A 114,662-nucleotide genomic window follows, 5' to 3' on the forward strand; every position below is an offset into this window, starting at 1 on the left:
GTTTTTTACTAATCCATTTAAATCTATTGATTTGATAGACATTGAAATGGCTCCAATATATATCCTAATTACACTTTTTTTAATTGATTCGATAAGAAAAGGTTTCATCCACTTATATTATACTAGCAATTTAATATACGTTTCATTACAGATTAGATGTTTTTTTTATAAATAAAAAAATTATATATACAGGCTTTTTAATATATTTTTATACATAAAAAATTAGAAGTATAAATTAAAAAGCATGTAATTAAATAAATTAAGAACTATATGTATTAATAAAAAAATATTAACAATAACTATAAAAAAATCAAAAGATATATATAGATGAATCAGAATAATTTTTTTAAAAGTCATATATCCACATCACCATAAAAAAAAACAATCTCTATCAAAAAAAGTTAAATAAGCAAAAAACAAAAACACAGATAAGAGATATTAATTGAAATATAAATTTAAAAATTATTTTAAAAAAATATATCAATAAGAAAAGGAAATATCAAAAATAATAAAAGTCCGATTGTTGTGGTTTAACTTGTCAAACTCATAACCTGGATCATGTACTCAACTAAGTTTAATATTTTTTCCTCTTAAATGTATATTCAACCTAAAAAAAAAATTAGGACAAGAGAAAGCTCAGATTCATAGGCCTATGGCCTAGCCCATTTAGGTCACTGAAATGAAGAGCCTAGAGGCCTGCAAGCCTAAACTTGGTTTTATTTTTAATAACTTTTATTAGAGAGGTGACATGTCATCCTTTTTATTTTCAGGAAATCACTTTCCAAACTTTCATGTATTTGTTTACTATTAGGAAAGTTGGTCAATGAAAAACATTTTTCAGTCAAAAGAAAATTTGGCATGATTTCCAAGAAAGTGTTTCCCTTTTGTTTTGGGCGAAAAACACTTTCTGGAAGTTGTGAAAGATTTAGAAATGTCATATTATTTGCTGATTATATCAAATTTGGTCCTCAAACTTTTGATTGTTATATATATTTTGTTTTGAATATTTGTTTTTCAATTTCATCCCCTAGAATTTAATTTTTATATTAATTTTGGTCCTCATTTTTATTATTATTATTTTCTTTTCCCTTATCATTGTTTAATTGAAATTTTTTATCTATCAAATTTGATCCTCATTCTTTTGATTGTTACTTATTTTATTTGAAATATTTATGAATTAATTTTTATTATTATTATTTTTATTTCTTTATCTTTTAATTTTTTTTTTTTTAGATTTGATCTCTATTATTTTGATTATTATTTATTTTATTTAAGATAATTTATGAAATTATATTTTTTTTTCAATTTCATTCTCATTCAACCTTTTAATTTGTAAGATTTGTTTCTCATTATTTTAATAAACTTGAAAAAAATAAAGTATTAATAAGTTATTTTTCAGTTTATTTTCCATGACATAACTAAATACTGAAAAGTGTTTTTCAACTTATTTTCCATTACACTATCAAATATCGAAAAATAATTTATTTTTTTGAAATTCACTTTTCAAAAAAAAACTACTTTCCAGCAAATAAACGAGGCAATAATGTTAATTGAGATTCCCGAGCAATCATAAGAATGCATTTTTTTAATATTAATTGTTTGATATAATAATGTAAATCCTGTGTTTATCTACTATTAAAAAAGTTGGTCAACGAAAAATATTTTTCAGTCAAAGAAAAATTTGGCTTGATTTCCAGGAAAGTGTTTTCCTTTTGTTTTGAATGGAAAACACTTTCTGGAAGTTGTGAAAAATTTAGAAATGTCATATTACTTGCTGATTATATCAAATTCGGTCCTCAAAACTTTTGATTCTTATATATATTTTGTTTTGAATATTTATTTTTCAATTTCATCCCCTAGAATTTAATTTTTATATTAATTTTGGTCCTTATTTTTATAATTGTTATTTTCTTTTCCCTTATCATTTTTTAATTGAAATTTTTTATCTATCAAATTTGATTCTCATTCTTTTGATTATTACTTATTTTATTTGAAATAATTTATGAAATGTTAATTATTTTATTTTTATTTCTTCATCTTTTAATTTTTTTATTTTTTAGATTCGATCTCTATTATTTTGATTATTATTTATTTTATTTGAGATAATTTATGAAATTATATTTTTTTTTTCAATTTCATTCTCATTCAACCTTTTAATTTGTAAGATTTGTTCCTCATTATTTTAATAAACTTTTAAAAAATAAAATATTAATAAGTTATTTTCTATCTTATTTTCCATGACATAACTAAACACTGGAAAGTGTTTTCCAACTTATTTCTCATTACACTATCAAATATCAGAAAATAATTTATTTTTTCGAAATTCACTTTTGAAAAAAAAACTACTTTCCAGCAAATAAACAGGGTAACAATGTTAATTGAGATTCTTGAGCAATCATAATAATGCATTTTTTTAATATTAATTCGGTATATTTAGAAAAATTTAACAAATTGTTTTATATATTAATTCTAAAATCTAAATCAAAACAATTTAAAAATAGAGTGGACCTAGTTGGCTTTAGGCTAACCCTACCAAGTTATAATTTGAGACAGATAACACAACATCATAGATGGCAATGATAAGACTAACAGGGAGGGTCCATGCCTAATCAGCACATAGTCAGATCCTATCCAATTGAATGGATATGTGGGTGTACGTATCCGATTCTGTTTCATTTATAAAAGGAGAAAAACGAGGGGCGGCGGAGCCGGCGCCACCACCACAACAGCTGTTTTGTCCAAAATCATGTGGCACTTTGCACTTTTGGATATTCCATCACCAATCGACCTAGCCATTGTCCACGCGTTTTCCATCACCGTGACAATCACTTCCCATTCCAGCAAGTATATTATATTATACTATATGGTTACGAGCTTATTATGAAGAGTTTTAAGATAGAGTCTATATTTATTTGCAAAGCAACTAGGCATGGGTGAAAATCAATGATTAATAAGAGTGGAAAATAGGTGTAAAGTTGGATTAACATTAAGTTTACTTTAAAAGTAATATATATATATATATATATATATATATATATATTAAAACAAAATAAAGATTTTAAATGAAAATAATTCGCTAAATAACATGTTAATGGGTAGGCATTACCCGCAATGAAGCGCGTAATGCTCAAAAACCTTGTCATCTCCAGAACACCCATTACAGTTAAAAGCAGTTAAATCCCCTCTAAAAAATCCCGAGCCCTTTATTGTCCAACCGGTTCTTTCCCGCCACCGACCTCACAAAGCATAAAAAAGGCAAACGAGTCATCGAATTTATGCCCACAGCTCATGCCTACTACTCAGTGATTGGACTCAAACTCACTCACAGCTGTATAGAATCAGACAGTCTTGAGAAATAAAAACCTCCCATATCCAACATCCATGCATTAAGTATAACAGCACATTAGTGTTTGGTGCGTACGTTGTTTACTTGGAAACAAAGTACAGTCACAAGTTTTCATGGTTTCTATTTTAGGTAGTTTTTTACTTGCAGGTTAATTTACTTTGCCTTCCTTGCGTGTCGCTGACTCGGCCCTTTCAATAACCAATACTACTTCGATTTGATTTTTGTGTGGACACAGAGAAGAGAGAAGAGAGGGTTATAGAGAGATAAATAGTGGGTTTCTCTTAATCTCTCTAAAAGCTTGATTAGTATTGTGTTTTTCTGAAAGTTCTTTTCTGGGTTTGTGCTTTGCTCTTTCTTTCATTGATTTCTGTTCTTTTTAATGAAACAGTTGTTGATTGAGTTGGCTGTGTGTTTATCGATTCAGGTGTTGAAGAGTTTCTAGAATTGAAGAGAATGGGGAGTGAATCCGTGGCACAATCAGATTTTCTTGAATTTGGAGATACAGAAGCATCTTTGATGGAGATTGGTTCTGGGAATTATGGGTATGTCTTATTTTCTGTTGTCAAATTCATTTTATAATTTGGTCCCTTGCCCTTTATTTGTAGACTGATTCAAGATTTTTCTAAGTTAATTTTCCTTGCTTCAATTAGATGCTCACATTATAGGAGGAGATGCAAGATTAGAGCACCTTGTTGCAATGAAATCTTTGATTGCAGGCATTGTCATAATGATGCTAAGGTATATATGTACAAAAAACTATGATCTTTCTTCTTTACTCCCTTCTCCTCTTGTTCTTTGACAGATAATTCATATTCTTAGTATAGATGTTTAGTTAATTCTTAACCTGGTTTTTGTATAAACAGAATGGGTTGGAAACTAACCCACTTGATCGACATGATATTCCTCGCCATGAAGTCACAAAGGTATTCTTTTATTTCTTTCTGCAATAGACTTTTGCCAGTCATCTCTCGTAATTATTTTGTGTTCCTGAATCGAAATTGTTTGAAGGTACACAGTTTGATTGATTTGGAATGCACTTGATTCGTTTCATCTATACTCCATGCCATTCCGCAGCTTAGTAGTCATTTTCTAGTCATGTCCACAATTTAATGTTATTGCAATAGAGGAGCCTTGTTTGATGACTAAAGGGAGAAAAAAATGACTCTATGAGAGCATGTGGTTGAATATTTCACTTTTGTGCCCTTTTTCATTATATCTCTTAAAGTAAGTAGACTTTTGCAATTGGTGGTCTCAAGAATTTTACATGTTTTTTTGAGACGGAGACAGAAATATATGGACAAAAGGTAAAGCTTGGACAATTTTTGAAGACTCGCAAGAATGAATACAAAACAGGAAGATGTCCTGCTAGGAACAAACTGTGTACACTTATTGAAAAATCCATGATTTTGGATAAGGTTTATTTTTATGATAAAAGGTGTCACTTTTGATTTCCACATCACATATAACCAATGAGATAATTGCGTGTTTTAGGATAAGGTTTGGTTGAAGGCTTTAGGCCATAATCTCGAAGCTTGGCCCAGATTTCCTTTCAAACTAGGATGGACATTTACCCGGTCAAACTCGGGTGACCTAGCAGGTCAACTAACAACAACTCCTGGGACTTTTCTTAAATTTTTTCCAAAATGAAATCGTTTTAATTTTGTTTTTTTTAAATGATTTTGTTTTGAAGTTTACTTGGGCAAGGCAGGGCAAGGCACAACTCAAGCCTTGAGCCTGGTCATATAACTATGGCATAATGTTTCTTTCATGTCTTTTTTAGATATGGTTTATTGTGTTGGTTTTCTTAGTTTTCTCTGATTGTATCCTGTTAAACTTTCCTTTTCAGGTTATTTGTTCACTCTGTGACACCGAACAAGATGTAAGTGTCTGCAACATAAAATTAGATGATGTACAAGTCAAAGGATTTTTGACAATTAAGATAGAAGTGTGTGAATTCTTAATATTCCTGTGTTGCATTTAACAGGTTAAGCAAAATTGCATAAACTGTGGAGTTTGCATGGGGAAATACTACTGTTCTAAGTGCAAGTTCTTCGATGATGATGTACTTTTCCATACTTCTCATTGATCTTTTTTACTTCCATTTTGCTAATATACACAGTTTTTGTAGTAATCCGAAATGATTTTTTTGTTCAGGTTTCAAAAAATCAATACCATTGTGATGAGTGTGGAATATGCAGGTAATACATCTAATTCCTGTTTCACTTTTTTCTTCTTCAGTTCATTTCTAGTTTAGTCTTGAATGGCTACACCATATGAGCATTACAATAACCTATCTGGAGTTCTGAACCTTCTTGTGTATACTTCTTTCACATTGTATTTTCTTATCAAGTTACTCGTTCTATTTCCAGGTCATGAAGCTCTTTCATGGTCTAAATAGCTTTCCTCTGAATACTATCCGAATTACAAGTTTAAACTCATTGATTTTGTTGTCATTGCCTTTACAGAACTGGAGGAAAGGAAAATTTCTTCCATTGCAACAAATGTGGTGAGTGGGAAGATAACAAGCCAATAACCTTGATTGGAATTGAAAACTGCAATCTCTTTGCCCTTTTTCTTCTTCTTCTTTTGAATCAATCAAACTGATATTTCAAGATATTTTTGTTCACCAGGTTGTTGTTATTCAATGTTAATGAAGGATGCACACCGTTGTGTTGAAAGGGCTATGCACCATAATTGCCCTGTTTGTTTTGAGGTAAACAAAGCATTAATACAATGTAACACCTATGTATCGAAAATTTTGAAAAGTTTCTTGATACTTAGAGAAGTTTTTTTTTTTTTCCATACAGTTTCTATTTGACACTATGAGAGATATCACTGTGTTGCCTTGTGGACACACAATACATTTGGAATGCTTGAAAGAGATGGAACAACATTACCGGTAAGCACTATGCATCTTGCTCAAATTCATGCTTGCTTGCAGCATTTTCTTTGTACTTTTATTTTGCTCTATCCTCTTTAATTAATTTCAGATTCAAAATTGCTCTCACATCTTTTCTTTTTTCTAGAAACATATCACATCCTTGAAATTCCTCATTGCAGCATTTGTGTTTTATGACAAAAAGCGTATCTTTGGTTTTGCAGCATTTTTGTTTCATGTTTCCTTCCATCTCTCATCTGGAAAATGTCAGCTAATGGGTTGGTTCATTTATAACTTGACTTTGCAGGTATTCATGCCCAGTTTGCTCCAAGTCCATATGTGATATGACAAGATTGTGGAAAAAGCTTGATCAAGAGGTAATTAAAATCCTTGTTAGTATTCCTGTTTAATTTTCCCATGTCGTCCCAGTTTATGTATCTTAACTGTTTTTAAACTTCAAAGCAGATTGCTGCAACTCCGATGCCCCAAACGTACCAGAATAAAATGGTGAGAATCTAAAGTTGACCCGGAATGCCTTGATCATTTGATAGCCATTTTCCATAGAAATTGCTGACTGATTTTTGCTTACAACCAGGTGTGGATTCTCTGCAATGATTGCGGAGCAAATTCCCATGTCCAATTCCACATTGTGGCACATAAATGCTTGAGATGCAACTCATACAATACCAGACAGACACGAGGAGGCCCTGCTGCATCATGCTCATCAGAAGTAGGCATTGAGATTAAATGAAGTTACCATTCTTTTGCATGGTTAGTGTCACTAACATGCCAACAGGGAAGGAAAGTTATTCTTGTTTAACGTTGTTAATCCATCTACATTGTATCAGTAAAAGGATCTTTCTAGTTACAATTCCTCACAGGAAATGGCAAAATTTTGATATGTCATGGAGGTTTATCTGGGTTTTCTTGTACACAAATGGGCTGGTAATCAGTCACTAATCATTTTACTCTTCCATGTTACCGTTGTTTCTTCAATGAGCCCAAGAGGTTAAAAGTTAAAACCTGCACAGCTCAATTATGGCTCCTCACCCCAAATCAAGAAAACAACAAATTTATTTTTTTCTCTTTTCATGTAAATCTCGCTTTTAATAAGATCTATTTCTATAATAACGTCAGATTATTAGTTATAAGAGAAAAAAATAATAACCGTTTGGTCCCAGAGAATGAACAAGGTTAATATAATAATTTCTCATTTGTTAATTAGAAAAAATGAAAAAAGATAAAATTAAATCTCTCCTTTTACATTATTATTTTTTCCCGAAAACTTTCTCTAATATTTCTCATAATTGCATTTACAATTATGCAATTCCATGTAGGGATTCATATGCTCCTGTGAAAGAATTACAATAAAACTAAAAAAAGAATATGCAATTTGATTGAAGATTATTGCGTCGTTAGACACCATTAAGTGTGGACGGCAGTATTTCTTGAACCCTTTTTTTCATTATTATTCTGATTATCGAATTTTATAATTTTACTATTAACAACATTTTATTTATTGAGACTTGTCTCTCTTTACGTGCTCCTATGTCTGTGAAGTGTAAAAGAAAATTCAGAAGTTCAATTAAATTTAAGGTTATAATTAAAAAAAATTGAAGGAGCGAGAACCAAAATAAATTAAAAAAACAGAGCATGTTGTTCAAAAGGCACATAAAAATTCAATTTGAGCCTTAAAGTTTTAATTTAAGCATATTCAATCCCTCAAGTTTTAGAGTTTTAAGTTTTAATTCTAAAGTTTATATACAAACCTAGAGGTTAAAAACCTTGAAATAACCCAAGAAAGTTAAAATAAAACTGAAAATAAAATCTAATATAATGATTATTTAAATCAAGCTACTAAAGTTATTGAATGAAAGAAACTCAAACCCTATGCTTATAATAAATCATAAACTACAAACATCACAAAAACTATTAATCTTTAATAAATTCAAGAAAAATTCAATAAAAAACCAAAAATATATAAATAAACCTCACACAAGTACTCAATATGATGAAAAACAAGGTCTTCTTCTTCTTCTTCTTTTTTTTTATAATATGATTCATCAATAACTAAAACTAAACATAAACTTTTGCTCTTTTTTTAATAAAGTTGTCGCAAATTCAAGAACTAAACACAAAGACTAATAACACGAAAAATTAAAGATAGATAGATAAAACCTAATTTTATAACGTTGTTACGATACCAACTAATATGAATTCAAAAGGTAAAAACCCTATAACTTACAAGTAATAAACAATATAACCCATTGATTTCCTCTCGTGTTCCAAATAGCCCTCCGATTTAGCATTGGTAGTCTTTTCTTTTTCTTTTCATTTATCTCTATCTACCTTGATTTCATGTTACCTTCTAAAAATTTTAAAGTAGCCTCTTCAATTTGTTCTCTCTTCAAATTTAGTCCTTATTCTTTTTATTTATATTTGTTTTATTTTAAATAATTTATAGAATTAAAATTCTTTTTTAAATTTCATCCCCTTTAATTTTTTTAACCTTTCAAATTTGGTCCCCATTTTTTTATTGTTTTTTTATTTGGGATAATTTCTTAGATTTGTTTTTTTTTTTACAATTTTATCCTCTTTAAGTTTTTTTTCATATTTAATTTGATCCTCGTTTTTTTGCTTGTTTTTTTTTTACAGATTTTTTAAATTGATTTTTCTTTTCGATTTCATTCTTGAACATTAAATAAGCTAGGAATTGAGCTCGGGTTTAGGATTTCATGAGCTATAAGTTTTAAAGATTAACAAACGTTTAGGAGGTTCGTCTGTATTTACTTGGTTTTTTATTTTCTATTTTAGGCTCTTTTTTAAGTTTCATACTTTAGCATTTATTCAATTTGAGACTGGACTTAGTTGTTTTTACTTATTTTCTTTTAGTAGAATTTTACACTAATTTTTAAAATAACTCTAGTTATCTCTGGTCTTTTTATTTGTCATTTTTTGTTAATTGTTTTTGCTAATTTTTTAAATTTATATTTTCTTTCTGGTTTCATCCTTCAATTTTTAGAATAATTTTATATATATATATATATATAATTTAGAAAATTAGATTTTTTTTCAATCTCACCCCCTTGAATTTCTTAATCTTTTAAACTTGACTCTCATTTTTTTAATTGTTATTTATTTTATTTAAAATGATTTTTTACAATTTCATAGTCCTTTGGGTTTTTTTCTAATAAATTTGATCTTTATTTTTTTTATTACTATTTTATTTACTTTGATAAAAATTTTAAATTAATATTTATATATTTGTCTATCTTGGTACCGTCATTTAGAACTTGAGTTTCGTCAGTTGATCTAGGTTGGCTCAATTTTTTTTAGGGTTGCTTTTTAAAAATTTAATATTTCTTGTGTTTTTTCATTTAGCATTATGTTGTTTTAGAATTGAGTTTTGTGATGTTTCTCAGTTTATCTTTCATTTGGTTATTTTATTTATTTCTCGGTTTATCTTTCATTTGGTTATTTTATTTATATGATTCAGGTTGCAGAGTTTGGTAAGTTTTTTTTCCTTTATATATATTGACCTTATTTTAAATATGTCCTTGTGCACTAGATTTTTTTTTTAGAATTAGACTTGTATTTTTTTGTGTTTTATTTGTTTATCCTAATCTCATAACTCGATTTTTATATTTTGCATACTCACTCAAGTTAGCTTAGGTCCCCTTTTTTTTATCCTTCCACATTAGCTTCATTATTTTTTTCTTTCTTTTCTTTTTAGGTTACCATGATTTTTTTTTTTTTAGTTAATCCATTTATTATCGATACCTATTCTTTTATTATCTAATTAAATTATAAAAAAGTTTTTTCTCTCAGTCAAGTCTGTTTTAAATTACTTTTTTATATTTTTTTAAACCTGACATTTTATGGAACAGTGGCTTGTCTTCTTCCTCTCGTAGAGTTAAAGTAACCTTAGTAATCAATGGCTCCAAGGAGAATAAAAAATAAAAACAATGCAAGGGGGCTGGTTTGGCCTGTTCTAGACTGAAAAATACCTTTGACTAATCTCATTATGCTTCGAGAAAACCCTACTCAAGTCAAAAAAAAATAAGGTTAAAAAAATAAGCCCTGAAACCGAACAGCACTGCCAGTGATTTCTCGGTCTCCGAGGCTTTTTCCCAGGTTGAAACCTCATTCAACCGAGCATATAAAAAGGAGAACCTCGTTCACCGTTCCAGAGAAAAGCATATAAAAAGCAATTCAGTACCACGTGAATATAAAACTTTTCTTGTTGAGTGGCCTTTCCAGTAGATTGGCTACAATTTGTCGGAAAGGAACAGATGTTTTTTTAAAAAAACAAAGAAAACACAAGGCACTAGCAATATTATACCCAACAAGTTACAGCAGGTTTTAAATAATCAAGAGAAGGTTTTGGTAACAAGTCAACCACCTTTTCCCTCAAATTGTTAGCTAATTATAACCCTTGAGCCTATTTTAGATATAGCTTGATGTTGACCACAGGAATCCCATGAGAATGGTGACATTACCTCATAATGCCTATGATACCTTTTCTCGTTTCCAAAGAAGTAATAATGTCAGTTGCATACTAAGGGATGATTTTGTGACTACAGCTTACAAGCAAAGGTACGGTTCCATTTAAAAAAAAAAAGATGACACCCAGTAGACAATGCCTGAACTTGCACCCTTGCAAATGGGTTATTTCCCATTGTTTTCTCTACCCTTTAAAACTTTTGAGATTTACAGGATCATTACATGGACCGGCACATAAATTAACCATCATTTGAAATTTAAAGAAAATTTGAAAACTAGTAGTTTTACACAATCAACACACCTTTTCAAATGGAACTAACTGTTTGTTACCATTGGTCAGCCTGCCTCCAAATTGTGCCCTAAGAACTGCAAACAGAAGAAGGGTCACAAGATGCTTTGGAGTGGATTATAACCCGAGCTCCTGAAGCAAGCCTGCTGGGAGGAAATGAGGATAATGTCAAAATCTGATAACACAAGATTAAACTTTAGCAGCTACTTTCAGAATAGATTGGAGTCAACACTTAACTTTCTTCAATTTTGATCACCCTCTCCTCTCTGAAAGAATCGAGCTTCTTTGATTGTTTTTTACCTGAACCAGGCTCTGTGATTCTTTTACTGCCACCATTTGATGAGCTATTGTGTACTACTTGAGAGCCATTAGCCCCGTTAGAGGAGTTTCTAGGTTTATCAGAAACAGGCGATCGCAAAGATTCACTGTGCGGTTGCTTGCTTAGGGAGGCTTTTGATCGTGGAATGCATTTTGAGCGTCCAGAGGTTGACTCTTCATTGTCTTCAACTGAATCTGGTTGTTTACACGTCCTGCAATTTAATTTATGTTTTTAATTAAGGTGAACAAAGAAATAAAGGAAGAATGCAGAACTATTTCCTGTGTTAAATATGTTTAGTATTCTTATTAAAAGAAGTCAATAAAATCCATGCAGCTGACCCATTAATCCATGACCCCCACCTGAACTACCATTATTAGTACCGGAGGGGAGGGGGGGAAGAACAAAGCCACCTTAATTCCTTCTTTTATTTTTCGATCAAACAAAAACAAATGTCGTGTCTCTATGAAAGGAAAGAACCAAAGTTGAAACAGGTGATTATAAATAGATTCATTTCACATCAGGATATTGTTCTATGCTCCACAGCAACTCAAACAAGTTCATCTCACGGCAGGATCAACTACCATGATAATAACCTAACAACATTACAATTGAACATTATACAAATAATAAACGGTAACATAATGACCCTTTGTTGTGCAGACCAACTATAAACTAGAAAATTCTTCATGCAAAAAAGCTTTGCGCTTTTGAATACCAGCATTCTAGGATGGCTTTAAATACAGTGGGACATTTAATGTGACCTAAATATTAACACCTAAAGTGCAGAGCAAGTAGTAAGTTTATAGATGGTGGTGCAACAGTTTTGCAAGTCCACATAAAGAAGAGATTTTTGCTCTACAAGTAATCACCATCATGCAACATCCAACATTATAGGATCCCTCCAAACAATACTAAACTGAAAAACAATAGTAAGAAATTGACATTGTGACTTCTCTTTATCAAGCCTTGGGGCCAAGCCGAACACTCAAGCTTGATTCATACATGTTGCCTCAAGAATAGCTAGTTGACAACCTTATGCAATCCTAACTATGATATTAAAAGATTCATTAGGAGTGTCCATTGGGCCTATTCTAAGACCTAAAACAAAGTGGATCCAAGAGAAGCTTAATGGGTCAAGTCAAGAGGCTTGGGTTAAAAAGGTTCAAATTTGCTAGCCTCGACCTTTGTCTACTTTTCGGGTTATATCTGAAGTTACAGGCGGATTTAGGATGCTATTCAAGTTGGGTTGGAAACTGGATATCTATACATTTCCAATGATATATGGTAGGCTAGTTAATTAATCCGGACGAGAGAAAATGTGTTTGAAGTTGGGTCTAGAATTTGCCAGAAAAATACAAAGACAGAAAAGACATTGTTTCCTTAAGAGTTATGGATTCCATTCACCATAAGGAGTCCTTGATGCTATTAAAAACTTATGCAGCAGCCTCAGGGTTATTTATTTTACAAGAATTCAATATCAAACAAGAATAATTAATTAATTAGAAATTAATTCTTATTTTATAAGGCATCAGGTTTTTATTTAGTAAGGATTCTACAATAATTATTTCTCTTGGGTATTTTTCACTATCATTTGCAGCAAATGGTAAAAAATAATCTTAGACTATTATTTTATTTATTTTTATTATTTTAAACCTTATTTTAATTAGTTTAGGTTTTATTTAAATTAGATGCATATCTGACCTATTAGTTTTACGATTTATATATAAATACTCTTATACAAGGATTTTTATGCAGTTGATGGATTTTTATGCAGTTGATGAATTTTTATCTAAGGTTTCCACATGTTGTATCCCTTCTTCTCGTGTGGTTGAGTAATTCTCATATTAAGTTATTGATTGAATTTGCAAACTTTTTAAAGGATTGATCAGCTTTATTATGATTTATACTTCTTGTTCGTGTCTCATTATAAGTATAGAGTGGAGGTGATCAATTACATATAACTTTGGATTTTCAAGGCATGATTCTTATTGGGTCAAGTTAGAAACATTTCTTCAAACCTCAAATTAGCAATTTAAAAGACAATTCCGCATCAATTTGGTATCAAAACACGACTAATTTCAGGTTATATCTTTTTAATTTTCATCATTACAAGTAATTATAGGGTTTTTTTTTTAGATCTTACCATATCTAGGGTTTGTGTTCTTGTGTTTCCTAGTTTTTTTTTCTCTAGGATTTCAGCTATTACAAAAAAAAAAGATTGAATCTTGTTTAATATTTGTGGTGTTTTGGTGGAATCTTGATTAAAAAAAAAGCCTTGAAGTTATCTGGAAAAAAATTGCATACAAACAACAAATTGTGTTATCTTTGGACTTGAGAAATTCAGCTACCTATTGGAAAAAAAAGAATCAAAATCACATGTCAAGCAATTTAGAAATTTTGGATCTTGCATGAACTAGGGTTTAACTGAAACTTGTCTTGGACATTCTTGGTAATCTTGATTGATTTCTAATAAATTTGGATAGGATAGTTTCTTGATTTCTTGCATGGAGTTCTTTATTTTCTTAAATTTCATAGTTTTCATTTTTTTTAATAATAATTCTTGCTTTTATTTCGTGTCTTTGTTTTCGTCATTATATTTTGGAAAAAAAAGAATCAAAATCACATGTCAAGCAATTTAGAAATTTTGGATCTTGCATGAACTAGGGTTTAGCTGAAACTTGTCTTGGAAATTCTTGGTAATCTTGATTGATTTCTAATAAATTTGGATAGGATAGTTTCTTGATTTCTTGCATGGAGTTCTTTATTTTCTTAAATTTCATAGTTTTCATTTTTTTTAATAATAATTCTTGCTTTTATTTCGTGTCTTTGTTTTCGTCATTATATTTGCACAAATTTACATTGCTTCACATAAGTTTGTTCTCAAGTTTTGTTTTGAAAGTTCGAATAATTCTTGATTCTTGAGTCTTTAAATATAAATAAATCATTTCGTAGTTTGATTAATTGTTTGATAAGTTAAGTTATTTTTAAAAACCAAAGTATGGGGATAGAATGGTAAAATACGTAACGAGTCTATTAGAATGAAAAGCCTAATAAATTGTGTGAAACACGAGAGAAATGAATTTTATTAAAAGAGTAAACACTTGAGGTTTGAGTGAGGAAAAAAAAATTTATTTGTTACTAACCTTTATTTCGGATATAAACAATGTCTTCAAAATGTGTGGAACAAAAAAAAGCAAAAACAATAGAGGAAAGGCAGGATAGAATGGAACTTATGATGGAGATGTTAATAAGTAAGTTTGTTGGGGTGATTTGTACACAAGGTGTTCTTAGTCGTAAGGACAATGAAGTTGAAATGTCTACCATTAGGGCTACAGTGAATGATGAGTGTGGGTGATAATTCTAAAAATAAAGAAAAGAAGTTTTCAAAGGCTAACGATCAAGAAGTTGCTGTCAAATTGGTAAAGGAGAAACAAAAATAGAACATCTTTCATGCTATATGTCACATTAGTAACAAGGCGTGTAGTGTGATTATTGATAGTAAAAGAGTTGTGCTAATGTTGCTAGTACTAGTTAAGAAATTGAATCTAAACATTGTTAAGCATGATAGACTTTATAAGCTTCAATGGCTAAATGAATGTGATGAAATTATGGTGACTAAACAGGTTTTGATTTCTCTTTCGATTGGAAAGTATAAGGATGAGGTTTTATGTGATGTGGTTCCTATACATGCTAGTCATTTATTGTTGGAGAGACCTTAATAATTTGATAGGAAGGTCAAGCATGATGGATTTAAAAGTAGATATTCTCTTGAGAATGATGGAAGGACATACACACTTGTATCATTATCACTTAAACAGGTTTATGAAAACCAATTGAAATTGAAAAGGAAAAGTTAAGTTGAAATGGTAATACAACAACGTGAGGTCGTGGTTATTAAGCAAAAATATGTATGAAAGTGGTTAGTATATCGTGTTTATCTGAAATTATTATCAATTACTATTTCATATAGTGTTGTTGGAGGCAAAAGTTGGCAAAAAAGAATTTACAAGGCTTAAACAAGATCAATTAAAGCTGAAAAGAGTATGCAAAACCAAGGAGACAAATAAATCATATGAGGTGGTGAGTTTAAAGAGTGAAAATAAAGTGATCCTTAAGAATAAAAAAAAAAAAGGGGAGAAAAAAGACTCAGATTCAGCTAAGGCAAAAAAAAGGTGAATTGAAGCTGAATGTGGAGAGAAGAAAATAAGAATGAAAAAAGAAGAGTAAAAAATATAGGCAAACCTTAAGTTTCTATACAAAAGAGAGATAAAAAAATTTTTATTTTTCTAACATGACTATGATTTTACTTGTTTATAAAGAAGCATATTTTAACACTAACAATCATGATTATTTTATTCCTAGTGTTGCTATATCTTTGTTATAAGATTTTGAGGATGATATAGGACAAACAAATTCGGATTTGAGCTTAATTTGTCCTACTACGCAACTTTACACCAACAAGCATAATTTTTTATCCGATCGTTCGAACAAGCTCAAATTTTACCTAAAGTTTTTAGAGATCTTTTTTTATCTTGAGTTAAAATTTCAAGACGATCAGAATTTAGTAAGACTTTCTGATAAAGGGTCGAAGTTGTTGTCTAAATCTTTATATGTATTTCTCAATGAGTTCCGTAGAAGTTTGCCATTGGTAAAGAGTACAATCAACAATAGTATGGTAAAGTATAAATATCATATCCATAGACTTTATGATATTCTTAATGAGTTGCATGGATCTTGTATGTTTAGTAAGATTGATTTGAAAATTTGTTATCATCAAATTATTATAAAAAAAAAAAGAAGATGAAAGAAAAAATAACTTAAAGACTAAATATGAATTGTTTGAATGGTTAGTCATGTTGTTTAATCTTACTATTGTACATAGTAATTTAATGAGATTGATGAATCATATGTTATGTGCATTCATAAATAGCTTTGTTATTGATTACTTTAATGATATTCATAGTAAGAATTTAGGTGTGCATATTGAGCATTTATGATTTTTGTTTAATATGTTACAAAAAAAATTGTTATGTGCTAATCTATTAAATTAGAAAAATTATTCAAAATTTAAAATAGTTTATGGTTTAACTCTACTAGATTTGGTTTTTATACTTATTGATGAAAGGATTAGACTTGATGATAATAGAAAAGTACATGTGATGAACGCAGTGCTTAAGAAGGTACGATAACATGTTAAGACAAATAATGAGGATTATGCATTTCAAACAAACAAAAGATGAAAAAATAGTCTTTGAACTAGGAGATTGAGTTTAGGTGCATATATGCAATGAGAGATTTCTTGGACATAGAAAATCAAAGTTGATGCTTAGAGGATACGGTTCATTCATATTCCTTAAAGGAATTAATGCCTACAAAGGGGATCTACAAAGTGAGTATAATGTTAGTGCTATATTCAAAGTTTCTGATCTTTCTTTGTTTGATATAGGTCAAGATTCGAGGTCGAATTCTTTTGAGGAGAGAGGGGATGATGCAATCTTGTCTATGACATCAAAGGATCCATTAGGAGTGTGCATTGGGTCTATTTTAAGGCCTAAAATGAAGAGGGTCCAAAAGGAGATCAAGTTAAAAAGGTTCAAATCTGCCAGCCTGGACCTTTGTCTACTTTTCGGGTCATATCTGAAGCTACATAAGGATTTAGGATGTCATTCAAGTTGAGTTGGAAACTAGATATTCGTACCTTTTCAACGATATACGGTAGGTAAGCTAATTCATCTAGACAAGAGAGAACAACGTGTTTGAAGTTAGACCTCTAATCTGCCAGTAAAGTGCGAAAACAGAAAAAACATTGTTTCCTTAAGAGTAATAAATTTCATTCACTACAAGTAGTCCTTAATGCTATTGGGAATTTATGTGGCAGCCTTAGGGTTACTTATTTTACAATGATTCAACATCAAACAAGAAGATTTAATTGGTCAGAAATTAATTCTTATTTTACAAGGCATCAGAATTTTATTCAGCAAGGATTCTTCAACAATTATTTCTCTTAGATATTTTTCACTATCATTTGTGGCAAATGGTGAAAAATAATCTTAGACTATTGTTTTATTTATTTTTATTATTTTAAACCTTATTTTAATTAATTTGAGTTTTATTTAAATTGAGGACATGCTTGACCCATTAGTTTTAAGGTTTACATATAAATACTCTTATGTAAGGATTTTTATGCATATGATGAATTTTTATCTAAGGTTGCCGCATATTGTGTGTCTTTTTCTCTTGTGTGGTTGAGTAATTCTCATCTTAAGTTCTTGATTCAACTTGCAAACTCTTGAAGGTTTGATCAACTTCGTTGTAATTTATATTTCACATTCGCATCTCATTATAAGTGTAGGGTGGAGATGATCAATTGCAAATAACTTTAATTCTTCAAGGCAAGGTTCTTGTTTGGTCAAGTTGCAAACTTTTCTTCAAACCTCAAATTAACAATCTAAGGGACAATTCCACATCAAAACCTTAACCAGTTGTGTTAATTAGCCTAACAGAACTTTCGAATAATTAGTCAAGAGGGTAGTCAACTTAGGTTCTGAAGCGTGTCAATCTTTCTGAACACCTGTCTTGTAAAATTTTCAACCATCCACAAGCTGGTTAGCAAGCCTAATTGTTGAAGCTAATATGACCCCAATTAAAGTCATCATTCAACAAGCCAACCCTTAGTTTGTGCATACTCCTATTGCAAAATATGTAAGAATGTCGTGTAATAACTCCTTAGGTAACACAAAACCAACCAGCAGCAAGAGATCCCCGAGGGAGGGCAAAAAAGCCAGCAGATTTAAATGATATGCATAGAATTTAAAACTAAAGAGTTGAAAAAAGGTTAACCTGTCTGCATTGAAGGAAGAAGAACGCTTCAGACTAGGATGTCCATCTCCTTCCTTGAGCATTTTTGTCTCAATCAAGCTCCCACTGAAATACTCTTTTTCTTCCAATCTGAGGCCCATCATCCTCGGATTCTCTGACAAGCAATCAAGCTCTCCTAACATCATAGAAGTAGAGAACAATGGAGAAGGAAGTTTTGAATGAGAAAACCTCGGCCTGTAGGTTGGAACTAGTCCAAAACTGTGATCTTTCACTGAAATTGACCCACAGGTTATCAATTGCATCAACATATTAGTGGCCTTGAGCCTTGCATTGTTTGGCATTCGAATATCTTCCTCTTCAAGGATTCTAAAACTGTTGATTTTATTAACATCAGCTCTAATAAGAGACTCCAAAGTTTCAGTCTTCCCGCCCGAAGATGATGCACTAGAGGAAGATGGGGGAGGGGAAACTGAATTCTCACATATCTCAGAATTTTCCTTCACTTGTGGAAGTCGAATTTGATCATTCTCATTGCATTCCTGTTCCAGAGAACCATCGTCAGTCGAAACACCCCTTGAGCAAGTTTCTCGGAATTTAGGTCTGCTTACATTTTCCTCAGTCTGTGTTGAAGCATTTGCGAATCCATCACTCTTGTAAACCTTGTATTCTGTCAAGCTAAGAGAGCCATTCCATGAAGAATTCTTTCCAACTGTAGACTCTGGAGACACGCCAGAGGAGCCAGGACGTTGCTGTGGAGGGGATACTTCATCTTCCTGAGAATGCTTTGTTTCCTTTCCATTCAAACTTGCAGATGATGAGGAATCATCTTGACTTCTAGAAGATGCGGGTTCTGGCAATAGTTTCAGATTTTGCATTTTTATGGTTCCAACAGGAGCGAAACGATCTGTGGAGATTAATTAAAGCTCTCAGCCCTTTAACCTATCCTTCATGTTATAAAACAACAACTAACCCATCACTTAAATTGATTTAAATAACCCACCTGAATTAGATTCTTCAAAGAGTTCAGAACCTTTGAGAACATATTCACTTCCATGAGCAGGAAGAATTAAATCATCCTCACAAAGGTCATGCCATACAAATCCATTCTTATAGCTTCTGCAGTCAACAACAGAAACAGAAACAAACAAACAAATAAGCACAAGGAAGTGCAAGGTAAACCCAGCTATAAACTAACCAAAACGCTTATTCTACTAAATTTAGAGAACAGAAAAAACTAAAAGCAACCCACAATTTTTTTCAACAAAAGAAATTAAAGATTTCAATTCTTTCATGATTTTCAAATCAAACAGTCCATAATACTAAAAACAGAAGAAAGACAGTAACTTTGACCTCTTAGAAGACCAAGAATACAAAGAAGCCATCCCTCTGCCTCTCAATACATTAAGCCTCTCAATTACATCTGCAACATTACATCACATTACATTCAATCTCAAAATAAAAAAAAATAAAAACCCAGTTCAAAAAACTCACTAAAAATACCTCTAAGGTAGAGACCATCAGGTGAAGCAAGAGGGACTTCAATGAAATGAGGGTGCTCAAGCTGACGATTTCTACAGAGATAATAAACAACAGGGACTTTACGATTCTGTTGTTGATACTTTGGTGACCTCTCTGTCCACACTTTTGCTCTCTCTGGACTTACTTGCCTGTTGTACTTCTTCATTGTCATCGTCTCCATTATCACATCAGAACCCTTAACAAAAATTCTAAAACTTGGCAATCCTGAGAGCGTCTGGTAGCAGTCAACGAGATACAGAATCTTTACGGTGTTTAACGGTGATGGTGACTCTATAAAGAGAATCTACAGGGAAGGAAATGTCGTTTTAGCTTCTTATTTTCTGCGCGTACTTTTTTTTGGCTGATTCGATAGAGGCTGAGAGAGAGAGAGAGATAGAGAGAGAGTGTGCGGGTGTGAGAGAGAGAGCTGGGAGCTAAGAACAAGACTGGGTTTTTTTTTTGTGGTTGCCTTTTTTATGCTTTTCCCAGTCTGTCTTCTTGTTTTCTTTTACCCCCTCGTGGGAGCAGAATCGAATTCAAGGGGGGGATGGGGGGTTAATTATAACTTAGTCACTGTAATCTAATACAAATAATTAAACAGTCCTCGTGATTTCATAAACTGTATATTTAACTCCTATTTTTTAAATTTCTTTATCGTAGACAGGACAATAAATATCTATACTCAAACTCCAATCTAAAATAATTATCCAAGCTTAACCCAAACTTGGTAGGGTATGAATTTTTAATCCTCATCCCAAATAATATAATTTACAACAATTCAGTATGTAATCAGTTCGATATAATATACATATAACATATAATTTTTTTCAAATTTTAAAGTTATTTATATATTTTTGATTAGGTTGGATAGAACAATATCTATAACAAACTTGAAATTGATTATTTTTTTGTTTTATCCAAACCCAAATTTGATTTAAAAATTTCATATGTATTAGAATTGATTCTAGTGAATAACTATCAAGTTTGAATAAAATTACCATTCCTATTAGTTGAGAACAACACTAAATCTTTCTCTAAATGATTTTAAAAGTTCATTCCCTACACTAGCACGATGCATTCAATTTTTTTTAATAAATTCTTAAATAAGTTGGTATTAATGTTTGAATAAAATAAATAAATAAAGCAAAACTTCTTAACCGTTATTAAATCCATTTATAACTTGATAATTTTTGCATGTATCGTGTTTTTTTAATTGATTTTGATTTTTTTATTTTAAAAAAAAGAAAAAAAAAGAATGAATAGATAGGATGGAGAGATTGATGAGAAAAAAAGTCAATTTTTGAAACAGATTATTATTAAATAAAATATGATCATAATTGGTAGTTTTTATATTACAGAAAATTATTTATTTGTGTTTGATAAATTATGGAAAATAAGTTATGGTTGACTCAATTCAAGAACATGCATGTATGCATTAATATTAATTTTAGATTTCCTATCTATAAACATTCGGATTTTATATTTGTTAGTGTAGTTGTGTTTTCATCCGTCCAAATGCTTGCTTCTATAAAAATCATTAATTTAATCCGAGATGTAGAATTCAACACATTAATTAATTAAGATCCGAAATGATTAAATTCAAACTATGCAAAAAAAAATATTGGTTTCACATGAATTCCTTAAGGATTTTGTCAATATTTCAATAACTCTAAAAAAACATTTTCTCTGAAAATCAATGGTCAATATTCTGGTATAAATGTTGGACTTACAAGTAAGCTGGTATTTAAATACCAGGAGTTGACTATAAAATTCTCATAATTATTTTGAATACTCATCAATTTTAATTGAGAGTATTTTTCACCACAATAAACGAGTTGTGAAAAACATTTTTGCCTTTTAAAATAAGTGAACCCTATTATTGTATCTTCATGGATTCTTCCTAAAAAAATTTATCCGGATATATAAGTCCATAATAAATTCAAGATGTTAGATTTATTCATGAGCGTGAATATTTATTCTAAGTTATAGACAAATCATCGATTAAGAATCCATCAACACCTGTAAATCACATTCAAACCACACAACTCAACTTATCTACAATTTACTTTAGGTAAGTTGTATTGGGTATGCTAATACCTTTCCTGATTATAACTAATTATTTACCTTAAAATATTAAATAAAATCAGTTCACTTGAATTTTTTAAACCAAACAACCAGATAATAATTTCTTAACCCTAATGTCTCGCCACGGTGTGCGCCAGACGTGCCATACTCAAATTCTTATGGAAAAGGAAGATCCTATTAATTAGTTTTGCTGTGTATTGGAGGATTCTGAAATGAAAGAAATAATGAAGTTAATTAACGATGATAAAAACTTTAATAGATTTCATTCAATAAAAATCAAATGGCCTAAGTTTGTTTGAATACGAAAAGCTACAGGCCGAAATGTCAGAGTCACAAACGAAGGAAGTACAATGATCTGTTGGCAACACATCAAAAGACTTGCAACGAGGTGAGGTTGTGATCATGCTTTAGATGATGTTTTGCTATGCAGTTGCGGCTAAATTTTAATTAAAATATAGTTTGTAGTTATTTGATAATGAAAAAAAAATAAGTTATTATTTATGGATCTTACATGTTTTTTATATTCGGAAACGCAGGTAATGAAAAACAATAAATTTATATTTTTCACATCGTGCATACTAATTATATTATTTACTGAACAGTGTAATTAGTATGAACAGTGTACATTAATACACTGTTCATGCGAACGGTGCAAGATAATTGCACTGTTCACCAATGAACAGTGTAATTCACTTGCACTATTTTGCACTGTTCATGTTTTTTTTCTAGTGTGTTAAATTTTTTAATATTTTTTTTTAAAAAAGACATTAGTTTAAAGTGAATTAAATTCACTCGCATTGTGATGTGAGCAATAATTTTTTTTCCTGAAATACTAGTATAAAGTGAATTAAATTCACTCGTACTGTAATATCAATTTTATACCTGATAATATTTTATCTACGCTCAAAAAGTTATGTAAACTATAGTTCTTATCGGATGAATGTTGTACATAATGGAATTATAAATAGTTTAATTGAATAATAAAAAATATTTTATATAAAGTATTTTTTATTTCATGATGTAATAGGAGTAATTAATTTTACAATATTTAAATTTAAAACCATCAATATTAATATATATTTTTAAAAATTATTTTATAACCTCAATTTTAAAAGCATTCTAAACCAAATACATTAAATTATTTTTTTTTCAACCTCAATTTCAACCGCAGTTTTCACTAAACATCTATTTTTTCGAACCAACTTCAATTAAAAGTACGTTTTATAAAATAATTTTTTTCAAATCATAACCATATAAACTACTGCAATACTAAACATACGCGAGCAATCATTTGTTTTCCTTCTTTCTTATATTAGCAAACCCTATTTTGTGGACTGCATGTCATGTGCTAGCTAAGCACTCATAAATCATGACTGATAGGAGGTATACCGGCTTGACATGTTTCAGAAATCCATGTACAAACACTCTGGACTTCGCAGTTGAGTCTTGTTGTGTATGGCCTTGGTTCTGTCGTGCTCAAATAGAAGTGCTGCTACAAAGCACGTAAATCATGCACTCTTTTAGATTGCTTTGGCCCGCTAAATACATCTTCTTATGCAGTAATATATTATTCGTGCTGAATACCTATCGACCCCCTAGACAAAACTTCGTTTACGTGATGAGATTTGGCCTGGCCCGTGACAGCCTACCTACCAAGTAAAATAACCTAATTTTTTTCTAATATTTATCGAACATTATTACAAAACAAGAATCATTCATGCAAACACGCGCGGGCCTCGACTAGTTTGAACATAAATTCTTGGTTTTTTTCAATCGAGGCTGTCATTGTTAATGTGACAACTGAACCACATGGTGTTATTAATTATGGACACACTTTTTTTCCCATTTGACAGTTCAAAAAACTCTTCTATCACAATCTGTGGGAAGCAGATGAATGTATGTTTAAAGAGCTCAACAGCAAGGCACAAGACGAGCAGCTTGTAAATTATAATGAAGGCCGGGGCCATATCCTTGCTTGCTTGATGTCTCTTAATAGATGTAGCTAGCTAGAGGTACATCATCTTACTCCCCCCCTTTTTTTTTCTTATAACAAAGCAATATAAAAAGATTGGGGATGCTATTAATAAATCAATTATAATGAAGTTCGGGGCTACAAGAAAGAAGATTCATTATAAAAGCTAAGTAAAGGCTAAGGCTTATAACAAGCGAGTGTGACAAAATTTCAGGCTCAACCCAATCACATGTGAGTCTAGCCATATAATAGGTTTAAATCTTTTAGATTTAATTATGTGTCGAGCTTAAACGTTTACAAGTTTGGTAATAAACCAAACCTAACACCATTAGACTCGCTTGCATATCAAATTCAAGCTTTTATGGGTTTAGAGAGATGATAGACTCACCCCGCTTAGACTTGGTTATACACTGGACTCAAGATGCTAAGATCAGTGCCCTTTTAAGCCAAAAATTCCTTTAGACATGAGCACCCAAGGAAGGTGGGAATGTAGGGGCTAAATCTATTATTCGCAATTTTTCACGGGAACTGTTTTTATGCTTTTGGCTATGAAATAAATGATCATCAAATTGCATTTAAGACACCCTTTCTCAAATTTGATGGTAGTAATAACGATAGTTGCAGGTCGATTATAAAGGCAAATTAATTATTGATCATCTTTTTAGTTCCCAGCACCTGCAACGCAGCTGCATAGACGGCGACCCTCGTCAGTTGGTATTTTGCATGTAGTATGGCTCAAAAACCTTTTTTCCAATTTTCCTCGCTTTTGTTGTTTGTTTAACACTTTATTGTTTACTTTTATACACATGAAAGAGAGCTAAATTAAAATATAGAGAGGACCTTTTCTTTCTCTTTCTCATTTAGTTTCTTTCGGTTCCCATTTTGTTTTTTTTTTCTTTTATCATTTTTTTTTACTGCCATAAGGTTTTAGTTTAAGTTATTTATTTAGTTTTTCATGTCTTTATTATTTTTCAAATTTTAGTTTAGAAAGCCAACTCAAAAAATTCTAAAAAGGGATTTAAAATCTATCAAATAACTTGGCTTTAAGATAGTATTTGATTAGTGTTAATAACATAAAACATCCATATAATAATAAATAGAAATATATATGTTTGGTTGCAAGGATAATGACAGAGATGCCTCAAACACAATTTTAAAATAATTTTTTATTCTTTAAAAAAAAAAATAGGAAGTATAAGGAGACGTGTTTATTTTTCTGTCTGGAAACATTATATAACTAAATGTTATATAAAAGATGTTATATAAACAATATTTTAGATATATGATTCGTTGAAAAAACATTATTTGTGATAATTATGCAAAAAAAAGTTAGTAGGGGTCGTGGTAAATAAAATTAATTCACAATAAAACACTATAATTTCTCAAAAACAAGGATGCAAAGCGTTTTGGTCCTTGCAATTAAGGATGGTTAGTTTTACCTCTTTTGGGCCTGTTTGTTTCTGCGTTTTAAAAGCGTTTTTGACAAAATTTGAAAATTTTTTATTTTTTTATTAACTTCAAATTAATATGTTTTTAGTGTTTTCAAATCATTTTGATGTGCTGATGTCAAAAATGATTTTTAAAAAATAAAAAAACATCATTGGCATGCATTTTGAGACGAAAAGCTATTTGAAAAGCAACCGCAACCACACTGCCAAACAAACTCAAAAGATATAATGCTTGCTGTGTCCCCGGAGGGGTTGTTTCGTGGATCTACTTTTTTACTTTTTAATTTTTTTAAAAAAATATTAAATTAATATTTTTTATTTTCATATACTGATATAAAATATATATTGGGGGGGCACTATGCAAGTCCACGCCGTTTTTCTTGTTTTCCTGTTTTATATAAATATATTTTAGGCCCCGTTTGTTTACAAGAAAATAGTTTTTTGTTGGAAAATGAATTACGGGAAAAGTGAATTTTAAAAAAATAAATTTCAGGAAAGTATTTTCTGATATTTGATAGTATAATGGAAAATGAACTGAAAAACACTTTCTAGTATTTGGTTATGTTATGGAAAATGAACTGGAAAATAAATATATTTTTAGCTCCGTTTGTTTGCAGGAAAGTAGTTTTCTTTTGAAAAGTGAATTTCGGGAAAAGTGAATTCCGAGAAAGTATTTTCTGATATTTGGTAGTGTAATGGAAAATGAACTGGAAAACACTTTTCAGTGTTTGGTTATGTTATGTAAAATGAACTGGAAAATAATTTATTAATGAATTAAATGTTTTTTTTCAAATTTATCTAATATATGAAAAATATTTAATATAAATATTTAATCTATTAATTTTATAAAATATAACTATATATGTCATATAATATTATAGAGATATAACCTTGTGAAATGTTTCATAAATAAAACCTATCAATTTATTTTTTCAATTTTAAAAGCTTAAAATATGTTTTTTTTTCATATGAAGAAAGCCAAATTAGTTTATAGTAAGAGTTAGATATTTGGGTTTTTTTTTTGTATGAAGATTTTTTTAAAAGATAAATAAATACAAAAATATTTTGATGGGTTTTTTTGGATAAAGATTTTTTTTTACGAGTATAGGCAATTATCCTTTTAATATCCCTTTAATATATATCAAATAAGCATCAAGAAATAAATATAAATATCTAACATCAAACATAGTCATGCATAAATATTAACTTTTGATGTCATATACATACATATTAGTTCAAATTAACAAACATAAACATGCTAGACCGAATTAAACAAGTAAACATACTTGTCAAATAACAAACATATAGTTTCTTATCATAGTCAAATCATCTTAACAAGCAGGTTTGTAGTAACGTTGGTTCACAAAATTTTGAACCCAAATTTTCCTCAAATTAGCATTTTTTTGCCATAAATGCTTTTGCCAACATTTCATTTAGGACCAAGTGATTAAATGCATCCCCAAGAGTGATCTCATCAAAGCCTTTAATTTTCATCACTTCCGTATCTAGCGCATTAACATCAAGTTGATTTTTGTTGAGACTTTGAATTGCAAGTGCTACATCTCCAATATGTTTAGACAACTTTTCAACACCATCATCTTTATACATGCGATTTCTCTTCGTATGTTGCCTCTTTTGTGTGCTAGAGGAAGATGTTTCTTTTCCCTTAGAAGTTTCTTCATATTCCCCTTCATTTTCAATTGAAATTGATTGCTCTTCAGTGTTCTCTTCCAAGTTGACATCAGCATATGATTTGGTATAATTTCCGGTTGACATGTCTTTTCCAACAACAATTGTCATTGCATCGTACATATCAAGTTTTTTGTTGAGATACTTGTCATGATTGGGATGTGCCTGTTCATAAAGTTTAGATTATGCAATTTTTTAGATCATTGTATAATTTAGAAACAAAAGTAAATATACAAATTACAAAGAGTATAATATTTATCATACCTTTACTTCTTCATCATATATATCTTTCGAAACTGTAATCATCTTCAAACAATCATCCCAGCCAAAGCCACTTTTATTTTTAAGTTTGGTTATTATTCCCCATTCTTTTTTTACAGTCTTGAGATGATTGTTTATTCCCCATTCTTTTTTCACAGTCTTGAGATGATTGTCCATATGCTCAGGCTCGCATTGCACGTTGAACTTTTGATTGATTTCTGTAGCCACCTTAACAAAAGATTCTGCTTTAAAGGTGGAAGAAGGTTTGCTTCCTTTAAGTGCCTCCTCAGTTAATATCTCAAGTAACATGTGAGACATATGCTTAGACCATGTGAAGTGCTTGCCCTTTCATTTTTTATTATGTGTGGAACTCATTTCTACAAAAAAAATTACAAATTTATACAAAATAAAAATATTTAGATTTCATAAATTTCATATAAAAACTACAATTAATATTTAAAAGAGAATACATAAAATATATAAGAACTTATAATAAAATCAATATATATTCCAAATACATAACAAAGATAATACAAACTTAAACAAGACATAATAAAAAAAAACATATATAATTAACACTCAATTACTAGTTTCTTTGAGTGTTATAATCATTCCATATAGTTGATGCAATCATTTCTCTTTTTGTTATCCACTTCCTATTCTCTTCCATTTCCTCCCGTTGACTTAAGTTGATTGTTCATCTAATTGGTTCACTTTCTGAACATATTTCTTCCATAAGAAAGTCATAAGGATCAACTCTCATTATGTGATTATGAATAATACAACATGCAAGCACAACATCTACTTGTGTTTCATAAGACCAAAAAGATTTTCTATCAATTAATCTAAAACGAATCTTCAAAATACCAAACCCTCGCTCAATAGCGGTTCTCAATGAAGAGTGTCGAAAATTAAATAGCTCCTTTTTATTTTCTAGTGAACATTCTGTAAACTCATTCAGGTGATATCAAACTCCACGAAAAGGAGAAATGATTCCTTTTTGAATACCATAACCAACATCACCAAGATAATATTTCCCTACAAATTAAAAAAAAAAACCTATTACTATCTTTATGTAATAAGACATTTTATATGTTTATTGCATATAATACATACTTTATTATATACCTTCTGGAATTTTTAGACCATTAGGTCTTGATAATGCATCTCCTAAAACCCGTGAATCATGGGCACTTCCTTCCCAGCCAACTAAAACATATATAAACTTCAAATCAAAAGTTATAGCTGCTAAAACATTTTGTGTTGTTCCTTCTTTTCGACCTCGAAACTTTCCTTGAATCTCAACAGGAACATTTGCAGGAACATGGGTACCATCAATTGCTCCCACACAATCCTATATAAACATGAAAAAATAATTTATAACCTTTTCTTCTAGATGTAATTAATTAATGTATAAAAATATTGGTATTGTTTTCATACCTTAAAATAAGGATAGAATCTTCGATTATTCATTATCTTTGCTGGAACTGTATCCTCTGGATATTTAATAAGGTGTTTGTATAACTTAAGAACTGCTTTTAAAACAATTCTAAAGTAACGATGGATAGTTTCAACAGACTTATAGTATATACCACTAATAACACAAAATCTTTGGTTTTGGCCTACAATTTGTAAGAACACAATTACTTGCTCCCTAATAGACACATTTTGAGTTGATCGTAATAGGTCACGACTTGTGAGAACATCACACAATCTATATAAGACAACAGGTTTCACACGAATTTGTTTAACGCGTTGTCTATCACCTCGATTCAAAATGCTGTCAATATAGAATTCTCTTTGAGCAATTGCATTTATACGTGGTTCTCTTGGTATATAAATTTTATTTCTTTCTTGTTCAATAATAGCTATCTCTGTAGCTATCACAGTTGTAGCTGCTCCCATACGTGCTGCATGAATTATCTTACTATCCATAACATGAAAGTGAAGTTTTCTGATAACAAAACCTAAAAAATTAGGGAAATAAATATTAAAAAAGCATATAAAATACTTCCACAATCAATACAATAAATTATGCTGAAAGAAGCTGACAATGTATAATAGTTATGGCAATGATATCTGATTCCCTAAACAAACAAGGTCTTAAAATATATTATTTAAGACCATAAAATTCAATTTCTCGATGATAAAACCATTTTGAAAATTATACAATTCATAAGTTCACAACAATCAATAGACATTGCGCAATGAAATCCATATAATTACCGGTATAGTCCTACAAATTTATCCATAAGTAACAAATATAATCAAACACTAATCATATATTAATCAAAGCAAACTAAAACACAAATTTATGTTTATTATTCTGTTATAATTCCCCTTATTAAACTTATAATTCCATTCCCCTCTCCCATTCCCCCTCCCTCTCAGTCGATTCCCCTCTCCCATTCCCCTGTTCCCTGTTCCCTCTCCCTCTCGATCGATTCCCCTCTCGGTTTCTCTCATTCTCCCATTCTCCCATTCCCCTGTTCCCTGTCGGTTTCTCTCATTCCCCTTCCCCTGTTCCCTCTCGGTTTCTCTCGTGCCCCTATTCCCTGTCGGTTTCCCCGTGTTCCCTCTCTGTTTCTCTCGCCATTTGTGCACAAAGAAGCAAATATTCAAGACAAAGAAGCAGGATAAAGATCAAAGATTCAAGGGGCAACATGGCTCTTCCTTCCTAGTTCTCCTCCCTCTCTCCCCCGACTACTGTTAAAAAAAAGAAGAGCAAAGGTTGATTTTCAACGCTTCCACCCGGGATATGGTGGCTGGATCCGGGGATGGGGTAACAAGGAGGGGCTGCTTTTTGCTGGGGAAGATTGATTAACACGGTTTGGGGATTTTCAAGTGCCTCTCTCTGTGCACTTGATTTGGTTTGTTTGGTTAGAATAAAACTACTGAATATGAGTGATGAAGAAAAAACTGTCATGAAAAAATTGTGTTTTTTGTGGCTTGCTTGATGAATTTTAGCTGTGTTATGAAAATGTTATGGAAAACATATGATAAGTAGCAAATTTATCAAGAATAGGGAAATGGATTTATGCCATAATTTTTACAGATCTACGAAGAAGATAAAAACATAAAGGAAATAATAGAGGAAAAAAAATACCTGAAATCAATTGTTCAAGCGAAATGCTTCAATTGTCCAGAGAAATGCTTCTGCAATTATTCCTGCCTCCAATCGTTTTTGAAGAGAGAGAGAGAGAGACCATGATTTGTGAAAATGAGTGTAATAAAAAAAAGAAAGTGTTTTCCTTTCTTTATCAGAAGGAAAACACTTTCCTTTGATAAAACGACTTTTTTATGTTGACTGGAATTAAGTTTTCATTGACTACTTTTCCATATTATTACCAAACATGGAAAAGTAAGGAAAATGAATTCCAGGAATTCGTTTTCCTTGAAACAAACAAGGCATTAGTTGTTCCTTATAATTTTAAAAGTGTGGGGGTGAACATTATGCAGCCGTACTATTTATCCCTTCATTTTTTACCATAAATGACATCATTTACCTATTTTTTTTAGGTTTGCTATAAATTTAAGAGGGGAAAATATTAAACTCGGTTGAGTTCATGGTTCAGGTTCACCCTAAATAAACTAAAGTGTGTGAGGTGAACACTGTGCAGTTGCACTGTTCACCCTCTCATGTTTTACCATGAACGACATTTTGGGTTTCCTATAAAATTAAAAGAAAAAAATATTAAATCCGGTTAAGTTCATGGTCTTGATTCACTCTAAATAAACAAAAGTGTGTGGGGGTGTACACTATGCAAACATATTATTCACTCCCTCGTGTTTTACTGGACATCACTAATCATCGTTTTTTTTTTAAGGTTTTGCTATAAATTTAAAAGGAAAATGTGTGAGGTGAACACTGTGCAACTACATTATTCACCACCTTATATTTTACCATGGACTACATTATTTATCTTTTTTTAGGTTTGCTATAAATTTAAGGAAAAAAATATTAAACTCGATTGAATTTATAGTCTAGATTTATCCCACAAGTTTTACTGTAGGTGACACTATTTATTTATTTTTTTTAAATATTTTATTTTTATTTTTTTAAATTAATCTTAATTTTATTTATATTTATATTTAAATTAATATCTTTTCTCTCTTTTATATTATTTAGAAAGTGTAATGATTATTTTTTAATTATATTTAGAAAATTTTTATAATTAATTTATAAATTTTATTTTTATAATTTTTTTAATAATATTTCTCCTTGCATATTATTATTTTTTTAATTAATTTAATATATATATATATATATATTATCATTTAAATTAATAAAAAAAATTATTTTAATTAACAAAAACAACTGCATAAATGTTAACATCTTCTTCTTCTCTTTCTTCTTGTGCTCATGGTGACTCTAACCGTCACCTGAAAAAAAATCAACACAACAGTTCGTTTTATTTTCTCTTTTCATTATGTTCTTTAAGTTATGTTTCTCAATCAATTTCTTCTTCGTCTTCGTCTTCTTCTTCTTCTTTTTCACAAATGGTTCCTGATGTGGTTGGTTGTCTTCCAAGGTTAAGAGAACGAGAGAAATTTTGCTGGGTTTGTTGGTTGGAGGGAATGCAGCGTCAGTTCTATGGGTCACGGCTGGAAATGAAGGAGATGGAGGTTGGTTCCTCTGTTGTCGTGACTCTCATGGGTTGGAGGAGCTACCACCATGGGAGATGTTGACAATGGGTGTCGTGTCTGTCGGAGAAAGGAAGTTGGATAAACTAAAATTCATGCTTCTTTCTTTTTACCATATTTTTTCTTCTCTTTATTTATTCTCTCTATAGGCTATAGCTGCTACTGTTACCATGTGGGAGAGAATAAATGGTTAACCAAAGCTGCTGGCGTTGGCTTGCAATGGTGGGTACGAGGCAGCTGTTGATGGCTCTACTCACAGTGACCGACAGTGATAACAATGGATAAGAAAGGGAGAGAGGTTTTTCAACAGTGATAGAGGAAGAGAGAGAGGCTGTTGATTTGTGTATTGGTTTTAGCTTTTCTTTGGTTTTTGAAGCTGACGAATGGTCTTGTGAAGGACTGGGCTGATTTTGGGTAATGACTGAAATTGAGAAGAAAAGTAGACTGGTTATGTTGAAAAGGGGAGGCTTAACCGGCGATGGGTGCTAGACAGTGGGTTGGTGGAGCTCGTAGCGTCTCTCTGGTTAATGGTTGTGAAAGGGAAGGTGGCTATGGTGGGTGATGAATGACTTTTTAGGTTCTTTCTTGTTTTTAGAGAGAGAAGGCACATGAGGGAGAGAGATTCTTTTTTTTTTTTTTAATGTGTACTGGAGAGTGAGGAGGGAGCATGGTTTTTTGGTGTCTCTTGAGAGGGTGTGGAAAAATGATTTTTGACCCTTTTCTCTTCTTTTGTTTTTTTGGTCTCCCCTTATAAAATTCTTTCCCCTTTATTTTTGGTACCACATTCACTCAATTTATATTGTAATTTCTTTGGCTTAACATGGTGAATTGTTTTTAAGTGCTAAAAAAAGAAAACAAAAAAAAATATATAAAATAATTAGACCCAATGCTCGTAATAACAAGCCAGGGACGCGAATCATTATTTTTTATCAATCAACTTATTTTTCAGTCACTCAAAATACTTGAGAAACACCCAACAAGCCTCAATAAACCCACTTGTGCTTTTAAAATAGTAAAATTTGATTAAAAACTAAAAAATTAAATCGAGATCATAAATTTTTTAAAGTTTCAATTTAAATTTTTAGGTAAAAAATCATTACCATTAATCACTTCAACTTGACCACTTCAATTATTATAGCCGTTGAATTCATACAATCAAATACTTTAATCACCCTCTTTTATTCATGAGATGAAATAAATGATAAAATAAATTTTAGAATCAAAATGATAATGATAAAAAATTGAAATTAGATATATATATTGTCTTGAGTTCTTTTAATTTTATAGATCTCCTATAATTTTAAGGTTAATTTCATTCTATTGAACTAGAAAGGAACTAAGTGAAAAAAAAAAGAAAGAATGAAGAACTTAACTATTCTCCATAACAAACCCTGGATGTTTGCTCATATCAAACCTTAATTGTTTAGTTAATTAATAATAATGTGTAAATTGGCTAAAAAAAAATCTGCTATCGTTATAAACTTATAATTGAAAAAAAATAAGAGAGAAAACTCACTAAAAGACAAATTACAACCCAAAAAATTGAGTTTTCAAAAACTTTGATTTTTTTTATTTTAAATTTAGTTTTTTAGTATTTTTGGAACTAATATAAAAATAATTTTTAAAAAATATTATTAATTGTTTTTTTAAAAGCAGTCCACAGTCACCCTCTGCAGGCATACTGAATAGAGAATAGGAAATAGGAGCAACAAAATACTTCCAAAGAAAAAAACGTCAAACCCCGACAACTCCCGCCATTTCCCCTCTCCATCGACTAGCTTCCCACCACTCTTCCTCTCTCTAAAAAAGCACATAAACAGACGCGCCACCCGCAATCGTCCACCACTCCTCCAATTGATGCTCAGGCTCCGTCCATGTGTCTCTATACGCTCCATTTACTCCACGCGCCACTCCAAACTGCTCTCTCCTCTCATTCCCTCTCTCTTCTTCTCTAAATCCCCATCATTTCTAAAAACCCACACTCTCTATCTAAACCCTAATTCCACAATGTCCTCCTCTCGCCCCTCCGCCTTCGATGCTCTCATGTCCAACGCACGTGCCGCCGCCTCCGCTAAGAAAAAAACCCAACCCCAACCCCAATTAAAATCCAGCTCCCCCAAAAAACGCAAAACCCTAGACCATCCTCAAAACCCTGATAAAACCCTCAATTCCGTACAAAATCCTCAAACTGATGAATCTAAAAAGCTAATTAACACTCCAGATTCATCGAATGAGCCTAAATCAGAACCAAATCCTAGGTCTGATAGCTTATTAAAAGTCAATGAATCGAATAAACTGAGAGTTGAGGATAAAAATACGGAGTTGAAGAGCAAGACTGTGTTGTTAAAGAAGAAAGCCGGGGATTTTAAGCCGGAGATGGTGGCTAATTGGGAGAAAGGAGAGAGGGTTCCGTTTATATTTGTTTCTTTGGCTTTTGATTTGATAGCGAACGAGACAGGGAGGATTGTGATTACTGATATTGTTTGTAATATGTTGAGGACTGTAATGGATACTACTCCGGAGGATTTGGTGGCTGTGGTTTATTTGTTAGCTAATAAGGTTGCCCCTGCGCATGAGGGAGTGGAACTTGGGATTGGGGAAGCTTTGATTATTAAGGCGCTGGCGGAGGCGTGTGGGAGGAAAGAGAAGGAGGTTAAGAAGCAGTATAAGGTGATTGCTTTTTGTGGTTGTGTTGGTGGTTTCGTGTTTTGTTAGAATGAAATAAGAACTGAAAATGAATTTTTCTGTTAATTATTTATATGATTGCATCATTTAAGTTATACTGTTCAGTTTTTGCTAGTGTGAAGATGATTTTAGTTGCCTGTGTAAAGATACTTCTTGAAACATGCACTTTAACTTAATGTTAAAAAAGAATAGGTGATGCTACAGAAAAGTTTGTTGAGCTAATCAAATTGCAAAAAAGCGAAAAGGGTTTGGGATGGAATCATAAATAAGAGAAATTTTTCTATGAATGCTTTAGATATAGTTTTTATTAATTCTTCCATTGGACTTGCTGAAAAATGATTTTTTTTTATTGATGCTTTTATTGAAAACAGAAAGGAAAAATCATGTCATACTGTGAAATTAGCTGCACACTTTGCTTTCTTGAATGCCAAATTTAACATTTTGGATTTGCCATCTGGTTTATCAAGGAGACTTGATGTGCACAAGTAATAACTATTAATATGCAGCACAAGTAGCTTGATTATTTATCTGACATATTCATGAAATCTACTCTAAGAAACTGCTAATGAGATGCACATATAATAGAGGGCACTGGCTTTTATCATCTGAGTTGTTTCAGTTACACTTTCAATAACTCATTTTTGAATTTTGTAACCCTGGGTTTTTTGAATTTTGGTTGGGATTGTTATTCAAGCTCATTTTTGCTTTATGCATGTTATTTTCAATTGGCAGGACTTGGGAGATTTGGGCCTTGTTGCAAAAGCAAGTCGGTCATCCCAATCTATGATGCGCAAGCCTGATCCATTAACAATTACTAAAGTTTTCAACACATTTCAACAGATTGCTAAGGTACTCTCTACACTTAAGTTTTACTTCTTGATACCTATGAGTTTGGAACCTTTGTTCACTTGGGCACGGTTAACTTTCTTTTTGCAAGCAGGAGCAGGGGTTGCATTATTGATGCATTTGTTTTTGTAGAATTTTTATTCTGATGTATGAATAAGCTTTAGCCTTCATATCGGTGGTGTTTGTGCAAGAAAATCGCCATGCATTGCTGTAATTTTCATACATTTTCCTATCCCACCACTATAGCATATTACTAGTCCAAAATAAAGAATAGAAAGAACATTGCGCATGACCTTTGGTCAGAACTCAGAATCAATCATGTTTGTGAGTTAGTTCATGACTTGTGATGTCCCTTGAAAGAAGTAGTGCATTAGAATTTATAGAGTAAAACAAATGTAATTTTTTTCTTTCAGTTTTGGCTTTTTTTTGGATCCACTCTTTCCTCTATTAGGCCATTAGGCAGCACAGTTTATCGTTTACTAAACAAGAAAAGAATACAAAGAAACATCATTTGGAGAATAATGTGCTGGAGAAGGATATACCCACTTTCCTGTGGGAAGTAAGTTAAACAATATAGCTTAATTTAACCAACTTACCTTATTTTCTGCAAAATATTAATAGGAATCTGGGAAGGATAGTCAAGACAAGAAAAAGAACCATATCAAGGCACTTCTTGTTGCAGCCACAGACTGCGAGCCTCTGTATCTAATTCGTCTGCTTCAGGTCATGATTAAAACATGTTTTCAGATCTTTTTTTTCTTATGTTCATTTCTTGTGGTCTAACCTTTAAACCTTCCTTTGGAGTCATTTTGCAGACAAAGTTGAGAATTGGATTGGCAGAACAGACTCTTTTGGCTGCCCTGGGACAAGCTGCTGTATATACTGAAGAGCATTCTACTCCTCCTCCACACATTCAGTCTCCTTTAGAAGAGGTAAGTTGAGGACATGCAGAAAGATAGACTAAAGAAAAAAAAAAGAATGCTTTAACAAAATCTAAAAACAAGCACCCTAAAATTAACGCATGTCAATCACATTTTCTGTAAAAGAGTTAACTGCTGGACGCAGGAACATGGTGGGGTTATATCTCCCAAATAGATGAGACTCTTCATTCATGATGTGAGCCTATGTTTTGAGGTCTTGGGTACATTATAAAAGTTACGACTTCTTGTTATCTGTGAAGATGATAACAGTATTTCCTTACCAGATAAATTGCAAATGCATCATGAAAACTTGTTTCCAGCTGAATAGCCTTGTGACATAACTCTTTTGGTAATTTCCATATAATTGATACTGATTACACTTACATGTTAATAATCATTACCTGGATTATGATGAAGCAATTTAGACTTTAGGGATATGTTTGGTGCTTGGCTTGAGCACATCGTCTTAGGTATGTGATTAGCTTGAGCAGTTTGGCATATGCACGAGACTGAGGCTTGGAGGTATGGGATTCAAGTTTTGAAATAGCAAAAACTAGATGTGCTTCAGCTCCTTGTACATAATCCGTATAAAAAAGCAATAAGAAGGTGTCATTGCTATGCAAGGTAATGTGAAGGAATAGACTCCCAATTTTCTGAAATGGATTGTTATCTAAACACATTGGAGACAAGTTATCACATGGTTTCATGAAAACCTACTTTTAAGATTCCAAAACTTGAAATATGATGGAATAACATGCAATCATTATTTGATCAAGCAACACTGATATATTGTGGGGATCTAATGACAAACTGGCATCTCCTTGTGGTTTTGGAATGCATATTAATGATCATCAAGTCTGTTCATGCATTGACATCTTATCTTCTTGGAAGTTTGACTGACATCTCTCTAAGGCTTGAGAAAGTCCAAACTCTAGAGACATCTAATCAATACAGTGGTAAACTAATAGTCAATGCCAAAGGGAAAGAGTACAGGTTGTTGTCATCTCCTTATAACCTACATATAGTTATCAGCTAAATTTTGAAGGATTTAGGGAAATGGCCAACATGTCCTAGAGATTGTGGTAAACAATAATCTCCTTATGAGTAGCTTGCATGCATATTACTAGTATTTTGTGAGCAATTATCTATGTTGTATTTTGAATTTTTTGGTAACATGCTAATGGTTGGGGCTTTCGAGTCAACGAATTGGATTCATTTATCAGCATTTTCCTTTTCCATATGAAGTGATTTGATGGTTGTAGTTATCCTACAATATTTTACCCACCAAAAAGTGGACTTTTTTGTCACTTCCAAAGATAAGGTTGGAGACTGTACCACACAATGCTTCAACTTCAAATGCTTATGTTTTGCTGCCTCAATGTTTCTTGGAATTTTCATTTTTTTATATGTATTTCAATGAGAGGTATACTGAGGACCTTCTTTCTTTGTTCTAAATCCTTAATCCTCTATGCTATTTTAAGAAGCCAGACAAAAGTATTTGGATTTTGTAGGGGTCTGGTACCTTTATTTGCAAATCTTGCTTAAAACTAAGATTCTGGTTTGGTTGATGGTTCCTTATAGGATAAAAACTAACAATTTAGTACAAGCTTGCAGGCTGTTTAGGGCATTGTCACCTTTATATGGACATTATGTCAGGACACCTTTTCCTAGGATGTTCTATTAATTAGGATGTGTGGATTAGGTTGTTTGTTTTTGGTGGTGAACAGTGGATCTTCCCTTCTGAGCTTGGAGGTTATTGACAATTTTCATGCAGTTTGGGATCACAAACATTGGAAGATTCTTCTTAACTTCGCTTTCTATTGTGTGATTTAGAGTGTTTGGATTTTTTTGTGATTTAGAATGTTTGGAAAAAAAAATATAGCAAAACTTTTAAGAACCAAAATTTTGAGGCACCTATTTGTCAAGGTCGGTCCTTGACAATGGAGGTTGATAGTGAGAAAAGAGATTAAGAAATAGAGAAATAGAGGGAGGAAGAAGTTCTGCAATTACAGAAAAAGATTCTTACTCAATGACTTGGTTTACACGTTTTCTACACCATGTATTTATACCTTGAAACTAACCATTGGTTTGCTTATTATTGGCAGTAACTAACTTCCCTAACTGTCTCTAACTACCTCTAATTGAATTAACTAACTATTCCACACATGTCAGTTCTTATTCATCACATGTTAAATGCTCGTGGATTGCTGCTGCAATGGCTCCTACTGCTTTGTTCCTGCTGCTGACATTGTAACTTCTTGATTACATAACAATTACCCCCTCTTTAACATTCTTATGCAAACATATTAGACTATAGCACCAAACCCATCACTACTGCCCTTTTGTCTCTCTTGATCAACTTCCTATCCAATATTGCTACTGGAACAATTTTCACTCTCCCAGCATGATCCATTGTAGGTAGGGTAGTGGTAGTCACTTCCTTTTCACTCAATTTCTTCTTGAGGAGCGAAACATGAAAAGCTAGGTGTACAATAACATCTTCTGGCAATTCCAATTTATGAACTATCGAACCAATCTTCTGTAATACCTTGTATGGACCATAGAACTGTGGATTGAGCTTGAATTGCTTTCTCAAAGCTACACTTGATTGGCTGTAAGGTTGTAACTTCAAGTAAACATAGTCCCATGCTTTGAATTCCCTGTCAGTTCTATGTTTATTTTCCACTTGCTTCATTCTGTGTGCTGTCTTCTTTAATTGCTGCTGTAAGAAATGGTCCTCTAAATTCTATTGGTTATCACCTCCTCCACTGCAGCTACTGGACTAGATTCTTGAGTGGTCCATTCCCTTTGTGGTGGTAGGTACCCAAACAGTGCTTGAAAGGGGCTCATATTGATAGAAGAATGGAAACTTGTGTTGTACCACCAGCCAATGACAACCTTTTGAACCACCTTTTTGGTTGATATATTGTCATACATCTAAGAATTCCAAACATTGATTAACTTGTTCTGTTTGTTCATCAGATTGTGGATGATAAGTAGAACTCATGTTCAATTTAACTCGTTTTCTTGAATAATTCTCTCCAAAATATGCTGGTAAACAACTTATCTCTGTCTGTTACTATGGATGTTGGAAGGCCAGGAAATTTGTATAGATGATCCATGAATAATTGAGCTACCTCCTGAGTTGTGAATGGATGAGACGTAGCCACAAAATGCCCAAACTTACTGAATCTGTCGACCACCACCATAATAGTGTCCTTCCCTTCAGACCTTGGTAGATCTTCTAAGAAATTCACTGTAAAATTTCTCCAAGTTTCTTTTGGAATTGTTAGAGGTTGCAACAACCTAGGATATGCATTTCTCTCAAGCTTTGCCTGCTTATAGATTTCACGTTCCTCAACAGCTTGCATAACCATTTTCTTCATGGATGGCCAATAGAATGAGGATTTTAACCTTCTATAAGAGTTTTGAATTCCAGCATGATCACCAAGATAGGAATCATGAGCTGCCAGTACTATTATGCTCCTTAAGTTTCCATATGAGCCGATCACAACCCTACCTTTGAATCTCAAAATACCTTCTAGCAATGTATACTGTGGCCAGGTATAGGGATTCACTAGCTTTTCCACTAATACTACATGCACCAAAGGATCATTTTTATAAGTCTCTTGTATCTCCTTATGCCAAGCTGGTACAATGGTAGTAATTACGCTTGAGCTTCCATGTTGAACCCCATCCATCTTGGTAGAATCATTAATATCCTTAGTGACAAGCCTTCTTGATAATGCATCTACAGCTAGGTTCTTTTTCCCTTTCCTGTATAGGATTTGATAGTTGAGTTCCAACAGCTTGGTCAACCCTTTTCGTTGCAAGAGTGTATGCATCTTCTGTTCCAGAAGATACCTTAGACTCTTATGGTTTGTTTTGATAACAAACTGATTATGCTCTAAGTAATGCCTCCATCGGTCTCTTTTGATAGAATCTCTGATTTCTATTATTTTTCCTCTGAACTGGATTGTGAGAGAGCCGAAATAAAATTTATTAAGAAATTTAATAGGTTTCCAGTTTTTCTGGTTTTTAAAATCTTTTTAATATACTAATATAAAGATATATCTTAAAAAAAGGACATTTCATTATATTTTTAACTGAAAAAAGTTTCTTTTTGAAAACCATTGTTTCCACTGCCATTAAGATTGCTATATACTCCTTTTTGTAAATTGATAGTCCCAAGTGTTTTGTACCCAATGCCTTATTGAAAAAGGCTAGAGGTCTTCCTTCCTGACCCAATACAACTCATAGTCCATTAGTGCAAGCATTAGTTTCCATCACAAAGACCTTCCTAAAATCTAGCAATGCTAATACATGTGCTGTGCGCAAGGCTCCCTTCAACCTTTCAAATGTTTCTTGAGCCATTTCATTCCAGCCAAAGATATATTTTTTCAACAGCTCAATTAGTGGTTTACTGATAATTCCAAAATTCTTGATGAACTTCCTGTAGTAACCAGCTAGCCCCAAGAATTCCCTCCATTCCTTAATTGTGTGTCGTGCTGGCCATTCTTGGATTGCTGCAGTTTTTTTAGGATCAATGACTACAACATTTCCAGAGATAATATGTCCAAAATACTCTACTTTCTTCCCACAGAAGGTATACTTTTGATTGTTTTGCGAAGAGTTGATTAACTCTTAATTGTTCCAAGACCAAACCTAAGATGATTTGAGGTGTAGTTCTAGTATAGAACTATACGCTAATATATCATAAAAAAAACCAATACAAATTTTCTAAGAAATGGCTCCAATATAGTGTTCATCAGTGGCTGGAGCATTGGTCAATCCAAAAGGCATCACCTTGAACTCATAATGTCCATGGTGTGTCCTAAAGCCGTCTTTTCTACATCTCCTTCAAACATCCTAACCTAGTGATGGCCAGACCTTAGGTCCAGTTTATAGAAGAATTCTGAACCATTAAGCTCATCCACCAACTCATCTATTAATGGAATTGGAAACTTGTTCTTGATAGTTAGATTATTCAGTTGCCTTTAATCTATATAGAATCTCTATGTGCTATCCTTCTTCTTGACTAACAGGACTGGAGAAGCAAAAGGGTTACTGCAGTGCTGGATTATTCCTTTCCTGAGCATATCTTTCACTAATTTCTCAATTTCTTCCTTATGAATGAAGGAACTCTTGTATGGTCTGATATTAACTGGTTCTGCTCCTGGAATTAATGGAATTTTATGATCTAGACTCCCGACAGATGACAATTGAGTAGGTTCTGCAAACACTCTGTGAAATTCCTGCAGTAATGCCTCAATTTTAGGGTGACAAATTGCCTTTTCTGCAACTTCCATAGCTTCCAGAATAAAAAACTGTCCAACAAAGTCATATAATACCTCTTTAAGTTTCTTATGGACCTTATTTACAGTAATCTCTTGTAATTCAGCCTCCTTTCCTATACCTCTCAATTCAATGCTTCTATCTTTCTTGAATGAAAATTTCATTCTCATGAAATCAAACAAAATAGGTGAGTACCCTCTTAACCAATCCACTCCCAATACAATGTCACACCTCCTTAGTCTCAAAATTCTAAGATTTGCATGGAACTCATAATCTTGCATGAACCACTGAAATCCTGGACTGTAACCATCACACTTCATAATGTTTCCATTAGCAACAGTAATTGCCAACGCTGTTGTTTTTACAATCACAACCTTAATTTTGCAGCATCACTTGCTCATCAATGAAGCTAAGAGTGCTTCCACTATCTATTAGCATCACCAACTTCTTTCCTTGACAGCCACCCTTGATTCTGATAATATTATGAGCATATCTATCAGCTAAAGCATGTAAAGACAGTCCATATTCCTTGATTCCATCTTCTCTTATTGCCTTTTCATTTTCCTGTTCTTCTACTTAAAAGAATTCTTCTTTACAATCCTCCAATCCTTCTATCATGTTTAGTCTTTTGTTACACATCTATGGCCAGGAGTAAACTTTTCTCCACACTTAAAACACAATCCAAGTTTCCTTCTTTGTTCATAAAGATTATCAGATGCTAGTTTATTGTTAATCAATAATTTCCCCTCTTGTTGGTTAAAAACTACCTGACAATTTGCCATAGCCAATCACCGAAGGAGTTCTTGAGAACATCCTATTCTTCTTGGTGATTGCCCTATTATATTCTTCTTGCCATTTAGCCTATTCAAAGGTTTGCAATAATGTAGTTGGCTTGAGAATCTTTAACATAGGCTTGATGTCTTCCTTGAGTCCACTTATAAAACTGGACATAATAAGCTTTAGGTAAAGAGGAATTAAGTACACTCATTAAAGACTTAATTTTCTCCAACTTATCCATATATTCGTCTACACTTTTTTCTTGTTCTAGCTTGTTGAACTCTTCCACCACATCATTTTGACAGCCAAATCATATACATATTGCTTTTGTGAATTCATCCCAGTTGGATAAATCATTCCTTCCTACCAAGAACCTTTCATAACAAATCTTAGCCTTTCCTTCCATGTATAAGGCAACAATCTCTACCCACTAATGAACATGTATGAAATGCATTTTAAAGAATCTCCTATATTTTTTGATCCAACCACAAGGGTTCTCTCTATAAATTAGGCAGGTCTACCTTTGGCAAGGCTATATTATACCCTGTCCTGCTTCCTTCTTGGATTTCTAAAACATCTCCCCTATTGCTATTCTGGTGAAAGGAATTGTTTCCTTCCAGAGTGGTTCCTTCCCTTCTTCCATGCTCTCAATCCATGTTAGCCTTGAAAGAGTTAAAATTTGATAGCATATTAGCCTTGAAAGATTTCAAAGTTGATAGCACTGTATCCAATTATAATTGCAATTGTTCCACCTCTATTCTAATCCTTTGTATTTCTTCATTGGTGTGTTTATTGTGCTCTTCTAGAGCTTTTATCTATTATTGTCTTCCATGGTGAGTTAGAAGTATTTGTGTGGATCTTCTAGAGCTTTGACACCAAATTGTCAAGGAAGGTCCTTGACAATGGAGGTTGTTAGTGAGAAAAGAGATTAATAAATAGAAAAATAGAGGGAAGAAGTTCTGCAATTACAGAAAAAGATTCTTATTCAATGACTTGGTTTAAATGTTTTCTACACCATGTATTTATACCTTGAAACTAACCATTGCTCTGCTTATTATCGGCAGTAACTAACTTCCCTAACTGTCTCTAACTACCTCTAACTGAATTAACTAACTATTCCACACTGGTCAATTCTTATTCATCACATGTTAAATGCTTGTGGATTGCTGCTGCAATGGCTCCTGCTGCTTTGTTCCTGCTGCTGAGATTGTAACTTCTTGATTACGTAACACTATTATACAATACAGGCTTTGATTTCTTGGAGGAGTTTATCTTGCTGATATTCAGCGATTTGTGAGCACTTGTTTTTTAAGATGTTGTCTTTTCATGAGGATGCCTTATTCTTCTCTTTTGTAAATTTGTTTCAATCTTTCTTAATAAATTTATTCGTATTCTGTTTTCAGTTTGTTTCTTCTAGGATCTTGTGTATAAGATGTAAAAGTTTCCAGTCATTGTTTGTGTTGAGTAGTTATGACTTTTAAGAGGTATCTGGAGTAATTGCTGGAATCCATTTTAGGATATGTAACCAATATTTGAAACTTGACAGTTTTTCTATATCTTTTATTTTATTTTATTTTTCCTTGACTTTGGTGCTATATAACTGTGTATGTAACAGGCTGCAAAGATTGTTAAACAAGTTTACTCTGTGCTTCCTGTCTATGATAAAATAGTCCCTGCTCTTCTTAGTGATGGCGTATGGAATCTTCCCAAGACATGCAGCTTCACACCTGGTGTTCCAGTTGGACCTATGCTGGCAAAACCAACCAAAGGGGTTTCTGAGATAGTAACTAAATTTCAGGATATGGAATTCACCTGTGAATACAAGTATGATGGAGAACGTGCCCAGGTGATACTAATTAGTCACACTGCTTTTCTTTTGTTGCTTTAAGCATCCTTGTTTTATGATATAATTTCATTTGCTTGATGCAGATACATTACTTGGAGAATGGTTCGGTTGAGATATATAGTCGAAATTCTGAGCGAAATACTGGAAAATTTCCTGATGTTGTTGCTGTAATTTCCCGGTGAGTTTCATTTCTTATTAGGGATTCCTTTTCTTCTATGATATAGGTGGTCGTTTGTTTGAAACTCCAAGGACTTTTGACATTGGAAAGATTCTATAAATTTAAATGAGTGAGTTTTGCTGCTTTGTACTCAAGTTAAGAGAAGCGGTGGCTACTATATGGATGCTTAAATCAGCATCTTCTATCTCATTTACTGCAATGGCTACAGATTGTGCTCTGCAATTTTGAAGCCTTTAGTATTTTTCTTACTTTCCTCATTTTTTAGCAACATCTAGTAAGTTTGTTGCAACGCCTATTCCTTTTTTCATGTCCTCTATAAGGTAGTCTTCTATTTCCTTGCATACAATCTTGAATAAATCATATGTTCTTCAAATTGTTGTTCAGAATTCTAAATGCAATCTTACCTGGATAATTATATTGTATCTTTACACACACACACACACACACACACACACACACACAAGATTCTTCATGCTTACATCTGGTTTATTATGAACTAAATTTCATCAAGAGATTTATTCTCTTTGTCTGGCACTATACTCTCTGATGACCATAGTTAGTGGTTTTCTAATTAATTGTTTGTAATTGGTAGTTGCTAATGCTTACTTTCTTTGCTCAGATTAAAGAGGCCCTCGGCAAGCTCATTTATTCTGGATTGTGAACTAGTTGCGTATGATAGAGAAAAAAAGAAAATTCTCCCCTTCCAGGTAATTTATGATCAATTGAAGTATTTTGTTATTTGTATAAAACACTACCACTTCCAAGTAATACAATATATATTTTTTGTTGTTCATATTTTCGTGGAAGACTGACTTTGTGAATTCAAACTTGATAATTGCTTAAATATTGTTATTTGAATTCTTTGAATGTTCTGATATTGTAAATCCTGTATAGCATAAGGAATAAACAATGAAAATGAATCTCCTTTTTGCTTCAATGATATAACTGGATTTGTAAAATACAATATACATTTATTCATGTCAAAAATAGCTGTTGGGCGATAAGAATAGTGACAGGACTAATATTAAAGAAGGGCAGAGTAGGTCACTATGCCTATTCCTACTTTAAGTGAAAAGTCAAATCCCTAAGCTGGTTGACTTGTTTGTTTGGTTGTACTTTTTTCTCTGAATGTTGCATAAAATAAATCTAGATGGCCACCAAGTATTGGGATTCATGCTCTTTTGAGTTAAGATGGATAAAGCTTTAATTTGTATGTCTTTGTGCAGATCCTTAGCACCCGGGCCCGAAAAAATGTGGTGATGAGTGATATCAAGGTTAATGTTTGCATATATGCCTTCGACATGTTGTATCTTAATGACCAACCACTTATTCAGAAAGAACTGAAAGTTCGTAGAGAGGTACAAGGTTTTCATTACTGGTCATTTAGTTCATGTATTTGTTGCAGTCTTTCTACTATTTGGTAATAAAATTTGTCAGAGGCTAGGGTTTCTGAAGTGAGAACTTTTAATAGTATTGCTTTCACATAAAACTAAAACAAATATTCTGTGTTGAAATGTATCTGAAATACGTGTTAAGGTAGGATTGCAAAGTCCATTTAGTGTGTATTTTTTTCATACTTGTTGACATTTAAGTTCGGTATATATTGTCAAATTGTCAATCCTTTTAAATTGCAGTATTAACTCTAAATATTTTCTGTATTGCTTTTGGTGGTGCAATACTTGGAGCTCCCCCTTCTCTCTGTTTCTCTCAAATAATGATTTTTAGTTGTAGTGGTAACCCTTACTAATGTCATCAGGGTGACAATGTGAAGGTATTGTGCATATTCTAACTGCAATCAATGGACAAAGAGCCTTTCAAAAGCCTGTAGGGCTGGCCCATTTCACAATAAAATTGTTTTTGTAATTTGTCATAAATATTGTTGTTTTATTTCTGCTAGGGCTATTCTAAGAATACTGATTAGCTCTAAGGAAAGAGCCATCCTCTTTTAATGCTATTTGATTTTGCATGCAACATAGATGGATTGGAGCAATTTTTATGATTAAAAGCCCACTCCATTAAAATTAATCTGGAATCAATTAACAAATAATTTAGGAGGTTGTGAGGAATGAGTTGTCGATTTTCTTTGCTCCATTTCTAATTTTGATAAAAAATTCCTTTGTTCTACTATACTTCATTCATTTTACTCCATTTTTTTTTGGACTTGAATTCTCGGCCTATCATACACACAGACAGTGCAATAGTGTCTTTCTATGTGAGATAAATTAGTGCTGACATGCTGCATAAATATCTGTTTTAATATAGGAATTGATAAGCAATATGAAGCATGCTTCAAGGCTCCTTTTCATTTCTTAGAAGTCTGGGATCTTGGGTTATATAATTAACCTGTAAATTAGCTGCCCTTGTAATCATTTTCCTATATAATTATTCATATTGATGATTGGTTTTGAGAGAATTTATTAAATTTATTAAAGCATGCATGACATTCTATTATAGGATTTCTCTATGTATACATAGTCGTCATCCCTTTGTCCATAAACATTCTATGAAGTAAAGAATGTGCTGCCAACGAACTTCCACCTATATTTTTCTTATTTGGCTTGGATGTATTCATCTGCTCAAGTCAGAAAATACTGATGTATTGATACTGATGGTCCCATGACTTTGGACCTGTATAGCATCTTTACAGTTCATTCGAGGAAGAACCTGGATTTTTTCAGTTTGCAACTGCAATAACATCAAATGATCTTGAAGAGATACAAAAATTCCTCGACACTGCTGTTGATGCCAGGTCATTATCTCATTTTTTTTACCATTTTCAGTTGACAACTGAACATGAACCTGATTTATACATGTATGTGTTTTTAGCTGTGGTTATCAAATATGAAAATTTGGTATTGCTGCAAGGGCTTCTCTATCTTTTATCGTAAGTTTTTGAGGTGGAAGTTCTGACACATCTCATTAACTGCAAGGTTACTTTGAAAGTGATTCTTTGCTCTTGACAGAGATTACTGAGTTTGTGTGGCTTTTTAATCTTTTTTAATGTTATTGGAAAAAAAATAATTCATTTTATGGAAATGGAAAAACGTGGTTTGATTTCTGATTTTCATTTAAACCTTCAAATTTAAAGCTTTCTTGACGAAATATCTCTAATTTTTTTCCCATAGATTTTTATACCTGAACTCATTTTAGTATTCCAAGAAATCTTGAAGCTTATTACTAAAGGCTGCAAAACTTGGGCACAGGAATGTTTCTGAACGCTGGACTCGCTTGTATTATTTGAATGCTGGCCTCACATATTTTATATCATTTTTTTTTGAATGAAGTGAGGCTTGTGTAGAATATAACAATGCTGATGCCTGGAAACTTGCAACTTGATTTATTTTCAAATTAATGTCTTTTGGATGTTGTAAAGTAAAAGTTGAATGTCACAGAAGTTTTTTGAAAGTTCTTCCTTTTTCATGTACATTACAATGACATGCTAAGCTATTATTTACTTTTGGGGTTATTGACTCGTCTTAGTTTGCAGTTGTGAGGGTTTAATCATCAAAACAATGAATAAGGATGCTACATATGAACCTTCAAGGCGATCACATAACTGGCTGAAATTGAAGAAAGATTATATGGAAAGGTAGGATGAATGAATTAGGGTGTTTTCATCCTTATTGCACAGTTTTTGTTTCGGCTAAATTTTTTGAATGTGCGGTGCTCTGCAGTATTGGAGACTCACTAGATCTAGTGCCTATTGGTGCTTTCCATGGTCGTGGAAAACGTACAGGTAAATGTTGAAGCATATACTTCTGTTTCAATGCATATGCAGGCCAGATACAGCCTTGATAACAGAGTGCTTTGATTTTATATTTTTTCTGGTGGGGTTGGGGGTGTTTAGTGGGAGGTATTCTAGTTTCAGGCCACGGCCTTTTTGGTTCATGATGCTATTGTTTGGTTTTTAGGTGTCTATGGTGCTTTTCTCCTGGCTTGTTATAATAGCAACAACGAAGAATTCCAGAGCATATGTAAAATAGGTAACTCAAAAATAATTTTCTGGATTTGTTTCATGTCAATTAAGGTTTTCTTTTTTTTAACAACGATGCCATTCTTTTCTTTTTCTTGCTGTGATGGGCAGGCACTGGATTTTCTGAACAAGTGCTTGAGGAACGTTCTGCTAGTCTCCGTTCACAAGTGATTCCCAAACCAAAGGTACAGTTCTTATGCTTTTTGATGCGACCAGCGAAGTCCTGTGTTTTTACTATGCCAGTTCTAACTTTATAGTTGGTTCCAGTCATACTATAGATTTGGAGATACTATTAAACCAGATGTGTGGTTTGAACCCAAGGAGGTATTTTGATCTACCTTTTCTCATGAAAAATGTTAATGTTGGTTTTATACTATGCTGAGCAGAAGCTCTGTTTCCTTGCTGATTTTGTTTCTGGAAAAAAAAGGTGTGGGAGGTGAAAGCAGCAGACTTGACTATTAGCCCTGTTCATCGTGCTGCAATTGGTGAAGTTGATCCTAACAAGGTTGAATTCATCTTGTTTCCATATTGCTTTATTTAAACAAAATTGGCTCTATGTTGGTAGGGCTGCCTACTTCAGACATATATGAGGCGCATAATGAATTAACTAAAAAATTTCCCCATTAATGGCCTGAACATTTAGACATGTATTTCCATGCATGTGTATTCAGATACCTCCTATTAATGTGATTGCCATATTGTGTGCACCATTTTTTAAATTTCCTGTTTTGCAAAACGGGGTTCAGGCACTTGATGATTACCTTGCCAGGAGGAAAGGTTAAGATTGTTGTACTTGTATGGGTTGTGCTCACTAATTTGTGAGTCATTTTGATGGTTTGGATCCAAGCTTTTCTATCCTCTTTCCTTTAGCAGTTCCTTGTTGTCGAACCAAGCCACAAAAATGTTTTCTGCTTCTTAAACTTATTTCTTGTCTTTCTTGTTCAAGGGTATTTCACTAAGATTTCCACGTCTTGTTCGAGTTCGAGAAGACAAGTCTCCAGAGCAAGCCTCATCATCAGAGCAGGTAATGAATAGTCTTATAGTTGCTGATTGTTTTATGGGAAAAGAAAAAAAAATGGTTTTGTTGGCTAGAACTTCAATTCATGTGTTGCTCTGCATATTTCAGGTTGCTGAGATGTATAATGCCCAAAAGCATAATCATCAAAACAATCAAGATGACAATGATGATGATGATGATTGAAGGATAGGATTCTGATGTGTCATTTCCAGACAAGTTTCCCTGTAAAGACCAGCAATGTTTTGGCAAACCCTTCCCATTCCATAACCCATTGACTCCTTGTCTTCGAGCCTCCATGCTCGAAGGACTGCTCAATCATAACTACCAGATCCGTCCCCCTTTGCATGCTGCACTGAAAAGCAGCCAGAGATTACTTTATTGTAGTTGTATTTGGAGAAAAGAAAATCATGTGTACGCTATTTGAAATTTTGATGATGTACAGTTTGAATTTAGTCAATAATAGGTAATCAGATATGGCTGTTTTGATTATAAAAAAAAGAGAGTAATCTCAAGGCACGCATCTGCATAATGTTAAGAAATTAGTGTTAGTGGTTAGTAATTTGTGAGATATGGAATTTGTATTATCATGATCGAATGAATTAGTCATCGCTATAAAGAGTAAATGCTCTGGTAAAGCTTTTTCTTAATGCTCAGATACTCTGAAGGTCTGAAGAAGGATTTCAAGGACGTAGCTCTTGATATTCAAAGTATATTATAGATCGTCTCCCAAGGATGCTAATCAAAAAGGTAATAGTTAAATGTCGTAGTTATTACATAAAATTTTTAATTTCAATTTCTTGCAGATCTTATTTTTCCAATTTCCACATTAAACACATGTTATGCAACAAATAGCTAGGTTCAGGGACCTGAGCGAACTTGAAGTCTGTACTGTACTGTACTGTTATTTTTTCCCGCCCCCAACAAATGTCACTGTTCCGTGAAGGAAAAGCTTTGAAAACAGAAGTTGCCCAGTTGTCGAAGGAAGAAGATGGCAGCAAAGAAGCGAGAGAGGAGGAGGGAGAAAACATGGAGTAGGGATATTTCAGTGTGGAGTTTTGGCATTTGGGTGGTGAAGTTAAAATCAAGTGACGTGCATACAATGTGTTTGTTAGAAGTGTGGAAACAGTAGAAGTGCACATGTAATGTGTTTGTTGCTTTGATTGTTAGGAGTGTGGAAACATTCAAACAGCAGTGGTGTCCTTCGTAACTCAGTATAAATGGAAAATCTGACAGTCTAATAAAAAGTGTTTGTGTTTTTATTTAGCTGACTGGTCACTGTGACAAGTTCTCTCTCTGCAGCCTGGAAGATATTTCATCGAAAACAATATCCTCTATTGAAAGACTCCATAAAATGCTTGGATTGCATGATAATGGACTTGCTGCTGTAGCAAGGAACTCCATTCAATGCCCTTTCAGAAGGTGATGCCACTAGTAAAGTTGGTGCATCGTCTGAAACTCCTTCTTGGTTTGGACCATGAACACCAAATCGATGTATTTTATCCTGAGTAGTAGATTTTTGTTGGACAACCAACCATGGAAGAAAAGATTGCATTGGAATAGTATTCTTAAACCAAACCACACAACATCATGCCTTTCAATCTCTTGTTTTCAAGTTCTGAGTTGCTCTGCAGCTACTTCGACTGAAAACTTTTTATTCGGGGAATCTAACCAAACAATCATATCCCTCTTCCCTACATTCAGCTTAACAAAGGAAGGAATAACATCTATAACAGGGCACCATCCAATCGCTTGAGTGGCAGATTATCTCCATTCTGAGTTGCCTATCAGCATATTAACCATTATATTTTTTTTTGCATACCTTAATTGTAGATGAACCTCTCTCCATAAGAGTCAGCTATGAGGCTATGATGGTGTCAATTATCAAACTATAGTGAAGTTTTCCTTTCATCCTTTTCTATCATTCGAGGAAAAACAAGTAGAAAGATTTGACGAAGATGAAAGGAAGCAAACCATTAGTCATGGTGCAATTGTCAAGCCAAGTAATTATTGTTGTTGATTTTTTTTTATTGTGGCAAATCGTATGGTTTGTGTTTTTGTCAATTGTGTCAAATCATGTTATCAAATTCTATTGCAGTTTCGAAGAAGAAAGAAAAACTTCGATTCATGCATGTGTGTCAAAATAAATTCCAATCTATTATTAGGAAGAATTTTAGCATTAGACTATTATTATTATTATTATTATTATTATTATTATTATTATATTTTTGTTATACAAGCATTAGCTCTTACCGTGTGGTGTTATAGTGTACCCAATCTTATTATCAGTAATAAAAATATTATACTGTATTTGTATCAAAGTTATACTTACTACTGGCTTTAATTTATAAAGATGTTTTCTATGATGGCATTCATTGCCTGGGATTATCTTCTTCACAAGAAGTTCGAAGGCGAAGGAGCGTTGAAAGAAGAGGCGGCAGCCTCATCCTAGTGCAAGAAATAATTCTGATAGTGACCTTCCCCAAGCAAGGAGGCCTTGGTCTAATCTTTTGAAGAAATACATGTCTTCCGCTCAAGTTTATTTTATTTTCGCCCCTATTTCTAAGGCTTTGCCGTGAAGACCAGAATCCATGCCGGCTTTTGGTTTTGCAGCCTAACATTTTTAATCTTGTTTAAGGGGTCATATCAATTGCAAGTTAGCCATGTTCAAAGTTGCCTAAAAAGCTGAACATGCCCGCTAATGTGCTCACCATGTTTCTGCTAATAATTGACTTCAGAGTTCATACTTTCATTTGCATTTGATTTTCATTAATCCATCTCGAATATTCTGTGTATAGAATTTGTGTTCTACGATCATAATAAATACACATGATGAACTACTGCTCATGGCATGAGAACCTGCTTGAGAACACAGCATTTCCAAACAAATCATAACTCACCTAGCTTTATTAGCTAGCTTTCGTTAGAATGGGAACAGATTAACTCTCTATAGTCTATACAATTCAATGATGAAGGATTCTGTATTCAATTGCGTGCTTCAATTATAACAATGAGGGGTCCCAAAATGGTTGGTAACAGTTGACATGCTAACCTATCTATGAAACCTTAAAAGATAAAAAAACAGGGGAACCATTGATTTGTTGATCATTCATTGCTTATGTTTTCATTGTTAGGGCTTCCTGCAGTGATTTAAGCATTCTGCAGGCAATTAGTGTTGTGTATATGATATTTTCATGTGATGGGGAAACTTAAGCAACCTTGCACTATTTGAAATGCTTTAGGAAGGTCGACGTCTATGCTTAAAATAAACAATTAGAGAGTGGGGGCAAAGAGCAAAAATGTGGTTGGTAGTATTAAAATAGAGAAGAGGTGAAAACGATTAGGAGTAAAAACACAAGATTAAGATAAATTAGACTCATATAATCATACTAATTTAATCATATATCACACAAAAAGCAGATCCTGATTCTGATTTGTGGGATCCATTCAACCCGACAAGCAGGTCTCTCAAACCTTGTGGTTGTTGGCTTACCCATCTTCCAAACCTAACAACTTCACACCCATCAACCAGTGTTTTTTTTTTTTTTTTTAATTATTATGGATTTGAGAGGCCTCTCCCTCTCAAATCCACACACTTCTTTCTCAAACTTGCACACACTTTTACAATTTCACTTGACTAGCTAGGCATAAAGATATCCGAGTTATAGTTACTTGCAACAGGAAAGTGAAATCATCAAACCCCCTTTCACATCATGGAACAAAAACTGATATGTGAAGAAGATGGAAAAAGAGACAAAAATCTCCACCCAAAACACATTGGCCAAAACAAGCCAAGAACAAGGCCATCATCTACTTACTCTTCTGTTTTGTCTTCACTTCAGTCAACTTAGAATAGCTTCTCTAAACAAACTTCTGTACAAAAATGCTAGATCAGGTTCATACCATCTTCCAATTCCATTCCTCACTAATTTTCTTCCATTACTGACTAATTCTCTTAGTGATATATTAAAATGATATAAATATATAAAAATTGTGAAATCATAACTTAGTGGGTTGCGTGGGTTGTCAGTGGAGGACTATGTTTTGATACTTGATCTTTGTAGGAGAATCAGAGCCATCACAGCGAACCCTTTTTCTATTGCAACCATTAATGTTGACAAATGAGTCTTGGTGGATGAGCTGAGGTGCGGGTGGTAGTGGTGGTGAAGGTATGGTGACAGGTGGGATCTCAAAGGACTCGAGTGGTGGTGGTGGGTGTCTCCATTGAGGAAGTGGTCCGGCTAGAAGGAGAGTCTGTAAGAGGGGACCAGCTTTCATTACTGCCTGTAAAAGCTTTCCCTTTTCAGGTAATGGCTTTTCAGGAACTAACTCAATTGCTGCTTGGGGGATAGTTTGTGGTGCTGCAGGTGGGGGCAATTGGGATGGTTGTGGAGTTGGGTCAATAACTGGAGACGAAACAATGCTCTCTTCACAGTCTGATGATGAGAAGCCATTGCTGGAGTCAATTCCTCTTCTCGGTTCATCTTCAATGCTGGAAATCCCAGAGAGAGGAGCATTTTGGTGATGTTGTGGCTGCTGTTGGAGCAGGACTTTCTCAGTGACAAGTCTTTGACATTTCTCTTGTGCCTCGTCTCTTTCTCTGATGGCTTTGATCAGTAGCTCCTTGAGATGGAACAACTGGTCATCTTTCTTTCTTAGCTCTTCTTGAACTGCTACCCTTGTTTGCTCCAGCTCCAAAGTTGTGTACAAAAGGGAATTCCTCAGTTCATCCATTGTCTGTATTAATGAATGACAAATTAGCTCTTGTAATCCAACAAAAGAAACCTCATTTTTTACACTTGAGCAGAAAACAAGAAAACCCCATTACGGAGAGCAAAATCCTTAAAAAACATAATAAATTCAAGAAATGTGTTACCTTTCCCTGGCAGTAGTAAGCCCAGCTTAGAACAGAACCTCTTTGGTTGTCCATGATTTTCTTCACTTGACTTGTGGAGTGGACTAAAGCAAAGTTTTTTTTTTTTTTCTAAGGGAGAGGGAGGGGGAGAGGGAGGGGAGGTTTTGAGTGGTTTAGGTAGCTCTTTTATAAGAAGTTGTTGCTATCTAAGTGTCCACTGTTTTCTACATACGTTCTCACAAGGGGTTGGACAAAGGCACAAAAAGCCAAAGGCCATTGATGCCAATTTTCTAATATCCTATGCTTCCTGTCTTTTCTCTGCAGCTGCAGCTGCAGCAGCAGCGGAGTAGCCCGTTTATTTTTATGATTAAACCTGTGTTTAGTTACTGGTGCTTCCCATGCGGATTTGTAAAAGAAAAGGCTATAATTTATAGCTATTTTTTTTTACCACAAAAACTACTATCTTGCCACACACAAGTGAGCAGTTTGTAGCCGTAGCTGTATCGGTGGGCAAAGAATCCACAAACTAGAGACAGGAATCGAGAAATAGACTAGCCGGAAGGACTCGATCTTGTCCAAGCAGGAGATCAGTCTACCTTTTCTAGCTGCTTGCATATACGTGGAGAAACAAATGGAAAAATGTTGAAATAAATATTTTTTTTTTTTAATTGTATGTCCCATGGCTAATATTTCCCAACTTAATGAGTTTTAACATAGTAAAATGGATTTCTAATTTCTATTTAAAAAAGAACCAAACTTCTCGAGCTTGATTCAAGAAAATATTCATTCTAGCTTTTGATCGGTAAGAAAACAATCCAAGCATGATTATATTTTAAAGCTCAATAAATTTTATGAACAAACTTAAACAATATATATTTTTGAATGATCATTGTTTTTAGAAAATAAGTATTACTAAAAACAATATTTTATTTTATAATGATTGCAAAATAACCATGAAATATGTATACAATAAAGGTGTTAAATTGACGGATAAATATTTTTTGGTATTATAAAAAATGAATTTTGAGTCTTAATCCTTACTTAGAAGGTCCAAAAACAGGGTGATAATTTATTAATAGGTGAGAAATGCTTGCGTCCATAACCAATATTCCTAAGCTTAGTAGAATATCATGTCCATATAACATGAGTCTAGCTTATTTCCAGACCCAATGTCCTTAGTCGTGGCTACAAGCCAAGCTCAAATGGATATAGATATGACAAGTTACCAGATCCTATGTCCTTGGGCCTTACTGCATGACAAGCTTAATAGGGTGCAAGTTTTGCGAGTTGCTAGACTCAACATCCTTGGACTTAGCTACATGCTGAGCCCAAACAGACTTGAGTCTGACAAGCTACTAGACCTGCTACCATTAGGCTTGGCACCATGCTGATCCCAAATGGATAATGGTCTGACGAGTTGCCAGACTCAATGCCATTGGGCTTGGTAATGTGGCAAACCTAATTAGGCATGGGTCTAATGAACTACAAGGTTCATCACTTTTAGGTTTGGCTGCACGCCAGGCTTAATCGGGCATGATTCTAGTGACCTTCTCAACCCATCGACCTTTGGGTTTGTTTGCATGCTAAGCTTAATTGGACATGGATCTAGCGTGTTGCCAAACCCAATACCCTTGGGTTAGTCTATATGCCAAGCCCAATTGAGCATGAGTTTGGCTCGTTGTCATACCTATTGATTGTGAGCTTGACAATATGCCAAGCACAAAGAGTTTAAGGCCCGAAGATCAATATAGGTTTCATGTTGGGCCATAAGGCTCCATTTGTTTATTCTTATGATATTAACATAAAATATTAATGTCAGAGATATTCGGCTCTTATCCTCTATTAATATTAATATAAAGATATTCCATCTTACATTGATGCTTGTGTAATGAATATTTATCCCTCATTAATGCATGTGTAAGGGATATTAATCATTCATTAATGTTATTAGAAAAAAATTACACTTCAGCCTTTTCTTTCTACAAATGACTAAAACTTATACACTATAAATACTTCTAGAACCACACAAGTAAAAGGTTCACAATCTCTATTATCTACAAAAATACTTTTTTAATTTCAATTCATTTATTGTATCAAACTAAGAACAAACATTTTTGTTCATAAGAATAAATGTTCATTCTCTCTTTATTGTAATTATTTACTTAAATATTACTAACTTTATCATTTGAAGGTTTTGAAATCCTACAAAAAAATGATTGTTTCGCATGTTATAAGTTTTATACAACAAGCTATAAGTTTCATAAACCATGAAAAATAAATTATCTTGCAGGATTAACTCATAATCTAATCGTTAAAGAACTTATTTCTAAGCACTTTAGATTTTAAAACATCATCATAAATGATTTTAATATCCAAATTGAAGTTAATATAAAGTATTGAGACAAAATAATTAATCATATTAAAAAATATTTATATGCCTTTTGATATTATTTTTTTATGTTCACATACAAACTTAAGTGGTCTCAAAATATACAAATCAACAAATCAAGTTTTAAAATTAGAGTTTAATATGCTCAACTATAACTTGATTAATTTATATAATTAATATTGAATATTATGATATTCAAATCTTAATAACTAGAGTATTTTTAGTTATGGGTTAAAAAAAAAAGATATGTTTGATTAAAATTGGTGTGAAACATATTTTTATATGCATAATAAATGAAAAGTTAATTATTTTAGTTCTTATGAAATCAAGTTTCGAAATGTAATGACGTGTAAGACCGAGATTATCAAATAAAAGCTATTAGTTATTTTTCTTTTTGATCAAGTAAAAAAGTCATGGTAAGGGTTAACTTCCACGAATTTATGGGATGGGGATCGAACTCTTCAAATTACTTGCACGGAAAGAAAAAGAAACGAAAGTGTTTAATTATTTCCTACGACTTGTGAATATTCTATGACGAATGTTCATTCATCAAACAAAACGGCAGAGTTTCTCCCACGTGGGCTGCCTCCCTCACCCATATATATTATTTCCAAACTCCAAATTAACCATATATATATATATATATATATATATATATATGGTTAATTTTTAGTCTTGATGTCAACATCTTAATTCTTTTTTTTTAAAAAAAAAAATACCCATAAACCATTATGAATCCCCTGGAAGATTAACTAGTTGAAGTGTTCAACCATTGCTCACCCCTGAAACATATAACTATGATTAAACTTGATCAAGAAACAAGAGTGATGTCTAAACAGTCAGGGTTAAGGGTCTGTTTGGAAACACGGTGTTGCACCGCATTTCTTTAAATTTTAAAATTTTAATTTTACTATAATTTTTTTTTATGTTTTTAGATTATTTTGATGTGTTGATTTTAAAAATAATTTTTTAAAAATAAAAAAAATATTATTTTGATATAGTTCTAAACAAAAAACACTTTAAACTACAACTATTATTACAATCTTAAACAGTACATCACTTTAAAGATAGATACGTAATGAATGCGCTGCTCGTTGTGAACATTGTAAGGCCATGGTAATACATTAAGCCAATTTGAAAGTTAATATATATATATATATATATATATATATATATTAGGTAGGATTCTTTCACTCGGAAATTGGAGGGAACTTTTGTTTTCAATGGGTTTAATTTGAAAAGTTGGATGATCTAATTGCTGGCAATACTCGTTGGTCTTCTGGTGTTACGATCATATCTTCCTGTAGTTCGTGGAATAATTTCTCTGTCCATCTCTCTGAGTTGGCTGTCAACACATAATTATGTGCTCTCATTCCATGGAAGAATCGAATGTCTCGTGTCCACATAATTGCATATTCTAAAAAGAAACAAGGAAATTTATCCTTACACTGAAAGGGTTTTTTTTATTCAAAGATAATGTTTTCTTCTTCTTCTTTTTTAATTAGCTTATGTGGATTTTATCTCCTTTATATTAATATCTTAGAATTAGAAATTAAAGAAGTTATTTAGTAAATAATCATTACGTTAGTAATCATATCCAAGTCACCGTACTCCAAAGTTTTTCTTAGATGGCGTCTGTGCATTCACATGATTTTGATAAGTTTACACTAAAATTTTTTATATATATACACTTCTAAATGCTGGGAAAAAATTACTGTATTGGTACTGTGTATATATACTATTTGTATTATAGATCACATTATAAATATAAAAACATAAAATGTTTACACTATATATAGATGGCATTGTAGATGTTCAGAGAACCATAAAGAACATTGTCTTTTCTATTTTTTTATTATAAAAGTTGTTGAAGAGTGTTGGGTTAAGACATGACTGTCAGATCCAGAAAACTTGAGCCTGAATTGACCGTCAGATCCAAAATACTTAAAATATTATCTATATTTTTAATATTTAAAAAAATTTATTATCAACCCACTGCTGAGGACAGACTAATATACTAGTAACATTTAAAATGCATCAATCCTTAGAATTACTTGTGGTCATTTTAAAAGTTAATAAATAGTACTTCTCCAAACCATTATACTAAAGTAGTATTCGAAGTTAAAACATGGTTGAACCGTGGATTATAGTAAGTGTTGGCGCATCTATATATACCCCTAAGCATGAACTAGGGCATTTTATATATAATTAATCAGTACCTGTTGGGTGGAACTTGAATATATATATATTTTTAGTTTAATGTGGGTGTCCGGGCCAGCTGGCGTGCACCTCGACTAATTCCACGAGCCCTGAAGTTAACGACCATGTAAGTCTCTAGTGGCCATCATATAAGTAACCACATGGCTCGAATCTGAGACTACAGAGGGAGCAAACCTCTTGGTTTCAAGTTTTTATCATTAAGCCACCACCTAGATGGTCGGAACTTGAATATATATATTGAGATTATAGGTGGAATAGAAGTCGTTGGAAAGAATTCTCACATGAGGATTTTTCAAAATGTTATAATTGTTTTGCGGATTTAGGGAGCAAATAATCGGCATGTCTTTATTGACAAACACATACACATAGTGAAATAATTTATTCATTAAGCATCTCTCATGGTGCTCTCATTTTTGACTTGAGAGCTGCCTTGCATGTGCCTTTCGTTCTCGCAATACAAACACATTCTCAATTCAAACCTTGCATGGGATGGGAATTCATAATCTGTGCAAAAACCTATCCTCCTCTCCCTTTCATTTTTCACATAAGGGAGTCAATATGATACGCTTTCATTGGTCAGAAAAGGGAGCTGGTAACCAAACTTTCCCACCAATATATGTCCCTAGAAAGGTAATGGACCCCTTTTGAACAATAAAGTCCTCCTTGTTGGGAAGGAGGAGGCTTGTGTCTTGACTAATTTGAGACTCTCCCTCCTGCAAAATAAGCCCTTAAACATGGCATTGTCACTGGGTCTTTTTCTTTTTCTTTTTTTTTTTTCTCTCCCCAAGTTTCGACAAAGGGATGGAAAAATCCAAACCAATCATCCAAAATTTCTAAAGGGAATAAACATGGGGGCCGCGCCTTTATGTCCCATCCGAGGTTTTAGTTATATGCTTTGGCATTTATGTTTTTTTCTCTACTTTCTCAACAAATTAACCTGCATATGCGAGTTGCCCTAGGTGAAGACAAAGGTTGGCATCGGTCCAACTAAAACCAACCCACTACTTGACACCCTAACCTCCCTTCACCTCACTTTTCTCGAACCCAATGCAAAGGGTTCATCAGTTGTTACTATGAGCATGTGTTTTCTATCATTCTATGGTTCGTCATTTTGTCAATATAAGGTTTGGTTTCAGAGGCACGATGCATCATTCCAAGAACAAGCTAGTATTATGACGCATTCTCATGTTTTAATTATCAATCTAATTTTAAAGCAGTTTAGAAAGTTGATTATCCAAAAAAAAGCAGTTTAGAAAGTCTTCAATTTTGTAATCTAAATGTTATTGATACTTCAGTTTAATTAGTTAAATGGAACTACTCTTACAAATTAATAGAGGTTTCAGACACCCTATTCTGCCAGAGAGATAATTTGATAGTAAAAATTAAAGAGACTTTTCATAAGTTTGATGATGTGTATTAAAAAAAATAATTAAAGTAATATTTTTTTATTTTCTAATCAATAAAGAAAATCAAAAGTTTATTGGGATGCATTTGCATGCAAACACCAATGTTGGATAGAACCAAATTAAAAAGTAAAAACAATATTGGTCACAAATTAAAAAAATAGTGGAAATTGAAGTTTTATTTTTTTTTAAAAAAAAAACAAGCATATATTGAGAAATTGGAGTGAAAATTATTTTTATTATTTTGCAAGCATTTGCGATCAATTTGGTTGTGAAGTTGGAGCAAAATATTGGAACTTTTTAATAAGTTTTAGATTTGATAGTTGAGTTTGGTTCCATCCAAATAAAAATGAGTGATCTAATTAATATGATATTATATTTGATAGTTGAGTTGAATTTAATTTAAAAGACTTAGTCTTATGGTGGATGGTTTATTTTCAATTATTTTGTTTATTTATTCCATGTGGGATATGTTTCTCTAACTTGATGCAATGAAAGCATGCATGCATGGTGGTCTCATAACCCCTATAGGTCTTGGGATCGAATTTAGCTCTAATATTATATTAAAAACCTACTTCAACCTAAATGAGAAGATTATTCAGCATAGACACTTAATTAAGAGCATGCTTAATCAAGTTAAGTTTGTGCTGAATAACTTTTCCATTTATTATCTCATGGTTTCATGCATGTTGCAGTGGCAATAGCTGTAAAAATTGAGAAAAAGACCAAATCTGTCTTATGGATAGTGAGGAAGAAGGTTTTTATGCCTATAATTCTTCCAAAAAAACATGGGGGTTGGGAATAGGATCCATTCTAAGCAAAAACAAAGCAATACTCTTTAAATGATTGCGGGGGTTTGGGTTTTCTAAAACGGGATTGTTGAAGGATGTTTATATACAGCATTAATGATCGAAATGATTATTTGAACTTTCTTTTAGAACAAACTAATTAATATAGCTGGAAATGCATGGTCTAGAATTGTCAATGCTTGTTGCACAAAGGACGGTGAACTGAGAAATAATGCCAAGTATGAAATCTATGTGCTAGTGGAGAAATGGTCAAGATACCAGCTACTAGATTAATGGAAATAGCAACCCAGTTTTCTAGACTATATAACCTTTCAATAGATAAAGGTTTTTTCAGTGGCCAATTTGGGTTGATTTTGCTTAGATTTGAAACTTCAGATTGAGAAAGACATTTCAAGAAAAAGAAATTAGCCTATTTAATTCAATATTTTACCTGCTATCCAAGATGATATTAACCAATGAAGTGGGACAACTCGATTTGAAAAGCATTTAAAGATATATCCACTTTTTCTTTTTAAAAGAGTTTAGAAGATTTTTTATTGATGATTTGTATGGATTATTATTAGAGACTGAACAATTGGAAGGTTTGTGATTTGTAACAATTCATACTTGAAGAAAATATATATTTAAAACTGGAAAAAACATCTGATCTTCAAATAATCTTTGTATAAATCTTAAATAACCTTAAATCTATCTAACAACATTATTGAGACTCTAAAAAAAACATTAAAACAGTAAACAAATTCCGTGACCTCTAGATTACCAAAAGATCACCACTATAAATTTGCTAAAAACCCATTAGTTAACTTCTACATTGATGAGTGAAACTATCTACATATCCCATGTTATGTTTTAAGTAGCAAAACTATGTCTTGGCCCATAAATGGCTAGTTTAAGTGGTAGAAAGGATATATACTCATTCAATCTAGAGTTTTATGTTCCCGGAGTACTCCTGCTACTGGCTTTTTAAAAAAAGGTGAGCATATTTATGTTTGATTAATTCTATATATAAAGATATTTTAAATCTTGTTTTTGATACAGATGCGGTGGAAATATAAATGTAAAACCATAATGTTTCCGACGGTGAGCCTGTTTATAAAACTTGAGTAAGAAAACCACGAGCCCCCCCAAATCTAAGGTCATTTCACGTATACACTGACTGAAATTTGCTGTGTGCATGTGATGGAACTGATTCTGCAAATCTTACAACAAATCAAGATTTAACAGGCTACCCATAAAACTAAATATTGCAAATCAAATCAATTAGATTGCTACTACACACACACAATTTTACTTATAATTAAGGGTTACATCAAGGCTAGATCATAACATGCATCGAGCTCATGAGGCAGTGCTCTGTAAAAGTCTACAAAAAAAGAAAAAAAGAAAAAAAAAAAAAAGTGGGGTCTTAACGGCTAATACCTGTCGGAAGGGACCTGTAAGAAAATCATGGATGCCACCTTTGTTTAACCGTGTGGGGCCAAAGAAAACGATCAAAGAGAATCAAATGTTAAAAGCTTTTGGTGGGTCGTCAATTCCATCCCAAATCACATCATGTTCTTGGAGATCTTTGGAATCCCATGCACCAATCGGTCGCTCCACTAAAGTTAAAGCTTCCTCCGACCCAAATCTTATTAACTACTATTACAACGTTAATTACTAACATAAAATATATCCTCTCTATCTCTCTTCTTCGAATAGATTTCCAGATTAATTTATATATATTTTAATTAATTTTTTAAGGCTTTGAAATTAATAATTATATCAATCTTTAATGATCTTATAGTTTGTGAGATTCGAATTAGTGATTTCTGAAAAACAAATTTAGAACCTGATTAATTGAGCTATACCTTTTAAAATTTTTTCTTTTTTTCTTTAACGGCAGAAATACTCTAGGATTAGTTTACCTCTTTCTGGATAATCTTAAAGATACATTTTTTATATTAACATGTTACATTCAAAGATATCGGTTGATGTGAATATTGAATATAAAAAAGTTAATAAAAAATAGTTTTTATTAACCACTAAACCATCCTCTTAAGTTATTCTCCTAAGAGTAAAAAATATTTTATATTTCTGTTATTGTTGTAGCTATCATAGTATATATTATAGGGGGGAAAATAGCTTTAGGGTTTCTTGAGACGTATCCCATGTAGAATTCAAGTCTAACTTTTGGTTACCAAGAATTGTTTGGATTGGTTTAAAAAGTTAAAACAAAAAACAAAATTAACTATATCTCAGTACAAAATTAACAAACACAAAATAAGTTTAATCTTTCCTTTAATTTATACATGCTAACTAAGTGCTTCCATTTGAGCTACTAAATTAAATTATGTTCAAGTATGCTCTAAAAGATAATTTTAATTTCACATCATAATATTTTTTCCCCTTCACTTTATTAGCTCGTATAAAAGGAGAATATACCATGATTTGGCGCTAAAACATTTAACATTTGAAGTATATTCATAAGAAATTATGTATAGATTAAGATCCTATTTGTTTTTACATTTTAAAAATGTTTTTGAAAAAAATTAAAATATTTTTGTATTTTTCTTTACTTTAATTTTTTTTGTTTTTAGATTATTTTGATGCGATGATATCAAAAATAATTTAAAAAAATATTATTTTAATATATTTCTGAGTGAAAAGTATTTTAAAAATCATCTACTACCACATTCTCAAACTAACTCTAAAACTTTTTCAATATGGAAGTAAATACTAAGGAATTCTAAGATATATTTGTAAGAAAACAACTTCTTCTTTTTTTAATGAATACACCAATTTTGATATGGATAATTTATTTAAATTATGATAGAAAAAATATTTAATTTTAAGGCGCAAGAAAAAGCAGATTTTCGATGATAATTCACAATGTTAACATCTTCAAAAGAATAAAAATAGTTAGACTTGACATAATTTAGATTTACAAAACTCAAGAAATTTAAAAAGTCTTAGTTGGCAGTCCGTGATGATGACTTGACGCGGTTTGGGGTCTCGAAGTTTGATTAAACGACGAGCTAGTTTGTCCGTTTCGTTCCTTCTAAGCGTGTTAGGATGGTTGATTAGTAGTAGTTAATTACTATGATTTAGGTTTTGCCACGTGGCTCATTTATTTCTATATAAATTTATGATAAATACTTGGCAACGAAAAGGACACCCTTTTATTATTATTATTATTATTATTATTATTATTATTATTGGGATTGGAGACAGTTTTCAATGAAAAAAGATGGAGACTTCTTGTAAAAAAATCCCATTTTATTTAATTAATATACTTGCAGGGTGAAATCTTTTTATTAGGATAGCAAGCTATGATCTTCTGATTTATGTTTCTGGCATGCTTCATATTCAAACTTAAAAACCTGATTCGAATTGATTAGAAAAAAAGCATGAGTTCCAGGAGTTCCGGGTTATGAGACCCAAATTGACCTTTTAAAAATATTTAAAAAATTATTTTAATATTTTGATAAATAATTTTTTTTTTTAAAAAGTCAGTTAGTTAATGGTTAAATCAAACCGAGATAAATCAAGTTATCAAGTCAACCTTATTTTTTTTATCAGGCCAACTAGATTTTTTTATTATTATTTTTTTTCAACCCGAATCAGTTGAGATCTCGTATCAATCAGGTCATTGATCAATCTATCAAATGGATTCAGATTTTAAAACAATGGTTATGATCGTACTGTATTATGTTTTATTATGTTGTGATATTTAATATATTTTGATTATGTGTTGAATAACATTGTTCGAGCAATATTATTATTAAAAATGTAACTTGAATTTAAGATTTTTCTTCAAAATTAATTCAGAATGTCAATTTTGTGAATTTTTAAATAATTTAAGAAAGAAAGAAAGAAGAGCAGTTAAAACATTACACATGGTTTTTTTTAAGTAAATAGAAATATTATATAATTTAATGACTATTTTCATTTGAGGCATGGAATCTATAAAATAATTACATAAAAAGAATTAAGAATTAACACATTGCATAGGGTTTTTTTAATAACTAAAAGTACTTTACAATTAATTAGTCTCTAAATTAACTTAATGAAGTTTCAATAATACAACTTTATTTCTTATAATCTCCTAATGAAAGTAACGTCAAGCTAAGATGCAATGATTTCATAGGTTATCTTGATTCTTTAACACATGAAATATTTTTAAAAATCAGTTCTTCATTGTAACCTTAACAATTATCCTCATAAATTGTTCTATATATGATAACTCTTCTTTTTTTTTTTTTTTTTTTAATTTCTTTAAACAGATGCTCCATCACTCTCAATTTGTGCACCATCACCTCAAAGCAACATCCACCCTAGAAAAAGGGGGGGGAAAGAGAGAGAGAGAGAGAGGCGGGATCCACACGGTTTTTTTCTTACTATAAAGAATTTGAGAAGTGCTCGTCCCATCTATACGATGCTCAGTTAGTTTACTCGGAGAATTTTTTGTGATTAAAGCAAAGAACCTAGCTAGAGATTGTAGACGACTCGAGGTCTTTGCTAGTGTGGCTTGAAGCAGCTCGCAACCAGGACAAATATTTGTTCACTGCCCACAAGACTGTTGCTTCAACATGCTCACTCAACTTGTTGTATCTCAATTTTATTCCAAATATTTGTACAAAAATGGATAGTGTTTTTTACTGACAATAACCTTTAAAATAATAATAATAAAAAAAAAACAGTCCCCACATTCAAAACTCTATTTTTACTATATTATAATTAAGGAATTCAAACTGTATTTGCTTCAAATACAGTACTATATGTCAGGAAGTACCATTTATAGTCTATAACCTTGGGGTTATATATTTTCGTGGACACTAATTAGAGTTTATTAATATTTATAAGTCAACATTTAGTTGAAGATTTAATGCTTAAACATGTTACAAATTCCTCGTGATTAAACATGTTACCCCTATATCCCAAAAAAGTCTCGGCGTGCTCAGTGTGGGCTGAGGCTGGTTTTTCACTTATTTATGTTCAATGGCGATACCTTTGGGCTTGAAACATCACGTCCTAAACTGAAGTGACGGCCCTGGCCATCATAGATTCATCCATGGAGTGTTTTTTGCATTGCCAATCCATAAATTTCCAAGAAAAAGAGAAGGAAATTGGCTGCTTGAACGCTTAGGATATGATCAATTCATTTACCTTTAAAATCCCTTTTCCAACTAGATCAATCATGAACTTATACAACAATCGATAGACAACACAAACACCATTAATCGTAGGTTACAAATGTATTTTTGAAAAACGTATAATAATAACTCTTATAATCAATCCTCTAATGTTGTTGTACATTGTGGAATTCTGCTCATTCTTCTCTGCGCATTTTTACATTGAGTGGAACTTCTTTGTAGGATTGCACCTTCTCAGCTGCTCTTCGTGATGGCCTTCCAATAGAGGATCTATGCGATACCTGCGCTTCGTTACTTGGCTTACAAATTTCTTCCTTCGTGATAGATGATGAAGTTAGACCATTTTCTTTCATTGATTTATCCCTTGAATTGGAGACTGGAAATCTAACATCCTCAATCTCGAACAAGTTCTCTGCAGGTTCCCGCTCTTGTGATCTGCTAGCAGCAGATTGCCTTCTCACACAACGCCTGCATGGAGGAAATGCAGACTTTGACGGTTGAAACCCCAAAAAAATGGGTGATGAACTTGGCAGTGGACATTTTCGTGCTAACTTGCTTCTAAATAATGTTCTTAATCTCTAATATAGTAAGCAAGCCTTTCAATTGGTATAATAGTACCCTAAAGAAGAATGGTTTTTCTGCATATACTTGCAAAGTTTTAATCTCATGGCTAATGGAATGGTGTGTTCAAGCCCCGGTTCATGTGCAGAAGCATTTAAGATTTGCTTGATGAGAAAGCGGTGGAAGTGAACCAACCTTTTGGTTTCAGCCTTCTCTTTTTCTACAGTTTGTCGATTTGTAGTAGAAGGACCCATGGCTGCAGGTTTCATTTGAGAGTACCTTGTGTCAGCAATTGAGAAACAAAAGAAAATACCTGGTATTCAGAAGCCATTTTAGGTGAAGATTCTTACATCGACTTCTTGCTGTGCGCCTTCTGCTGCGACTACAAGGTTTGATATCATTGTTAGCAGCTCCTGGCACACATTCCTCCTCTTCTATCTTCTCCACTTCCTTGTATCAACAATGTGAGATCAGAAGTGATAAAAAGTAAGAAATTATGAATGGTTTTAACAATTTTACCGACACACAAAGTTGAAGAGACTCACCTGGGAGACAACATTTTGACAATTCATATCTGCTTTTCCCTGCATAACAACAAGATTCATTACAAATGACCTTATGGGACACTTTCTTTGAATCAAAACGAATGTCTGGCACTAAAATATGTTTCCTTGATCCTTGTTTGAGATTATCACTGAATTGGAGTCAAATTTGCTCCATATATATACGTTCATGTTGCTTAAAGTCGCTCAATGCAACTATGATCAGCGGAAGGAAGTCATTTTACTATACAGCCAAAGAGAAGAAACATATGGCTGAAATTAACCAGGGGAGGCATTTCTAAACTCATACGTGAGATATATAGTTTCCAGTCAACTCTTGGATTGCAATCATTTACAGAATTTATCAATGAAATTTGGTTTATTCTGAATTAAATAAAGTCCTAAAACAGTATTCTACTTGTTTCTACTTTCTATATCACTCGCTAATCTGATTGCTATGAAACATAATATCCACAGTTTGTGTGTTTTCCTGCTGGGTATCAAGCTCTTTTAATGGATTATAGAATGAAAACTGAAACTAACCTGTGGTCCCAGATTCTTTACTTTAAGTAAGGCTTCTTTGCAAGCAATTTCATGTTGTAGTGCTTTCAGCTGAAATGATAATAACGAATTCTTGAGTCAGGCACAAATCAAGGACAGGATTCCACAAGCTGAAAGACCAGAATTCAAGGCAAGCAGTAGGTGTTGTTACAAACAAACTCACCTTTTCTCTTCCTAAATTAAGCTCCTGTTAAATAAGAAAGAACGCATAAAATCAATATCACTCAAATATGAGGTTAGGTTAGCTTTAAATACTAATGCAAGGAAGAAACATACTGCTAACATCTGGCTGTTTGATTGAGCAAGATTCCAGTTCTGCGCCTGCAATTTCTGATAATTCATTCGCAGATCCCTCAATTTATTTCCACTCAATTCTATGATTTTACTGTTAACAATCATAGTTAAGAAAATGCAAATCCATCCAAATTATAGTCCAAAAAGAAAATGTTAGAACCTAGAAGTTTATTCTTTTCTTAGATCTCTTCTCCCGAAAAATGAAAGGAGTAAAGTTTCTAACTTCTCCAATTTCCCATAATTTTCTTTCCCAACAACCAAACAAAGGAACACACCAAAGGATACTTTCTCTCTTCTACCAGTTTCAGCAGCATTTCTTTTTCCTGTTTCACCTAGAAAAAGAAAAGGAAAAAAAAACCCAAAGCAATTCCTTTATTAATACTTGCATAAAACATCATTTAAAGAACGATAAAAAGAAAATGTCATGCATACCTGAAGAAGCTGATTAATTAAGTCTTCATTGGATTCAGAAATCTGGGACTGCTCTACTATGAGGCCAACCAATTTGTGTTGTGCCTGAGTGTTGGTAATATCAGAGAGTCTTCTCCTCATTATGTTACCAAATGATGATCTTTTTGCCATTCTTTCTCCTTTCATGCTTATCTAACTCTTCTTTGACACCCTAACAAAGGAAAATCAAGAACGTTCAATAATTTCAACAGAAATGGAGTGGATGTTTTGCTTCGGGTCCAACTTTGGTTTGTAGGGCAAAAATAGGACGAAAAAACTTCAAGAAGGATTATTTGATACAAGAAATTTAAAGGCTTCAAAGTACAAAAAGAGAGAAGGGAATCAATCAGTGAAATGGGAAAGTGTTTGTTTTTCCTCTTTTTCTTGAATTTGAGTGAGGAATAAAGGGTTTGATTCAAAGAAAATGAGAGAGGAAAGAAAAGAAAATACAGAAGAAGAGAGCCCATAAGGAAAGAAACATTAGGTTATGGACCGCAGGTTTGGAGCTCTAACGGCTTCCCGAAGCTAAGTCCCCGAAGTATCCGAACCTCGTTTTTGAATTTCCGAACCTCCTTTGTAACCTCTTCTCCTTTTTTCTTTTTATAGAATTTTCTTTTTCTATCATTCAAAGTTGAATTTTCTTTTCCAAATTACCAGGTTCTGGTTCAAATCCTTACAACCCTTTTTTTGCATGCACATTCATTGATATTTATTTTAATTTTCTGTTTTTTTAAGGAATTGAATTTATGTAATTATATAAGTGGATAATGCACTCCACCTTGATTATTTTCTTAAAATAAATAATAACAAACAATGTCTTTAGACTTCTTTTGTCTCTTCAAAGACATAAAAAAAAAAAAAGAAGAGGAAGGGACTTCTTGCCTATTCAAAACTTTTATATTAAAACATTAAAATCCCAAAATCAGGTTATATAATAGATTTTTTTATTTTAAGATAAAAACAGACATAAAAATATTTATCTAAAAAGATAAAAAAATATATAAAAAATATCTTTATGATAATTTTAAATGAATTTTTATACTTTTAAAATAGGAGGTATAAAAATAATGTCTTTAATAATAATAATTTTATTATTTTTTATCTCTAAAATATATTTATAAAAACTTTTAATTTTAAAATTGTCAAACTAAATCATATAAAAATAAAAATAGTTATTATTATAACTTTAAAACTTGAACCAAAACAAGGCTCGAATCATGAATTAAAAGAATCAATCCAGGATTAATCCAATTTTTTTAAAGAAATTGTTAAAATGATGTAATTTTGATATATATATATATATATATATATATATATATATATATATATATATATGTCAAGGTTTTTAACCCATATTTTACCCTGGGTCAACCAAATTTTAGGTCAACCTGGGTTTTTAACCTGATCAAATTAGGTTGACTCATTTAACTTATTTAGGTTTTATAATTAGAGTTATTATATAATTATTAATTTCAACACTCAATATAAACTAAAATTAAAAATATATATATATATATACCTAATTATGTTTTTCTTAATTTATAAGTTTAATAGCAAAATATATATATATTCTACAACTAACAAACACAATTCTATCATTATTTCTTATTATATCTTGTTTTCTTTGTTTCCATTATCTCAATCTTTTTATATCTTTTATACCAGGATAGTAACAAAATGTTAACTGAAAAGACTTTTGTTTTTTTTTGCTATAACATATATTTAAAAACTCATCTTAACATTTCATTTCTATTATATTTAATTATATATAATAGTTCTATTGTATGTAATTAAATTTATTCAAATCATATATTTAGTAAATAATATTTAGAATGTGAACTTATTCACATTTAATAGTAGAGTCATAATTATATAATGAAATAATTAATAATGCATTCATCACAAAATGATGTGAATAAATTTAGTAATATTTTAAAAAAATTATTAGTTTGGTCTATGATATTAGGTGATGGAGCAAGTCCGTATGATAATTTTTTGAGACTTTACAACTATTCTGTTTCTTATTTTTGGTAGCCATAAGATAGGATAGAATAATGTGTTCTAACAACAATAATTCTTGTCATTTACATTTATATAAACATAACTAATTTATTATTATTTTTAAATCCATTAATTATTTATTATTACATTTGATTAGTTTTCATAAATAATTTTTTTTTCATGAAGTCATAAATAAAATTATTTATTTAACTAATCTTGTTAATTTTGAAAAAACTAATAAATTTAAAATATTATTTTATTATTTTAAATTTTAAATATTTTGGTTATTTATTTAAGTTTTTTCATAAATAAAATGCATGAAAATATATCTAAATTATAATAGAACGGATGGTTTTTTGTTTTAGAGAAATTAATCATGATTGTTTGGGAAATTGCTTAGATCAACTACGTGGTGTAATAAACTATTTTGATATGGGACAAGGTTAAATGGTAAGCACGAATCGATCAGCTTAGTAAGGTACTTTATTCTATATTTTCCTGTTCGCTAGACTGATTTTTTTTTTTTTTGTATTGTAAAAAATTGATTTTTAAAGGCTGCTAGTGTATTTTACAAAACGAAAAAAAAAAAATCAAAACTTGACTGTTGATCTTTGAGTCACATAGTAATATTTTATTTATTTTGATGATAATAATTAAATAAAAATTAACTAATAATATACTTAGTTGAAAATAAATTTAAATAGGTTTACATGAAAATCATTAATAAACATAAAAAATTAATTGAAGAAATCAATCAACAAGTCCAAAATACAAAACAAGTGAAAACTTAGTTTTTAAGGGTTCATTTTAGTGCAAATTATATAATTCTTTATATCTAACTTGATAATATAAATTACAGTGAATTCACACTCTTCACATTACATGCATTATAGAATTGATATACATTTAGTCAGTTCAAGTTTCATCAGGCTTAGAAAATGCTACGAATAGATTTTAAGTTGAATCAGTCGATCGTTTGGCCATACCAAATGAATTGATCGACTACGTGTTCATCAAGGATGAACACCTGAGAATCTACATGAACCGATCAACTGATTGACTTGACTAATATGAACTAGTCGACCATTTCATCTGTTAGAGAAAAAAATAACTACTATAAAATGACTAGTTTTTACTAGAAACATATATATATAACTTGTTTAATTGCAAAATAAAACATAGAAATTGAATATATATATTCAAGATATTTTAAGAGCAAAAACAACTTCCAATCATCAATTTTAAATCATACTCATATTTGTACATTAAAACCTTTATATTCTTGCACAAAAGTATAAATTCTCACACTCATTACATTTAAACACCTACATACATTCTAAGTGTTATTGAGTGAGCTATATAAATATAAGCTTCAATTATATTATCTCCTCTTTGAGAGAGTGTTGTTAAAGTTTAAACAATTGTAATCCTTCAAGAATTTAAGTGTAAAACTCGTGAGTACATCACCGAGGTGAAAAATCTTGAAGATAGTATTTCTTCAAGTGGTGAAAAAGGACTTGGTGAAGATTCATTAAGAACATTGTAATATTTGGCATGGGTTAGTAAAGAATACAATATTCAAGACTGATTTGGTGCTTGAGATGTAGATGTAGGTTTACCAAACCACGTTAAAAACTGAGTTTGTAATTTTTATCCCTATACTTTTTACTTTAAGCACTTTAATTATATTGCTGGTTAATTGTGTTTAATTAAGTTAATTGCAATATATATTATTATGAGTGAAGCACTCAATTCACCCCCTTAGATGTTATTATTGCCTTAATCCTAGAATAACATTGACATCATAGAAAGAGAATTGAAAAGAAATAATAATTGTCAATCCCCAAGAATTAAAATGTAGAATAAAAAAACAAAAAAAAACTAATGAAATACAAAGCACCAACAAAACCGGGTAAGGTTATCAAAACCCATGAGTAGGATCATGTAGATGGGATAATTTAATAGAAAACAAAATGAGAGGGAAAAAAAACAATGTTTAATTTTTTAAAAAATTGAATTTTAAAGGACAAAATAAAAAAGAATAAAAAAATGACCTAAAAAGACATGTGCCACCCAAACAAGCTTCAGACTTAGATAATGAAATATGAATATCCTGATTGAAAAGAAAACCGAAGAAAATAATGAAGTTTATTTTTCAAAACAAACAACTTCGAAAGATGTAATTGGAAAAAAAAATGATGTCAACCTGTTTTAACTTTTCAAACTCATGACCCTAGCTGATGATTAAATTAGAAGCACTGTATCAAGAAAGCTACTATTTTAAAACTTGGCTTGACCTGACGGATTGACCCGTGACCCAAGTGAATTGTGGCTTAGACCGAGGTGAGTTTCAAAAGAAATTAGGAGAGAATTGATCTAATGTAAGATGATCAAAAACCTAAGTTAACTCATATTTTAGTTAACCGAGGGCAAATACAGTCAAAATAGAGTCAAAACCTTTGACTATTTTCCATTTTTTGTCAAAATGGTATCATTTTGACTTATATATATATATATATAAAGATTTGGTTAACTTGAGTTAACTCGAGTCAACCCGCTTATCCTATGACCCGATAGTTGTCTTGGATTGACTCCCGTGTAGGGCCTATAAATAATGGGAAAAATCAAGAAGACCAAATCTCAATAAATTAAATGTGAAATGATGAAATTAAAAAAATATTCAATGATAATAAAAAAATAAAAAAACAATTAAGAGAACAAGGATCTCATTTGAAGAAGAAAAAAATGAGAGGATAAACTAAAATCTTGAATTAGAGGGCAAAATTGAAAAAAAAAGGATCAAAGTAACAAATGAATCCAAAATAAGAATGGGGACCAAACTAAAAAAAATCAAGATTTTAGATCTAAAGATGAAATTAAAAACAAATTAAACCAATAATCAAAATTAGAAATCAAAATATTGAGGGTCAAACCTTAAATATCATCAAATATTGAATGAAGAACAAAATGGAAAAGAAAAATAAAATTCACAAAAGAATCCAAAACAAAAATAAAAATCAATAGAATGAGGATCAAATATAATAATAATAATAATAATAATAATAATAATAAGATCATGGATCCAATGATGAAATTAAAATTTTGTAAAAGAGCCAAGAATCTAAATTATAAATTAAAAAATTGAGGGTCAAACCTAAAACATCTTAAAATAAGAGGACAAATTTGATACAATTAAAAGAATGAGAATCAAGTATGATAAACTTAACAAATAACACATTCTTCTGATTTCTCACAAGGGCTATGTATTTTTCAAGGTTGAAGAGAGAGAAAAAAAAGAAAAAAAAAACATCACCGAAGCTTCACTGTGCATTTGGTGGCTACACGCGCCGAACCATCATGAAGGGAGTGATGAGACGCATTGAACACCACCCTGAAATGTGGTATTCAGCCACTGGGAGGTGTTACATACACTGTCCAAAAGGCGTTGGTGCCTCCCACACACTAGCGCATGCATCCTTTTCCTCTTTTTCTTATTTAATATATACAAATACCAAATTGCCCCTGGCCCACACAATATTAGTGAAAAAAACATAATCAAAAAATCAAAAAACCCCTTCAATCTTAGTTTTAGATTATTTGATTCCAAGGGGCATTTCAATAACTACACTACACCAAAAAGAAGAAAAAATTGAAAATGCCCCTACCTTTATTGTTAAGAAAATTTAAATTTTTTTTTATATGATGGCCACTGGAGGCTTACATGGTCGTTAACTTCAGGGCCCGTGGAATTAGTCGAGGTGCGCGCAAGCTGGCCCGGACACCCATGTTAAACTAAAAAAAAGAAAATTTAATTTTTAAAAGTATTTTAAATATTATACTATGCATAACAAATATTAAAAGACTTATTTATTCTCATTCAATCTAGTAATAGCAAATGTTTTTGTAAAAAATACTATATAACCCTAAAGCATGCTATAAGACTTAACAATTTAAGGAGAAAATAATAATATTACTATAAAAATAGTAGTTTTTTTAGCTTTTATTACAATGTATCCGTAATTTCTACATAGAATCCTTCCTCCGTCTCCCATAGTCCAAGTTGCAGGTTTCCATTTTCGCAAGTTTTCATTAAAAAAAAAAATTCTCCTTTTACTTTTTTAAGAAGGGAGGCTGGATGCCTGCCATCTCCCATAAATGGCCTGCTATGAGAACTCCTATCCAACCAGGGCATCCATCGTCCTAAATTTAACTTTCTCCATAAATACAGAATGGAAGCCCATTTCAGGATTTTTTTTTTCAACACCATTTTAGAACATTCCCTTTGGAGCAACCCATCATTATATCCTCTGCCTAAAACTAACTTAACATGTCATTAACACCCCGTATTTGTTAATTTGACTGAAATGGAACTAATAGTTAATTGCCATCTAATCGTTCTATTAATTGGAAATGAGATGAACACAAACAAACTATTCCCATATTAGATGAATAAAATTTACGGCTCAAAAACCCATAAAAACAAAAGAATTCTTCTAATATGATTATCCGTGATTTGGTTAGAATTTAGACGTCGTTTGTTTACGCGGCTGCGGCTATTTTTAAAGTAAACCGCATAAATAATACGTTTGGTAACAATAAAATATGAATTACTGTATACATGGAGCTCGTTAAAAATGTTGGTTCGTGAGAAGCAGCTCTCAGCTGCTTTTCACGCGGCTGCGTCTAATGCCCAGGTGAATTAATTCACCTGGGCACTGTTCACTTCAAGAGTGAACAGTGCCCTTGAAGTGAACAGTACCATTCACTTGGCACTATTTATAGTAAAAAAAAAGGTGTTTTTTTTTGTGTTTTATTCGAAAAATTAGAAGGAGATCACTTGATGACGTAACAAAAATTTCAGTTTTTGTTGTTGCGCGCTTAAGAAACCATGGAAAATATAGTCCTTGTTTGGTAGATTCCGTAAGCGATGAAATTGCATATAGTTTAATGAAATAATAAAAAATATTTGATATTAATATTATTTATTTCATGATGTAATAACAGTAGTTAAATCTATAATATTTAAATTAAAAACCATCAATATATATATATATATATATATATAACAACCTCAATTTGAAAAGTATTCTTTTAACCAAACACATTAAACTACTTTTTGTTCAACCTCAATTTCAACCACAATTTTAATCAAATATATATTTTTTCAAACCAACCTTAACTAAAAATACTTTTTATAAAACAACTTTTTTCAAACCACAACCACAATAATTACCACAATACCAAACACTTAAAAGGGTTTCAATTTGTTTTAGTAAAGAATTAGTTACATGACCCGCGTGCTGCCGCGGGTTATTTTTTTTTTACATAAAAAATATCAAAAAAAGTTAAGATCTAAAAGTGTTAGGTCTTTCTGCAAAGCTATACTCAAGAGTCTTGGGTTGGCTACAACGCCTGACCCAAGAGTAATATTTATAATATTAATAATAACATTAAACTTGTATGATCCAAGTTTAAGTGGGTTTGACTGCAATACCAGACTCAATAGCCTTGGATGTGGGTGTGGCTGCAAGGTCGTGTCATAAAAGTGTGATAATTAAATAGATTAATTAAAAAGAAAAAAACAAAGAAAAAAAACCAACAGGAAGAAACAAAACCAATGAAGAAAAGGGAAAAAATCTGAATTAACCGGGTTAACCCTTTAAACCAGGTTAACCCGTCAAACCTTGGATTCGTGTCGTGAAAGTTTGATAACTAAATAGGAAAAAAAATTGACGGGTTAACCCAGAATTAACTGGGCTAACCCGTCAAATCCAGGATCCGTGTCATGAATGTTTGATAACTAAATAGAAAAAAATTTAACATTAGCAAACTAAATTAAATGAAAAAATTAATTAAAAAATAAAAAAAATAAAAATAAAAACAAATAAAATGCATCAGCCTTTTCACTGTGGACTACACTGTGAAGAAAAAGAAAAAAAATCTGAATTAACTGGGTTAATCCTTCAAACCAGGTTAACCCGTCAAACCTAGGATTCACGTCATGAAAGTTTGATAACTAAATAGAAAAAAAAATTGACGGGTTAACCCAGAATTAATTAGGTTAACCCGTCAAACCCGAGATACGTGTCATGAAGGTCTGATAATTAAATAGAAAGAAATTTAAATTAACAAACTAAACTAAACTAAAACAATTAATTAAAATGAAAAAAATAAAAAAAATCTGGGTTAACTCGTCAAGCCAGGTTAACCCGTCAAACTCGGGATCTGTGTCATGAAAGTCTGATAACTAAATAAAAAAATTAACATTAACAAACTAAATTAAACAAAAAAAATTCACTAAAAGAAAAAAACAAAAAAAAGCAAAAAAATCCCGAAAGACATAAAAAATGAAATAAAAATAAAAATAAAAATGGGGAAAAATGAAAAAAAAAAAAAAAAAAGACAGCTCAGCCTTCGGACTGTAGACTGCACTGTGCAATCCAAAACCAGGTCAACCCGTCAAACCCGGGATATGTGTCATAAAAATCTGATAGTTAAATAGAAAGAAATTCAACATTAACAAACTAAACGAAAAAAATTAATTAAAACGAAAAAAAGCAAAAAAAAAAATCAAGTTAACTCGTCAAATCAGGTTAACCCGTTAAACCCGGGATCCATGTCCTGAGAGTCTAATAACTAAATAAAAAAATTTAACATTAACAAAAAAAATTAAAAAAAAATTCATTAAAAGAAAAAAAACAAAGAAAAAAAAACTCGAAAGACATTAAAAACTAAAAAAAAAACTAAAGACATAAGTCTAAAAAAAACAAAAAAAAGAAGAAGAAGGCATCAGTGTTTTACTTGTGAACTGCACAGTGCAGTCGACAAGTAAAACCCTGATGCGTTTTAGTATATTTTACAATTAGGTGCAGTCCACAAGTAAAACCCTAATGCATTTTAGTATATTTTACAATTAGAATTTAGATTTTGAAATAAAAATAGTTGTCTCACAATTTAACAGAAAGAGAGAGGTTGATTGAGTGGCCATTTGAGAATGCGGTGCAAACCGCGTTCTTAAAAAATTTAAATTTTTTTTTGCTAAAATTTAATTTTTTTTATATATTTTAAATTGTTTTGGTGTATTGATCTTAAAAATAATTTTTAAAAAATAAAAAAACATCATTTAATACATTTCAACATGAAAAGCACTTTAAAAAATGACCGCAATCACTCCCCAACACACACAAAACATGTGAGGAACTTAAGCCGCTAGTGTTTTTTTTTGTTTTTTCTCAATTGCTCAAGAGCACGTCATGTGAACAAATGATTGAGGTTCAATTTTCTTGAATAAAATTTTATGCCAATTTTACAAACACATAGTGTTATTGAACAAATGATTGAGGTGGGGATAAAATGATTGATTAAGCCAACTAAAAACATTCCAACATAACCATCTTAATACAAAAGCAATAAAACCTGACTTCAATATAAAAATTGTGGCGGGGAGAAGCGCGGCGACATTTGTTCCCTCCTACAGTACATTGGAATCTCTTCTGAATGCACTATTTATACAAATATGATTACTAGGGATTGCCTAACCAAACCAAATCCTGCCAAACTTTCCTTTCATTCTCCCACAACTCAGCTTGGGAATCAGCAGGTTTAAAGAATTCAAAAGGAGGTTGTATTTTGCATGCTTAGAACTCGTACAGCGGATTCAGATTTCAGACTTCCCTGTAAACATGAAATGCAATGTGGTTACCTTTGGAAAAGCTTCAGCATGTCATGTTATTCTGCACAAATTGAAAATGGTGCAGCCCATGAAGTGCAGTTGCAACAGAGGAAATGTAGTGATTGCAGTATCTTGATGCTGTAAAAATGGTGGGAAAATACAATCATATTTCCACAAGACATGAAATCCCTCTAAAAATGGCACAATATTTTAACAAAGACGACCAACCTTGGCCATTTTTGTGCACACGGATAAATATCAGAGTGAATGAGTAATTGTCCTTGTCAATCTTTTTAAGGACAAAATTGCCTCCATGTCAAGGTGTGTAGCATATGAAGTGAACAAAGACACTTTTGAGCAGAACTTACAACAATAGCAATATAAAGAGTACTGAGTACTGACTTACCACTAATAAATAATTGCTATCTTGTTTCTTTTAATTCACATGTGGATATACTCTTCATTTCCTTTCTGCTACAATTGAGCACCTATACCTTGTATTCCATCAGAAGACTTACAAAAGACAGGCATCAATCAACAGTTATCCATAATTTACAAAAAAAATAGCACTTTCTTTTTGGGTTGGGTAGGGACACATACTTTATAATAGTTATTTATTGGTGGTGCCAAATAGAATAAACGAAGCTTTTGTGCGGACCTGAAATATTGAAAGAAATTCTTAATGAAAATCACTTGAACGCATAGAGATAAGAGCATTTAACAGCACACCTTTGATGCATAGGGCCTCATATCTGTGCTGGTGATTTGGCAAGAACAGTTTCGCAGATAAACACCCAACATTTCATAGATCACTGGCTTGAGTTCAAACATTGGATTGGACAAGAGCCAGTTTTCAGTCAAAACCAGGTAAATGTACATCTGGAAAAGATCACAACTTCGGTCTTTCACGTTTATGGATATGAGGAAACTCAGGATCTCTTCTTCGTTGGAAGCCTGAGAAATGTGACAAAAGTGAACCTGAATGGATACAGTCCAATATGGCCCAAGACAATTGGGGTTCAAAATCCATGCATGATAGATCATTCAACCAGTCAAACTGTTTAGACTGAATTTATGTTGCAATAGTAATGTTTTGCCAGAGGAGTATTCATAAACTTGTGATTGCATATGTAACTGTTCTTAAAATAATAAGATAAATTCAGGAAAAACAGAGTGCAAGAAATCTGTCTATAAAGTCACTCTAATCAGGAGATTATTAAATTTTTGTCAATAGCATGATTTGGCTGACGCTATAAGCAACACCTAGTTCACTCTAAATCAGTACGCACAAAAAACAAACCAGACTCAAATGTTTAGGGCATGTCAACGATTATCCATTATTCATAGGCCAATAAAGAAAAAAAAAGTCTCAATAAATAACAGCAGTTACATTGCCCAGAAAACTATGAAGATCCTATGGCACTGTATCTATCTTTCTGTACACAAATCAGTAAAGTTTGAATGCATTGGCATTTTGATAACAATCAACTTGGTTTATGAGAAGCTAATAGTGGAGATCTTGCATTATCCTCATTCATACTAGTGTTAATTTTCCATTTACATTAACAGATGTAAATTTCTGATGTTATCTCATTCATGTTACTGTTAGTTTGACTACTTTGCTTTTAACAGATGTAAATTTATGTTGCAAATGGATAGTTTATGCTTGTTAGGAAAATGAAATACTTCAATGAACTACAATCAAACAAGTAAGAAAACAGAATCTCCAACTTATTAGATCGTCATAAAGCCTATAGTTTTTAAGCAAAGCCTATTAAGAAAAAAGAATGTCCAACTGTTAGATCATTGTAAAGCTATAGTTTTTAAACACGTTAATTATTATCACTGGTAAATAATGTACAGAAATTATATAATCAGAAGTAACTTGAGCCATAGATGACAAGAAACTAGAGAATAATATAGAAATTCCCCAACAAAAGAATCAACAAGTATAAACAGTAAATTGAATGAATTTAATTGAGCTATTAACAGAGATGAACATGAGTACCTTATTATCGAAACAATTAAGCAGAATCTGATAAGAAATGGCACTCCTCAGGTGATTGCCACGAGTGCTGACTCCTGAAACGCATTCCACAGTCTGCAAACAGTTCAAGTCCCTGGGGCTTCTGGAATAACCAATGATAACAAGAATAAGAGAAATCAGTCACAAGCAAGCCAGAGTATTGCCTTCCATCTATCTTTCTTTTAAGGATTCCCACTTTCCTAAAATTACATATCAAGTTGCAACAATTGCATTAGTTATCTAAATAATAAGTAACTTCCTCATGACAATAATATATATTGTATATGTAAATCCTATATGTGAAAATATGCAGAATTCATCGACTGAAAAAAAGAAAAGAAAACAGTGATAAATTGATATGTCAAATAGGAAATGAGGGACTGTGAGATAAAAATAATGAGTCAGAAATAAAGTTCAGATTCAAATTCCATTGGTGATATGGAAAGTATTGTCTACAATGATAGAAGTCCCCACGAGGAGTATAATACTGAATTCCATTATTTGAGGTATCTTGAAACACTTTCTTTGCTTTTAAAAGTGATTTAAAAGAAAAAAGGGTGATCAAAACACTTTCTTTGCTTTTGAATCAAGCTCAAGCATCAACAGCATATGCACAATAGGTGTTGAATTGCAACATGTCAGCTTTCATGCACACCACTTGCACCCATGTGTCAAGTATCAATTTTTATCTCTGTCCATCCCCCACCCCTCAAGCCCCAAACCTGTTTCTGATGTGTAATGTGTACATAAGGTGCGGTTGCATCACTTATCAAATCTGAAGACATCATATGGGAGGTTACACCCCTTTGCTTGTGGAAAGAAGTACTAAATAATGACAGGCACCATATCATATTCCAGACAAAATGAGGTTAACATACATTCCATTTTTTTTTAGATAAAAAAATAGCTAACAATTGCTGAGTTTGTTTCCAATGATTTCAATCTTCACTCTTTGCTTATCAGCTATTTGCATCACACAAACATAAAACATGATATCCATTTCACCTTTGGCATATTTCAGGCTGACATAAACTTACAAGCACAAGCCAACAGCCATAAAACCTGGTACTGAGATATGAGCAAAATTAAAGTCTTCTATCCTTAGACTTAGAGCAAAACCTCCAGGTAAAGATATGAGCAAAGAATGTACATCCACCCTCTGCTAACCATATAAAAAATATTACCATTCAGCAAACTCTTAAAACAGATAGGAGAAAAGCCACAGGGTGAAATGGTAGCAGATCAAGTACTTCAATGAAATTTTGATGAAAACCAATGCAACAAGGTATATTTGAAAATAGGATATGATGATCCAAGAAGTCCAATGCTAAAAGCTATATAGCAATTACCCGCAAGCAAAGGATATGAGCAAAGAGTGTACATCCACCCTTCTGCTAACCATGAAACAAATTACTAACATTCAGAGAACTATTAAAACCAGATTGGGGAAAAGCCAGAGGGAAATGGTAAGCAGAACAAGTTCTTCAATGAAATTTGGATGAGCACCATTTCAACAAAGGCATTTTTAAAAATAGACCATAATGATCCGAGAAGTCCAGTGGTAAGAGCTAAATAGCAATTACCTGCAAGAGATGGATCTTGCTATCTTTTCACAGCTGATATTCCATTCATCATCTGTAAAGTAACTGATAACTGATTGCACAAATTCATCCAAAAGCACCAGTAAACCTTCAAGCTGGCGATCTGAGGAAAGGAAAACAGCAACTTCAACTAGTTCCTCAGCTTCTGAAGCTGAAAATACAGGCCGTTTGCTCCTGAAAAGAAATAAACCTCATTAACCATAAAAATAAAAAATAAAAACACATTTCAAACTAGTAGTAGAATTTGCAGCTTTATTTTACATGTGAACAAGACAATATCCAATTTATGACAACATATATTTCACTAGTGTTTTTTCATATTCATCTCATACCTGACACAACAACAGGCAGCTACAAATTTGATCCAGGCTCTAATATTTTTAGGCGGCCCTCTAACCCCTGAATCTGAAAGGTAAACATAATATATGTATTGTAAAAACAACTTCCTATAGGTTGTCCACATCTGCAGAGCACATAGGTTCTTTCTAACAAATTGCAGGTGTCCTTCACTAAAACAAAATAAAAGTCAAACTGGTATTTGACATGGAAAACTCGCAAATGCTTTATCTCAGTATCAATGCATTAAAAAAAGGCATAAACAGCATAGAAACATATGTTCCCAAACTAATCAGATGTGAATACACAACAATGTAAGAATATCACAGGACCACAACAATGAGAGAATGCAGATAAGAACCTTACATATTGATCAATTCCTTCTTGTAACCAATTTTGAAAAGAAGATGGCATGGGAGCTTTTAGAAGAATACTTCTTTCCTTATGCATCTTAGTTTTCTTATTTAGTTTATATATCCGCAAGTTATTTGGATTTACTTGTTGTCATGTGATCACCATGTGACAATTTATTTAGTAATTTGTTTCCAAAAGGATTAGGAGCAGGGCATTTCAGTAGGATAAAAAGGTTGCAGCAGTTATTTTATAAGACAATCTTTTGATTCTTATCAATCACCTCACATTTTAGAGGTTTCTTTCCAATCCTAAACCCACTACTCTTGTTCCAACTTTAATTTTATTCAGATTTTAGCTATACTTGTAATTGCTGTTTTCTGTTGTTTTCCTCTTCCCAACATCCTACCCTGCATCAAAGACAGTCCACATTGACAATTGAACCTCGAACATCAAAAGGATATCGATAGGCTAAACTGTGTCTGATGTAGCAAAAATCCTAAAGACATGTATTTTACCCACACAGACCATTCCACTCATCCACATCACTCAGATAACAGAAATCTATCAAACAAGTTCACAATAAGCAATACAAAACCCAATTCATAGCCAGTAAAGTGAAATTAAGCATCAAGCATTGTGCAGATCAGAAGAAAAAGGAAACAAAAATGTAAATGCATGTTGCCACCTAACATACAATATATAGGGTTTGTCAAACCAGTGTTGTTGCACACTGGAAGGGGCATTTCTATCATCACCACCATCCAACTTTACCTCATGCATCTTGCATATGATAGCATCCAGACTTGCTTTTATTGGCCATAACAAGGATTACAAGGTGTAGTTCGCGAAGAGACAAAATATGTATATGCTACTACACACAACATGTGTATTATGCGTAATATAATACAGTATGTATGTTTTCTCTTCTGTAGGATACATGAGATATATGTACAGACAGTTGGACTCATGTATGTGTTTATGTATTTATGCATGCATGTACCATCCCAAATTCATATTTTACTTTATTGTTAACATAAGAGAAGTGGCAAAGAGGTGAGAGAACTTACTGGTGATTATTGATTCTGTCCGTGACAAATAATTGAAGAGAAATCCATATGTTTTGAGAGCACTTCTCAGCTCACAGTAACTAGGAAACCACTCGATTCTGATAGGCAGCTTCTCGGTCTGATTAAGCATAGCAAAAGAGCCATAATACTTGAAAGGACTTAATGAAAACACAAAATGAGGTGTCAAGAACTTTGCAACGAATCAATAAAAGTAAAAATGAGGTTCACCTTATCCCGAGGCGAAAGAATGTTGCACCAGAAGTCACAGGCAGATGCTCTCAACTCTTCTTTTGATGAATATAACACTAACAAGCCAGAGGATGAGCACATAAATAACATCAAATGAAAACAAAATGAACTCTTAGGCACTAACAGATACACTTACTCAAATAGAATGTCCATTTAGCTATTGATTTTTCTACATAGCTACAAGTGTTGACCAATTTTGAGAGCCAACCATTTACTAATAGTCCTTCAAGAAAAGTTTCCACTGCAAGGGCATGTCAAAGAGGAAAGTATAATAGTTAGACAATTGCTTCAAACTGGTCACAATGAAAAATATAAATTTCATTTTGTGAGTGCACGCGTGTGTGAATCAGGAAAGGAGAGGCAGACATGCAGAATTGGTGAGAAAACAACAAGAAATAATTCAAGAAAAGTAGAAATATGAATAACCTTTTTCTGTGGTGAGTTCAACCAAAGAGTTGAGCTCGCTGCTCATGAAAGACCGCAAAAGGGAGCAACTTCCAAGCTCAGGCAGTGTAAGAACTGGCAGGGGTTTCTGCAATTCACCCAGAGAATAAATTATAAAAAAATGAACTCCCATTGAAACCAGTCCAAATACCAAAGCAAACATTAAGTAGCATAGCTATGAGTTCAAATTCATTCATTAGAAGAGGACCTGATTGCCAAAAACATGTACACCCCACGTGGCAATCTCTGCCTCACCACTCAATTCTTGCATCTACATCAAGGACCAATTTGTCAAATGGCCAAAAGGGAACACATAAAATGGCATTAAAAGGCATTCAAAGATCTACAGCAGAGAAGTCTATCATGCCTGATTGTGGCATTCATTAATTTGTTTTGATAGTAAAGCTTCTTTGTCAAAATCATCCTCATCTGAATCATATTTTTTCTTTGCTTTTGCTCGTTTAGATTCCCTCTCGATCACTTTGCTTTTCTCCTGGTAGTGATCAGTCAAAAGATCATCCAGGCCAATAACTTTCTTGCTGGTTCGTATTGTAAACAAAACAAACAAGTTAAAAAATTTATCAAAAGCAAAACTTGCATTGCAAATTCAACAAAAATTACATCACAAAAGGGGGTAAGATGATATCCTCTACTCAATCGGTGCTCCAAATGCCAAGCAAGTCCTCAAGTTTGTTACATTTTATCAGAAAATATCATCTCTTACTTAATGGGTTCTCAATCAAATTAAAAAATTTCACCTCGAAATTAAAATAATAAGAAAGCAAAAAAGGGTTTGCTTCACAAAAAACTGGTTCTAAAAGAAAAGAAACAAAGTCCATGAAATCATGAGCAGTACTATCAATCAAGACAATACACTATAATCACATAACCAACAGCAATGCTCAAAAACAGCAAAACTAGAAAACTAAACTAGTTGATACCCAGATCAAACTTTCCAACAAGAGTAGTTGTACAAAAGCAAAACAAGATAAGTGATTTGGGGGGGGACACAGACCTTTTCTTGACAATAACAGGAGAATTAAGAAGTGGGTCTTCAAATTCAAAGTCAAGAGGAGCATCCATGTTCCAGATTCTCTCTCTCTCTCTCAAACTCCAACACCTTTTCTCTCTATAGAGACTATATTATATGTTTGGAGCCAAAATTTTTAGAAGAGAGGCGCCAGACTGAAAGCGGCTTTCAAAATGTCTTCATGGTTCCTCGCTTGTAGAAAACCGGGGTCAGATTACTCGACGCCTTCAACTCCTAAATTACAAAACCCGGCCTGGCCAGGCTCAATGCTCAAGTTTTAAGTTAGGTGGCTTGATTGGTCAATCAAAACCACATTGTTACAATAATTTTTTTAAAATGCTTAAAATAATGTTATTTAAAAGAAAATTAAAATAAAATTGAGTTTTGATGGGTGGGTCCATCGATCTTTTAAATTTAAACGGTCAATTTCCATCTATTTTGTTTTAAAAAAAACTCATTCTAAGTCAATTTAATGGACTAAGCCATGTTTAATAAAAAAAACAATTATTCAAAAATATACAATCTCTTCTAATATTCCTTGCTGATTTTTTTTTTCAAGTTCTTTATTTACACTAGTTGGATTTTTCGTTTATATATAAAATTTCAATTAATTTTTTAGATATAAAATAAAAGTTTATTATCTCTTACCGATTAGCTAATATCAATTATTTGGATATTATAAATCAAAATATGTATATTAATTGAAGGTTATTGTGATGGGTGTTTTGACTAAACATATTTGATTGTGGTATTTATGTAATTTTTCATGTGCATGATTATTCATTTTATTTTTTTTAAAAAACTATTTTTTGTTTTAAAGGTTTTTATTTTTTTTATTTTTTTTATAAAATTTACTTTTTCCTAGAGATTTTTTTGAGATTCTATTTTTTTTTTAAATAGACAACATAAATATACAAGTTTGAAAAAACTTAAAAAAAATCCTCAAACTTAAATAAATAAATAAATAAAAATTAGTCAATATTTTATTTTTAAAATTAAAAAAAAAAGTAGTTAGCATAAATAAATGAAATATTATTAAAAATATTTAATTAATTTTTTATTATCTAAATATTTAATTTAAAAATGTTGTTCATCATGAGCTAAGTATTGCTTTGGGCGGAGTTTGTCGTCAATCTAATTGATACTTAAACCCATGCTAAATAAAGAAAAATGATATAAATTAATACTTAAAAGTTCATAAAACTACATTATTAATTTTAGAAACAAATCAAGCAAGATAAAATACAACTTTAAATATATTTTATGCAAAAATGAAGAGCGAGTGATTGAAAAATAAAAATAATTAAAGATATTACAATTAGTGAACCAAAAAAAAAGAGTGAATTATTTATATCAAAAAAATATAAATTAAGTCATTTGGACATAAAATGTATTTCGAGCTTAAAAGTTTGGTTTGCTTATCAGATAAAATTTGGATCCTTTATTTAATGATTGATAAGCTTTGAATTTTTAAATGTTTTTATCTATTAATTTTAGGTTATGTAGACAAGAGAAAGAGCAACAATTTTTTTTTTTCATGTGTCATTTCAAAAACTACAAAATGAAACCTAAAATAAGTGATAAGAAATGGAAAGATAAAGGGTAAACTATCTAAAACCTCTTATAGGTTCATTACAATCACATTTTGCATTATCATTTTTCATAAATTATAGATAACATTCCCAACTAACTCTGTTATTATTAATATCATTGAAAAATTAAAAATATCAAAATACTCTTATATATCTAAACATATAATACTCCCTCATATTTCTCTCATTCTTGCTCTCTTTGTCTATCTCTATTTGTCCACCCAATTGAAACCTAAAATAACCATTTAAACATTTAATACTCACTCCTCTCTCGTTCTTTCCATCTTTTTTACTTTGTCCATCTTTATTTCTTCACCCAATTGAAACCTAAATTGAACTCTAGTAAATTATTTTTTCATTATCATCATCATCATCTTTTGTAACAAATCAACTATTCATTATCATCATCCTTTCTAAATTCAACCTACCATTACAACCACCTAGCTTATAGTTCAACACCCATCAAACCATCATAGCTTGTATCTCCACCAAACTGACCCTCCACTACCACCATATCTCCAAACTAAATCCATCATTATAATCACTTAGTTTGTAATCCAACACCCACCAAACCACTATATCCATGATCTTCTCCATCAAATTGACCCTTCACCACTACCACCCTTTTCAAATTGAACTTGTCACCATAACCAACTAGCCTATATCCACCACAATCACTATCAAATATTGAAACTGAACCAAACATACTCAACCACCTATATTAGGGACATGAATATCAATGGTGATAACATCGACATGGTTTGCCATCAATCTGACTCTTTATTCCCTCTCTTCTATTTCTCATATAATTTATGTTCTCACTTTTCTCTTTCTCCTTTTATATACAAATATTAATAAAGAGTTAGCTTAGATTTTAGTCTGGTTGATGTTTTTGACCACCAATTTGATGATATGCATATGAGAAATCTGCTTTTAGGTGTGTCAATTTGTTACAAGATATTTTTTATTGTCTCGTATTTTTTTTTAATATAATAGGTTTTGTTTTTATTTCCAAATGTTATAAAGCTTGATGGGGGAATTGAAGAGCCATCTTTATTAAAACTCGTGAATTTTAATGGACAAAATGGTGATTTGTAATGATGGTTTTGGTACTGGTAAAGGTTGATGGTGTTTGTAAGAGGTGAAATTGGTTTGGTGATGGGTTTTTTTTTTTAAGAATAGTAGCTAACGTGGGAGTCTCTTTTATTGTTGTTGAAATTTAAAGGCTTAATTTTAATAAAGGATATTGTAGTTTGTAGTGGTGGTTTTAATATTGGTGGAGGTTGATGGTTTGAGAGGGAAGTAATAGCTAGTATAGTTTTGTAGTTATAGTTTTGGTACCATTGAAGGTTGATGATGTTTGAAAGAAAGATAATAATTGGTCCAATTTTGTAATGGTGGTTTTGGTGTGGTGGAGGTTAATGATGTCTGAGAAAAGGTAAGAGTTAGTTTGGTGATTGGTTTGGATTTTAGAGGATGGTGATTAGCTTGAGCCTATTTTGTTAGTTTTGTTATGTTCCGGTCAAAGTAGCTAATATACCTCGTACCATTTCAAAAAATAGAACAAAGTGGAACAAATTTGATAACCCTCAGGAACTCAAGTCATTCCATATTTCTAGCCCAGATTTTGGTTAAGATGTTTCGAGTTTAATTCGTTCATTCTGTTCTAAATAAAATAGGTTATATAGAGTACAAAATTTTAGAATTTATAAAACTCATTGACTTGTCTGCATATAGCAATTTTGTGTATCATTTTGCATTAGTGCTATATTATTCCATGAAATGTGTAAATTCAATAGCCCTCGAGTTTAAATACTTGATTTTGGAAGACAATAAAAGGTACAATAAGAAACCCCCATTATTGTCATTAGAAGTTATTTCATTCAATGTTTTGCAACTTTGATTATGAACAACAACAAAGAAATGCCAACATTTATTGTCCAATGCCTAATTGATTTAACATCGTATTAGATAAATAGAAGGTTGAGTTAAAAAATAAGCATGGTAAAAACAAAAGGTATTGAGCATGAATTATGCTAGAAATATTTCATGATTAGTATTGATTTATGGTCGGTATATTTTGCAAGTAGAAAAATATCCTCCAAGTTACAAATAAAATGACAGATTGCCCACATATGCAATTATCAAGCACTTCATTCATTATATAACAAATTTGGAACAATGGAATATTTATACATATTTGTATAAGAATTAAAAGGATTTGGTCTTTGTTTGTTACAATTTGAGGATTCAATAAATGTAGAATATTAATATTATGATATTAATAGTAATATAAAAAATGATTATTACTATATCCATTAAAATTTGAATTATTTTTTAAAAAATAAATTTATCACTAATATATATGGTTTATATTCATATTATTAGTATTTTCTTTCATGGTTATACTTTACAGGAATCTAAACGAAAGAATGGATGCTTTAGATCTTATTATCTTTGACAACATTAACTTATTGAATGTGGATTTGTGAAGAATCTAGCGTTCTTAATATATAGGACTTAAGTTGATAAATTATTACAGTACATTTGTCTACCTTGACTTTAAAAGATGAAAAGATTCATTTTGATGGCGAGGATGAGCTTAGTGAAAATGATCATATATTGAAATATTTAATTGATGACCTTTCCTACATGACACCACAAGATCAAGATCTTTATCAATATGTTAATGATGTAGATGATGTTTGATTTATGTTTTCTTTATATTAAAACCTTCTACTTTCTTAATATTTTGGCATTTTATTTGTGTTGAATTATTTTAAGTTTAAGTTCTTTTTAGTCTTCATCATTTAAGAATGTTTTAAATTTTGAAATCATGTTTAGATGCTTGATATTGTGTTTGTATTGCATAATTTGAAGTTAATTTGTCTCTAGGTTTGAATTGAAATCATATTTATTGAATTAATATTTTGAATTATATATATTATATGTAATAGTACATGACCCATAAATGAAACATCGAAATGCTTCGAAACCAAAATTTATCGTTCCAATAACAAAAACACCAACAAAAATGAAATTGACAATCTTGATTATAACCAAGAAAATGCTTATGTAATATAGAAATAATTACCCTACAATTCTATAAAACCATCCTAAAAAATATTTCTTGATAAATGAATATTCTTCGAAGATCATCAAAATATTACATTCACACTTATTGAGATCAAGCATGAATGTTATAATCATGTAGTTGTTATTGTCTTATTCCATAATCATAAGCCCAATGACAAACTCCACAACCACTTCCTCGTACCATGGTTGATTGATGTTGGTTATAGAGAGAGAGAGAGAGAGAGAGAGAGAAAGGAGTTAATTTGGAGATATTAATTGATTTTGAGTTTGATGGTTGTTAGATTTTAAAAGGTGAAAAGTCAATTTTAAAGAATATGAGTTGATTTTGGGATTAAAGGTATTGTGAAATGTGAAGTTAGTTGATTGATAATTAGTTTTTTTAATTGTGAAAACTATTTGAATATGTTTTAAAACTTTAATTGAACGAGAGTTTTTAGAACCCAATTACTCTTTTATTTTATTTTTCTGGTAAATTCTACATGGATAGTTCAAGTATTAATATTAAAACTAACATGTCCATTAGTTATTTCAAAATCAACTTAAGTTAAGAGATTGGTAAATAACTTATCCTATCAAAGAAACTAATAAAATCACTTTCATAAACTCATTAAATAGGAAAAACTTTAAATTTAACCTAGGCCTTTCAATGTTTGGTGCAATAAACCTTGAAGAATTTATTTTTATGTTGGGCTGACTTATGGCTATATAAGTCCACTATTAGGATAAGGGACCTTCTAATGTCTAAGTTAGCAAATGTGTAGGAGGAAAATAACTTATAACAAATGGAATGAGAGTGACTAAGGATATTTGATATGATTGTTATGTGTATTTATCATGTTGTGTAAACCCCCGGCTAGAATTTTTCTAAGTTAGTAAAATATGAGAAATTTACCCGATAGTAAAGTGGGTTAAATTAAATTTTAAAAAAACTTAAACAAGATAAAAATGGTGAAATTAATGAAATGAAATGGGAGTATAGGACTAAATTATTATAAAGGAAATTTTTGTGGGGATAAAAGGAATATGTATGATCAAAAGGGGTCAATGTGCAATTTTAGGGGTTAATGTACAAATGATTAAAAAAAGTAAGGGTCAAAGTGAAATTAATAAGATGACACTATAGATACCTTTTTCAGTCTTTCTCTCTCTTTTGCATTGGACTTGCAAGAACAAGAAAGGGGTTAAGGTTCTTTGATTTCTTCTTCTCATTTTTCAATGAAATATTCACCAAAAGGATAACTTAGAGTGATTAAAAAGAGTCAATAAGTGATCAAAAAGAGATATTTGGGTGGTCTAGCGAGTTTAGAGAGAAGTTAGAGAGAAGACACATTAATGACATGAAACTTCGACAGCAATATCTTCGTTATCCATCATTGGATTAGACTGTCTTTTAGGTATGTTTTTCAGCTCAATGTCCTATACATTCTCACCGGAGAGATTTTCTATATCAATCTCCATTGTAGAAAACATCTTTTTAAACAATTTCGTTCGCCTACTGTTTTTTTCTCCTTCCACTGTTGGATTAGGTTGAAATTTGAATATGTTGTTCATCAAGATGTGATCTAAAATTCAAACAATGGAGATCAGAAACAACACTTCGGATAGAAATTGTTTTTCCTAAATCGTAGGTCTATAATTTTTAAGTCAGTTAGGTTAAACCTCATTTTCTGGTAATTTAACCGTTAGTTAAAGATGATATTTGAATATGTTATACTTATTATGATAATATACAATTTAACTGTTGGGAATGTCTTGAATATTATTCTTTGTTAATTGTTGTTTGAAACAGCTGTCAGAATTAGTTCCGTGTGAACCAAAAACGGGCTAACTATTTTGAGAAATGGCTAGATCGATTTAAAAAATGATTAAACTGTTTTTCAAAAAGATGAGATTGTTTTGGCTACTGCCTAATTTTGACCTAATTATGTATTTTGGTTTTTTCTTAGTTTTCTTTTGTTATTTTAGGGTGGTTACAAATAGAATTTGAAATGTTGTTCTTCATGAACGTTATAGGTATGGATGTTACCTTTCAAATGAAACTAACCTTGCTTAATGTGGAGTTGTATAACTTTAGATATGATCCCAAAACTGAGTGAAGTTCTAAACCGATAAAAATCAAGACAGGTTTTGTATGCTATTGTGATTGTTTAATTTGAACCTCAAAGAGATATAATTTGAAGTTAATTTTTTATAAAGATTGTAGGTATGAATGTTATCTTTTAAATGTAATTAATTTTGATTTAATTGGAGCTACATAACTCCAAATATAGCTTAAAAACCGAAGGGATGTCAAAATTAACATTGTTGGAAAAATTTCATTAAGTATGATAACATGTAAATTTAGGTATGTTAAGGGTAAAAATGGTTTCTTTTCCTTCAATAAAGTTGTATATTAATGATTTATCTTTTAAAAGAGTCAAGTTATGTTCAAAACTAAGGTTGAGGTCTATAACTTATAAATAAAATATGAAACAATGCTCATGAGTAATAAAATGGGGATAGAAAATGTAATGAGAAAATTAGTTGAAGGAGAATAAATTCATAGTAATGAACTTTTATGAATTAAATTTCAATGATATAAGAATTTACACTATCGTAAAGTCATGAAGTGTCTGACGTAGGTTCATCTGCGGTTAGGAAAGGCTCAATCAGAAAAAGGAGCAGGTAGGTGCTCGACACCTTATTAATTCTATTCTATTTAGAATTGTTAAAACATTATAGTTATAATTTTTTTATTCAATTGTATTATCATTTGATATGAGATTGTTGTCTTATTATAGGCTGGATGACTAGTTCTTGGTTTAAGAACCAATGCACTGTTCTAGGCTAGATGATTAGTTCTTTGTTTAAGAACTAGTGCCCTATTCTAGGCTATGAAATTGGATATCCTAAATAGAATCAATGCCCTGTTTTTAGGCAGTAAGGAGCTTGCTTGAATGAGGGCCTATTACCGGGTCCAAGTTAAGATAATTGTTTTAATTAATATGAAGAAAAGATAAATAGGAATTAATTTAGTCGTTAACTTAATTCTCAATGGATTTGTATACTTTAAGTTATTCCATAAATTCATTATATTGCATTGAAAAAACTTTATGGCATATTAATTAATCAATAATATAAAAAATAACTCTAAAAGTTTTAATATTTGTGATAGGATAAACAATAATTGCATGTATTTATAGAGAACATTACAATCATAGTGATGGTGACTAAGGTTCTGTGATAAAACTTAGTATCGTGGTGATGATAACTAAGGGTATGTGATGAAACTTAGCATCGTGATGATGGTGACTAAGGTGGTATGTGAATGATACTCAGTGACGGCAGTGTCGATAACTAAGATGGTATGTGAATAATACTTAGCAATTAAGGTAACTAAAATGGTACGTGAATAATACTTAGCAATTAATGATACTCAGTCTGTTGGAGCGTGGAAAAACTAGTCGTTTTTTAGTGCTGCTATTTCCCATGTATTGTTTGGTATTATTTGGTTCATCTCTAGGTCGGCCCCGCAAAAGTTAATTTATAATTTATAAGCAATCTGAAAACGCTATGATCTGCAATGCTTTTAAAAAAAAAATCGGTACTGTTGTTATTAAATCGAATAAGGAGTATGAGGTTGACTTAGTGAGTGAACGAGAGTGGCACACGTGTTCAATAAAATGTATTGCAATAAGGTCAAGACAAATTCTTTGACCTAATTTGCTGGCATGATCTCTACAGCTAATTAATTTAGTTTTTCCTTCCGGAGTAATTGGCCTTCTTCGTTTTTATTAATGTTAAAAATAATACTTCATAGAAATTCCGGTTTAAATTCAAAATATAAATAAAATAAAATAAACAAATCTTCATGGATCACCTCCTCAAGTTAGCAGCCGGAATGCCGCCGTGCTTGATGGCTTCTGTGGGGGAGAGAGAGAGACGTGAAGAATCATTACCTGCTTATAATAATCATGATGAGATGAGATGCCAATCCACCGGTGACCACCACACTGGAACACACCATGATTTCTTACATCAGGGAAATAGGAAAAGGTGCATGATTGTTTATTTTTATGGTTGAAGCTGTATTTTTATATTTTTTTTTAAATATGAAAATTAGTTATTTTTATGGTTTTAATATGTTAATATTAAAAATAATAAAATTATATAAAACAATATTATTTTAATATATTTTCAATTAAACTCTTTATCTAGTTGCCTCTGGTTTTTTCAAGAAAAATAAAAATTTTAAAAATATTCATAAACTATTAGTAGAGCTTACATTTGGATCGTGATCCAACCATTTAATTTTATTTTTTTAATGTTTAGTATAACTCTTTAAAATATATGAAATGTGTTATTGGATATTATTATAATTTAATTTGCTATTCAAAGAATCTAGAAATGATAAAAAGTCGCTTCTATTTCATGTTTCAAAATAGATATTTGGATTAAGCTGTTTTAAGTAAATAAATACTATATTTGTTTTTGAAAAAAAGAATTGGACCCTTTTGGGAAAAAGAAAACTGTTTTTAGAAGGTCTTGTGAGGTCAATAGTTTTGGAAAAAAGAAAAATATTCCCAAGTCATGCATTCATTATTTTAAACTTCTATATATAAAGCAAATAAAAAAACTAAACTTCATTTCATTTTTTACGAGAACATGTACATGAGAATTTACAAAAAAAAAAAAAGAAAAAAAAAGAAGCTAATACAATCAATTTGGCAACTACACATAACCTTCTTGAGATCATTCTTGTTTCTATCAAATTATGTGTCTTAATCACAGTTGAAATATCAGTTTTTTTTAATTATATGCTTTGCTAAGCGATTGAAATCACGTTTCAATGGTTGAAACTCAATGTTAACCACGTAGACAAACCACTCCGAACGGCGGTAGAGGGGTGATTTACTCAATCGGAAGGCATGTCAAGACATCTACCTAGTTGCCTTTAATACCCAGTCAGGCGCTAGGTTTACATCTCCCCTCAATTTCATTTGTGTCATGTTCTCATTTCACTCCATGAATCTCTCTGAACTTTTTGTATATATCACTGCTGTAAAACTTCCTTGTCCTCATCACCAGAATCAGAGAAATAAGAGCACCAGAAAATGTCACAGCAGACAAAACTATGAATGGTAGCCTGAAACACTGGACCCCAATGCAGACCAATTCCTTTACCGCTGATCTATCCAGACCCTTCTTTGCTAGCTCTTTCACCGCTTCGTTGTCATATAACAACCCAGTGACCTTGACGTTAAGTATATACGAGCCAAGAGGGCTTGCTAATTGTCCACAATTGAACAACGTAGAGTAGTACTTGAGTCCAAAGAGCTCAGAGATTATAGCGAATAGCAATGGCAATTGTGCACCGAATGAAAACCCCGTAATCACTGATGCTACATAGACTGAACCTGGGAAGGGGAAGGCAATGAGGAGGTAGCCTACGCATGCCAAGAGGAGAACAAATGTCATCATCAATGGACGAGGCATCTTGTACTTCACTAGTAAGCTTTCAGAAACAAATCCAGCAAAGACCCTTCCAAAAAAATTCCATATGCTCACTAGTGAAACAAAGGATTTGATAGTTTTAGTTGGATATCCTAGCGATTCACCAATTTGGCCCAAGTTGTCCACTGCTGTTAAGCTTGCACCAAGGCCACAAAATGTTGCAGCAAATAAGATAAGCATATCGATGCTCAAAAGTGCTTGTAAGATTGTGTAGTCTTCACCTCTCGGTGGCTTGTTGCATATGGTAAGGAGACAAGATTTTTGAACCTTCTCCTCTTGCTCTTTTGAGATTTCGGACTTCACCTCCGGTGTAATATCTAGTTTCTTCTCAGCGGTTGCCTCTGTAGCAGGTTTCATTCCTTCTTGATGCTTGAGGTTCCATTGGATCCAATCCTCTTTGATGGCAATAATGAGAGGTATAAAAAGCATAACACAAACTACAGTAGCACTTCCAGCATAGGCTGCTTTAGAGAAATCAACAAGTTTTTCAACTATGTTCATAGCCATGAGAAACAAAGCTAGAATAATTGACACAATGAGAAACTGGTAAAACACCTTGAGCTCATTAGGTTGCCTCTCTGGCTTCCTTTCCCGAACTGTGTAAGCAAAAATCACAGACAGAGCAGCAGGGAGCCACCCAATGAGAAGAATGAGAGACTTCGAATCAGTTCCATAGATGGCCAAGTAAAATTGTGTAAAGATAGCTCCACTTAACCCCACAAAACCCTTCAACATACCCAGCATCACCCCTCTACTTTCAGGGAAGTTCTTGACACAAGTGACAAGAGCTCCTGTGTTTGCAAAGTTCTGGGAATTGGCACCTATACAAATATACAAACACATCTGCCAAACAGCAGGCTTGGCTATCCTCTGAGTCACAGACATCCAAATCATGAAGTACCCGGCAAAGTTCATGGCAGAACCAACCACAAGCACAAACCATGTTGGTGTAACTTCAGCTAGAAGTCCAGAAAGGACCCCGACATTAGCACCGAGATCCTTAAAGAATCCTAGAAGATTAAGAGTGGTTTGGTCATAACCAAGAGTGGATTTAATATCTTTGGAGTAGGTGCCAAAGAGATATGTAGCACCAGCTCCAGCCATGATCAAAAAGGAGGCAAAAACAGAGAACCATCTCCCATCTACTGCATGTAGAGCAAATTTGCACGCGTCACCCATTTTTCCTTCTTCAAATGTGTTTTTTTGGCAAGATCAAGAAGACACAAATGATTGATCTTGGTTTAAAAACAAATGGGTTAATTCTGCAAGAAATGTAGGATGATGGCATGCACTCAAATAAAAATTATAGAACCAAGAGATTGATTTACTTTCTTAAACGACAGGGCCGGGAGAGAAGAAGAGAAACAAAAGAGAAGAAGGATGGCGTTTCGTTTCTTCTGCCTCCTCACCCTTTTTTGCTATCTTGCGGGACTATTTATTTTGTATCTTTCTTTGTCCTTCTCTTACAAAAGATTCGGAAGTTGAGCACTTAATTTATGGAAATATGGAGCTCCAAAACTATGAAAGAATTAGTGGAGGAAATGATTACTATTTTAGAGGTCTTGTGGTTTTCCTGCATTATTGGCCCCCAACTTTTGGGTAAACATTGCTGCCTCTCTTTTCTTTCAATGGTGATAATATTCATGTGTCCTTGTTGGCATTTCAACACTAGGGCTTTTCTAATAAAAAAAAAATATATCCAAAACGAAGAAGAAATTACTTTTCTGATCCAAATTTAAAACTTGAGCTAAAAATAACTTGTGTTTCCTTGCTCGAGGATAAGGAATGTGAGAGGAGTGGTGAGCTTTGGTAAATCCATCTGACTCACAAACTAAAATTTGCCCATAATCAACCGAGGTCGGTTTAACAAGATATGGTTTTAACTTCCGGGCGTTTCTTTGGTTTGACAGTAGAATTACTAATTAGAGATGGCTGCTAGATAGAATATCTCTTTTCTTGGAACAAGTGACCAGGAGACAGCACATCTTTGAACTCTATTTTGACAAGTACAGCAAGCATAGCTAATGAGCACTGGTGCGTTGCATTTAATCTTTTAAACAAGATATTTTATCAAGTTCACCTAACATCAAATAGGGCCAACGGATCCAAAAATTGTCGAGTCCACATGATTATTAAAAAATTACCCACATTATCTTCTTATTATTATTACTGCTATCTAGTTTAGTTATTTAAAAAAAAAATTATGGTTTACTAATATATTTTTTAAAGTTATGTAACGCTTTATATTTTTGTTGACACAGTAAAAATAAAATAAGAAGTTTAAATTATGTATTAGATTGTTATTATATTTTAATTAATAACTAAAGATTCTTTATATTAAATATCACCATTTTTCTATTAAATTAAAAAAAAAACCTCTAAGCCACCTCTCTCTCATCCTTTTCTCTTGAATTGCATGGGAGAACCTTTTAGAATGAAGCGGGAAAGCCAGAGAGGTCAGCAATGGATGTTTCGCTTATCATAACAAATCAAGTTAGGTTTTAATTTATTTTTAAATATTTATTGACTAATTTTGTAAGATTAAATATATTTTTTAAACCGCACATTGGATTGAGCTTAAATTTCATAAAAAAAAATACTAAACACATGGAATTATATTGTGGTAAAAATTTAAATCAATCAGATTTCAAATATATATTTATAAATTGGTCAAAGTTTATTTTATTATTTTGACAAATTCATCAACAAAGTATTATTTCTTGGCTATTTTCAGCTCATTCAATCCAGACCTGTAATGGGTTAATTTTGGAAAACAAGGGAAGATTAAATGAGGCTTATTTAGTCCCTAAGTTTGTGCATGGGCTTGGGCTACAACGATTTTTAATATGGACTTGATGTGAAGAGACAGTATATGGAAGGAAATTCTAGCAATCAAAACAAAGTTTTCTAGTTGAATTCTCACACTAAAAAATCCAGTCAAAACACCACTCAGGAGAGCTTGAATGTTTCAACTACATGGAGAATTATAGCATGGAAACTTTGTTTTTGTTATCCTATTTTATTTATTTAATGTTGAATAATTTTTTTTAATTTGAATTTTTTCCGACCCATTAAACATTGTTTAGGGGTTTATTTCATTATTAGATTCATGTTAGTTGATTCCTAGTTTGGGTCCATTGACTTGCAACCAAAAAAAGATTCATAAGGGTTATTTGGAGGAGACTATATAATGTTTTTAGGAGCTATAAATTTTGGCAGCTTGGTGATAATCAATGTGAGTTTCTTCCTTTTGATTGTTTATGGCAAAATATTCTTTCTTTATAGGGACATAGATCGTACATTTGATTTATTGAAGGTTAACTAACTTTGTAATATCATTCATATATTTCAGGTTTTTAGGTACAAGGTTATCTCTGGGTTCAAGTTTATTCTAATGCTTTTGGTTCTTGGGTACAGGGTTACCTATAAGGCAAGATTTTATCAAATCTAGTTTTGAGCTTTCCAAGTTGTATTTTAACTTCGTTAGGGGTTATTTTATCATGTGATCAAGAGGTTTGCATCAGTTGCTATAAGAGCTAAGCTCTAAAACCAGGTTATATCCCTTTATTTTTCTTGTGTTTGTTTCATTTCTTCCTAGAATTCGAGTCTTTGTTTTCGTTGTCAATTTTCTTCATGTTTAGCACCAAGGTTTGAGTTAATTAAGGTTTCTTGATAAAAAAAAAATAATATGTATTGTCTAGAAAAATTTTATTGTTGCATCAGGAATAAAAAAATCAAATAGGTTTGAGTCAAAAGAAGTTCAATTGGTTCGGTTCAAACAAATTTAGGTAGTTTCAGGTTTTTCTACTTGTTTCTAGTTTTGATCGGATTATTTCTATAGCTTAGAGATAACTTTTGTGTTAATTTTAGTTTTCATATCATTAATTAATTCTAGTGTCTTTATCTTGTCATGAAGTATCTTGTAAATCGTCATAGACCCTTAAGTAAAACACATGAGAAAGTGGATGAGTAATATATATTTCTTGTCAACTAACCAATTTTTTAGATTAAAAAATTTTAGAGTCAAGAAATAACATGGTGGATGCTTATAGACTTCACTACTATGGTAATGACTTCCTAATATGCTAATGATGAAAAAACCCAATGAAAAATGGTGGATGCTTACAGACTTCACTAACCTCAATAAGGCATGCCCCAAATATAACTTTCCCTTGCCAAAGATAGATTCCCTGGTTGACTCCACCACTGGTTTTGAGTACTTGAGTTCTTTGGATACAAATTCAGGATATCATTAGATTTTCATGTATCTAATGATAAGGATGAGACGTCATTCATCATTGTCTAATGAACATTTAGCTACAAAGCCATGCTATTTGGTTTAAAGAATTTTGTAGGTACATATCAACGGATGGTGAATGGAGATTTCAATAATTAAATAGGAAAAAATAAAAAATTCTATGTTAATTATATGTTGGTGAAAAGTATGAATTTTGATCAACATCTATAGGATCTACAAGAAGTCTTCTCCAATTTCCAATACCATTAGATAAAGTTGAATTCATCAAAGTGTGCTTTTGCCATAAAAAGAGAAAAGTTTTTGGGATTCTTGGATAGCAATAAGGGTATCCAGCTGTTGCAATGTCGCGGTCACACAAATTAATTACCCTAACTTAAAACACAACACACAAGATAGTATAGAGCAAGCAAGGAGTCTATCTCACGAGAAAGGTTCAAGTCAGATTTTTATGCTAGATGATATGCAATTTGGGGGGGTTTGGACATTATCTAGGCTAAAGCAAAAGAAAATTGAAAATTATCAACCAAAATTAAAAAAAAATCAGAAAATTATCAAGAGAACAAACTTTAGTTGCAAACACACATTCACCTACAGAAATCAAAACTGATCATGGAAACAAAACATCAATTTATATTCTGAATATTTATCTCTTTTTAACATTGGTTAGTTAACGGATCCATCGTATAACTAACCCTAACCATCAAACAACCACAATGTCCGCACTAGTAATTTAATTCAATGGCAGCCTTAAGAACTAGATAAGTTAATTGATCAAGAAAACATAACTGTCTGTAGTCTATGTTTGATTTGATTGAATGTTCTCCCTAAGATTAATAACGTAGATCCGCCACAATTATTAAACTCAGTTGCTTCACAAGTTCATATACCACAACTCCAGTTTTCATATCAAACTTAACAATATATTGTCTACAATAATAACTTAGAGTCCACTCTAGCAATTAAAATAAACAATCATAGGAAAAATAAGCATAGAAGAACAAACATATTCATCATATAAACTAAAAAGAAAAGGTAAAATAAATCTCACAATTCTTGAAATCCGAAGGTTTCCGTGTCCTTGCAACCAAGAAAAAGAGTTTAGCCTTGCATGTTTGTTGAACAACTAACAAAAAAGAAGGAGGAATGCATGATTTCAGGTTTCTTAGAGAGGGGGGCGTTTTTCTCCTCTTAGCTGGCTATCCCCCTTCTCTTCTCTCATTCTTTTTATATCCTAGGAAACCCTAGTCTCTATTTTACAAAATAATCCTTCCTTAAGGAGACAGTTTATATTTAAGTACTTCAATAACTATTTTTCTAAAAAATGAGAAATAGTCTTGCATGAAATCTTCAAGCTTTGACTTAGAGGAGCTAAATTGCTAAAATAAAAATTGGATATCTGTTTAGATGCTTTGGTATGTAATTTGGACTCGTTTCTTCATGAAACCTATTTGCTGGCAGAATTCAGTTGTCATCTTTGAAAAATCATATCTCCCTCATATGACATCATTTTGACTGAAATTTGGAGAGTTGATAAGCCTTTGAGTCAGGAATCCAACAAAATTGATTTTGCATCAATTGGACTTCTGTAGCTCCAGATATTCAAGTTGGAATGGTCGAAGGTCAACACTGGCAGATTACGAGATTTGACTTTGAAGGCTGCGATTTCCATACTCTTCTTTATTTTATTTTCTTGCCTTAGATTTCCAGAAAGGTATGGATGTTAGCTTTTTAATGCCACTGGAATCACTTCATTTCGACCTCTAGAGTCACGCTCTGCACAAAACATCGACTGAAGGTCAAATCTGCCAACTACCTCTAATTTATTCCCTTTTGCATCTTTCATCCAAAAGTGTCTTCAAACATAAAATAAAGAATATCAAGTTATTTTATATAAAAAACATAGGCAAAACACTGGTTAAATATGGGTGAAACTATCGAATAATATGATTGCATCACGAGCCTAATCCTTAGAAAATCAAAGAAATGCTAAATATGACTTCTCCTCAAACAATGAAGGATATACAAAGACTGATTGGAAAATTTGTCACCCTTAAGAGGTTTATCTCTCGCAATGAGCATTGATTTCCATTCTTTAAAACCTTGAAGAATGTCTCCAAGTTTGAGTGGACCTCGGAGTGTCAACAAGCTTTAGAAGAATTAAAGCTCATCTTTCCTTTTCTTAAGTCTTTTCACAACCTAAAAAAAAGAAGAGCTTTTTATTTACTTGGGAGCTACTGACTTGGTAATTAGTATAGTGTTGGTATAAGAAGAAAAAGGAATCTATAAGCCACTTTATTGTGCCTACTAGGTTCTCCATGGTGTTAAGATGAGGTATATGAGGATTGAAAAGATGACATTCTCTCTAGTTAGTACTGCTAGGAAACTAAAACCATATTTCCAATCACATCAAGTCATTGTGTTAATTGATCTGCCTTTAAGGCAAATCATTCATAAAATTGGCATGTTAGGTTACCTAATGAAGTGGGCTATTGAGCTAGGACAATATAAACTCCAGTATTGGCCTAGATTAGCTATTAAAGACCAATTCATTATAAAATGTTCTTTCACCAAGCCATCTCCATCAGAGGTTAAAATTAAAGCAACATAAGAATAACTCACTACTGAACCTTAGGTATTACATGTTGATGGAGCATCAAACATAAATGAGAGTAGAGTTGGACTTGTTTTGAATAGCTCTAGAGGGGAAACATTTAAATATGCAATCCTCTTAGAATTCTTATCCTCCAATAATATAGAAGAGTATGAAGCTCTCTTAGCAAGCCTCTACTTAGCTATCAATGACTTCCAGTTAGTAAGGTGTAGTATCAGAGGCTATATAAGGTTAAAAAACCTTTCATGGTAAAATACTAGTAAAAAGTTCCTTCATACACCAATTTAAAGAATGAAGAAAAAAAGTTGATCTCTATCTCTAAAATTTCATGAGAAGATAACAACCAAGCTAATCTTCTTTCCAAGCTTGCTAGCAAGAATTTGGTGGAATTTCCACCTTAGGTATGGATTGAGGTGCTTGAAAAAACAAGTATGGAAGAATTTGGTGGAATTTCCACCTCAGATATTGTTAGGTTGAACTCACTAATAAGATATTGTCAAAAATCTTCTACTAATGAAACGTCCTTCCTCCTAACTTATGGATCATAGATTATAATCCCAGCAAAAATAAGAACGTCTTGGTCTTAGGGTATTACATTTCTCTACCAACACCCAATGACTAAAGATTGAGGTCAAACTTGGATTTACTTGAAAAAGTTAGACTTAATATTGCAGTGAAAAATAAGATATTTAGAAGTTGAGCTGCTCAATATCACAATGCCAAAGTGAAGAATAGAAGATTTCAAGTAGGAGATAGGGTACTAAGGAAGTTAGAAGCTACGAGCAGTGTTAAAAGAAGAAGGGAGTTGGCGCTAAAATGATATAGATCATTTAGAGTGATAAGAGTGATCAAGTCTAACACTTATCACTTATAAGATAAAGATGGAAAACAATTTCCACATGCATGACATTTTGACTACTTAAAGATGTACTTCAATTGAAATCTTTAATGTTGTCTCTACATCTTCAGGATCTTCGATCAAATATATCTCTAAATTTTGTACCTCCTATATAAAACTTAATGAAGTATTTACTCTTTATTTTTATCTTTTTTATTTCTCCAAGTTATTTTCCACTATAAAAGTGAGCTTATCTCCAATAATCTCCATTTATTTTCTTCAAAGTTTATAGGCCCAATTACTTTCTCTAAAGTAAGATTGGACTAATTTTCCATTATAATCTTCATATCTCCATGTTATTATCTCCGAGGTTTTTTTATAAATCAATGTTATTTTCTTCAAGGTTTGTCTATTTAATTATTTTCTTAAAAAGATTAAATTAATTTTTCTTTGCAATCTCCACACCTCCATATTAATTTTTTAAAGATTTATTTCTTTATATTTGAAATTCTAAGTCAAAATAATTGACAAAACAACTTATGCAGTGACCTGGGTTAATATCAGTCTGACCAAACTACCTCTATAGTTAGGTCAGACCAAATTGCTCATAAAGTTTGTTCTCGTCGAACTATTCTTGAAGTTGGCTAGGCCAAACAATGTCTATAAACATTTGTATTTTTCTGACTGAGCTGTTATTCATTCAGATCCAACTTAAAATGTTTTTAAGTTGGATTATTTTTCTAGTTACGTTTAATGGTCAATCTCTCATTAACTATCAGTATCCAAATCATACAAAGTCCTACTATAAATTTATTTTCCCCTAAGAAATACTATATCTTTTCATGCATTGTCAAACCATGCACACCATAATATTACATAAAACAAAATCTTAAAGATTTCAAACATAATATAGTTGTTACATTATAGACTACTTATGGTTTCTATTCGCATCTCTTTCAAATTATCCACTTTCTTAAAATTAAAAAAAAAATCTCTTGTAAATTATTCTAAAAACTAAAACTCAAAACTTGACTCAAACTAGATTTTTAATTGAATTGAATAATATATTGATTTTATAAATCATGATTGGCCGATCATTTTTTTTATAATTTTATTAAGATAAGATCAATATTATAAAAATATAAAAAACAAAATAATGTAATTTTAATAAAAATAATTGATAATAAATTAATTCAATAATTTAATAATTCATGCCCTTTGACTCAATAACCAAAAAATAAGGTCCTAGTCCATATAGATAGTGTATCCACTGTCTAAGCCATGTGGGATGAAGCTCAAGCCCATATTAGTCATTGCAAAAACTCCAGACACTTGGTTGATAGCTATTCCACATTAATAATTGTTCGGTTGTGATCACTTTCTAGTTCACGTTCTGTTTTTTTTTAAAAAAAAAAAGATAAATTTTAATTTTAAAATATTTTAACGTTTTGTTTCAAGATGCTATACTATACATATATTATTTAAAATATTAAGTATACAATGTAAAGCATTTAAAAATAATTTTAAAATTTAATTAAATAGTTAAAATAGAGTTTTATAACTAATTTCAAGTACTGTGTTGCTTGCTTGTAAGATGCAAATAACACTACAGTTGCAATAACAGAGTGGACTAGACAAGTCGTTGGCGCTTTGATGATATTGCACGACGCATTCGAGCTGACCCTTGTCTCTTTCAGCAAAGAATTTAACAAATCTAGAACCCTTCACTTCTCATTATCTTGCAGTATTGACTCTGGCAGAGGAAGCAAATAAGGGTTTGGTCTGGGGGAGAGTGGTGGCGGCATTAATGCCCATACAGAAGAAAGGTAATACAGATACATATTATACAAGCACTTCACACTAAAATGGCTGAAGAATGGCTTGGAGTCCATGTTGTGGGCACATCGTGATAAGATTAACCGGAGAGTGGACATAAGTCGGTGAAGGAGGAAACCGGTGGCGCTGCAAGATCATAGGGAGTGCAATCTTTGTTTTGGAAATTGCAAAATTGAAACCTACTCAAGCAAGATCATAGGGTGTTTTTCTGAAAATCTATCGGGGTTGAAGATATGAACATCATCTCCCCATATTTATGGTGAAGATTTGGGCTTCTATACCAGCTAGAACAATTAATTTCCCTTTCAACCTTCCTCGTCACAATAATAACAGGGGCATATAGTCTTGCAATGCTGTTTGGATATGGATTTTGCTTACAGTTGAAAATGCAATTTCCAGAACCAGACAAACAGAATAAACCTTAAAATATCTAAACTGAAATTTGGATGAAAAATCCAAAATAACTTGAAATCGAGATGGAATTTCTTCTGTTTTGTTTTGTTTTATTTTCTTAAATAATACAAGGTATATCCATCATTCCAACCAAAACAATATAAAATTGACAACATGATGTAGTGGAACAAATTAGAAATATTAGGTAAAATGATAAATTCACCATTTACTTTAAAGAATTGATGATTGTAAAAAACTTTATTCTTTAATGTTTTATATTTAAACCTTAAAACATGTATTATAGTTATGAAATCTCTCCAATTTAATCCATTAATCAGCAATCTATCAACTCAACCCTTGAATTAGGTCTAGTTTTGTTTTGGACTGCTTATATAATTAATCTAAGCAAGCCTGCAAACTTGATTGCGATTTAGTCAAAACTCAGATGAAACTTAATCAATATTTTTTATTTTAATTTTTTTTATCTAAAATGAGCTTGTTTTAGATTGTTTTTAAAAATAATTATCTAAAATTATGGTTTTTTAGACAATAGTAATAATAAAATAATAATAGGTCCAGGTCAACTTATTGACTTGCAACCCATCTAACTTGTAAATTAAATTTTGAGCTAAGTTGGATCTTTTAACCATGGAATGTATACAATGCAATATAATAGAGTGAAATATACATTCTTAAATTATATAAATAAAAATGTATTAATATAGTAAACTAACCCAAAATATTTCTTCACATCAAATAAAAAAAAAAGGCATCAATATTGAGCTCATGATATTATTTAACAAGAAATGATTGTGATAACACTTCAACTAATATTTTCAAACTATATTCTAAACTCTTTTAAAGAAAATAAGAGTGGTCAATATTCTTCAAAAACATTACTGTGATTTTTTATTAATAAATCGAACATCCTTTATTCATCTGTAAGAAAGTAAAAATATAATAAACACAATAACATTGTTTTGGACCCTCCCTCCCACTACTACACTTACCATGCATTAGCCTTGGGTTTCATATTGTTTTGGACTTGCAATTTGGACATGTCTTAGTTTTAATTTCTTTTGGTCTTAGCCTCTAGCACTTTAGGTGATCCTTTGGGCTTCCTTGTCATTGCCGTTGAACGCTTTTCAACATTTGCCGGCATTGATTATTATTCGATGTTTGAATAAAAAGAAATAGAAAAATTATGTATATATCTTACACCATTTGTCAATCATTAAGATTATTCACTAGCATTAAGTTGCAGCTCGTTTTTAATTTTTCTGAAAATAAAAAAAAAATTGTTTTTTAATATTCAGATAAAAACATATTGGATTGACTTGAATCGACCGGATTAATATATCAAATCCACGGCCTAGATTTTAAAACTATGATAACTTTATAGAAAAAAATCAAAACAAATTATCAAGGTTAATTCCCAATCAATATAATGTTAAAGGTTAAAATTGAAAAAAATTAATTAAAAAAACATAAAAAAATAACCCTAGTTAACCTGTCAAACTCGCGACTTGAGTTATAACCTGCTAAATCCACAACTTTGGTCATGAGATTAAGATAACCTCATAGACAGCAAATCAAAATAAATTACAAAACTCAATTTTCAATCATCTTTATAGACCTAATGTTGAACAATGAAATTTATAAAAATTATAATTAAAAAATTGACACAAAAAGTGAGGCAAGTCAACACAGGTTAACCCGTTAAGAACTATTACCGGATCATGATGTTAGGAAAACTTAATAAGAAGCAAACCAAAATAAATTATGAAGCCTAATTCTCAATCAAACACAATATTAAATGATGAAATTGAAAAAAAAAGTTAATTAAGAAAAAGAAAAGTAATTGAGTCAATTAGATTAACCCGTCAAACCTGCAACTCGGGTCATGAGACAAGGACAACCCAATAAAAATTAAATCCACTCGAGTCATGAGACTAGACTAAGATAAACTCTTAGAAAGAAAAAAAAACAATCTGATGTAACCGGAATTAAAACGTTAAAACTCGCGACCTTGATCATAAGACTAAAATATCCTCATAGAAAGTAAATAAACAAATATTAAGAAGTTCAATTCCTAATCGATCAGTATTTAATGATGAAATTGGAAAAAAATCAATTAAAAAAATGACACAAAAAATGACTTAAGTCAACTCGAACTAACTTGTTAAGTACTATTTCTGGGTCATGATACTGAAATAACATAATAGAAAGTAAACAAAATAAATCATAAAATCTAAATCTCAATCAATCTAATATTAAATAATAAAATTAAAAAAAAATTAATTAAGAAAAAAAATTTAGTTAGTAGGGTTAACTCACCAAACTCATGACTTGTGTCATAAAAATATGATAACTCAATAAAAAAATAAATTTAATATTAAATCAAAAAACATTAATTGAAAAAAAATCAAAAAAGAAAAAAATTAATAAAACACTATTTAAATGAATATTTTATGATGATAGATACAGTGAAACACCCTCCTCTTTTAATATTTACGTGCTTCACAACAGGCAGCCCATAATATTTTTTGAAGTGTAAAAAATCAATGACAAAGCACAATCTCGATATTTTTCCTCGGTTTTTATTAACGACTTGGTTGTCTTCAATTGACTAGATTTTTTTTTGCCCTGTAGAGAGTATTATATTTTCTTAAAAGCCCATGATGGACGTTTGGTGGTCATAATTGTGATGGATAATTAGATTTCTTTGGCTGATTCTCTTAACCAAGAGAACAAATCCTGTTTTCTCCAGGGAAAGAAGCTATTAGTTGCCTTGAGAGAGGTAAAAGTGAGCCTTATTCACATTTTGTCCGTATAGGAACCTTTTTTACACAATAAAATTTTGATCCATCACAATTTTGCTCATGTGATTATTGGTAGTTGGGAAACTCAGTTTTGATCGGAGTACAATATATAATATCAAAGTTTCTTCGTATGGATACAGGGCTTCACGAGTTAACTCGGTTGATTTGAATTTTTTATTTTTTAATTGATTTTTTTTAATTTTATTCTTTAATATTGGGTTGATTGGAAATTAAATTTCATGATTTGTTTTGTTTTTTTTTTCATGAGTTTATCTCTATCTCATAACTCAGGTTACAAATTTGGTAGGTTACTCCGAGTTGACTCAAGTTTTTTTTTATGTCTTTTTTAATCGATTTTTCAAAGTCAACTCCATTTTTCAACATTAGATTTATTAGATATTGAATTTCATATTTTTTTTCAAATTATTTTTCTTGAGGTTATCACAATCTCATGACTTGAATTGTGGGTTTGACGAGTTAACTCGATTGACTCGAGTTATTTTTTATCTTTTTCTTAATTGACTTTTTTTTTCTCAATCTCAATCTTTAACATTGGGTTGATTAGGAATTAGGCTTCATGATTTGTGTCGGCTTGCTTTCTACAAGGTTACCTCATCTCATTACTCATATCACGAGTTTGGTGGATTAACTAAGGTTGACTTGAGTCATTTTTTGTGTTATTTTTTTTTTCAGTTTCATGTTTCAACACTATATTAATTGAGAACTGAACTTATAATTTATTTCAGTTTGCTTTTTATTAGATTATCTTGGTTTCATGAAACAGGTCGCATGTTTAACAAGCTAACTCAGGTTGACTCGAGTCATTATTTTGTTCTTTTTTATTGATTTTTTTTTCAATTTTTTTCCTTTAACATTGAGTTGACTACAAATTAAGCTTCATTATTTGTTTTGAATTATTTTTTTATGAACTTATCATGGTTTTCATAACCTAGCATGGGGATTGGTAGGTTTATCCAAGTTAATCCGAATCGATATAATATGTTGTCGTCTCACTATTTATAAAAAAATATTGATCTTTAAATTTTGATTTCAACTATGTTCTTATAATCATCCAAGTTGCCTTATGATCCTCTAAAAAAACCAATTTATATCGGGTCAATCCATACATGGTTTAATTTTTTTACTAAAAAAATATTAGCAACGTTTAGATATCTTTTTTTACATTAAAAAAATTAATCTAACCCACAACCTAGCATGCACCAATAATCTAGTGATTTCTATTATATCAATAACTTAAACTATTCAAGAGCATCTTTTTTATTTCTTATTTCAAATGTATTTAAAAAATATTTTTAAATGCAGTACATACACATTATTATACTAATGTCATTTAAATCACTTGACGGGTTGCCAGGTTGACCTATTAACTTGAAACTTGACCTAAATCGTATTTTAAATTAAATAAAGTGATAATTGATCCGATCAAACCTGATCGATTCGATGAGATAATTTATGATCTAATTAACCTAGTCAAAATCTATTATAATTTTAAAAAATTAAAACAATATATTATTTTGATCTTTTTATAAAAATTTAAGACAAGTTTTTGAATGTACTTTGCAGACCGGTATCCTAAGCCTTGGACATGAACCGAACAAGATTTAATATAACCTTGTATTGTATTGAAGCATCCTTAATTAGTGATTTTCATTAACGGTTGCCTTCCATCTCATGCTAAACTATTTTAAACTCGGGCACTTACAGCTTGTTCTTGAAATTCAAAGGTCAATCTGCAGCTTTTAATTTTGAAATTCAATTTGTACTTAAATATATAAAAATACCAAATTCAAAGGACAAGATGTTTTTTTCTCCGCGGAGGGACCTGCGAATTCATGGGGACGATCACATACAGTACTCTGACCCAAAATTCTCATTATTTTTTTTGGATTCCAGTATGGTAAAAAACAAATGATAAAATAATAGGGTACTAAAAAATATTTAGAGAAAAGTGTTTGTGAGTCGCGTTATACGATGTAAGGTTCTCAAAAATATTTTTTTAATATATCATAAAAAATATAATAGAAACTTAGATTGTAAAATTATAAAATTATAAGTAATTTTGTTTTATTAATTATATATTGATAATTCTAATCAAGAAATTAAATTAAATTAAAATATGATAAAATAAATCAACAATATTATAATCAATGAGTAATCTAAATAAAATAAAAGAGATAGATAATATGAATTAATAAATTAGTGACATGGAGAAATAAAAATCCTCAGAACAAAATTTTCAATACAAGGAAATTATTAAAAAGTAGAAAGCACACATAAAACTAGTGACAACTTGGTCATTGCCATCTAAATAAGTCTTGATAAACCCCTTTTGGGTTGCAAGCTAATGAGTTTAAATTAGTAATTAACTAACATAAATTCAAGAATGAAATAAACCCCTAAACAATGTCTAATGCGCTAGAAAAAATTTAAATTAAAAATAATTATTTAAAATTAATTAAATAAATAAAATAGAATGATAAAAAAAAAAGCCTTTATGTTAAAATTCCTCTATGTAGCCTGAATCTTCAATTTTTGTATATTCTTGGTAGATTTAAGTCCTGATTTCAAACATATCGTTCTCTCTTGATTTCAAATATGTCGTTCTCTCCTAATTTCAAACTTGTCGTTCTCTCTTGTTTGGATGAATTATTGGACCTACGATATATATTGGAAATTTTCAGATGTCTAGTTTCTATCCCAACTTTAATCGAAGCAAAATTCCATCGGTAGTTCTAGATATGTCCCAAATAGTACACGAAGGTTATGTTTGACATATTTGACAATATTATTTTACTAAATTTGACATCTGAAATATTATGTTTCCTAACTCCATTTGATCTGAAAATTTACCACAATATATTTTCATGTATCTAATATTTCCCTGTAAAATTTTAGCTTTATCCAATGTACGATTTGAAAGATATGTTCAATCTCGCAAAACTAGTCAGCATGCGTTTTAAGACCAAATTCATATCATAAATTTAGTAAACTTGTAAAATCGGACCGAGTTGACCGATTTTGCATGAGTTAAGTCCGATTTAGCACGTTAGATACATGTTCACTCGTAAAATCGTAAGATTTTACGAGTTAAATCGCGATTTTAACAACTTTGGTTATATGCAACTCTCTTAAATTGTAAAATTATTAAATACAAGATTCAATAAAAAGAGGAGAGAGAGAAAAGTGAGCTCTGACATCTTTGGATGGCTCATTTGGCACAGTCTGATCACTGTTGGTGGGCTTTCTTTGTATCATTTAATTCATCTCAACAAGATTTTTCTAAAAATACTGGTGATGTTGTTATCAGACCTTCAATATGTCTCCAAGGTTTTTTTTTCCTTTTTCTCTCTATCTCTTCTCTCTTTTTATTGAGTCTTGTATCCACAATTTAAAAGAGTAGCGGATGACACATATGACTCATGAATCGCAGATGACGCTCGCGAATCGCATGTGACACTCACGACTTGTGAATCAAAAGAGTAGCGGATGACACATATGACTCATGAATCGCAAATGACGCTCGCGAATCGCATGTGACACTCACGACTTGTAAATCACAGGTGTTATCGGCTACTCTCAAAACTGAATTATTCCCAAGTTTCCACTATGTTAGAGTCCAAAAAAAAAATCTCAATTTCTCATGACATTTTTTGGAAACAGCTAATTCCAATGATTTTTCAATCCACTTAGTTCTTCAAGAAAAGCACATGGAAACATGGCAAAATGCTTCAAATTTGTTGGCAGAAAAGGCAACTTGCACAAATCTTTAACCAATAATTCACCTCTCTTTCACACATGGGAGGCCATGTGCCTGAACAGCTCACACTTCAAAGCAGCACTGCAGTAGGGACACCCTTCCCAGATGTGTCGACCCTTTTCAGATTCAAAATGCCCTCTTTTCAATGCTTCCATGAGCTCTAGGGTAAGTCCCAGCCCCACAGGCTGGTAATTGAATGGCTATTTAGCTGTTTGACATGCATGGCCATTTATTTAAGGATTTGACATTGTGTTATATTCAGTCCTTGTACATGCCGAAGGAATATAATAAAAATGGAGAGGATGGACCTTCATGTTCCTCCTTTCTGCTGGGCTCATTTCGATGGTCCCAGATTTGCCAATGATGGGCGCATAGTTGAAGCCCGAAATGCTCTTTTGTGCTGTAATTTCAGGGATCAGGATAGGCTAGCCAGCAAGCGTGCATGCAACAATCTTAGCCTGTTTTTATTTTTTTTTTATTTATGTGGGGTGTCCGGGTCAGATTACGCGCACCACGACTATTCCCCACGGCCCGCTGGACATCCTGCAAGCCCAGGACAATCTTAGCCTGTTTGATATGAAGGAATATAACAAAGATGGACCTTGATATTTTGAGTTTAAATCCTGGGATTAGCATTTAGAAAAATTATTAAATTTCTTGGAATATATCAAAACAATGTGGAGAATATATTCTTAAAATCGCCTGGTTAAAAAATTAATTTCAATCGATACGTAGGCTGGTTTTATTATATTTTTATAGTGGAAGAAAACCCACTCAACAATTTTTCCAAAACCATCACCACTGGTGTCGCGGGTGCACTCCACATCACCGCAGCAGAAATTATATCTTGATTGGATTAGCCTAAAGGTTCGGAAAGCCATATTCTAAATTGAATTTATTAATTGTTGTGTTTGGAAATGCTTTTAAATCCATCTCTTAAAATATTTTTTAAAATATTTTTTATTTAAAAATTATTAAATTAATATATATAGAGCTACAGTAAAAAATAAACACTATTCGAACGAACGCTACCCTTTTTAATTTATTTATCATTCATGTCTAAGATTCGATATTGTCAATTTAAAGCTCCCCGTAAACATCTGGGCCAACCCCATGATAAGGACACTCATTTCTATTAACTCCAAAGAAAGCAAAGCTCCATAATTGCACCCATCATCAGATTGCTGCCCAACTATATAATATATTATATTATATAGTTTATGAAATCCCTAGATAATTTTTACTGGCATGCACCATGATGCAACCTTGTCAACCAACACACTTCGATCCCTTTGAAAAAGATGAGGATGGAGTCGAACTCGATCGTGTTAGTTGAGTTGAAGTTGCTTTGACACTAAGAGAATTAGCAGAAAAGTTCCCTTCAACAAGACACCTTTTATGTCCTACATACGATCGAAAGCAGCACATAGACATATTATATCACAGTTGGTTCGGCTAAAATCCTCGTAAACCCTATGCTAGAAGGCCAAGTGAAAGGGGAAAAGGAGAGGATGATACTGATAGCGTATATCAAACGCACCAAGGCCATGACTGTGTGCGGCTTAGCTGCTCATGCAAGCAATTCTTAATGCTCTAATAATTAACCCGTAAAGACATGGTTCTCTTCGAATGTATTACATCACGCATCTTCATCCATAGGGTATAAAACAAAGATAAGGGCCAGAATGATGGTATTGTTGAAGATAGATAAATCGAATAGCTGTAGCTTGCGCATCCCTTAAAAAAAAAATATCTAGATAGTTGATTTAATTTTTTATATTATCATTAAACTCGTTACAACAATTTAAATTTAAAAACTCTTTACTCGACTCGAATTATAATTTAAAAAATAAGTCAAGTTAATCATAATTAACTCGTCAAACTTGCGTCATGGATTATGAACTTTATTGGGCTAGATTAATTTTTTATTTTATTATATGATAAGAAATTCAAAAATTTATTTATCATCTATCCAATATTCAATGATAAAATTCAATAAAAATTATAAAATAAAAAAAATTACAATAAAGCATACACGCATAGGTTTGAGCTGCATGTGCATTTTATTTAATATTTTTATCTTTAATTTAGCCCTTTTTTTATTGTAAAAAACAATAGCCAGCACGAATGGAAATGACAACCTTAAACTAAAATACACATAAAGATACTATCAAACTACAAAAAGTTGATGTGATGAAATGAAATCAGAGTTGAAAAATATAAAAAAGATGGCCTTTGGTGAAGCAAGTTGATGGCAGGCTACTTTTCAAGTCTTGCACATAAAAACCCCAATCATCTTCTTGCCGTGCACGGGACTTTTATTTAATGCATACGAAGGACCAGGTCAGGGTAAGTGTCATTAACTTTTAATTTTAAAAATATAATATGTTTAAATTACACCACTATTTTGAAGATTTCTGTAATAATTGTTTTTTCCAGATAAGTACAAGGGTGATTTCAGGTTGGGAATTTGTATAAAAAAGCATAATTATACCTTTGAAATGATCAATTGATTAAACAGGAAATTAAAAAGTAAGCTCAGTTGGGAATAAGAATTTGTAAATTATATACTCGGATATTAAAACAAAAAAGAAAGCAGATCTTGTCTTTAGAATTTAGATCGCCCAAAGTCAACAAGTTATG

General features: G+C 31.8%; 7 protein-coding genes across 15 annotated transcripts; 2 read left to right on the forward strand and 5 right to left on the reverse strand.

Annotated features, from left to right (window-relative positions):
* The first annotated feature begins 3,183 nt into the window (after positions 1-3,183).
* On the forward strand, positions 3,184-7,200 carry LOC133680597 (E3 ubiquitin-protein ligase RZFP34). 4 transcript variants are annotated; one of them, XM_062103620.1, is made up of 13 exons: positions 3,184-3,475; positions 3,771-3,888; positions 3,997-4,084; positions 4,210-4,269; positions 5,193-5,225; positions 5,331-5,408; positions 5,501-5,544; positions 5,812-5,852; positions 5,977-6,059; positions 6,154-6,245; positions 6,532-6,601; positions 6,690-6,731; positions 6,820-7,200. In XM_062103620.1, the coding sequence occupies exons 1-13, from the start codon at positions 3,460-3,462 to the stop codon at positions 6,973-6,975; spliced, it is 921 nt and encodes a 306-aa protein (XP_061959604.1). In that variant the 5' UTR covers positions 3,184-3,459; the 3' UTR covers positions 6,976-7,200. The 4 variants fall into 4 exon arrangements, with proteins under 4 accessions (XP_061959604.1, XP_061959606.1, XP_061959607.1 ...); XM_062103622.1 differs by having other exon boundaries at positions 3,185-3,682; XM_062103623.1 differs by having other exon boundaries at positions 3,185-3,616; positions 3,735-3,888.
* A 3,608-nt stretch (positions 7,201-10,808) lies between these two features.
* LOC133679399 (protein SOSEKI 3-like) lies at positions 10,809-20,165 on the reverse strand. 3 transcript variants are annotated; one of them, XM_062101984.1, is made up of 7 exons: positions 19,655-20,165; positions 19,505-19,574; positions 19,155-19,270; positions 18,763-19,058; positions 18,176-18,693; positions 11,254-11,546; positions 10,809-11,162 (listed from the first exon to the last, which is right to left on the reverse strand). In XM_062101984.1, exons 1-7 carry the CDS (start codon positions 19,851-19,853, stop codon positions 11,134-11,136), a joined length of 1,521 nt encoding a protein of 506 aa, XP_061957968.1. In that variant the 5' UTR covers positions 19,854-20,165; the 3' UTR covers positions 10,809-11,133. The 3 variants fall into 3 exon arrangements, with proteins under 3 accessions (XP_061957968.1, XP_061957967.1, XP_061957966.1); XM_062101983.1 differs by having other exon boundaries at positions 10,809-11,159; positions 18,176-19,058; XM_062101982.1 differs by having other exon boundaries at positions 18,176-19,058.
* Positions 20,166-33,450: 13,285 nt separating this feature from the next.
* LOC133680410 (DNA ligase 1) lies at positions 33,451-50,572 on the forward strand. 2 transcript variants are annotated; one of them, XR_009836306.1, is made up of 18 exons: positions 33,451-34,441; positions 35,189-35,305; positions 35,924-36,025; positions 36,118-36,234; positions 43,910-44,140; positions 44,224-44,318; positions 44,938-45,025; positions 45,545-45,676; positions 46,955-47,067; positions 47,806-47,907; positions 47,993-48,054; positions 48,230-48,301; positions 48,403-48,476; positions 48,559-48,615; positions 48,719-48,796; positions 49,238-49,315; positions 49,418-50,056; positions 50,162-50,572. XR_009836306.1 is itself a non-coding variant. In XM_062103339.1 (17 exons), the coding sequence occupies exons 1-17, from the start codon at positions 33,629-33,631 to the stop codon at positions 49,490-49,492; spliced, it is 2,406 nt and encodes an 801-aa protein (XP_061959323.1). In that variant the 5' UTR covers positions 33,451-33,628; the 3' UTR covers positions 49,493-50,572. The 2 variants fall into 2 exon arrangements, 1 of the variants encoding a protein (XP_061959323.1); XM_062103339.1 differs by having other exon boundaries at positions 49,418-50,572.
* A 2,094-nt stretch (positions 50,573-52,666) lies between these two features.
* LOC133679541 (uncharacterized) lies at positions 52,667-54,525 on the reverse strand. The gene is made up of 2 exons (XM_062102160.1): positions 54,183-54,525; positions 52,667-54,043 (listed from the first exon to the last, which is right to left on the reverse strand). Exons 1-2 carry the CDS (start codon positions 54,234-54,236, stop codon positions 53,333-53,335), a joined length of 765 nt encoding a protein of 254 aa, XP_061958144.1. The 5' UTR covers positions 54,237-54,525; the 3' UTR covers positions 52,667-53,332.
* Positions 54,526-66,087: 11,562 nt separating this feature from the next.
* LOC133679789 (shugoshin-1-like) lies at positions 66,088-68,980 on the reverse strand. The gene is made up of 9 exons (XM_062102485.1): positions 68,505-68,980; positions 68,358-68,404; positions 68,055-68,163; positions 67,942-67,965; positions 67,761-67,829; positions 67,221-67,259; positions 67,026-67,125; positions 66,871-66,931; positions 66,088-66,582 (listed from the first exon to the last, which is right to left on the reverse strand). Exons 1-9 carry the CDS (start codon positions 68,667-68,669, stop codon positions 66,291-66,293), a joined length of 906 nt encoding a protein of 301 aa, XP_061958469.1. The 5' UTR covers positions 68,670-68,980; the 3' UTR covers positions 66,088-66,290.
* An 8,880-nt stretch (positions 68,981-77,860) lies between these two features.
* Positions 77,861-85,550, reverse strand: LOC133679634 (uncharacterized). Of its 3 annotated transcripts, none has more exons than XM_062102289.1 (14): positions 85,288-85,550; positions 84,640-84,811; positions 84,481-84,543; positions 84,255-84,360; positions 83,965-84,069; positions 83,808-83,884; positions 83,580-83,697; positions 82,155-82,227; positions 81,805-81,996; positions 80,204-80,324; positions 78,925-79,149; positions 78,796-78,853; positions 78,602-78,708; positions 77,861-78,333 (listed from the first exon to the last, which is right to left on the reverse strand). In XM_062102289.1, exons 1-12 carry the CDS (start codon positions 85,353-85,355, stop codon positions 78,806-78,808), a joined length of 1,368 nt encoding a protein of 455 aa, XP_061958273.1. In that variant the 5' UTR covers positions 85,356-85,550; the 3' UTR covers positions 77,861-78,333; positions 78,602-78,708; positions 78,796-78,805. The 3 variants fall into 3 exon arrangements, with proteins under 3 accessions (XP_061958273.1, XP_061958272.1, XP_061958274.1); XM_062102288.1 differs by having other exon boundaries at positions 77,861-78,197; positions 85,288-85,549; XM_062102290.1 differs by having other exon boundaries at positions 77,861-78,197; positions 78,602-78,853.
* Positions 85,551-94,597: 9,047 nt separating this feature from the next.
* On the reverse strand, positions 94,598-97,003 carry LOC133679493 (protein NUCLEAR FUSION DEFECTIVE 4). The gene has a single exon (XM_062102097.1). The coding sequence runs from the start codon at positions 96,660-96,662 to the stop codon at positions 94,983-94,985; it is 1,680 nt and encodes a 559-aa protein (XP_061958081.1). The 5' UTR covers positions 96,663-97,003; the 3' UTR covers positions 94,598-94,982.
* Between the last annotated feature and the right edge of the window lie 17,659 nt (positions 97,004-114,662).

This window comes from Populus nigra, chromosome 19 (assembly GCF_951802175.1).
Source record: "Populus nigra chromosome 19, ddPopNigr1.1, whole genome shotgun sequence".
NCBI lineage: Eukaryota > Viridiplantae > Streptophyta > Magnoliopsida > Malpighiales > Salicaceae > Populus > Populus nigra.

What these genes read in the sequence shown, in the direction of transcription:
- LOC133679634 (XM_062102289.1), bottom strand. Translation starts at nt 85,355, where the DNA reads ATGGATGCTCCTCTTGACTTTGAATTTGAAGACCCACTTCTTAATTCT. An exon ending in CCTGTTATTGTCAAGAAAAG is followed by an intron (nt 84,812 to 85,287) that starts GTCTGTGTCCCC and finishes AATACGAACCAG; the next exon opens with CAAGAAAGTTATTGGCCTGG. An exon ending in GCAAGATCCATCTCTTGCAG is followed by an intron (nt 80,325 to 81,804) that starts GTAATTGCTATT and finishes TGGTTATTCCAG; the next exon opens with AAGCCCCAGGGACTTGAACT.
- LOC133679789 (XM_062102485.1), bottom strand. Translation starts at nt 68,669, where the DNA reads ATGAAAGGAGAAAGAATGGCAAAAAGATCATCATTTGGTAACATAATG. An exon ending in TTAATTTAGGAAGAGAAAAG is followed by an intron (nt 67,830 to 67,941) that starts GTGAGTTTGTTT and finishes TTATCATTTCAG; the next exon opens with CTGAAAGCACTACAACATGA. An exon ending in GAGAAGGCTGAAACCAAAAG is followed by an intron (nt 66,583 to 66,870) that starts GTTGGTTCACTT and finishes TCCTCCATGCAG; the next exon opens with GCGTTGTGTGAGAAGGCAAT.
- LOC133679541 (XM_062102160.1), bottom strand. Translation starts at nt 54,236, where the DNA reads ATGGACAACCAAAGAGGTTCTGTTCTAAGCTGGGCTTACTACTGCCAG. An exon ending in CTTACTACTGCCAGGGAAAG is followed by an intron (nt 54,044 to 54,182) that starts GTAACACATTTC and finishes TCATTAATACAG; the next exon opens with ACAATGGATGAACTGAGGAA.
- LOC133680597 (XM_062103620.1), top strand. An exon ending in ATTGTCATAATGATGCTAAG is followed by an intron (nt 4,085 to 4,209) that starts GTATATATGTAC and finishes TTGTATAAACAG; the next exon opens with AATGGGTTGGAAACTAACCC. An exon ending in CTTCCATTGCAACAAATGTG is followed by an intron (nt 5,853 to 5,976) that starts GTGAGTGGGAAG and finishes TTTGTTCACCAG; the next exon opens with GTTGTTGTTATTCAATGTTA.
- LOC133680410 (XM_062103339.1), top strand. Translation starts at nt 33,629, where the DNA reads ATGCTCAGGCTCCGTCCATGTGTCTCTATACGCTCCATTTACTCCACG. An exon ending in ATGATGGAGAACGTGCCCAG is followed by an intron (nt 44,141 to 44,223) that starts GTGATACTAATT and finishes TGCTTGATGCAG; the next exon opens with ATACATTACTTGGAGAATGG. An exon ending in CCAGAGCATATGTAAAATAG is followed by an intron (nt 48,302 to 48,402) that starts GTAACTCAAAAA and finishes TGTGATGGGCAG; the next exon opens with GCACTGGATTTTCTGAACAA.
- LOC133679399 (XM_062101982.1), bottom strand. Translation starts at nt 19,853, where the DNA reads ATGGAGACGATGACAATGAAGAAGTACAACAGGCAAGTAAGTCCAGAG. An exon ending in TATTCTTGGTCTTCTAAGAG is followed by an intron (nt 19,271 to 19,504) that starts GTCAAAGTTACT and finishes TGTTGACTGCAG; the next exon opens with AAGCTATAAGAATGGATTTG. An exon ending in CTTTGAAGAATCTAATTCAG is followed by an intron (nt 19,059 to 19,154) that starts GTGGGTTATTTA and finishes TAATCTCCACAG; the next exon opens with ATCGTTTCGCTCCTGTTGGA.
- LOC133679493 (XM_062102097.1), bottom strand. Translation starts at nt 96,662, where the DNA reads ATGGGTGACGCGTGCAAATTTGCTCTACATGCAGTAGATGGGAGATGG.